The sequence below is a fragment of the Hyperoodon ampullatus genome, assembly GCF_949752795.1.
Source record: "Hyperoodon ampullatus genome assembly, chromosome: 1".
NCBI classification, from domain to species: domain Eukaryota; kingdom Metazoa; phylum Chordata; class Mammalia; order Artiodactyla; family Ziphiidae; genus Hyperoodon; species Hyperoodon ampullatus.
Genome location: NC_136914.1, coordinates 2,299,124 through 2,443,302, shown reverse-complemented (window position 1 = coordinate 2,443,302; position 144,179 = coordinate 2,299,124). Strand labels below are relative to the sequence as shown.

Genomic DNA, 144,179 nt, shown 5'->3' with positions numbered 1-144,179 from the left:
TTGTATAACTTTTAATACTGAATACTTTATATATGGTGGAAAGATGAAGCAGGGTTTCTTAATAGTGAAACCTTAAACAAATTTTATATGCACGTCCTTTGTCTGGAGAAAGTCCAAAGCTTTATTTGAATTCTCAGAAGGGGCTGTTAATCAGAAGAGACTTAAAAACACAGGTAACCTTCCTCCACACTACTCTGAGTTTAGTAGGAGAGATGTAGACACTTCTAAATTCCCTTTATTCCAAGTACGTCTCAGATTTCAATGCGTTTTTCAGTTCTTTTAAAGTAAACAACAACCCCCAAAATCCTGTACCTTTAACAACCTTAAAATTAAACAGAAAAAAAAAAAAACCGCACAGGTAATATTTATTCAAAGGCTAGGCTTATACAACGATCCCATGGGCCGATGGAACTTGACAAGGATTTCTAGAATTGCTCTCCAGAGCTTTGAACATCTGGAGTCCTCATAGCAGTGGGCTGCTAAGTCATTAAAAAGTGTTAGCTTTTTAGTTTGCCTGATTAAAGACATGTATCATCTCCCTCAGGCCCCACAAAAACCACTATAAGTACTAAACGGATTTCCACACAGTGAAACCATTCTCTGGGCAGTTAATTAGGAGCCAGGTCTTCCCTAGACCCAGACGTTTTTGAACTGATCAGCACAATGTATCTATTCCACACATTATTGAAAGTAAAAAAAAAAAAAAAAAAAAAAATTGCCAAATTTGTGGAGAAGGTTCTTACAGAAAATAAAAATCCAAAGAACCATCTTCTAACCAGGGGCATTATGTGTGATCGTTTTTTAGAAGTCTGGCTTCTCATTTTGAAACGGGGAGATGGAGTAGTGTGAGAAGAAAAACGGATTGTCAGTGAATCATTTTAAAGACACCGGCTCCTGTTCATGTGCTCGTCACAAAGCAGTGAATGATACTCGAGCTGAGAACAGTGGTCATTCAAGGGACAACAAAATTTGGAGAGGACAGCGAATCATTCTAAAAATATATATTCTATCTTTTACGTTAAGGAGAGCTGCAGAACATGATTAAAACACCAAAGAGCCAAAATTAACAATTAGAGAACGAACCTTATCTGTTTTGCTTTCCACCTCCTAGAATATACCTTTATTATTCCTTCTTGAGCCCCAGCCTGTTATATAGACCAGCACATCTTGTTACTATACTAGATAAGAAAAAAAAATAAAGGAGGGGAAAATCATTTATTAGAGAATCATTTGTTTTTAAACATTAATTTTGCCTTTTGTCATGTTTTTTTTTTCCCCTCCTCAAGTGTTTTCAGATCCTCCTTTTGAGGCTTGAATCTTAAAAGACATAGCTTTCAGATGGATTATTTAGTTTTTTCCCCAATAGTATTGAGGATGTTTTATTCCAAGGAGGATGTTCATTCCCAATGAGACCATTTGAGAGCACTGGCCTAACATAATTCAAGCTGCCCCCGATAAAGCACACCTCAAAACAGAGAATTAGGAGAACCTTGGTTATTATTTAACCTGTGGTTCCCAATTACACACAATAGTCATAATATTTATAGAGAAGTGGCAGAAAGGGAAGCAAGAATGTTAATATGTGGGGTGGGGGAGGGACAGACTGGGAGTTTGGGGTGAGCAGATGCAAACTATTACATACAGGATGGATAAACAACAAGGCCCTACTGTACAGCACAGGGAACTCTATTCAATATCCTGTGATCAACCATACTGGAAAAGATTATTTTGAAAATGTATATATATGTATAAGTGAATTACTTTGCTGTACAGCAGAAATTAACACAACATTGTAAATCACTACTTCAATTTTTTAAAAAATGTTAATATGAGACTGTTGAAATCTATTTTATTGTCTTGTAAAGATGTATGTCTTACAGCATGACCGTATCTATTTGTTCCATAGGCACATTCTTTCCTTCCAGGTTATAATTCATCTTAACATAAAGGAAATGGTTTCAGCACTGGGAGAGTATGTTGGGAGGAGGGGGTACAGTTTACAGGGGTCTTAAATGAGCTCCGTTTAGGTCCTATTTCAGGAATGGGAAGATTTCTCTTCCTCGTCCCCACCGCCATCTCAGAGGCATCCAAGGTCCACCTCCCCTTCTCTTGGGCAGTTGAAAGGCAGGCTGCTCCCGTGGGGAAGTGGACAAGATCTGCCAAGGTCTTGGGGCTAAGACTGGAACCACCTCTGCAAGGCGGTCACCAAACAAGGTACTGGCTGCTGTGGAAGGAGGATTCCCCGGATGCCATGAGGAGGGAGGGGCAACGGACACGGCCCATCCCAGGGGGCACTGGGCCATCTGCAGAGTCAACTCAGCTCCCGTAGTTCTTTGACCTCCAAACAATGTCCATCTCAGTGACCCTGGCTATAATCTTCCTCATTCCTGTGTGGTTCCCAGGGCCTTTCTTTTCTCGCCACACCTGGAGGAAACTTTTTTTCTTCTTGAGAGGAGCCTCCCAACTCTCCTTTCTAATGCTTTGCCTATGTTCCGAGTCAGGCTTTGGAAAACAAACATGGGAAGACTTCTCCTTTTCCTCCTCCATTTTATTTCTGTTTTGGTAAATAAGAGAGCGAACGCTTACCCCGTCCTGACTGTAGGCCAGTCCCTGCAGGCCTGGCCTCTTCCTCCTCCTCCCACTTTTCATCACTTGAGATGCTTTCTTCCGGTTCTTTAACCCATTCAGTCTCCTTCCCTCCGAGAACCGTTGCCTAGAACGTCTTCTCCTTTCATCTCCTTTGACTCATTGACCCTTATTTATCAGGCAAATCTCAGATCTCAGGTCCCGACACTTCCTTCCTGACCTTGAGATTAGGTCAGGTTCCCATATTATATGGTTTTATAGAAGCAGGTACTATCCTTCAGATATTTCAGCATGGTTGTAATTTTATTTTTCTTCGTGTCATTATTGAGTACCGTCTGCCTCCGCCACTAGCCTGTCAATTCCATCACGGTGGGGACTTTTTTTTTCACTCTCACCGGTCAACCCGCAGTCCCTCGCATAATGAGTGTGATAGGCTCTTATGGAATAACCAGCCATTTTTTTTCTTCACTATAATCTTCTGGAGTCACTAGGCTTGATTCAAGTCTATCTGGAAAATTCTCTGAGCGACAAAATCAATTAGGCAATATCAATCTGGACTTCCTAGGATTTTGTATTATTTCTCTAACAGAATAACTGAATATGGCAGATAATGATCAAAGGTAGGGAAAGAAAAAAGACAAAGTTGAAATTCCACAGCCTAGGTGGATGTTGTAATAGGTTATTAGCCTTGTAGTAGACTTTAACTGTACAGCTACAATTCAGGAATGCAAAAATATACGTTTTTTTTTTTTTTTTTACAAAATTAAACTTTAAGGGACTTCCCTGCTGGCGCAGTGGTTAAAAATTCACCTGTCAATGCAGGGGACACAGGTTCAAGCCCTGGTCCGGGAAGATCCCACATGCTGCGGAGCAAATAAGCCCGATTGCCACAACTACTGAGCCTGTGCTCTAGAGCCTGTGACAAGGGAAGCCAACGCAATGAGAAGCCCACACACTGCAATGAAGAGTAGCCCCCAATCGCCACAACTAGAGAAAGCCTGAGCACAGCAATGAAGACCCAATGCAGACAAAAATTTTTAAAAAAAGAAATTAAACTTTACTTGTCCACAAGCCCCCATTTCCATTTAGCAGCAGAAAAACAACAATCTTTCCACTTAAAATATTAATTGTCTTCTGGTTTAAGATTTAATTTCACTTTAGAAATTACTCAGACATTGTGGGATTTAAACTCTTCAGCATGACCTCTCAGTGCAGATGCAGGAACTTGTTATAAATAGAAAAAACATTACAAAAGAGTAAACTAGTCAGGATGATAACTTTCCCTTTAGGAAAACAGGATTAGATCCTTGCCTCTACCACACAAAGGATAAATCCAAATATGAAAACAAAGCTTGTAAGCTACTAGAAGAAAATCCAGAGGACTATTTCACAGCCTTGAAGTAGGGACAAGAAAAATAAAATAATTAGTATAAATAAAAAAAACAGAGATTAAGTGATCCCAATTTTAAATAATGAAATGATCTGACTAAAACCATACTTGAATTAGTAAGAAACTTTGATGATGTGACTAGATATAAAATAGTCAAAAATCATTCACTATTCTCTATACTAGTAATAATCAGAAAATTAAAAATTAAAAAACTATTCCATTCACAGTTGCAACCAAACTATAAAATATTTAGGAATAAATTAAGAAAATAAAGGATATATATGGTAATCTGAAGCAAACATCGTATTATGTAAATTGGTAGATATTTGTATTGTATATACTTTCCCATACTTTTAAATTAAAAATTAGAGTATGTCAAATTAATGATTATTCTCTTATGATATTGTATATGAGTCTTCTTTTACCAAGTTTATTGTTGGGTGACTTTACAACAATTAAAATGGTTGCAATGCATAGGTCTGAGTTTTTTGGTGTTATTTGCTTTATTTTCTTTCTTACTTTTTTGGTAACTAATTTGTTTGGTTTAATTTTACTTGGGAATTAACTGTTCATTGCAGTAAACAGTATGAAATTCTCATAGATATTTAGAGTGTAGGGGTGGGGCAAATATCTCTCTGCAAACCACTCCAAGTGTTGAGAAATGCACTTCTGGATCTTTTTTTGGGAGCAGTTGTGCTCAGTGGCGCAGGTAATAACATGAAAATGACTCTTATCTCCACGCTGAGTTATCTATTTTGAGATATAGAAAATAACGCGTGGCACCAGCCAGCAATGGTGGTATGACTTTGTATTAACAACAGGAGAGTTTAGTGGCATACAAAGAGGAAGTTAGGGGAAAACAAAACAAAACAAAACGTGGCCTTTATTCCTAATACAGGAAACAAGACTCTCTGTAACGTCATTGAGTTCCCCAGTTGAGCAAATATTTAATCATATTAACAATCTGCCTATACTTAATAGGTACTATTGGAAGGATATAAAGGGATTATATAAGAGTCCACCTTTAAAAAGCAAAACATGATGTTGTTGGGATTTGATGACTCAGAAAAAAATAAGTATAAGTGGAGTGAAATGGGGCTCCTATCCTTCTGATTTTTCTCCCTGACACATTGGCTAAGAGTTTTCCTATCAAGGAAGCTGACTTCTTTGGACTTGTATTGGACTAATGTGCGAAGGTGAACACGTAATTTATAGTACCTTAAACCACCAAGTCTAGTTTTTCACCAATTCGATACTATGTATAGTTTCTGTTTCACTTGGCAAGGAATTTTCTAGCCTTGTGGTAACAGTAAGATGTTCAAAAAGGAGAATCAGAAGGGGATTTTAGTTCCAGAATTTGCAAGTTGAATTTAGAAAATATCCACTTCAGTTCAAGCAAGGAAATTTGCATATACACACAAATAAAAGAAATTTTTAAAAAGTTTAGACCTTGATGTTTCATCAATGTAAACATATATGTAATCAATTTTCTTAAAAACCTTCAAATAGTTTTTGGTTTTTTGTTTTTGCTTTAAGCTATTATAGGACTGCAATCTGCTATCTGCATTCTGAAACATGAAAAGCTCTGAAAACCTTTTTGTAACCTGTATGGTGGTAAAAGCTGACCTGACATGAACTTATTTGGCAGTAAAAACTAGGAAGCTACTAAGCTATTTATAAGCTTTACATATCTGACTTCATGTGAGTATGATTCACTGCAAAATTATTGTTTGGGGATGCTGCCATAGTATTCCCAGGGGGTGTTATATAATATGAAGTATATGCATTATTATCTTTTTCAAATCTGAGAAATTCTTAATTCTGAAACATATATGCCCCCAAGGTTTTGGATAAGGAGCTATGGTCCTGTATACACTGCAACAAATATTCTTAATATCTTTGTTTTGTTAGGATGAATTTATATCATGTACAACATATTTCTAAGTCAGGTTTTCTGGGTTTAAATCCTTGTTTTGTTATTTATTAGCTGTAGCTGTTCTTAAATTTTCTCAGTGGCAAAATGGAAATGAGAATAATTGGAGGTATTCTGAGGATTAAGTGAGACAACATATGCAAAACACTTAGAACAGTTGGGTAATTAGTAAGCATTTAATACATGTCAGCTATAATTTTAACAGAGTGTACCTATTTATATTTCCAACAACAGTGCACCCGTTTTTCTGTGCTCTTGTCTACATTTGGTATTATCCTTCTTTATAATCTTTTCTAATGTGCTACACCCTCCCCCAAAAGATATCCCATTTTTGCTTGCATTTCTTGTGATGTTGAAAATATTTTCATACTTTATTTTGACACTCAACTACTTTTCTTGAGTATCATACTTTTTAAAAGATCTCTGTTGAAGTAATATTAAAATATTTACATTTACCTATATTTTTCTTAGTGTCTGCAAGTTTCTTTCCTCTCTTCCTTTCTCTTTTTCTTTTTCCTTTCCTCTCCTCCTTCCTTTCTTCCTTTTTTGCTTTCTTTCCTTCTTTTCTTCCTTTTAAGAGTTTAATCCTTCTAGGATTCATTTTGAATATGACTTTTAAAAAATCCTATATTGTTAACCAGTTGCCCCAGTGCCAGTTACTTAATAATCCATCTTTTTCACCACTGATTAAAAACTATTTTTATCATATGCAAATTCTTTGTCTTCTTCTAGGCATCATACATTATTCATTTGATTGACCTATTAATTCCCTTGCCAACACTATACCGTTTAAACTTCTGCTATAGGTCAAATACTACCTATTTTTATTTTTCAAGAATTCCTTAGATATTGATACATTTTTATTCTTACAGATAAAAATCAGAATTATTTTGCAAAATTTTCAGCAAACCTGGATTGGGATTTTGTTTGAAATTAACTTGGAGAAAACAGACATATTTCAAAGTTGAGTCTTTCCATTTGTTCAACGACATGAAATATGTTCCCATTTCTTTTTAAAGTTTCATAAACTTTAAAGTCTTTGCTAATAGCTACAGCTAATTAACAAGTTCTGAAATATGCATGCCTTTTTAGTTTATAGCAAATTGAAAACTAAATTAATATGTGAGAACAGTTAACCCTTGAACAACTTGTGGGTTAGGGGCACCGACCCTCCAAGAAATTGAACATATGCGTATAAATTTAGTCTGCTCCCTGTATCCATGCATTCAACCAACTGGGGGCCAGTGTAGTCCTGTAGTATGTATTTAGTGAAAGAAATGCACATCTAAGTGGACCCTTGCAATTCAAAGCTGTGTTTTTCTTTTTTTTCTTTTTTTTTTATTAGTTTCTGCTTTATAGCAAAGTGAATCAGTCATACATATACATCTGTTCCCACATCCCTTCCCTCTCGCGTCTCCCTCCCTCCCACTCTCCCTATCCCACCCCTCCAGGCGGTCACAAAGCACCGAGCTGATCTCCCTGTGCTATGTGGCTGCTTCCCACTAGCTATCTACCTTACGTTTGGTAGTGTATATATGTCCATGCCTCTCTCGCTTTGTCACAGTTTACCCTTCCCCCTCCCCATATCCTCAAGTCCATTCTCAAGTAGGTCTGTGTCTTTATTCCTGTTTTACCCCTAGGTTCTTCATGACATTTTTTTTTCTTAAATTCCATATATATGTGTTAGCATATGGTATTTGTCTTTCTCTTTCTGACTTACTTCACTCTGTATGACAGACTCTAGGTCTATCCACCTCATTACAGATAGCTCCAAAGCTGTGTTTTTCAAGGGTCAACTGTACCTTCATCGGTACGAGGTAGTCGTTATGGACAGAATGAATGACTCAGAATTCACATGTTGAAGCCCTAACTCCCCAGTGTGATGGGACTTGGAGATGGAGCTTTAAGAAGGTAATCAGGGTTAGATGAGGTCATGAAGACGGGGTCCTCGCGACGGGCTAGTGCTCTTATAAGAGACACCAGAGGGTTAGCACTTGCTCGCTCTCTCCCTGTGCTGACACAAAGAAGAGGTCATATGGGCATCAGTAAGAAGACAACTGTCTGCAACCCAAGGCGAGAGCCCTCACCATAAACTGACCAGCTGGCACCCTGATTTCAAGACTTCCAGCCTCTAGAATGGTGAGAAAATAAATTTCTGTTGTTTAAACCACCTAGTCAATGGTATTTTGTTATGTCAACCCAAGCAGATTACACTAGCAGTGTGTATATTAGTATTCCCCCCGACTCGGGGTTACCCTCAGCTACACAAGTTAATCACAGGCCAAGGAAACAGTACAATCAAATCAGCTAGCGTGGTGACGGAAAGGGCTACTTAGAAAGGGCTACTTCACAATGAGTACTTATTGTACTGAATTGCTTTCCGCGAGGATCAGTTTTTTAAAAATGAAGGTTTCTAAGTCGCCTTATTCCCTCATTCAAAAAGGAGATAATTTTTTTATTTCTACAGATGAATTGCATATTTCTAGAAGTGTTGGCTTTCCTATTTTACTGCATAGAAGAATCTCAATGAGAAAACTGTCGGTGGTGTTTAGCGACCACAATATTAATACTTGTGCATATCTGGGAGTAGTAACATAGAGGCACCTTTCTGGTCATTCTCTATAGTTCTGGAACACTTCAGAGTTTGCTAAAGGCATTCACATGCAAATTTTTCTTTCGTCTTCAAAATAAATTCAAATGAAGTGTCAGTCTCATTTTATGGATGGAGGAAACTGAGATTCAGAGAAATGAAATGTCTTTTGCAAGGTAGCCTAGAACTAGGGCCAGATTTCATATATTCCAGCAAATGAAATGTTTTCTGAGAACTTAATTGTATGCATATCGTGGCCCCTAACCTAGGTCTTTCTCTCATGGGATCTCCTCTCAGCAGCTAGGGTAGCTGTCTGGCTGCCTTATACCACGCTGTCCTCAGCCCAAGTAGCTTTTAGTGCCCCCAAAGATCCAGCCCACCACTGGACTCTGAACCTCTGGGTAGATGTGTGGTGTCATCTTTCCTAGAGGCAAACTTCTGTCTGCCTGTCTCTACCATGCCCCTGCTGGGCCAGTGATTGAGAGGGCTGCTCTAGACATCTGAGGTGTTTGTGTGGCAAGCTCTCCTTCCACTCTTCCTCTCCTACTTTACACCCCCTTCCAATTATTCTGCTTTGTATACACTAAGAGGGAGGTTTAACATTTGATATTAGGTCCAAATAAGAAGCCAGGCAAGTAACATGAAACCCACAGGCCTTGATTTACTCACTGTCCTACTTTATCCTGAAGCAAACCTCTTACTAGTGGAGTGAATCAATGTCCCAAATCCAATACAAGATTTGTTGCTTGATGAAGTAGAAACAGGCAAAAACATTGTTGAAACAGTAGGAATTTATAAGGAAGAATAATGAAAATAATGCCACATTTAAGTGAAAAATGAGTGAATTGTAAATCAAATTCTTCTTTGAAAAGAGAAGGGACATTTAGTCCCAACTTTTTATTGACTGTGTATAGAGAAGATAAATCAGGAGTGAGGCAGGCAGTAGTGACTGTCTTAGGAAAAGTGACTGGTTTTTTTTTTTGCGGTATGCGGGCCTCTCCCGTTGCGGAGCACAGGCTCCAGACGCACAGGCTCAGCGGCCATGGCTCACGGGCCCAGCCACTCCGCGGCATGTGGGATCTTCCGGACCGGGGCACGAACCCGTGTCCCCTGCATTGGCAGACAGACTCTCAACCACTGCGCCACCAGGGAAGCCCAGGAAAAGTGACGTTTTAAAACTTTTGTTCTGAGAATGATTTAAATCTATATATCTTGTAAACTACACAGAAGCATACACATCATCAACAACTTAAAACTTTATCTTTGAATTTAAATCTGCAGGCATCTTTTGCTTATTCTTTATAGGAGCCTTGTCTTATTTTATCACCTTTAGATTTATTATGCCCCAGAAGTAAAAAATGGATGATGTCATACAGAGGAAAAAAGAGTAGGTACTTTCAACACTTTGGGAATATTAAAGTTGTTCTAAATATTTTCGTTAGAACTCCACTGGAACCTCTGTGTTAAAGTGGTACAGAACTACCAAATCAAAAGGTCCTGATTTCATTAGCAACAATGTTCTCAGGAGAGATGTTAATGAATACAGCTACAGCAAAGATCCAGGCACGGTATTTTCTGAAATACTTTGACCTCGGGGCCCTAAACTCAAGGGAAAAAACAACAGTATTTTCTTTTATAGAGTATAGAAAAGAAGTATTGTGGTATATAGTTAGAAGAACACAGGACGAGGTGACGGGGAACTACTGCATTTTAGTTTTGGTCCTGAGATTTTAACCAAGTCATATTTCCAGGTTTTAATTTCATCATCTGTAAAAATGGAGATAATAATTCTTATGTCATAAAATATCTGGAATGATTAAATAAAATATTTGATATCAAAATGGTATGAAGTGGAGAAAGAAAGAAAAAATTTATTGAGGGTTCAGTATACACCAAGTACATTAGTTACAGGTGGGGCTCTTAAGAGAGATCAACGTCCATGATTTAGGTCCATGATTCCACCACTTTAAAATTTTAAATCAAATCATTAATAAAAATGCTTTTAATTAAATTTAAATAATCCGTATTTCACTCTAAAAGAAACTTTCTTAATATTAATATATTTTAAGGCTTACTGTTACTAAATCTCAAAAGCAAAGTAAATCAACAGTGGAAAATAAAAATACTTTCTATAAATATTTCCTTCCAAATGTGTCTTGTGTTGACAGATTAATGATAATTCAGAATAAAAATCATCCGTATAATGTTTTATACTTTTTCAAAATACTTTTCAAAGGGAACACTAAATTAGATGTAATAAGTTAAATAAACGTAGTGTTTAAAATTTAACAACAGAAAAGTCTGACACATTGTTATATTTTTCTGTTGGTTAAAGACTATTTTATGGATGGAATATAAATAACTTCATACAACATTTTAAAACATTCTGAAGACAAAACTTCCCCAAACAGAAAGTTAATCCAAAATGTTACCCACTGGATTTGAAAAAAAAAAAAAAAAAAATCAAAATATGCTGAAAGAACAATCAGCCCTGAAAATAAAATTCAGTAAAACCAAAAAAATTCAACATTACAGATTAAAAGTTTCAGCTCTTAAAATCAGAAAACTATCTATGAACTACATAAGACATTTTCTTTTTTAGTAACTGCATATGTATATTCATATTTACTTTTTAAGAGTAATCTTATTAAAATATAAATATCATAAGGGTTTAATATATGTTTCAATAATGTATTTTTCTATTTAAACACACACATATACATACAAATATTTAGGAAGAACCCATATCACCTTCTGGTTATAGATGATTAAAAAAAAATCTGATAAGGTCATAGTCTTTTATTTGATCTTATATAGAAATAACTTGAAAGTTAGACACATTTTTAAACATATCGGTATATAATTGGGTCAGATTTTATTTTCAGTAATTTTTCATAGTTTTTATTAGGACGATTAGCTAGTTATGAGAAAAATAATTTAAAATTAACATTCGATATTTAAGTCTAGTTAGAATATATATGTTTATAAAACTAAATATCTAACCAGTAGATAGATACTTTGTTTCTTAGATGAGGTAGATAAATTAAAATGTCCTAGCACATGATCTGAACTTTAAAAAACCCAGAAAATAGCAATCACCAGTTCAACCTGTATGAATCAAACAGCTGGAGAGTTCTTTTTATTTTTGACATATATGCTGTATGTTTCAAGTACAAGGCCTCTGAAATTCATTTTCTGCTCCCCAAAACCTTACTAAATTGAAATTCATATTATTCATTTACTTACTCATTATTTAATCTACCTAGGGAACTTTGCTCTTCAGACTAAAGACATTTGCAATTAAACCAAAGATTACTAGTTTTTCATTTTTTAGGTTTAAGTAGTAGTATTTTCCCTTTACATACCTTAAATAGTAAAATGTATTACAAAAAGCTATTATCTTCAGATGTTGTACAATAAATAATTACTTAGATGATAAAGAGTTAATAAAAATTTCAAGGTCTGCTAAAGAATTATGAAGCTCATCATTCATATCTTGACTTCTAAGAAAACTTTTCAGAGTATCTAAAGCGGTTATTGCCACATTTTTTGATGGTAAAGGGAGTTCGGTTCCCAGAGATCCACCATCATCCTCTTCGTCAGAAGTATAAAATCCAGTTTCATCTGATTTACTTTCTTTGGTCCATAGAGCATCACCACTTGGTGCTGCTTCACATGTCTCTAAATCATCGTCCAGGGCAGCATACTCTTCTATGGATAAGCCTTCAGGAAATTCCACTCCTGCCGCCTGGGCATGGACAACCAAATCAAGACCAGTGTCCGTCTCTGCATTTGTCTTGTCACTTTCTCCCTTTTGAGATTTGAATCCTGCCTCTTCATAGCTCTTAACAATAGTCTCTGGGGTGACAGCCCTCCAACAGAGATGCAATGTATCAACTGCATCTAGCAGGGAAAACATAAATTCTTTGCTGCCTTCAACAGAGCTTAAAAATTTCTTAATGAGACAATGTCGATATTTGATTTTAAGGCTTTTAATAACACCTTGTTTCATGGCTATAAGTTTGGAAGATAAGCATGATGGAAAGAATGCTAACTCAATGGATTTTAGGTTTTTTACCTCTGGATGTGCAGGAAACGATTCAACAAAAATCACCACTCTTCTTTGCTGGGCTTGAAATTTCTCATCAAGCTTCCGCATCCATTGTTCAAATACAACTGAGGTCATCCGTGCCATTTTGTTAGCTTCATAATACACAGGCAATGATTTTATGCCTTTGAAACAATGTGGATTTCTGTTCTTTCCAATGATAAGCAAAGGAAGTTTCTCTGAGCCGTCCATGTTTGTCCCAACCACCAGAGTTATTCTGTCTTTGCATAACTTGCCAATTGAGCATGTTTCTCCTTTAAATGCAAATGTATTTGTAGGCAACATTCGATAAAGCAGCCCAGTCTCTTTTACATTAAAAACATTTTTAGGATGATAATCATTTAAATAATAAGGAAGTATGTTTTGGTGCCAGACATCTGAAGGGTCTACTGATACACCTGTAGCTTCTACAGGTTGAGCTCTGAATACTAAACCATACCTGGATTTAAAGCGATCCAGCCAACCATTGCTGCACTTAAAATCATTATGTCCCAGTTTCTGGGCAAAATCATTAGCTTTTAGACGCAACATTGGACCATTAACTGGTACATTCAGACACTGGGCGATTCGATACCACCTCATTAGTGCCTCTTCCAGATCTGTGTAAAAAGCAGTTCTCAGTCTTTTTCTCTTTGGATCAAATCTCAGAGATTCAAAGGCTTCTAGAACCTTGTCTTTATTCTTCATAATAGAAGACAATGAATTTTTCTTTATTCCATATTCAGCTGCAATCTCTGCTTTTTTCTTACCACTTTCTACTGCATTTATGATGTCGATCTTTTCTTCAATGGATAGACTTTTCTTTTTCTTCACAGTTACGGGCAGAGTTGAGGCATCCACAGGAGCCTCTGCCATCTCACCCTGTGCTTATGTAGAGATGTCTTCTCTTTCTGGGTCTGTTTCTTGATGAAAATTTATTTTCCAGTATGATACAAGTTGCTGCTTTGTATCCACTTCATATATTAAAAGTCGGTAAGTGTCTAATAGTCGTATTCCTCAGAAAATGGATGAGTAAATAATTTCTTCAAAGGATCTGAATAAGAAAAATGTTATCTGCAGCTAGAATACTTTAGAAAAGAAATTTCCTCCCCAGGACCTTGTGTAGCTCAGTTTATAGTTTATTCGGAGTTCCAGAAGTCAAGCTAAAATAGAAATCTCATTATGTCAAACCTGTCCAGTCCTGCTGATGTATTTTTGGAACTTCAATCCTTTAAGATGATCCATTTTATCCATGCGTGCATTCAACCTCCACTTAATTCTCCACAGAAGGCCTCAGAGATAAGAAGAAAAGCATCCAGTAATTTCATGCAAAATGTTACCCATTAATTTCCGTCTCTTTAGGATGGAGAAGAATATGGTAGAACCTTTCTAGGACTTGACGATATCCTCTATCTCTTGAAATATTAAAAAAACAAAACAAAAAAAACACACAACAATTTTAACAATGATATGTCAACTGAATATCAAAAAATATTTATACTAATTAGTTATGCTTTTAATAATAATGAAAAGAATAGGAACATATTTCTAAAAATACAATAACTAAAGTTTCCAGGAGAAATGCTTACCTCCTAAATGGTGTCTCTGTGAAAAGCTCTCTAGCTCTGCTCTGAGCCTTTGAATTCTCACTTGCCTTTGAATGCTTTGTAATATATACTTCTGAAATAAATCAGACAAATTTAATCTGTTTTGAAAATGTGAGCTTACCAAAATTAAAGAACTAAAAATGATGCTGGATAGATCTTTGGTGGCTATTTTTTCCATGAAGTCACAAACTGCCCCCTCTGACTTCTCTAAAAGAAAAACACAGTCAGACAGTGGTCACAAGGTCCAACTTTTAATAGCACATGGGAGACAGTGTCTCTTTTATAGGAGTCTGGTACAAAATGCTTCACTAAAAATCAAACCAAGGGATTCCATTACAAATTTTAAAAATCAAAATCTTATTCTATCTAAATGCTTAAAAATCTAGTAACTTTTTATCAATTTGACACATTAGCTGGATGCATAAAGGCCAAAAATACTTGATACAATGCATAGGAATAAACAAATTACTGAGAAGATAGAATGCAGAAAAAGACCTAGACGAAGAGTTAGAAGGAGAGTGACCATGGTCTTAACCTCTCAGGACTTCCACTTTTTTATCTGTAAAATAAAGGGCTTACCATAGTGTAAGGAGATGGACTTTGGTGCCAGACACACCCGAATTGACAAGTGACTCTGCCATTTAGTACTGAATGTGATCCTGGGTAGTTTATTTAACCATCTGAAGCCTTGGCCCCCTTATTTGTAAAATAAGGGTAACTACAGCAAGTACCTCGTGGGGTAATTGAACATTCAGTGAGATGGTGTAAAGCACTTAGCACAGTATTTTGCACCTTACAGAGTGTTCAATAAATGTTTGATGATATCATCATCATTGTCTTCTCTCTAATGTTCCTTTCATCTGTGTCAATCTATAAAATTCAGAGATTTAATGAAATTGTACTTCAAATAGAAGCAAGAATCCCACGTAAAACATATACTGAAAGCAGAGCTCTTCTTAAGCCAAATAGTACTGTGAGAACAGTCACAGGGCCCCAGGTGGGCTCACCTCTACCTTCCCAGGTAGCATCTCCCCTACCGGAAACCACAGTCTTTGGGCCTCCTGCAGGCCAAGGAAACAAGCTAATTTGATGAACCCGTGTTACTTCCCTGTGAGAGTGTGGGCACTCCATTCCTCTAATTTTTCTCTGTCCTACGAGGTTTCAAGATGACACATGCATTTTTTTTTTTGCACAAAACTTTGTTAAAATTCCTCTGCCTTTGTCATCAAAATCAAAGAAGTAATTTTTATTATAGGAAATACAACCAGTAAAGGAGTTTTCGTTGTTGCTGTTATTGCAAAAAAAAGGTCTTAAAAATAATTATGAGAGCCTAGAGTGTTAGTTTCTAAACTGCTTTACTTCCTGTATTCCAAACAACACGGGAGGGAGGTAAAAGTGGATTTCAAAGCTCATACAGTTATAATGTGGTTGAATGCAGTCCAGAATCCAGGCTTTCTAATGTCAAGTCTACATTCTTTTCACTATATTACAGTGTCCTTGAATTACATGGTGTGGCTCCTCTAACAGGGGCACATTCTATGCCCCCAGCACCAAGCCAACTCAGCATTTCCAATGCCTATCCAAACCTACCCCCCACCCCAAAAGGCAATATCAGGCCTCCATAGGAGAATAGCCATTATGAATTCTGTGGACACAAATAGCAACCACATTCCATATCCAACTGTTAGGGTGGGGGGTATTTACCTTAGAAAGGTATTTACCTTTCTAAGTAAATAAGATTTGACCATTCAACTAAAAAAAAAAATCTTACTCATATATGGGACCTCCCTGTATATTTTTATGCAGTTTCCTATAAATCTACCATTATTTCAAAATAAAAAATTAAAAATATCTTGCTCTCATTAGGAAGATACCAATCTTCAGAAATTTAGGTAGCAAGAACCAATTTCTTAAGAAAAATTAAGGAAAACTACTCTCCAAAAGAAAGAGGGAATCTCTTTCTTCTTTCTGTTCTTTCCTTTCTTCCTCCTTTCTTCTTTCCTTCCTTTTTCCCTCTGCCTTATTTCATTTGTCAGAAATAAACCCTATCATCTCAAATAACAAGGATTACAGAAAAGTGACTTGAATTTTCTCCCTTACCCCATCCCAAATAAAGCAATGTAGTATACACAATCAGAGATTACTGATTATCTTGATCAAATTGAAAATAGTGATATGTTTATTTAGGAAGATAGTTTTTTTCTGAAGTTAACAGTATATATTTCCCTCTTGAACAGTAGTCAAATCTACAATTTTCCATGGTAAGATGCAATATATATTTATTCCTGAAACAACCACACTTCTAATGACAAACCAGACATGCTAAACTTTTTCCCTAGCGAAGAATAAGGCACCAATACTGCCTAATCAATGAAGGTGACATTTTCCATTCTCCCACAGTACAATGGCTGGGATATTATTTTGCAGGGAGAGATGGCAGCAGCTAATATTTCTTAGACTATTCATTCTCTCAATTAATTAATCATTCTCTCAATTAATCATTCTACCCCTTGAAAATATGACAAGAGAAATGCTGTACTACATGTTAGGAACAACCTTCTCTATGTCAACAGTAAAGCTAACTAACGACTAAGAACGGGCAATTCACTAAAAAAGACTTACCAACTGAATTCCAAATAAAGAAAACAATGGTCAGTAATAAGAGAAATGTAAATCTTCCTTCAAAACAGGAGATACCTTTTTGTTTTTGCTTTTATTTCCCAGAACAGCAGTATCTAGTGTTTGCCAGGATGCAGTAACATAGGTTGCTAGGAACCTATGTTAAATAAATCGGTACAAAGCTTATGGAGGGCAAATTAGCAATACAGTACAAAAACCTTAAAAAGGGGGCTTCCCTGGGGGCGCAGTGATTAAGAATCTGCCTGCCAACGCAGGGGACACGGGTTCGAGCCCTGGTCTGGGAAGATCCCACATTCTGCAGAGCAACTAAGCCCGTGTGCCACAACTACTGAGCCTGTGCTCTAGAATTTGTGAGCCACAACTACTGAAGTCTGCGCACCTAGAGCCCGTGTTCCACAACAAGAGAAGCCACCACAATGAGAAGCTCCTACACTGCAACGAAGAGTGGCCCCTGCTCGCCACAACTAGAGAAAGCCCACGCACAGCAACGAAGACCCAATGCAGCCAAAAATAAATAAATTAAAATAAATAAATAAATAAAAAACAACCTTAAAAATGTGCATAAGTTTTATCCAGCAAGTCCGTACCGAGGATTTTATCCCCTCCCCCCAAAATTGTAGATGTAAAAATAATCTAGCTTACAAATATATTTATTTTCTATTGCTGTGTAACAAATTAACACACATTTAATGGCTTAAAACAACACCCATTTATTATCTTACAGTCTGTAGCCAGAAGTCCAGGTGGGCTTAACTAAGTCCGCTGCTTCGGGTCTTACAGGGCAGAAATCAAGACGTCAGTCAGACTGGGCTCTTATTTAGAGGCTGGAGGAGAAACTGTTTCCAAGTTCATTCAGGTTATTTGCAGAATTCAGCTTCTGTGGTTGTAGGGCTGAGGTCTCTGGGTTTTTTGTTGGCTGTGAGCAGAGACCGTTCTCAGCTCTTGGAAGCCTTCCTCAGGTACTTGCCTGTGGCCCTCTTTATTTCAGCAACAGAGAACCTTCCTCATGTCAAATCTCTTTCATGCTTCAAACCTCTCTAATTTCCTCTGCTGCCACCAGCAGGAGAAAACGCTCTGCTTTTAAAAGTTTCATGTAACCTAATTAAACTTAAAAGCTTTTGGACAGCAAAGGAAAACCATACACAGAAAGAAAAGACAACTTACTGAATGGGAGGAAATATTTGCAAATGATGTGACCAAGAAGGGGTTAATATCCAAAATATATAAACAGCCCATTAACTCAATATCAAAAAACAAACAACCCAATTAGAAATAGGCAGAAGACCTAATTAGACATTTTTCCAAAGAAGATACGCAGATGGCCAACAGGCACATGAAAAGATGCTCAACATCACTAATACTCAGGGAAATGCAAATTAAAACCACAATGAGATACCACATCACACCTGTCAGAATGGCTATCATCAAAAATAATAAAAAATGTTGGCGAGAGTGTGGATAAAAGGGAACCTTTGTACACTGTCGGTGGGAATGTAAATTGATGCAACCAATGTGGAAAAAAGTATTGAGGTTCCTCAGAAAACTAGAAACAGAGCTATCATATGACCCAGCAATTCCAGTGCTGGACATATATCTGAAGAAAACAAAAACATTCATATGAAAAGATACACACACCCCAATGTTGATAGCAGCATTATTTACAATAGCCAGGATATGGAAGCAACCTAAGTGTCCATCAACAGGTGAATGGATAAAGATGTGGTATAAATATACAATGGACTATTACTCAGCCCTAAAAAAGAATGAAATTCTGCCATTTGCAATAATGTGGATGGACCTAGAGGGTATTATGCTTTGTGAAATAAGTCAGACAGAGAAAGACAAATAATCTATGATATCACTTTTATGTGGAATACAAAAAATAAAACAAAGGAATGTATATAACAAATCAGAAACAGACTCACAGATATAGAGAACAAACTAGTGACTACCACTGAGAAGAGGGAAAGGAGGAGGCTCAAGATAGGGGATTAAGAGATACAAACTACTATTTATAAAATAAATAATCAACAAGGATATATTGTACAGCACAGGGAAATGTAGCTATTATTTTGTAATAACTTTAAATGGAGTATAATCTACAGAAATATTGAATCACTATGTTGTACATATGAAACTAATATAATATTGTAAATCAACTATACTTCAATAAAATAAAATAAAATAAAATATAAGGCTCACGTAGCCAGTTTAGGACCACCCAGATTATCTTCCTTTTGAGTAACTCAAAGTCAACTGATGAGTAACCTAAATTACATCTGCAAAATTCCTTTTGTATGTAATATAATATAATCATAGGAATGATATACTATCATGTTCACAGAGGAGGGAATTATACAAGGTGAACATCTTTGGAATCATCTAAGAATTCAACCACACAAGACTGTTCCTCATATTGTTGTTTTATAATCATAGACAAAACTAAAAATAATCCAAATGTGTAACAAAAAGGATTAGATAAATAAATTAAGGAATATCTATATGCTAAAATACTATTGAGTCACTGAAGGAGACTATTTAATGATATGATGGAAATTCCATACTATATTAAGTGGAAAAAGCAAAATACAAAACTGTACGCCAACAAATACAACATACACTGAAAGTTACATGAGGGCAAAGGCTCATGGCTATTCCTACAGTGCTTAGTGCCCAGGAAACAGTAGGTTCTTAAGAACGATCTGTTAAATAAATGAAGAAAAAAATACTCACAGAAAAAAAAGATCCTGACCAAAATGTTGAATGTTAACTCCAGAAAATGGAATTATGAACACGTTTTTGTTCTCTTAGTTAAAACAATTTCTACTCTGATGTTCTACTCATTCTACTATTCAAGGGCTTGTTTAAATGTTCCATTAATCAGTACCCTCTAATCAAGGGTTTATTTCCAGAGAATGACACTGTGCAATCAGTAACTGAATATCTCTTCATGAAAAGGAAGCTGTCAATAAACAGTGATAAAATTACTGGGACACTACCAGAATTCCCCTAGAAAAGAAAAATAGCACCTTCTTCTTCTAAGGAAATATTGATCAGCAGAATACAGTATTCAACATCTAAAGCAAAGAGAAAAGGTTGCATGCACATTTAATTCACTCAGAAAGGAAAAATAACAATATCCTTTAACCTGTTGCCTCCTTTCCTTCCCGGTCAATAAATAAAAGATAGGCTGCCACAGTTCCCCACAAGCCAAGTGAATAAATGGTACCTGATTTTTCTAAAGCTAAATAATAGCCAATAGTAGTGCAAAGGTAAATGAGTAGATAAGCCCCATGTCATAAGCATATGTGACAGGCAGCTATCCCCTTTTTGTCTTACTTCTCCAAACACAATGGCAGTTAAAAGAAAAGTAGTAATTTTCTGTTCTTCCTAAGGAGAATGGGCAGGCAGAATTCCCCAAGCTGTAGGGAGAGGCGGAGATAGAGAGATAGATAGATAGATAGATAGAGAGAGAGAGAGAGAGAGAGACGAAAAAAAGTCTCCATCTAAGCAAGGTTAGGTTTAAAATAGTCTTTGAGTTAGTATGAAAAATTTTCCCCAAACCCAAGAATAACAACTACTACTTCCTTTTTCCCAAAGAAAGTGCATAGACTTTCACTGTTTTCCATCTACTACTAAGTTCCATTCTGTTCCTATATAATAAGAGCAGTAATTATCCTAGATTAGAATCCTTTTCTTATAATTGAGAAGACTAACAGGATGGCTTTGAACAGGAAAATCCACAGTAAACTGTAGAACTTAAGTTAAATGAATCGGCATATGTATTCACCCATTTAAGATAAGGGCCCTTTAACCACAGATTTATGTTTTGGGATTTCATTACGGTTTTTGTCAGAGAAGGTGTCCTGGAGATTTCAGACAATAAATAGTTATTTACTTTTGAAATACTTGTGGTGTCACGGGTATCTACTCTTCACAGATATGGGAAAGATGATCTGTACAGGGATGTACAGTTCACTACGCTGAAACTCCCTACAAATTTGGAGAAGCAGAGTTCTGCCATCGGGCACTTAGTCATTAAAAATGTCTTGTCAACTAATGTGACAAGGCAGGTGAGAATTATGGTCTAAAGAGGGGTAGGTCCCACGGAGTGCACTGTTGCCTTTGGCATTCTTGCAAGTGAAATGGTGGTGAAAATGAGCACCCAAGGCTGTCAAAGTAAAAGCGGAGTCCGGAACCTTGAAGGGAGATGCGCTCGGCTGGATCACCGGTATGTACTGTATGTAACTGAGCTTCAGGTTTGTCTAGCACCACTGCAGAGCCATACGGTGCTGGGCACAGGGAGAATATCCGAAGTACAGACTGGGGCCTCCACTTAGGAAACTACAAAGGGATCTGAGAGAAGGACTGTTCGTCGGCTTCTGTAGACAGGGCAGTGATCTACTTAAGTAACGGGGCGAGCAAAGAAAGCAGAAATCAGTCCTCTGGATAAACAGGAGCAGGAAAGAACAGTATCATGGATCCGCTGTCTGCGAGCGAGCAGAGCAGAAGGTGATCACAAAGATAGAGCAAATCATAAGAACTCAGGGATGCCGCGCGAGGGGGTCTGGTCTTCCTGAAGCGGGTGGGCGTGAGTGACGTGGCCAGAGGGTGGCTTCCCTGGCACTGGGGAAGGAGAGTGAGGCGCCCGCATCCCGTCTGCTCCCTAAACCCCGCATTCCCTCCACCCTCCTACCTCCCACGGGGCTGGAATAACCTTCTACGTGCTCTCTGGCAGCTGAGAAAGAAGCTTGGCTCTCCTGTGATTGCGAGGCGGTGAGCTACGTCCACCTCCACCCTCCCGCCACCGGCTCACCGTCTGTTGGGGGGACGCCTAATACGTGAGGCTGGGGTGTGTGGGTGAGAAAAGGATGCCGAGGGCTCCTGGACCTCCGACCACTCAAGACCAGGCCGGCGCGCCCTTCGGCAAGCTCCCAGCTCTGGCAGGTGCATCTGGACCCGTGCTCACACACCCCCAACAGTGATCTAGCCGCAGCCAAAAAATTACCCGGGCAAAGGCGCCGGCTGAGTCCCGGATGTGGTTGCTAGGGGCCGCAGCGGGAGGGGCGGGGCCCGCCTCCTGGAGCGGGGCGGAGGGGGCCTCGGGGGAAGCGCGCTGGCACCATCGAGACGTGGCTGGGCCGGCCAGACTGAGGGAGAGAGAGGCCGTCCAGGGCTACGGACAACGCTACTTCCGGTCCCCTCACTTCCGGCTCCGCTGCTCGCGGTGTTGGAGCTGTAGGCCTGGTGGAGGTGCCGCCGGTCTGAGTGTCCTCGGCGGTTGGTCAGTGTGAGGCTGTGACAGCTGCTGTTGCTCCCCGCCCCCGAGGAGCCGAGGTGCGTGGGAGAAGGGGAGGAAGGAAAAGGCCCGGGTCGCGTTTCCGCTCACTTCTTGCCAGGGCTGAGGCGACTCCGGAGAGCAGAGGCAGGGATAATCCTCGACGTGAGAGCTGCCGGCTTCCCTGCAGACAGGTGAGGGCGGAGCTGGCCGGCTGGGAAAGAGGCGGGGGAATGCTTCTCGGAGATGGTTGGCGGGGCTGGACACGTTGCCTCTGGGGCTCGCAGTTCCGGACTTCCACGGGGCACTTATGTCCTTAGTCTGTGTGTGCCGTCTCTCTCTGCCCAGGCATTCGGCGTTGGGTTTCTGCTCCTTCGTTCCTCCTGTCCCCCTGAGTGTGCCCCCGAAACAGCCGGGTGAAGAGGTAGGACTGGCCCTCCCAGGGCGGCACCCTCCCGGTTTTGCTTGTATTTAGTGGGGAAAGGGGTTGCAGGATCCAGGAATTTCTCGACTGAGTCTCGCAGCGGGCCACCTTCAGGTTTGGTGTCCAGCCTTTATCGCTCTCCTCCTTTCCCTGCATCCCCTCTTTCTCCTCTCCCGCAGTGAGAGGAAGGGAGCTAGCGATAGTCCCTGCGAGAGGTTCCTCGGGCAGTGGTGCAGGGAGGAGCCTTGCCTGTGAAATGTCCCAAGCCTGACTGCTTGCGAGGACGTCCAAGGAATGCTGGAGTTTGGGAAGGAAGTTGTGCCGTCGTCTCGTCCGTTCCTCTTTGCCAAGTTACTACTGTTTACGTGTCTAGGAAAAAGGAAAGAGGTTTTTGTTTTGTTTTAAGAACAGTTTCTAGACGCTTTTCCCTTTTACTTTATTTTATTATTACTTCCTTTGTTTTATTCTCATCTCCCTCTTGAGCCCTTTGATCTCAAAAGGTTTGTAGTTAACACTTCCTGCAGATCCTTTAGCCACCCCGTTTGAGGATTGCTGACCCCCTCCCTTCCTTTTTTCTCCTAGATTAAAGCATATAATTTCTCTCAGTCGATTCTTAAGGAAAAAATGATTTGCAGGACTTTGGTTAAACTTGTGCTTTCACCTGCAAGTGTGGCAGGTGTGTGTTCACATTTGCCATTTAATTAACTTCACTGGCGTGGGAATGTGCACCAAAATTGGGTACCTTAAATCGTTCCTTGTTAACGCTGCAGGAATTGGCCATTTTATTGCTGCTGTCTCAGAGTGAATGCAAGAGACTACACGTCAGTACTGTTTTAATTCCACTTTTCTTTTGTTAGTCCTGTGTTTTTTTTGTTTTCCCTACTCAACATGACCAACACCCTCTCCCAGCCACCACGTCTAACACTCATTAGCTGAGAAAACAAAATATTTCTAATCTTGTTTTATTTTCTGGATTAAAATCTCGGTCTCAGTTACTTTCATTCCCTTTCAAATTGATAAATTAGTTTGCCTTAATCCTGGGTCATGCCTTTGGGGACTGTGGTCTAGTGGTCAGTGACTTTCAGGGGACTTTCTCATCCCCACCCCTGAAATTAAGTGCACAGTTTTGTTTTCAGTGCATTTTCTCCTTTCTGGGGAGAATGTCCATTCTTCTTATCAAATTCTCAAAGGAGATATATAACCTCCAGGTAGATTAAAAGCCACTCCTTAGACAGTGTCTTGAAGTTAATGAAAACTTTTTTTGTGGAGCTACTACTTTTTCAAACTGTACATAGCTAGTTTGGGCACCAAGGAGAGTAGAATGCAGAGATTCCAGCTTTATAGTGATGAAATCTCTAGCTACTTCAAAACTTCAGTGTTTCTAAATTTCTTCCTAGACCTAGAGAAGGAAGTAAGACTGCCTGTTTATTTAGTTCCTGATTTGTGGTTTTGAGGTTTCTTTTTATGGATAAGTATTTGTGGCCAATGTTGTGGCGATCCAGTGGATTTATAAATTGATACATTTATTATTATTTAATACATATTTAGTATCACCAACCTACTGGGTACAGTTCAGACTAAAAGTTTAAATTTCTAGTGTACTTTGTTTTCATTTTCTTGTTTTTCACTTGAGGCATCTACTTTGGGCTTCGGCTTTGTTCAGAAGGGCAAATGATGTTTCAGTGGTGTGGTCTGTAAGCCTTTGGCATGTTGCTGCTTATCTCGACATCTCCTTTCCCTCCATATTACCTCTATATTAGGAATTTAATGATCGTTCTCTTTTGTGACTAAGATAGTATCCTTCCAAACTTAATGTAAGTTTAGAGTGCATATTTGAACGTACTGATTTGATGGTAAAGTGTTTGTTGATCAAGGGTTGACGTGCTAAAATGTTTGACCCCTGTTTCATAGAACGTTAGAACTTGAAGAGACCTATACAGCTCATCATAGTCCATATGGAGTAACCAGTGTATTCTGCGCCCAAAATAATTTTCCCTCTGTCTAGCATCCTCACTTTGGGGGGCAGAAAACATAAGTTTATAAAGAGTCAATTATGCTAAATTAGTTTCTTTCTAAGGTAATGACAGAGTCAGAAGATTGATTATATCTGATACCATAACAACAGTTAACATTTGTTTACTTACTGTGTGCCAGGCATGATGCTAAGTGCTTTATATGATTATCTCATCTAATCCTCACAGCAACCTTATAAAGTGGCTAAATGTTTCATTTTTGTAGATGAAGAAGTTGAAACTAAATGATTAACTGAAGCTAAAGTAATCTGCTCAGAATTACACTGGTCAAGCCAGGATTGAACCTAGGTTATCTGAATCCAGACTGTGAGCTCTTAACTGCTACTCTAGGCTGCTTCTACCATATTTTCTTTACATCTTTTATTGGCATGTGTTGGGATATCTCACCTTATTTTCTATCAGACATTAAGTAAAGAAGATCTTTTCCTTTATTAACCTTCAGTAGCTGAACACCTGGTTGAATATCATACCAAAAAGTATGACAAAAAGAAATGAATTCGGAGGAGGCCTATGGAGTGTTATTTGATAGTTTTCCCACAGGGCGGATATGTGTATGTGTTTGTCGGGTGTGTGTGTGTGTGTGTGTGTGTGTGTGTGTATATGTATATGTATGTATGACGACATGTGAGGAGTGGAAAATGTGAAAATAAAGGTTTTAAGTAATAGACTTGGCATTGTAAGAGTCTGGAGCTATAAATACATTCCAGAATGATAACTTTGGGATGGGGTAAGGAATAAATTCAGGATGAAGGAGTAAATTTAATAGGGAATTTAAGATAATATGGCTGTGGATGAAGAACTAACAATACATGTGCAGATTGGAAACAGTAGTCCCACAAAATATGGACGATGATGACGTAGGGACCATAACAGTCTAAAAGTCAGACATACACCAGCATTAGTTCTAGGAAGTATGAAAAAGACTATCAAACAAAGGAACCTGAAAATAATCTTGTTCTCTTTAGTCTCTAGTTTAGCTTTAGGCAGTCATGGAAGCCAGTGATTAGCTCTTACGGATTCTCAGCTATTTTCTACAAGACAAAAGTCTACATTTTCTTTTTCTCTTTGTTTCTTTTCTCTTTCATCTTCCCTCCATCCCTATTTCCTTCTCTTCCATTACTTCTAAACTTTCGTCTTAAGATGGTTCTAGGCAGATATTGCTGGAAATTGCTCAAATCTTTTGTGAAAATATGGTAACATCTTTGCCGTGTTGTCACCTGAGAGTTTTTATTTTGTTTCATTTTTTGTATATGTATGATGGCATTGGACTAGCAGCTCCTTGATGTTCGGGCTTGATCCTTTTTGATCCTTTGGGGAACTGTGACATCACTGTCTTTGAAGCAGGATCATAAGAATAACAGAGTTGGTGGTGAGCCCTAAATCATCCAGAGGAGGGAGTCATTTGGCCATCTCCAGCGTCTGCCGACATGAGATAGTGTGTTAGAGCAAAGTTTCCAACCTTCTGCATCATGGCACACATAAAAATGATTATTTGCATGGCAGACTCCCCAGCTCCCTGTAGGCCGAGGGGGCCAGGGAGAGGGGCTGTCAATATTTCAGCATGTCTGTAATCCTTTTTTTAAAAAATTTATTTCTGGCTGCGCTGGGTCTTTCATTGCTGCGCACGGACTTTCTCTAGTTTCAGTGAATGGGGACTACGCTTCATTGTGGTGCGCAGGCTTCTCATTGCGGTGTCTTCTCTTATTGCAGAGCAAGGGCTCTAGGCGCACAGGCTTCAGTAGTTGTGGCACATGAGATCAATAGTTGTGGCTAACGGTCTCTAGAGCGCAGGCTCAGTAGTTGTGGCACATGGGCTTATACTAAGGGATCTTAGTTGCCGCGGAGCAACAACTAAGATTGGGATTTTCCCGGACCAGGGCTCGAAACTGTGTCCCCTGCCTTCCCACCAGGGAAGTCCCTGTAATCCATTCTTGGCATATTGATTGGAAAGCTTTGTCCAAGAGAGGAGAAATATGATACTCTTTAATACCTTCTTTTTATTTAGCATATAATAATTTACAAAGCATTTTCCCATACATTCTCATTTTGTTTTTACTCCAGCCATCTCAAGTAGGTAAGAGCAGGTAATATTACCATGTTAGAAATGAAGAAATTTAGATTTTAGATGAAGTACTTTGCATAAGGTCACACATCTAATAAGGGATGGATCAGGAATTCACATCCCAGATGGAAAGAGGCCCTGGGGTTAAGCCAGTGTAACGTAACCTCTAGGATGGCTGGGATTCTGTTTTGCTTCAGAGCTCTCCCCTTCAGTATCTAGGGCAGCGCCAGGCGCATAGAAGTCCGTAATAGTTGTCATTTATCGAGTGCTACTCTGGCTAGGCATTATGCTTTATAGATGCTATCTGTGTATTAGGTACCCTTATTTTCTATAAACAAATGAAGAAACAGGTATAGAAACCAGCAGAAGTAATTAGTCCAAGTCATCCAAATAGTAAAAGGAGAACCACAGACTCAAAGTTGCTTGACTCCAAAGCTTGTACTCTTTTTCACTGTAGTGACTAATGATTCCATGATATTGTGGGGTAGAGATTGGGTTCCAGTTACAGTGGTGGCAGAGGGTGGTCGTGATGGTGGTGAAAGGGAGATAAGCAAGAGGACTATGAAGTGTTTATTTTTGGCAGCCTTGAGGTAGAGTTCTAGAGATGATAGCTTTCTAATAGGATTCTTAAGGTGTTTGGGATGGGGATGAGGTAGAAGAGAAATAAGATAAAACTCAGAGAGAGTAACGGGCCATTGGTGCGCCTTCTAACAGAAGGGTTAAAAATGTAGATCCTCTTCATATAGGGCTAAATGTTAATTATAGATTATTTCTTAAAGTAGGTTTACAGATTATTTTCATTTTCTTCATTCTGTATTTCCTAATTTTTCTGTGCATTTAATTAATTTTAAAATTAAAAATATTTTAAATTTTACAAGTAAGATATATTCTTGAAATAAAAATTCAAATAATATAACAAGCAGATGGAATGAGAGCTTCTACTTCTTTAATCCCTCTATCCCCCACACTGGCTCCCAGTTAATTCACAAGGTGGTTGTTTGGGACTAGATGAAATATACAAGGAAGCTCTAAACTGCTCCTGTCCAATAGAGTAGCCACTAGCCACATGTGACTATTTAAATTAGTTAAGATAAAATAGGATAAAATTCAGTTCCTCAGTCAAACCAGTCACGTATCAAGTGCTCAGTAGCCACATGTGACTAGTGGCTACTTTACTGACTAGTGCAGGTATTGAATATTTCCAAGGACAGTGGCCAGCCCTGCTAAAACTTTAAAATACTGTATGATTAGTGATATAATAAATATACTGTTGAAACAAGATTTTTAAAACTCTGCGTTCCGCATGGTGCCTAGCAGTTTTTGTTGTAGCTGATGAAATATTACTGCCATGTTCTGTCTCAGCTTTTTGTTTTAACTAAATACAGATGGTCAAAGTCTAACGTTTTTCTTGGATATTTGGCAATTACAGTTAGCTGCTTTACTAGGATAAAGATGTCAGCTTTTCTAAGGACGTGAGTGTTTTCTATCTCGTCTGAGCTCTAGATCTATATATTTTGCTTTCTAGTTGGCACCTCTCTTGCATATATTAGAGATATCGCAAATACAAGGTCTAAAACTAAACTGATTTTTCCCTCACTCCCAAAACCCCCGCAAAATGTTGGTCCTCTTTCTTTGCTTATTTCAGTGAATGACTCCATTATTTTTCCAGTTGGAAAATGCAGGACAGTAGGAGTGATCCTTAATAACTCCCTCTCCCTTATACGTCTAGTCTGTCAACAAGTTTTATTAATCTTACTTTCTGAGTATCTCTTAAATCTGTCTGCTACTTCCCGTTTCCACTACCACCACTTTAGTTTGTTACCATCACCTTGCCTGAAATTTCTACAGTAGTCTTCATTCTTGTCTACCCACTTCTGTTTCAACCCCTCTCTAATCCAGTATCCATCCTGAAGGCACAGTGATTTATTTTGAAACACACGTCTGATTGTCACTCTTCCCTCCTCTTCCCCAGTCTTTTTATGGCTTCTCGTTGCTTTTAGGATAAAAACGAAACTCCTTAACAATGGTCCAGCCTTATTTTTTATCCTGTTCTGCTTAACTCTCCATTTCACCCATGCTGGCCTTCGTTAGTCCCTTTGTACTTGTCTTGCTCCTTGCATTACATGGCTTTTGCACATGCTTTTCTCCCTGTCTTTACCACTCTTTCTTTTCTTTCATTTCACTTGTTGGTTCTTAGCTATCCTTCACACCTCAACTGAAGTTTTGCTTCTTGAGGACATATCCTGACCTCCCAGATGAGGTAGTAATGTCATACGTTTTCCACAGTTGCCGTTTCCATTTATATGTGTGACAGTAAGATTGTCTTTCTCTTCCGCTACCGCCATATCCATGCAGATAGGGACCACATCTTATTTTCTTTTTTGGCTTATTATTGACTCCCAAGGACCTAGACCAGTGCCTGACACCTAAATATTGATTGAATTTCCAAGTTGATAGTATTAAAGATTTCAGTTCATGGAGTTTTGCCATATAGGATTTTAAATATAAATATTTATAAATATATTAAACTGCCAGTTATGCTGTTTTTTCCAAGTGCATGGAAATAATTTTTTTTCTTTTTTATTGGGGTATAGTTGCTTCACAATGTTGTGTCAGTTCCTGCTGTACAACAAAGTGAATCAGCTGTATGTATACATGTATCCCCTCCCTCTTGGACCTCCCTTGCCCCTCCATCCCGCCCATCTAAGTCACCACAGGGCACTGAGCTGAGCTCCCTGTGCTATATAGCAGGTTCCCACTAGCTATCTGTTTTACACATGGTAGTGTATATATATCAATCCCAATCTCCCAGTTCATCCCACACCCCCCTTCCCTACCTCCATGTTCCACACATCCCTTCTCTATGTCTACATCTCTATTCCTGCCATGCAGATAGGTTCATCTGTACCATTTTTCTAGATTCCACATACATGTGTTAATATACGACATTTGTTTTTCACTTTCTGACTTACTTCACTCTGTATGATAGACTCTAGGTCCATCCATGTCTCTACAAATGACCTAATTTCATTCCTTTTTATGGCTGAGTAATATTCCATTGTAGGTATGTGCCACATCTTCTTTATCCATTCATCTGTTGATGGGCATTTAGGTTGCTTCCATGTCCTGGCTATTGTAAGTAGTGCTGCAATGAACATTGGGGTGCATACATGTAAAAGAATGAAATACTTTAATAATATAAATTTATATTATTAATATTAATTATTAAAAACAATAATTATAAAATAATAATATAGCAAAGTATTCTTAGATTATTTTATAATAAACTCTTATTTTAGAATCACTTTAGATTTACAGAATTACTGTAGAGATAGTATACAGATTCCTATATACACCATGTCCAGTTTCCCACATTATTAACATATTACATTAGTATGGTACATTTGTCACAGTTCATGAACCAGTATTTATACATTATTAGATAACATATGTTCAGATTGCCTCAGTTTTCTCCTAATGACCTTTTTCTATACCAGGATTCTATGCAGGAATAAATCCTGGTTATCATGTGTCCTCTTAGCTTTAAGAGTTTCTCGGACTCCTCATTTTTGATGACAAGTTGATAGTTTTGAGGATTGCTGGTCAGATGTTTTGTAGAATGTCCCTCAGTTGGGATTTGGCTGATTCTTTTCTCATGATTAGACTGGGTAATGTGTTTTGGGGAGAAAGACAGCAGAGGTAAAGTGCCATTCTTTTTGTTTGTTTTGGTTTTTTTGTTTGTTTGTTTGTTTGTATTTTCTGCAGTACGCAGGCCTCTCACTGCTGTGGCCTCTCCCGCTGTGGGGCACAGGCTCCAGACACGCAGGCTCAGCGGACATGGCTCATGGGCCCAGCCGCTCCGCGGCATGTGGGATCTTCCCGGACCGGGGCACGAACCCGTGTCCCCTGCATCGGCAGGCGGACTCTCCACCACTGCGCCACCAGGGAAGCCCTAAATTGCCATTCTTGTCGTATATCAAGAGTAAATACAGGGACTTCCCTGGTGGCACAGAGGATAAGACTCCACGCTCCCAATGCAGGGGGCCCGGGTTCAATCCCTGGTCAGGGAACTAGATCCCACATGCTTGCCGCAACTAAGAGTTCACATGCCACAACTAAGAGTTCACATTCCACAACTAAGGAACCCCTGGAGCTGCAACTAAGACCCAGCGCAACCAAGTAAATTAAAAAAAAAAAAAAAAAAAAGAGTAAATACAATCAATATGCCTTACCACTGTTGATGTTAACCTTGATCACCTGGCTTAAGACAGTGTTTGTCAAGTTTGTACCTTGTAAAGTTACTTTTCCTCTCCTCCTTTTGCATATTGTACTTTTTAGAAGAAAGTCATTATGTGAAGTGCACACTTAATGTGTGGGGAATTATGTTCTACCTCCGTAACAGTGGAGTGTGTACATAAATTTTTTGGAATTCTTCTGTAAGGGAGATTTGCCTCTTCTCTCCCATTTATTAATTTATTCAATCATTTATTTATATCAGCATTGACTCATGGTTATTTATTTTATACTTTGCATTATAATCCAGTGTTACTTTATTTTATTGCTCCAATTGTTCCAGCTTTGGCCACTGGAAGCTCTTTCAGTTGGCTCCTATATTCTTTTGAGCTTTTGTTGTTCTGTTATGGTGTTTTTTTTAAAGCACGTTCTTACTTTCCAGCACTACAAGATACTCCAGGCTCATCTTGTATGTAATCCTGCCTCAGTCCTAGAATCAACCATTTCTCCAGGGAGCACTGGTTCCCTTTATTGGAGAATGGTATTAGAAACCAAGATCTGGGCACTATGTGTGCTCATTGTTGCTGGAGTTGCTTCTAGGAAATATACACTAACTCATGTATATACACATATCTATAAATATTTCTCTGTGTAACTCTCTGTATTATTAAGCTGTCTTCTTAGCTTATTTCCTCTGAGCTTTTTCCCATTGAAAAAATTACCTGAGAATATTGAGGGGTTTATTTTATATGGTTTTGGGAATTAATACAGAATTTTACAGTAACTCTCCAATTCTCTTGGTTGGCTTCATTGCTAATGTTCTGAACCTTAGCTAGCCGTTTGTGAAGAATGAGGCCACGGTACACTGAATAATTTAGAGTTTATTTACAGCTAGCTTTCTTTTCAGGGAGTAATTTAGTTTTGAGAGTCTTATCATTTTACTTCTCATTAGTTTCTCTGTAACACGGTCTGAATGGGGAAAATAAAAAGACTTCTCCAAACTGTTAATTTTGTCACTTGGTTAGAAGGTGGTATAATGGTGAGGATGAGAATAGTTGAATATCTGTTGATTTTTAAATTGTTTCTGCAATTTAAAATTTAAATTCTGTTTATGCAATTACTGCATATAATTGAGAATTAACTTTTTTTGTCAAAGCTTTCTACTTTTGAATTATCTGGACTGATGTGTTTATCTTAATGAGCCACGTGAACTTAAGTTATCACTGTCTAAAAGAATTTAGAAGTATCTAACAAAATAGCTTTTACAGATACCAGATAGTTGTTGACATAAAGACAGCAGTATAATGTAGATGATTCTTTATCTTACTCTTGATTATTCTACTTATCAAAGAAAATGTAATATACTTTGAACATATTGTGTGGTAAACCATTTTCAGTTTAGCATCATTTGCATTGACAATAGGGAAAAGGATCTTTCCTCCATGTTAAGGAAACTACCGTCATAAAAAAACCCCACTATTTTAAATTGTTTTGACCAAAACAGAAAGCTAATGTATTTTAGATACTATTTTTCACTCTTAGCATATATAGTTATTTAATGTAGTCACTATGTATTTTAACTCTAAATTTTTTACTGTAAACAAGTCAGTTCAACTTGAAAATTAATATTGAATTATGAAATTAAAACAAACCTTACCAGTCTCTTCCTGTTTATCTATGAGCAAGAAAAGATAGACATATTTGAGTGAAAGAAATAGAGCCATTTTCTTTAATCGCTAACCAGTCTCTGAAATCAGTGATATACCCAGTCTAGAGAAGCTAAGCAAGTTCAGACCAAAGCAAGCCCAAGTTTTGCTACTTTTTGCCCTCAGTTTTCTGTATTTACCTCCCTAGCATTGTCCTTGAGTTCCAGTCAGAACTCCTTACTCCCATACATCAAAATTAATTATAGTACTTCTCCAACTTTTTTACTGAAGTACCCCTAGAAAGAATAACTCTTCAGATATTCCTTTGGAGATTCGTATTTCATCATAAAAATTCAGGAAATTTCTTAGAAGGCTTATGTGTATTTTATTCAAGTGAATTTTGTTTTAGATTCCATAACAGCATACTTATTTTCATTTAAAAAAAGTGTAAATTCTCATTCCACTATGATGTGCTGTGTTTAGCCTGTTTATATCTGCTCTCCTGTGCCTTGAGTATACCATTTCAGATCCCCTGTGGTATGTGAGTACCTTAATTTGAAATGTGCTCATGTTATAATTTCTATTCAACATTCATTCTTTAGTATTATAATTCTGAATCTTTAACTCATGGAGATTGTAAATGCAGTTTTTTCTTTTCTGGTATCCATGGAGTATTTTGTTTCTTCTTATCTTCTAGGATCCTGGCGAGTCTCTTACCTCCTGCCCTCTCTTTCCTGGGTCCTTGGAAAGACCTTAAATGCACTTAACAGTTGTAGGATATAAAATTCTCCCTCATTAAATTCTGGTTAACGTTCTTATATAGTTTCCCTCTATAAACTGAATAGATCTAGTCTATTCAGTTTATAGAAAACAAAATGTGATTTTGATAATAAATCAAAAACAACTCCAAAAAGTTGGATGAATTATAAACTTCAGGTAATATTAGTTATGCTTTTTTTTTTTTTTTTTTTACAAATGTTAATTAGTAATTCACTTTATAGGTCATTGGTTCTTACACTCATTAGTTAATGAATACCCCTGGCTGATTTATGGAAGTAGAGCCCCAGAGATGACTTGAGGCATATTTGGCCTCCAGTATAAACCAGTCTGTGAAGTCTCAACATTGATGGCAGTTTTGTAATAATGATTTATCATTTTATTTTGAAGACAAATTTAAAGATAACTTCAAGTTCGTGTAAAGATCAGAACACATATATCTTAAACAGCACATTCTGCAAGTCATTAACTTCTTTTTTGGCTTCCCATAATTATAAGTTTTTTTTTCTTCCAGTTTTACTGAGATATGATTGACATATAGCACATATAAGTTTAAGGTGATAATGATTTGATTTATATACGTCATGAAGTGATTATCACAGTAAGTTCAGTGAGTAAGTCATTAACTTTAAATCTTGTTGTCATTCCCTATGTGTGTCCATTATTAAAGTTATGAACAAATGAACTTTTAAAAAATGTGAAGGTAAGACCATTTAAATAATATGAATAAAACACAGACTTAGTACCTGACTCCGTAATTCTCAGAAATTTGATTCCCTGTTTCCCTATCTGCTTGGAGTTATTTGGTCTTTTTTTTTTTATACTTATCGGTTTATTATATAGTAAAGGATATGATAAAGGATACAGATAGATAGCCAGATGGAAAGGACATTGGGCAAGATCTGGAAGCGTTCTGAGTACAGGAGCTTCTATCTCAGTGAGTTGGGGTGTTCCATGATCCCAGGACATGGATGTGTTCACCACAGAATTTCTCCAAACCCCATAGTTCGGGGATTTTTGTGGAGGCTTCCTCCCCGACGCATTATCAGTTATTAACTCCTCTCGCTCCTTTCACCTCTGAAAGTTCCAAACTTCTAATCATGGCTTGGTCTTCCTGGTGACCAGCCCCATTCTAAAGCTATCATTTGGTCTTTTCTTGAGCTGGATGATAATGATATATTTTGCTAATTGGTGCAACTGATGAATCCAGGGGAGCAGGTGATAACTCCTATTTCACAAGAAAGTAGAAGACAGCAAAAATGAACTACCGTAACTTTCTTCTGTTTTCCATTCCATTCCTCACTATTTCCATGGGTTCCTTCCTTCTTTCACTCTTCCTTCTAAGGAAGAGATTTTCTATCTAAGGATAATTCCTCTACCTTTGCTCAGCATTCCTTACTGTTCTTTAAAAACTTTTATTTTGATCTAATTTTAGACTTGCAGAAATGGTACAGAGAGTTGCTTTATATTCCTTACCCTACTTCCCATAATGCTAACGTCTTACATAACCATAATATAATTATCAAGAATAAGAAATTAGGGGCTTCCCTGGTGGTGCAGTGGTTAAGAATCCGCCTGACAACGCAGGGGACCCGGGTTCGAGCCCTGGTCTGGGAGGGTCCCACATACAGAGCAATGAAGCCCGTGCGCCACAACTACTGAGCCTGCGCACCACCACTACTAAAGCCCGCGCGCCTGAAGCCCATGCTGCACAACAAGAGAAGCCACCGCAATGAAGAGTAGCCCCTGCTCACTGCAACTAGAGAAAGCCTGCGTGCACCAACAAAGACCCAACGCAGCCAAAAGTAAAAGAAAAATAAATTAATTTTTATTAAAAAAATAGAAAATTAACATTGATATAATATTATTAACTGAACTGCAGACCTTATTAGAATTTCACCAAAATTTCAACTAACTGTCCTTTTTTCTGCTGCAGGATTCTGTCTAGGAACCCATATCGAGTTTGGTTATTTCTCCATAGTCTCTTTCAATCTGTACGTTTCTCACACTTTCCTGGTCTTCATGACCATGACACTTTGAAGAGAACTGGTCAGTTATTTTGTAGAATGTTCCTCAGTTTGGTTTTGTCCAATGTTTTCTCATGATTGGACTGAGTTAATGCATTTGGGGGAAGAATACCATGAAAAATAATGTTGTCCTTTTCAGTGCAATGTATCAGGGATTACGCTCTTGATATGTCTTACTACTGGTGATTAATTAATCACTTGGTTAAGTTAGATCTGCTGAGTTTCTTCACTGTGAACTGTGAGTTTCTCCCCTTAACTGTCTTTCTTTTTTCAGTTGAGTACCTTGTGGGAGATTTTGGAGATTATGTAAATGCTGTTTCTCGTCAAACTTTTGCTCTCTAATTTTAGCATCCATCAGTGAGTCTTTCTGCAACACTTATTACTGTGATGTTTGCCTGATGGAGAGTTCTGGTTTTCTCTCTTTTCTGTGTTTATTAATTGAGTTTCTGTTGTGAGGAATTGTCACTCTACCCCCATTTACCTATTTATTTGATTATTTATTTCTATCAGTATGGATTCATTAATATTTGTTTTATTCTAGGAGTTTCAATTCAGTACTGTCATTATTTGTTGCTCAAGATGTCTCAGGATTGGTCATTAGGGGCCTTCAGGTTGGGTCCTTTTTTCTTTCAATAAGCCCCTGTCCTTTTTTGAATTTTTTCTTATTTTCTGACACCAGAAAAATGCCCCAGGCTCCTCCTGTATTTTCCTTGCCCCAGTATTAGAATCAACCACTTTTCCTTAAGAGTTGTGGTTCCTTTTATTGGAGAATGGTGTTTAGAGACCAAGATTTGAGCACCAAGTGTACTCACTGTTACTGGGTATCACTGTTTCTAGGTCCTCTCAGTGGACAAAGCTAGGAAACCTATACATACGTGCATATGTATATGTATAACAAATATATATACACGAATATGGACACACACATATTAAAAACCATGTGTTTGTACTGATAACTCTAATTCCAGTCCAGTACCACAAGGTTTATTTAGCATTTCTCCTTTCTTTATTACTTTTTTCTCTAGCAGTGAGAAACCAAATTCTCAGTATCTACATTCTGTTTACATATTTGTTCTGTTCTGTTACATACATAAAGTACTTTTAAGAATTATTAACCTATACCCCTGTGAGAAGTACTTTTACTAACTATATTAACAGAATTTGTGTATAATTCTTTTTGTCTTCAGCCTCGTGGTGTCCAGTCAAGACACTCTTTTCTCCTGCTCTTCCTTTCCCTCCCTTCTTCTCTCTCTCCGCCCCCATCTCTCTTTGCCGCGCCTTCCCCTTTTCCCCTTCCCTTTCCTGGGTTATTCATTTCTAATACAGTTGGTTTCATGTGTTAGTGATTTTTTACTGTTTGAATTCCTCTCAAATCCTGGTTGGTTTTTTTTTTTTTTTTTTTTATGAGGGGTGTGTGAAAATTTCAATGTTCTAAGAGTCAGAATTATTTAAAACTATATATTCAGAGAAGTGTCACTCCTTCTTGATTCCTGCTACTTTGTTCCCATTTCCAACTCTTTTTTCCACTCTCTTCCCACCTCTCCTTGTAAATAACCTATCTCTTTAGTTTCTGGTTTATTCTTCTTGTATTTCTTTTGTTCCAATGAGCAGAAACATGTATTTTCATGTGTCCTCTTTGTTCTTACATGGAGACAGCATACCTCTAGGTATTTTTGGACTTTGCTTTTTTCACTTATCACTATGTCCTGGAAATTACAGTATATCATAGAGATCTTCATTTTTTTCAACAGTTGCACAGTACTTCATTGTCTGGATGTGTCATAGTTTATTCAGCCACTTTCATATGTAAAGACATTTAGGCTCTTCCCAATATTTTACAGTTATGAAGAATGCTGCAATGTGTAAGTATTTTTGTATTATTGGAGATGTATTCCTGGGATGGATTGCTAGACATGGGATTGCTGGTTTCAAAGGTAAGTACATGTGTGATTTTGTTAGGCATTACCAAAGTTCCTTCCAGAATGGATATACAAATTTGTGTTCCTATCAGCAATGTATATGAGTGCCTGTTTCCTTACATCCTCAGTAACAGAATGTTTTGTTACATTAAAAAAATTTTTGCTAGTCTAATAGATGAGAAATGGTATCTCAGTGTTGTTTTAACTTGCATTTCTCTAATTATGAGTGAATTTGATCATTTTTTATATTTTGGAGACCATTTTAATCTTTTTTTGTGAATCGTCTGTTCATGTCTTTTTCCTGCTTTCTATCTGGTTTTGGTTTTTTCCCCTTTGTTTTTAAGACTTCTTTATATATTAGGGATATTAACCCATTGTGGCATATGTGGTAAATTTTTTTTTTTTTTTTTTTTTTTTGGCTGCACTGGGTCTTCATTGCTGCGCGCCGGCTTTTTCTAGTTGCAGTGAGCAGGGGCTACCCTTCGTTGCGGTGCGCGGGCTTCTCGTTGCGGTGGCTTCTCTTGTTGCAGAGTATGGGCTTCAGTAGTTGTGGCTCACAGGCTCTAGAGCGCAGGCTCAGTAGTTGTGGCACACGGATTAGTTGCTCTGCGCATGTGGGATCTTCCCAGACCAGAGCTTGAACCCGCGTCCCCTGCATTGGCAGGCGGATTCTTAACCACTGTGCCACCAGGGAAGCCCCTGTTGTAAATATTTTATCCTAGTTTTTCAGTTGTCTTTTTTCTTTGTTTATAGTGCTTATGTTATACAATTTTTAAAACATCTTTATTTAGTCAAATTAATCAATTTTTAAAATTATCTCTAGATTCTTAGAATTAGAAAGTTTAAAGAACAATTCATCTGTGTTTTCTTTTAGCAGTTCATCTATGGTTTCATTTTTTACATCTAGATTCCTAATCCATTTGGAGTTTATTCCTGTGTGTGGTGGTCTAATTTTGTATTTTTCCAAATGGCTACCTAGTTTTCCTGGCATCATTTATTGAGAAGCCCATCTTTAATTAAGCAATTTGAGATGTCACCTTTGTTATATATTAAATGTTTGTATATATTTGGTCTAACTTCAGACTTTTTATTCTGGTCTCTTTGTTTATTCATGTGCTATACCATAGTGCTTTAAGTATAGATACTTTATGGTATGTTTTAACATCTGACAAAGTTAGTCCCCTTGTGAGTTTCCTTTTTCATTGTTTTCCTGACTACTCTTGCATGTTTGTTTTTTCCATATCAACTTTAGTATAACTTATCTAACTGTATAATTTAGCTTGTTATATTTTTCTCTATTGCAATGAATTTGTAAATTAACTAAGGAAGAAATGACTTCTTTATAATGTCATCATAGCCGAGAACAGGATGTCTTCATTTGCTCAGTCTTTAGTGTCTCTCAGTTGTGTTTAAACATTTTTCTCATATAGGTTTTATACATTGTTTAATTTATTCCTAAGTATTTAATCTTCTTTGTTGTAATCGTAAACGGGATTTTTCTCTGCCTTTATGTCCACTGATTGTTGTTTTTCAATAACAGTTCAAAAATTGTTCAGTTTTTTTAATTGAAATATAGTTGATTTACAATGTTCTGTTAGTTTCAGGTGTACAGCAAAGTGATTCATATATATATATATAATATATATATACTCTTTTTCAGATTCTTTCCCCTTATAGGTTATTACAAAATATTGAGTATAGTTACCTGTGCTATACAGTGGGTCCTTGTTGGTTACCTATTTTGTGTATAGTAGTGTGTATATGTTAATCCCAAACTCCTTTTGTATGTTAATTTTTTATCCTACTTTTTCACTGAATTCTTTTAATTTTTAGTTAGTTTTACCATTGAGTCTTTGGAGTTTTTCAGGTGTACTATCATTCATCTGCAAAAAGAAATAGTTTTACTTCTTTACCTATTATTCTTCTAATTGGTTTATCTACTTGGATTGGCTAATACCTCTAGTTCAGTGTTGAATAGTAGCAGAAATGGTGGGTTCTTTTGCATTGTTCCTGTTCGTAGTGGAAATGCCTCTGTTATTTCTTTATTAAATAAGATAATGGTTGTAGGATTAAAGCATGTATCATGTTGAAGACATCTCCCTTAATTCCTTTTTCCTTGAGTATTGAATTATGAATGGGTATTGAATTGTCAATAGATTTCTCAACGTCTACATAGAAAACCATGTTTTTTCCCCTTAGATTTATGAATATATTATATATTAATAGCTTTCTTAATTGAACAACCTTGTATTCCTGGAATAAATCCCACTTGTTCATGTTGTATTATTTTCTTGGATTCGATTTGTGAACAATAAAATTGTTCCCTCCATTGTATTTCATGAGTAAAACTTTGCTTCTGTACATTATAGTACCTAATATAGTGTTTTGTACTTATTTATCTGTCTCCTTGATTAAATTCAGAGTACAGTCGCCCTCGCTATATATGGGGTATGGGTTCTAGTACACCCACAGATAACAAAATCTGCAGATGCTCAAGTCCCTTATAAAATGGTATAAAATTGCATATAACCTATGCACATCCTCCCATAATACTTTAAATCCTCTCTACATTACTTATAATATATAGTATAATGTAAATGTTATATAAATAGTTACTGGTGCATGGAAAATTCAAGTTTTGCTTTTTGGAACTTTCTGGAATTTTTTTTTTCAAATATTTTTGACCTTTGAACCTGCAGATATGGAGGGCATTATGCTCTTATAACCTGAATTAGATTTTACTTTTCTTTCTCCTTAGTGCCTAGCAGAATTCTTCATATGTAGTTGGCATTCTCTAAATGTTGTTGAATAAGTTAGAAGCAGAAATAGCACATTAAAGTTTTATTGAATGAAATCTGAGTATAGTGTTTGACTTTGACAATGAGCAGTCACATCTGTTATCGGTACTAAAGAGCACTGGTCAGAGAGTTGGAAGATGTCTGAGTTCTGGTCTGAAACTTTGATTTTATATAGGTCATGAATAACTAATATTTTGGCTTTATCTTTGGATATTTTGACATTTTTGATCTTAGTTTTTTCATCTAGCAAATCAAGTTGACACTCTGATCTTTTAAATTGTTTCATATCTAAAATGGTTTTATGAAATTATTTTTTAGTCACTGAGGTATGTGTTTTTACATTTTGCATAAAAACTTTTCCTGAATTTTTGTCTGTTTTTAGAATTGTTTATCTGTTATAATCAGTAGATACTCATGTGGTTATACATAGTTTTGCAAAACAAATTCTGACTGCAAATAAATGATTTATGTTGTGGAATATTTGTAAGAATATCGGTAAGGTGATATAGCTCTTTTAACTAAATTATTTAATGTGTGCTTAACACATTTTACTTTTAGGTATGTCTGACTGCAGCAATGATACTACAACTCTTGGTACATCTAAGCCAGCCACAGAAGAAGTCAAGTCTAATTCTGAGGTGAATGGGTAGTATTTATATATTTTTTAAAAGTCAACCCATATCAATCAAATTTAGACTGTCCAAATTGACTTAGTTTGTCTAACCATGTGCCATTCTAAATAAACTCTTCTACACACATAGACACAGGAAAGGGGTGGGAGGAGAGAGAGCTATTTCTTCATAATTGGAAGTAAATTAACACTTGCCTTTGGGCATATGAAATTTTAGAGTATACCTGTCCCATAAAAATCAACATAAAAGTCTGGTCGAACTATAGTTTTAAGCTTAAACATGAAATGAAGTTTCTGTTGAAATAACAGTGGTAATTGGTTCACATTTGCATGCATCTACTCCCGTATTCTCTCTCTAGTTAATTATGCATCAGAATCCAAATGTAGTGTTTAAAAAAAATACTGAGTTCTGGACTTTACTTCAGACTCACGAAATCTGAGTCTGTAGTGATAGACACCGGGCTGTGTGTGTGTGTGTGTGTGTGTGTGTGTGTGTGTGTGTGTGTGTGTTTTCTTTTTGGAAGTTCTACAGGTGATTCCAATATATACCACCCAAGAACCACTGTTCTAGCTCATTAGAGTAGAAGGATGTTAAGAAGTTAATTTTATATTGAATTCAAGTCATCAGATGCTTTTTTGAACACCTAATCCTAGTAACATCTCTCAAATTTATAGTGCTTAAAGATTTACAGAGTAGCACTTTCATATTGTCCCGCCTTGATCCTTAGACTGATTTGATACAATTCAGTTAGGCAAGTAGAACAACCATTATCTCCCCCATTTATTTGTTGATCATATTTAACTTTCACAGAGGTAGTGCCTGAGTTAGAGTAACCGGCAAGGCTGGAACACAACATGGGTTCTTCCAGCTCCAGTTGCAGTGTTTCTGAACCAGTTTGCCTTCTGTGTATGTGCAGTGCTAGCCACAGTGTTTCATCATCACGCCAAGATGCTGAGTCTGTGTGATAGACTTTAATGTAGGGTTTAGAGCTGGATAATTTATTTTTCGCCCACAAGTCAAAGATGAGTTCTGGTTGGCAAAATATGTGTTATCTGTGAGGGATTCAGGATTCTTCTTGATTTAAAATAGTTTGGCTGGGACTTCCCTGGTGGTGCAGTAGTTAAGAATCTGCCTGCCAATGCAGGGGACACGGGTTTGATCCCTGGTCCGGGAAGATCCCACATACCACAGAGCAACTAAGCCCGTGCGCCACAACTACTGAGCCTGCGCTCTAGAGCCCGAGAGCTGCAACTACTGAGCCCACATGCGACAACCACTGAAGCCCGCGTGCCTAGAGCCCATGCTCCTCAACAAGAGAAGCCACCGCAGTGAGAAGCCCATGCACCACAACAAAGAGTAGCCCCCGCTCACTGCAACTAGAGAAAGCACGCGCACGGCAACAAAGACCCAACGCAGCCAAAAAAAAATTAATTAATTAAAAAAATAAAAATAAAATAGTTTGGCTCTTTACCATTTGTCAAAGCAGTGTTGTAGTTATATTTAGTTCTGAGAACCTAGGGAATTATGTATACCATATTTGTCCTAACTCATGGATTTGATTTTTTATGATCAGATCTCTGAATATATACTGTTGAGAGATGGTCAGAGGAAGTTTAATGCTTGTGAACTACAGGAAGGATTGGCAGCCCTGTCAGTGATGGGACTCATCATAATAAATGAAAGTATTCCCTTTGTGGTTTACCACTGTGAGTTTCTTCTATGTGAATGTCACACCAATAGATGCTAAACTAGAAATCTGCTCAAGAGAGTTAAGGCTGGATGACAGTGATCTGAAGGAATCCACTGCCAAATAATTGTTCAAATTTGTCTGTAAATTAACATTGTAATTCATATTAGGCATTCCCAGTGTTTTTAGCCATGCCCAAATGTGCAGCATCCACAGGGAATATGGTAATTAAAAAAAAAAAAGGCCAGGTGTATGAGTATAATCTGAATTTATACCCAAATTTAAAAGCATTGTATGAGTTTACAGTTAACCAAAGTAGGATTTAGGAATATTATGTAACTTTAAAATTCCCCATTTATCAATATTCGTATTCTACTAACTTAAATCTTCTTTTTTCAATATCCTTGATGAAAACATTTTGGGGATCAGATTTGCTTATAAGAGTTCTTCTTTTAATATATGTGTATATATATTTATATTTTAAAATTTTTTGTCTGTGTTGGGTCTTCATTGCTGCGTGCAGGCTTTCTCTAGTTGCTGCAAGCGGGGACTACTCTTCGTTGTGGTGCATGGGCTTCTCTCATTTGCGGTGGCTTCTCTCGTTGCGGAGCACGGGCTCTAGGTGCGCGGGCTTCAGTAGTTGTGGTACGTGGGCTCAGTAGTTGTGGCTCCCAGGCTCTAGAGCGCAGGCTCAGTAGTTGTGGTGTGTGGGCTTAGTTGCTCCATGGCATGTGGGATCTTCCCAGACCAGGGATCAAACCTGTGTCCCATGTATTGGCAGGTGGATTCTTAACCGCTGCACCACCAGGAAAGTCCCTTCTTTTAATCTATTATAACTCTGTATGTATTATGGCCATTAACTCTTTTTTTTTTTTTTTTTTTTTTGCGGTACACAGGCCTCTCATTGTTGTGGCCTCTCCCACTGCGGAGCACAGGCTCCGGACGTGCAGGCTCAGCGGCCATGGCTCACAGGCCCAGCCGCTCCGCGGCATGTGGGATCTTCCCAGACCGGGGCACGAGCCCGTGTCCCCTGCATTGGCAGGCGGACTCTCAACCACTGCGCCACCAGGGAAGCCCGTGGCCATTAACTCTTAATTAAATGTTCTATACATTGGACTTTTCAGTAATTCAGGCTAATCCTAGCAGAGGTTGGCACATCACTGATGGTCAGTTTGATGCATGAATTAGTCCTCACTCCCCTAGTATAAACGATATATGGATACTGGTTTCTTAGGAATAGAATATGATGACCTGGATGATAGTTTTCATTTCTTTAAGAGCAAAACAAAACAACAGCAAAAACTCCAGCATTTTTTTTTTTTTTTTTTTTTTTTTTTTTTTTTTTTTTTTTTGTGGTACGCGGGCCTCTCACTGTTGTGGCCTCTCCCGTTGCGGAGCACAGGCTCCGGATGCGCAGGCTCAGCAGCCATGGCTCACGGGCCCAGCCGCTCCGCGGCATATGGGATCCTCCCAGACCGGGACATGAACCCGTATCCCCTGCATCGGCAGGCGGACTCTCAACCACTGCGCCACCAGGGAGGCCCAAAACTCCAGCATTTTGAACTGAGCCAAAAACAGTATCAACCCTGAACAAGAAGGGACTTAAGGTTCATTTTAGGTTCTGTCAGGTGAATTGCCTTTGTGCAGGATCACTCAGCTAGTTAATTGCAGAATCCAGGTGATTTCCTCTCAATCAAATGATGTTTTCATTAGGATAGCCATCCTATCAGTGACCATAAAAACGCTTTCTTCTTCTCATTTTTTTTTATGACATCAGTTGTTTGGTTTTTTTTTTCTTTTTGAATTAAAAAAGAAGAAAACGTGAGCTTGGCTTGCTTTGTACTCTATTCCAGTCTTGATTAGAGCAGAAAAAGGTAGATTTTGTTTTTGTATTTTTAATATTCAAACTTTATACCCTGAAATGTGTTTAAAAACTGTAGTTTCTATATCTGTAAAAGAAATAATAGCCAAATAGGCACCATTCACTGAGAGCCTGTTAGGTGCCAGGCACCGTACTGGGTTTTATGAGATATATTATCTCATTTAATACTATAATAACCCGTTTGCAGTTGAGGTTTTCTCCCTCATTCTATAGATTAGGCAACAGAGACCTGGAAGGGTTAACATGGCTGATGAGGAAAAGAGCTATGATTTGAACCCAAAGAAAAGTGGGAAATATGAGTAAATGTAAGAAACTTAATAGGAAAAAATTATGTAAAGATGGAAGCAAGGAAGTTGGGAAAACAAGTGTATTTTTAACAACAATAAAAAAGGAAAGAAAGCAAAATAGTTGTGTTAGGTATTTATTAGTGTATCTTAGGATTATTGCATGAATTCTCCTTTTCTGTCTGCTACTTACTTCTAATATCCAAGAAAAAATATACAGATATTTCCATTCCTCTTTTATGTAAGTAACCCAGAGGTCTAAAAGTGAATTCGTTTAGATCCTGCACTCAAGCTGCATGTTGATTATTAGAGGATATTTTAAAATAAATAAAATGTAGAATAATAATGCCTTTAGAGTGGTAGAGATGAAGAATTGTGGCAGTTCAGAGAAGTATCAGCCAGGAATATCAGTAAAGGTGGTGTTTAAACTGTTTCTTACAGTGTGGGTAGAATTTGAGTATGTGAATGATGATGGTCACAGCTTGGGCTGAGTCGTAGAGAAAGGAAATTGAGAGACGTGTATGGGGAAGTGTGAGTAATTAAGTTTGATTTAATAAGGTATCTGAAGAAGCATAATAAGTGGGAAGAACATAGTTCAGGTCATGGAAGGATTGTGAGTGTCAGGAGGAGTTGGCTTTTATGTTGTAAACATATTGGGGAGGGAGACAGACATGTTAAATATATACATAACATATACATAAATTATTTTATAATATAATGTAAAGTAGTCTTTACTGCTGTAAAGCAGGATAAGGGGCTAAAGAGTGATGAAGTGTGCTAATTTACATCCTTTGGTCAGGGCAGGCCCTTTCTGTTTGAGCAGAAACCTAAATGAAATGAGGAAGGGTCATGTGAAAATCTGGGAGTAAGAACCTTCCAGAGAGAGCAAAGGCAAGGGCAAAAATAAGATTGGTATGTTTGAGGAATAGCAGCGAGAACTCTGGCTGGAACTGAGGGTCAGTGAGGGAAGAGTGTGCGGAAATGCGGTTCAAGTGGTAGCTAGTGGCTAAGATTGGCTTGACCCAGAAATGAGAATGACAGGCAGAAGGTGAGAAACTTGGGAGACCTGACATGCAGTATTCGAGTAGCAAGTGGTTGAAAATATAAGACAAATAGGTGTTGATACTAGTAGATTAAAACATCTGTTAAGAAAAATTTGCAACATATGAAATGAAGCTGAAGTAGTAGATGAATTACCATATATTAATCATCCAGATTCAGTAATTATTTGGACTTGACCACATTGCTTTCTCCATCCTTATGTAGGATCATCTTCCTTTTAAAACCATGAAATTGCCAAGAAAGAAAGAAAAAAAGAACTTGGCCAAAGACGCTAACATTTGTAACCATATTTCAGCTCTGTCTTGATATTGGTCTGTTTTAGAGGAATGTATTTAGGGTACCCATAGTGACAGTTAGGAGGAGCAGCTATGCTGGTGCATGCTAGTGTTGATGGGACTACTGCAATATTTGTCCTTAGCCGAAATCAGTGTGCTATAATTACGACATCTTTATAACGTTTCCAGTTTGCCAAGCAATTTCATATTTGATTCTTATAATAGCTGTATGATATATAGGTGAAGTTAAGAATCTCATTTTATAAATGAGGACATTGAAACTTAGGGAAGTACAATGACTTCTGTAAACTTATAAAACAGTGACAGAGCTGGTCCTTAAATCTATGTCTCATGACACCTTGGTTAGTTATCTTGAGACCTCATGGGTAGGCTTATTCACCTAATACTTTGGAACCATGTTAAATTAACTTTGCTATAAATACATTAACCAGTTTTTTTTTTTTTTTTTACAGGATGGGTTTTTTGGGTTTTTTTAAAGATGTTGGGGGTAGGAGTTTTATTAATTAATTTATTTATTTTTGCTGTGTTGGGTCTTCGTTTCTGTGCGAGGGCTTTCTCTAGTTGCGGCAAGCGGGGGCCACTCTTCATCACGGTGCGCGGGCCTCTCACCATCGCGGCCTCTCTTGTTGCGGAGCACAGGCTCCAGACGCACAGGCTCAGTCGTTGTGGCTCACGGGCCCAGTTGCTCGGCGGCACGTGGGATCCTCCCAGACCAGGGCTCGAACCCGTGTCCCCTGCATTAGCAGGCAGACTCCCGACCACTGCGCCACCAGGGAAGCCCCCATTAACCAGTTTTTAAAGGTCATATTTTTACTAATACAGAGGGAAATTTCAAAGACTGAATTATGAGTTTAATAGAATTGCTTTCTTTTTTTGTAGGCAAACAAAAATCTAAATAATTTCATCTGACACAGAAGGCATTTGTGCTTTTTGGTTTTAGAACAAAATATGGTCTCTGTTGACGTACATAATTAGTTCACTAAGCACTGCGACCTTCATTGTCTGAAACCATAACTAGAACAATTAGAGTTGAATATTTGTAGCTTCCCTTCTTTTCTTTTTTTTCCCCCACACTGTTTACTTTATTCACTGCTCTTTTGTCTAGATTTGACTGAAATTAAGAATTCAGTCCTTTAAATTAGAAGAACTACTTGATAGCAGAACAAAATACCTACTGAGCATTAGAAATATTTCATAGTGCTTTTCAATGAATTTTCAAATAACTTTTTTAAAAAAAATGGTAGATGTAAGAAACAATTGGAAAAACTTTACGCTTATTATTATACCACTTTATTTTTACCAGCTCAGTGGTAAATTGGATTAAAGAACAATGTTAAATATGTGTGTTTTAGAAGATGTGATGCCTTGTATTGTTCCAGAAGTCTGATTAAGGCTAAGACAAGTTCTTTTACATCCTTTCTAGAAAGTTTCTATCTTTTTCTAATAAGCATTTTAGAAATTAGGTTTTACCATTCATAATGTAATATATTGATAACATCAAGAAACTTATTTCCAGTATCCTTCTCTTGCATTACTAAGATAGATTTTTAGTCTTTGGGTGAATTTTTGTTAATGTTGAATCTTTTATTTTCCATGAAGTGTTCACCCATAGATGCTGATTGTCTAATGTAAAGCCTTTTATAATGTTAATGTCAAGGTATATTTTCAGGATTTGAAAAACATAAGTAGTGCCAGAAAAAGTTACGTGAGCTTTTTTCTTTTAGCTTTGGTCTTGGGCAGCTACAGAAAAGGCCATAGACTAGGAGTTGAATTTACAGGGAGAAGAGTTACTGTGCACCATGAAGTGAGCAGACATTTAGTTGTCCAGTATGGAGAAAGTTAGGGAAGAATATGATCTGAGAAGTGGCTGGAGAAGTGGGTAGGGGTCAGCCTGTCAGCAGTTTTAAGAGCCATGTTATAGCTATTGTAGTGTTGAGACAGTTCTCTGGAGTGATGGATAGTGTTAAGTGGTGCACCAAAGGAGGGCATGGGGGAGTTATCCTCACCCAGTGCAGTTGGTCTTGCTTTGAAATGGGTTACATTTATGACATTAAAGTAAGTTTTGTTTTTAATTGAAGTATAGTTGATTTACAATGTTGTGTTAGTTTCTGGTGTACAGCAGAGTGATTCAGTTATACATATAGATACATATTCTTTTCCATTATGGTTTATTACAGGATATTATATACAATTCCCTGTGCTATACAGAGGACTTTGTTGTTTACTTTATATATAGTAGTTTGTATCTGTCAATCCCAAACTCCTAATTTATCCCTCCCCCACCCCCTTTACCCTTTGATAACCATAAGTTTGTTCTCTATGTCTCTGAGTTTGTTTCTTTTTTGTAAATATGTTCATTTTTGTCATATTTTAGATTCTACATGTAAGTGATATCTTATGGTATTTGTGTTTCTCTTTCTGAGTTACATCAGTATGATAATCTCTAGGTCCATCCATGTTGCTGCAAATGGCATTATTTCATTCTTCTTTACGGCTAATATTCCACTGTGTATATATATATATACACCACATCTTCTTTATCCATTCATCTGTCGATGGACATTTAGGTTGTTTCCATGTCCTGGCTGTTGTAAATAGTGCTGCTGTGAAGATTGGGGTGCATGTATCTTTTCAGATTATAGTTTCCTCTGGATATATACCCAGGAGTGGCGTTGCTGGATCATATGGCAACTCAATTTTTAGTTTTTTAAGGAACCTCCATACTGTTCTCCATAGTGGCTGTATCAACTTACATTCCCACCAACAGTGCAGGAGAGTTCCCTTTTCTCCACACGCTCTCCAGCGTTTGTTGTTTGTAGATTTTTTTGATGATGGCTGTTCTGACTGGTGTGAGGTGGTACCTCATTGTAGTTTTGATTTGCATTTCTCTAATAATTAGTGATGTTGAGCATCTTTTCATGTGCCTGTTGGCCATCTGTATATCTTCTTTGGAGAAATGTCTACTTAGGTCTTCTCCCCATTTTTTGATTGGGTTGTTTGTTTTTTTGTTATTGAGTTGTATGAGCTGTTGGTATAATTTGGAAATTAAGCCCTTATTGGTCACATCATTTGCAGATATTTTCTCCCAGCCCGTAGGTTGTCTTTTCATTTTGTTTATGGTTTCCTTTGCTGTGCAAAAGCTTATAAGTTTGATTAGGTCCCACTCGTTTATTTTTGCTTCGTTTCTATTGCCTTGGGAGACTGAGCTACGAAAACATTGGTACAGTTTATGTCAGAGAATGTTTTGCCTGTGTTCTCTTCTAATTTTATGGTGTCATGTCTGATATTTAAGTCTTTAAGCCATTTTGAGTTTTTTTGTGTATGGTGTGAGGGTGTGTTCTAACTTCATTGATTTACATGAGGCTGCCCAGCTTTCCCAGTACCATTTGCTGAAGAGACTGTCTTTTCTCCACTGTAGATTCTTGCCTCCTTTGTTGAAGCTTAATTGACCATAGGTGTATGGGTTTGCTTCTGGGCTCTCTATTCTGTTTCATTGATCCATATGTCTGTTTTTGTGCCAATACCACACTGTTTTGATTACTATGGCTTTATAGTATTGTCTGAAGTCTGGGAGAGTTATGCCTTCAGCGTTGTTCTTTTTCCTTGGGATTGCTTTGGCAATTCTGGTTCTTTTGTGGTCCCATATAAATTTTAGGATTATTTGTTCTACTTCTGTGAAAAATGTCTTGGGTAATTTGATAAAATGAGTAAATGTTAAGACCCATTGGGCCTGCTATTATAAGAAGCAGTTTATAGCATCAGGCTATTTACAGTTTTTCAGCCTTGACTCTGTGGCATATTTAGCTATATGATTTTTTATTGTGGGGGATTATCCTGTGCATTGTAGGACCTCTAGCAACATTCCTGGCCTGTACCTTCAAGAACCCAGTAGCACACCATCCCCAGCTATAACAACCAGAAATGTCCCTAGACGTTGTTTGGGAGGATGGGTACTAAAATTGACCCCAATTGCTAACCAAGGAGTTATCAGGATCAATAATAACATGCATATTTTCTGGCAGCTGATGCCATTTGCAGCATCAGGCTTAGTCCATATCCTGAAGCTCCTGATTCCCAGATGTCCTAGTTTAATTCTGCAACCTCCCACAGCTAGGAGTAGGAAGTTCCAGGTCACAGCTGTCTCTAGGGCTCTGTTATTACAAAAGGCAGCAATAATGATATAATTGGAGGCTGTTGCTTCCATCTTGAATTGTTGGATTGGGTCAGATTAAGACAAGTAGCACAGTTAGAGTAGCGCAGGTTGATATGGAAACAGAAGAAACAACAGTACAAGTTGTCAACATCAAGAAAGCAGTACGTTTGACTCACAAATATCTGAAGGCATATATATTGGTTGGCATGGCCCATTGATGTATTTCAGTCACCTTTAGGGAGGCAGTATAATGTCGAGGTTAAAAATAAGGTCTCTGAAGCCGGACTGCCAGATTTGAATCCCAGTTCATCACTTGCTAGCTGCATGTCATTAAGCACATTTCTTAATCTTTCTGTTCTCTTACCTGTAAAACAGGAATAATAATGGTATCTCGGTTCGCGAGTTGTGGTGGGTTTGAATGAGTTATGCATAATTAGAATTAAATCAGTTAGTATGTGAAAAACGTATAGAACAGTGCCTGACACTTGGTATGTACTCACTGTTAGCTCTTACTATTCTGGTAGGGCTCCATTTGCAAGAGGATACATTATTTAAATCATTTAAATTCTTTAACCTCCCTAGCTCTCAGTTTTCTCATCTGTAAAACTGGGAAAATCTTATCTACCTTACAGGGCAGTTGTGAGGGTTAAAGGAAATATTTCCTGTAATGTGCTTATTATTACCACCATGCCTGGCATGTGGAAGGCAGTTAATTAAGGTCAGCTTTTTGGTTATTATTGGCATATTAGATTAGGGAATCATGAAGGTATCAAACAAGTTCCATAGCTAACTTGTTGACTAACATTCTCAAAAGTTTCTAGACCATTTCATAGTTATCACTTGGTATGCAGAAGCACTCATAAAGATAATATAAGACCTTTTCACATTTACCCACTTTTTGCAGGTCAGCTGTCAGGATCTTATGTTGCAAGCAAATGAAACCAACTCCAGCTCACTTACATAGAAAAGACATTTACTAAGAGGATCTGAGGTAGCTTACTGGAAGGTTGGAAAACCAGAATGCAGGCTCCATATCTGGGAGTATGCTCCAAATCACGGTTCAGCATGATTTCAGTGAGGGCACTGTCGCTGCCATTGCTTAGCACTGGCCCTAGCACCTCGCACTGCCAGGACTCTGGTGACTAGCTCTGGTGACTGGGTGCTGCCCCTGGTGCTGTGGCCATTGCTGAAGGCATTTGGTCTCACTACAGTTGTGGCTGTCCCAGAGTGAGTTCCTCATCATTCCTCTTTCTTGCTATCACTAGTTTCTGATTCCAGGTCTGGGGCAAGTGCCTTTGATTTGGCAGAGCCAAGGTCATATGGCAGTGCCCCCAGAGTTTGGGAAACAAATAATTATAATGTAACCTATATACCACTTATTATATGCCCGATACTTTTCTAAGTACTTTATATTTTATTTTATCCTCACAACAACATCGTAAGGTAGGCACAACACTATTATCATTTTATTGATGAGGAAAGAGACTTTTAGGAAGTTTAGGAAGTTTACATAGCTAGTATGTGGAGGAGCCAGGGATTGAACTCAAGTAATCTGGCTCCAGATATTTGCTTGATTATCTGGTGTTTTGAGCTTTATATATAATAAGAAACAGGCTCTGCCTTTCCCCAGACTTAGGTGGAGGCTTTCCCCAACATTAAGGGGGACTGAGGCTGGGCAGCCAGGAGAATGAGATATACACAGTACTTGGCTAAAAGTCTGACTTGGCAAACCAGTCATTGCCTCTGTGGCTGCCTTAAAAGATCTAGGATGAGGGACACTGGATCTGAGGAACAGAGGGATTTTTTTTAATACTCTGCCATTTTTTAGATATTCTCTTAGAGGCAAGTGCTTGTGAATTTTCAGACTCTGGATCAAACAGGGAATATATATGTCTGTAAATGACACTTAGGATTCTGCAGTAATTTTTATAGTGAGAGGGTATTGATCTAATTTATTTTTGTCATGAACACATATTTTGGAAGGTGACAAACTTTATTTGCTACTGGGTTGTAGAGCTGCAAGTCCATTCTTCCTTGTAGGTGGGCAAGGAAGATCATGATCAAGGCCATATGCTTCCCCCTATCAGACTGGTATGGTCTCCCTGGGGGTGGATTTTGGGCTTTCAGGCAAAACAGATCCTCTGTCCTTAGATGGGAGAATGGAATTCACCCTTAAAAAAAAATTGACAGTTTATTGAAGTAAATTTTGCATATGATAAAATGCATTCATTTAAAATATACAGCTCGATGAGTTTTGACAAATGTATAAACTTAGGAAACCCATAGTCACAATCAAGATACAGATAAAGTTTCTTGTGCCCCTTTGCCATCAGTCCTCCCCTATCCACCCCTCTCCCCAGGCAACAACTGATTCGTTGTGATAAATTAATTTTGTGTGTTCTAGAGTTCTGTATAAATGGAATCATATAGCATGTATTCTTTTTGTGTCTGGCTTTTTTTGGCTCAGCATAATATTATGAGATTAATCAACAGTTATTGCATGCATCAGTAATTCACTCTTTTTTATTGCTGAGGAATATTCCGTTCTATGTATGTGCTATAATTTTTTTATCCATTAACCTGTTAATGGGCATTTTTTTTTTTCTAGTTTTGGGCTCTTACGAGTAAAGCTGCTATGAATACACATATTCTTTGGGACATTTGTTTTTGTTTTTCTTGTGAATGCTTAGGTACAGAATGACTGAGTGATATGATCAAGTGTATGTTTACTTTTATAAGAAATTGCTAAACAGTTCTCCAAAGTGAAGTAGTTTTTTACATTTCCTCCAGCAGTGATGCAAATTCCAGTTACTCTTTACCAACACTTGGTATTGTCAGTCTTTTTAAACTTTAGCCATTGTATTGGGTATATAGTTGTATCTTCCTGTAGCTTTAAATTGCATTTCCTTGATGATTAGTGATGTTGAACATCTTCTCATGCGCTTACTTGCCATTCATTTGTTTTCTTTAGTGAAGCGTCTGTTAAAATTTTGGGCCATATTTTATTTCGGTTGTTTGTCATCTTATTGACTTTTAAGACTTATTTATATATTTTGAATACCAGTCATTTGTCAGATACATATCTTACATCTGTTTTCTCCCTATCTGTGGCTTGCCTTTTCATTTTTTTAATGGTGTCTTTTTGAAAAGAAGTTTTTAATTTTGTTGAAGTCCAGGTTACTAGTGTTTCTCTTATTGTTTATGTTTTTTGTTTCCTAAGAAATGTTTGCCTACCCCAAGGTCATTGTTCAGTCTACTAATAAGCCTATCAAAGGCATTCTTCATTTCTGTTATTAACTGATTTTTATCTCTAGCATTTCTTTTTGGTTCTTTCTTAGGATTTCTACATCTCTGCTTATGTTGCTCGTCTGTTCATGCATGTTGTCTGCTTCATCCATTACAGCCCTTAGCATATTAATCATAGTTGTTTTTTTGTTTTTTTGTGTTTTTTTTTTGCAGTACGCGGGCCTCTCACTGTTGTGGCCTCTCCCGTTGCGGAGCACAGGCTCCGGACGCGCAGGCTCAGCGGCCATGGCTCACGGGCCCAGCCGCTCCGCGGCATGTGGGATCCTCCCAGACCGGGGCACGAACCCGTGTCCCCTGCATGGGCAGGCGGACTCTCAACCACTGCACCACCAGGGAAGCCCCCATAGTTGTTTTTAAATTCCTGGTCTGATAATTCCAACATCCCTGCCATTTCTGATTGTGATGCTTGCTCTTTGATCTCCAATTGTGTTTTTTTCCTTTGGAAGCCTTGTAATTTTTTCCTTTATAGTCAGCCATGATGTATCAGGTAAAAAGAACTGCTGTAAATAGGCCTTTAGCAATGTCTGGGTAAGGTGTGGGAGGAGGGAAGCACTATGTAGTCCTATGATTAGGTCTCAGTCTTTTAGTGAGCCTGTGCCTCTGGATTATGAACTTCACCAGCGTTTCTCAGTTTTTCTGTCCTCCCCTTAGGTGGGACAGGATAGTTAGAGTGTGCTGGGTTTGTGTATTTCCCTTCCTCATCTCTGTTAGGTGCTGGTTTTACCCAAGCAGGTTAGGTTCTGGTTTCTCCTGAGGGCAGGCCTTGTTAAGAACAGAGTGCTTGGTGTATTTCAAAATGGTTTCAATTCTCCACCGCTTGCTGGAAGGATGAGGGGGTTTTTCTGCGATATTTGCAGGGGTAACCTGGTCTGGCTCTTGGAAGCAAAACTCAATATTGTGGGACCCTGCTTATGACTGGGTCCCCCTGGAGTCTTTAATTCTCACAGTTGTCCACATGACAACTCATCGATTACAGTTCAGGTTTTCCTACCCCAGCACTGGTTCCTCAGGTGGTTTTTGCTGTGGTGAGCCATGGCTCCCTGCATTTGCCTGTCTCTCCAGTTTTGGGAGTAGCGGTGTGCCCTGTGTCTCCCCTTTTATGAATCCAAGAAGACTTGTTGACTTTTTAGTCTGTTAGCTTCTTACTTATTGTTAGAATGAAGTGGTGACTCCCAGGCTCCTTCCATGCAGAAACGAAACCGGAAGTCAAGGTCATGACTGAGTGCTTCCTCACACCAAGATTACCACGGTTCTGCCTACAGTCATCGTTCCTTATTGGTTTTCTCTTTGAATTGAATCGTATGGTACGTACTCTTTGGGCCTGGCTTCACTGGCTCAACATTGTCTGTGAGATTTTTTGTTTTTAATAGCCGCAGTTCTGTTTCATTGCTGTGTAGAGTTCCATTGTATGATTATACTACAGCTTCTTTATCCATTCTACCGTTGATGGACATTTGGGTTGTTTCCAGTTTTTAGCTATTTTGGATAAAGCTGCTATGAATATTCTTGTATTTGTTTTATGATGGACATATGCACTATATCTAGGAGTGGAGTTGCTGGGTCATAGGATAGGCATATGTTTAACTTTAATAGTTAAATACTGCCAAAAAGTTTTCCACAGTGATTTTACCAGTTTTTACTTGCACTAGCAATGTATGAGAATCCACATACTTGCTAACACTTGGTTTTGTCACTCTTTCTAAATTTGGCCATCCTAATGGGTGTACACTAGTATCTGATTTGTGGTTTTAATCTGCGTGACAAGTTGAACTGAATGACTTGTAGATCCTCCCCAATACTCAAGTTTTATGTTTGTTTGTTTGTTTAAAGAGTCTAGTGCCTGCATATAGCAGTGGTTCTCAATTAGCCACACGTTGGAATCTCCTGGTGAACTTTTAAAACTTAAAGTTCCCCAGGTAGTTCTAAGATCCAGAGAGGGTTGAAAATCATTGGCATTCATGGATGAAACAGTCTGTGCTTCTCAGGACTTTGCTGTACCCTTTGGTGAGTGACATGTTCGTCTTTCTCCTTGCCCAAGCCAAAAATTGGGTAGGGGGCAGGGAGGGGGCATGGGTCATCCTACATTCCTCCCCCTTCTTGATCCCCCACGATCTAGTCACTCTGTAAGTCTCTTACTTGACCTCCTAAAGAACTCTTGAATCTACCTTTTTCCATTCCCACAACCTTAGCTTAGATCTTTATTATTTCTCACTTGGGCTGTGCAATACCTCCTAAATCGTTCTTCTACTTCTAGTCTTCCCTTCTTTCCCTTCAGTCTAACCTCCTACCAGACTGTCCTCTAAAATAAATGGATCAGATTCTTCTGCTTCTTTCTCCCTTATCCCTTTTAGGCGAAGTCCACACTTCTTGGTCTGGCATTTATAAAGTCCATCATGATAGTCTCCTGCATACTTTTCTAGCCTCTTTTGTTATTTTTATTTTTCAAACTTTAAATTTTGATAAAATTTCATACAGAAAACTTAAAACTCTTTATCCAGATTCACCAGTCATTGTTTTGTCCCATTTACTTTAATGTTTTCTCTTTATATATATATAGTTTCTTCTCGTTTCAACCCTTTGAGAGTGATTTGCAGACATCGTGTCCCTTTATTCCTAAGAACAAGGACTTTTTCTTATATAATCTCAGTACTTTTATCAAAATTAGAAAATTATTTAGGAAATTGATACAGTACTATTATTCAATCCACAGTTGTTCCAATAATATCCTTTATAGCTATTTTTTTCCTATTTTGTGATCCAGTCCATATTGTATATTGTATTTAGCTGGCATTTATCTTGTCTCCTTTTACCTGCAACAGTTCATCTACTTTTACTTTTCATGAGCTTAAGCTTTTTTGAAGTATGTGAGCCAGTTTTTCTACTGCCTACCATCTATTTCCTTGATTTTTGGTCTTTATTATTATTTCCTTCCTACATCTTACTTTTAGTTTGATTTGCTCTTTTTCTGTTTTCTTAAGGTACAATCTTAGATTGTTGGTTTAAAATCTTCCTTCTATTCAAATATAAGCATTTAAAGCCATAAATTTCTCTCTAAGCTTTGCTTTAGGTGCATTGCACAAATATTGCTATGTTGTGTTTTCATTATCATTCAGTTCAAAATAGTTTCTTTCTCTTGTGGTTTCTTCTTTTTCACATTAATTTTTTAGATGTGTTATTTAATTTCCAAATTTTGGGGGTTTCCTGCATATCTGTATGGATTGATTGTAATTAAATTCCACTGTGGTCATAGAACATTCTCTCTATGATTTCACTCTTTTAAAATTTATTGAGTCTTGTTTTATGGCACCAAATATGACCTGTTTTGCTAAATACATCATGTTCGTGTGAAAATAATATGTATTCTGCCATTATTAAGTTTCCTATTCCGTAAATATTAGTCAGGGTGGCTCATGGTGTTCAGATCTTCTATGTCTATGCCAGTTTTCTTTGTCTAGTTGTTCTTTCAGTTGCTATAAGAGTGGTGGTAAAGTCTCCAAAGATGATTGCGGAGTTGTCTGTTTCTCATTTTAATTCAGTCAATGTTTGTTTCATTTATTTTGAAGCTCTATTACTGGAACCAACATATACATTTATGATTGTTACATATTCCTGATGAATTGATCGTTTTATCATTATGAAACATGTCTATCTTTGGTAATACTTAAAAAAAACACTATTTTATCAGATATTAGTAAAACCATGCCAACTTTCTTATGCCTACTCTTTGCATGGTGTATCTTTCTCCATCCATTTATTTTCCATCTATTTATACCTTTGGCTTTAAAGTGCATCTCTCATAGATAGAAGATAGTAGGGTCATTTAAAAAAAATATCCAGGTAATTCCCTGGTGGTCCAGCAGTTAGGACTTTGCGCTTTCATTGCCGAGGGCCCAGGTTCAATCCCTGGTTGGGGAACTAAGATACCGCAAGATGTGTGGCATGGCCAAAAAAAAAAAAAAATTCCATTCTGACAATTTCTGCCTTTTAACTAAAATGTCTAGTCCAATAATATTTAATGCCATTATTGATGTGGTTGATTTTGTATCTACCTTCTTAGTTTCTTTGTTTTTCACTTCTTTCCTCTGTATTTTTTCTCTCCTCCTCTTTTCCTGCTTTTTATTTATTATCTGAATATTTTAAAGAATTTCACTTTTATTTTCCTGGTAATTTTTTAGTTATACTTCTTTGCATTATACTTCTAGTGGTTGCCATGATTATAGTATATATATATGGTATATATATTAAACTTTTCATGTTTCGCTTATAATTAATAATGTACTGCTTTTCTCTTAAAACATAGAAATTTTGTATCCTTTGTATCCATATTTCCCTTACCTCCCCCCTTGTTCTTTTTTTTTTTTTTTTTTTTGCATTACACGGGCCTCTCATTGTTGTGGCCTCTCCCGTTGTGGAGCACGGGCTCCAGACGCGCAGGCTCAGCGGCCATGGCTCACGGGCCCAGCCGCTCCGCGGCATGTGGGATCTTCCTGGACCGGGGCACGAACCCGTGTCCCCTGCATCGGCAGGCAGACTCTCAACCCCTGCGCCACCAGGGAAGCCCGGTTGTAATTATTTTTAAAAAGGGCTATAATGGTGGCTTTTAAGTGCTATAAACATGAATATAGTCTTTTGAATATTTGCCTTTTATGATTTGGTGTTATTTATGACTATTTCTTTCTTCCTTTTTTTAGGAGTCTGCTATGGCTCAAGAATCTCCAAAAAATTCAGCAGCAGAAATTCCAGTGACTAGTAATGGAGAAGTTGATGACTCTCATGAACATGGCTTTAATAGGGTAAGAACACTTTTCTGTCTCTTAATACAAAGAACCGTGATAAGCCCTTAAAGCTGAGACAGAAGTAATAGAGTTTAATATAGGAATATGCTCTTAGATCGGCTGAAATGCCAGGAATCCAGTGTTATTACGGAGGAATGACTAGGTAGGTCATGTTAGTGATTTGTCAAGATTAAGCTCCAGGCCAGTAAAGCATTTAGGCTTTGATGTTACTATCTGCAATTTTATTACATGACCAGAACAAGAGTATATCTGATGATTTTGGCATATAACTTTATCGAAAATGACTTCATTTTACTTGTGATAAGAAAAAATATTAACTATAGATTATCCTTTAAAGAATTGGTACTATCTTATCTCTTTTCTTAGTACATAACTCCTTAGTACACAATTCCTAAGTAGGCTTCTCGTGACTTTGCCGTTACTTTCTAAAATGGCATATTTGACTCAGTGGAAAATGAAACCTGGGGTGTGTTTAATTTTGATCTGCTGCGCATTTGAAATTGACATTTAATGCATTTTAATGGAAGCATCATGGGTTTAGAGATAATGTGGGTTCAAATTTCAGCTGTGCCACTCCTAGCAGTGTAACCTTGGGCAGATATTCACTTAATCTCTTCTAGTTGTTGTTTTCTAACCTCTTTAAGTGAGATCTTATTTTCATGGGCATATTAATATTAAATGAGATTTAAATAAGTTATATGCCTAATATAGTCCTAGAAATGTTAATGATGGTTATCATTTCTGGAGATACTTGAATTAAACATCCCTTTTTATGACATTTGATACATGTGTACAACTTTAAATAACTTTAAAAATATAGTTTCATATTCTTGAAAAAGTATTGGTTGAAAGATACTTGAATTATTTTACAGCTTAAATAGGACTCTTTTTACTTCATATGTTTTAAGAATAAAATTCTTTATTTTAGTTTAACAGAAGGTGATATTTTAGATCAGGATTTCTCATTCTCAGCATTGTCTACATTTTGGGCCAGGTAAATTCCTTAGTGGAGGATCCAGTAGCACCTTCCAGTTGTGACGAGCAAAAATGTCTCCAGATGTTGCCAAATGTCAAGGGTAGGGGAAAACTTGCCTCTGGTTGAAAACTACTGTTTTAGATAGATCATTTTAATGGATTTTTAGAAAATTCCACTGAATTTCACTTATTTTTGACTCAGCAGTCCTTTGGAAGAAACAAATGTGTTTTCAAGTTTGGGATATGTTTATTTTAATTGCAAGTGTTTTAACTCGGTTTCTAAGCATCCATGGCCCAATATAGGGTGACTGACAGAAGAAAGACTTAAATTCTGAGCGCTCAAAGGAAATTTTCACTTTCTGGTATTTGAAAACACTAAGACACACTTGGATATTAAAGAGACTCAAGTTACCATCATTAGACAGCCTACCAATTACTTTATAAACTTCTATTAATTCAAATAATTTTTTATACCAGGATTTTAGTTAATGATTGCTTCGTCTTATTTTTGGTAACAGCTCCTTTTTGTGAATTTATTATGCAAACATTTATTGAATGTCTGTTGTATACCAGGCATTGGGGATATCATCACAACAAAAATGACAGAAATACCTGCCACCAGGGAGTTGACACTCTAATAGACAGTCTAATGAAACCTTTGAGAAAAATGCAACACATACAAAATGCTGCATTATTTTGGGGATCCACCTGCCATCTTCCATCTTAAGCCTTAAGCCTGTTCTTTTTTTTTTTTTTTTGAGCTATAGCTTATACATAGTAAAAAGCACAAATATTTTAAGTGTAAAGCTCAACAGAACCACTACCCACATCAAGAAGTAGAACATTTTGGGCTTCCCTGGTGGCGCAGTGGTTGAGAGTCCGCCTGCCGATGCAGGGGACACGGGTTCGTGCCCCGGTCTGGGGGGATCCCACGTGCCGCGGAGCGGCTGGGCCCGTGAGCCATGGCCTCTGGGCCTGTGCGTCCGGAGCCTGTGCTCCGCGATGGGAGAGGCCACAGCAGTGAGAGGCCCACGTACTGAAAAAAAAAAAAAAAAAAAAAAAAGTAGAACATTTTGAGGTCCTGCCTTACCTGGTTCCCTCTTGCCCTGTTCTAAACAATATACCTCCCTCCCTTCCAGGGTAATTACTGCTATAATTCTGTTGTCATTGATTGCTTTTGATTCTTCCTGAACTTCATATAAATGGAATCATACAGTGTGTACTCTTTTCTGACTGGCTTTCACTCAACATTATGTCTATAATATTGTTGTTGTTGCTTTGGCAGTATTTAATTCTTTTTCATTGTAATATAGTTTTCCATTGTGTCAATACACCACGATTTGTATATCCATTCTTCAGTTGATGGATACCTAGGTTGTTTCCAGCCTGTGCCTATTATGAATAAAGCTGCTGTGACCATTATTATACAGGTCTTTTGGTGTACATAATCACCTATTTCTGTTGAGTATATACCCTGAGTGAAATTGCCAAGTCATGATGATGTTTGGGTTTGGTAGGTATTGTCACCTAGTTTGCCGAGTGATCAAACCAGCTGACAATCCTCACAGCAGTGAATAAGTATTGTAGTTATTCCACATCAGTACCAATTTTTGGTATTGTCATACTTTAAAATTTTAGCCATTCTGATAGAATCATAATGGTTATCTTATTGTGGTTTTAACATGCATCTCCCTGATAACTAATGATGTTGAGCGTATTTTCAGATTATTATTGACCATTTGAATATTATCTTTTATGAAGTATCTTTTCAAGTCCTTTGCCCATTTTTCTATTAAGTATATGCCTTTTTCTAATTCATTTGTAGGAGTTCTTTATATGTTCTGGGTATAAGTCATTTGTATGGATGTGTGTATTGCAGATGTTTACCTCCAGTCTGTAACTTGCTTTTGTACTCTATTAATGGTATCTTTAGATGAGCAAAAGTTAATTTTAATGAAGTCCAATTTATTAGTGTTTCTTTCCCTTTAATGATTTTTGTGACCCTTCTTAGAAATCTTTGCCTATCCCAGTATCATGAAGGTACTCTATCTTCTTCTAAAAGTTTTACTGTTTTACTTCTTACACATAGGTCTGTGATTCACCTTGAATTTTGTGTATGGCATGATGTAGGGGGTCAAGTTTCATTTTCTTTTCTCATATGCATGTGATTTTCATCATTTGTTGAAAAAACTATCCTTTCTCCACATAGGGGCCATTGCTGTTAATCAGGTGATCGTATATGTGTGGCTCTGCTACTGGGCTGTTTTATTTCTTGGTCTTTTTGTCTATCCTTGCAATAATACCACACTATCTTACCTACTTACTTATTAGAGTAATTAAGTCTGGAGCAAATACTAGCTTCAACCGTGATACCTAGTAGTTAATTCCGCCAGCTTCATTCTTCTGCAGGGTTGCTTTGTACCTTAAACCTATTCATGAGGCTTTAGTTAAGAACCTTTATTGCCTTTGAGTAGTACTGAAAAGTTATTTTTAATCCTTTCAAATTTTAACTTTAGAATAGAGTCTTATTAGAGTGAAGTGAATTAAATAATTATATATCTGTATAAGTTCTTTGCTTAGGCAGTCAAAGACAGTTAACTTGCTGCTTTGTAAGTTTACTTCTTATCTAATGTTTAATTCTCTTTCTGGAGATTCCCCTGTAATGTTATTTCATTTTCTATGGGGGGGTAAAGAAGGAAAAAAGGAAATGTTGTCCTGAGCTCTCCTCTTACTGGATGTGAACTTTACCGGTAGGCAAGACTCCTTAGAAGCAATAATCCACTTCAAACAGTACACCCCACTTTACCTCCCTAAAGAAATTCAACATCATAAAAGTTGTTTCTCTTTGTAGCTGCTCTTATGAACAATATATATCATGAGAGTCTCTTACATATTTAACATTCTTTAAAATAAAACTTGGCTATGTGATCCCTTTTACTATGAGTGAAAACAGTATTTCAAAAGCAAATTTTGACTCTTTTAAATAAATTACACTCAAGACTGTTAGGCATATATTTACCTACATTTTGGCATACCCCTTTATTTTCCTGAGCAATAAAAGGGAAATTGTATTTAACGTCATATTCATATTTCTCTTTTAATATAGATAAAAGTTCATAAGGAAATTGTGAATAACGTACTGCTTAGCATTATATAGACTAGTAAAGAGATTTCATGAGAAACTGGCTCATAACTAAGGGTATTTTACTAATATACATCTTTTATACATATTTGATGTTTAAAATCATACAGTACACAACATTGTAAATCAACTATACTTCAATAAAAAAATATTGAAAAAATGAAATAAAATAAAATCATATAATGGCTTTTATTTAATGCATACTGCATAATGCACTTTAAAAATTATAAAGTCTTGTATGAAATTAAGATGATGGCTTATTAAGTTGTCATAACTTGGCTGGCCAGTTGGCGTCACTGTGGCCCAGGCAGTGAAATTGTGAATGATTCTGTTCTCCTTTCTGTGTCTCACTGCCGATGTTTCATTTTTCATTTAATTTCCCTTCTTAGTCTCCTACTATGAGAGGCTCTGGTGGACTTTAACTCAACATTCACATTGAAATAGAGAACGTAATGGGAGAATTTGTCCTAGAAATTCCCTGGCAGCAGCTTAACATGTGTTAATGTTTCAACGTTTGTTACTTTTTTTATTAAGATGAGGGGCAACAGCTATATGTAGAGAGGATAGGATAATAATCTTAGTATTATCGCAGTTCTTTACAGCAAAAATATTTTTGCTTCTAAATAAAAAGTAATTGTTAGTTTTTAAAGAGTAGTAAAGTTTAATCTCTAAAGAATACAAATTACTCTTTTACTTATAAACCACATATTATTTATAATTTATTCTGTTATAGTGCTGGTCAAAATACTAGATTAGAAATGTGCAATTTGTACCATGAGTTAAAGAAGTGAATATTAGCTCCTTGTGAATTAAGTTGAAACTTCTTGTGAATTAAGTTATATTTGGCAGATTTAGAAAAATTACCTTAGTAAATATAGCTAAAATAAAACTTTTCCTGTGGTAGGCCCAAAACTAAAATTCATAATTTAGGTTTTTCCACCTATAGACCTTTTCTCTAGAAAAACCTGTATATACACAAAGCTACCAAATCTTGTGTTAAATTTGAAGGAGTTTAGGATCCCTTGAACCTTGCAGGTGGATCCTTAGGTTCCCTGTGTTTTAAATACTCCTGATCTACAAGTTTTGAGTTGAATCACAGGATTTTAATCCAGTAGGAATACCTTGAAGATCCCTGTGTCTCACTACTTTATTTTACAACTGAGGAAAAGGGGCCCTGAGGTTGTGATGGAATTACCCATATTAACTTGCTGTACCAAAAGCTTATGTGATTGACTGTAAGTACAGTGTGGGCAAGAATGCTCATTCATTACCTTATCTCCAGGGCCTGGCAGCATTGCTGGCACATAATAGATAATCAGGCTTTCATTAAATGTTTAGTGAATGAATGAACAAATGTTAGAACCAGGACTAGAAACACGGTTTCTAGACTTCTATGGCACAACAGGAAGAGATATTATACTCTTAGACTTGACACATCTTTTGCCCTTAATTTTCCACGTGCATCATGGTCATCATTGTTGTAGTTGTTGTTGGAAGTTTTATTGTTTTGAAAGTTTTTATTGTTATTTTTCTTTTACTCTTTAATTCTTTTGTTAAACTAAGTAGTTTCTCCATTCCCCTTTACTTATTAGTCTGGATAACATACTTTAGCAGTCTAAAGAAGACTTGGGAAAGAATATAAGAATAGAAATTATAAGAACCCTTTTTAGAACACATTTCCTCTCCTCACCTTAATGTCGTAACTGTCCATTTATTTATCTGCTTTTCCCAAGAGCTTGGAATCACTCTGTCTAGGGCAGAGACGGTATGTGCGCACTGCACAGCTTATGGTTCACAGTAGTTGTTCAGTGAAAGAATGAGTTTCATTATGACTTAAATTTAACATAATTTCTACTTCAGCCATCCTATCCTAGAGTTTGAGTAGCATCTGATGACAGTTTTTCCCCATACTATATGGTGATACAATATAATGCTTCTGCATTGTCTGAAAATTTTAGTAGCTCTGTCATTGGCAGCATTGATTTGATGAGGGCTTTTTCCTAAGGCCAGTTTTTACCAGATGTATATCTTAGATCCTTTTAAAGGTATGGCAAATGTTTTTCAGGGGTTGTTTAATCCATGCAAATCTAAATTCATTTTAATATTTACTTATTTTAAGTATAGAATATATTATTAGTACTATTACCACAAATTAAGTTTTAAAATATATGTTTATTATATATACATCTATTAAATTAACTCTGGATTCATATTCCTGTTGAAAATTGTGAATAAGTATAATTTTTAATGAAAAGCTGAAGCCATATGTATCTTAATTATAGTTTTTAGATTGCACCTTTATAAACAAATGCTATCATGGTAAAGTGTTTTACTATTTAGGAGAAATTGTTTTGAATGTAGTTATATACAAACATTTCCATAGTGATAGTCTTTGAATGAATTCAGCATTTCCTTGATGCAAATTGGTACATCTTAACTTCAGTACTACTTAGAATCTAGACTTTAGTCTAAGATGCAGGGATTGGGGTGGAACCAAGAGAATAGACAGTAAACTGCCAGAAGATAGTGATGCTTTAAGTTCTTGTTAAATGTTTGTTGAGTGAATGCAAGGGAACTGGGGAGAGAGAGAGAGAGAAATGAGACTGAGATTGTGTGTGTGTGTGTTGATAAAATGACGAAAGTAGGTAAGTCAGGAGATTTGCTGTCTTGATCAACTGGAGTAACAGATATGGGAGGAGATTGTGATCATAAAATAAGTTATTAGATTTAAGATTCCAGAAGTGTTGCTTCCTGAGCTGTGACAAGATCCAAAGAGTGGCCATGGGAGTTCCAGTTGCTTAAGTAGAATTGGGCATGAAAGGTGAAAGGCATTAGAGATGAAGAAGTTAATGAAATCTGAGACTAAAGTGTAGGTTGGGATGTACTGTATTAGTTGAATATATCTTTTATCTGCCGTCACACTCTTTTGGCCCCTTGTCCAACTACAGATCACCAAATCTGAATGAAACTACCACCCTTAGGCTTCCTACAAGCATACCGAGGGGGAAAAAATCATACATCTTTACAGATGGTTATTACTACAACCCATCATTCTGCGTCAACATAGGTAGGCAGGCTCATGCAATAGATTTTATTTCATTTTAAGTATTTCACAGTTTGTATTTAAAAAAAATAAAGCAACAGTCTACATACCGTGCCATTAGTAGAGTATGTTTTTGATGAGCTGTAAAACTCAGCTTAGGGCTTCCCTGGCGGCGCAGTGGTTGAGAGTCCGCCTGCCGGTGCAGGGGACACGGGTTCGTGCCCCAGTCCGGGAAGATCCCACATGCCGCGGAGCGGCTGGGCCCGTGAGCCATGGCCGCTGAGCCCGCGCGTATGGAGCCTGTGCTCCACAACGGGAGAGGCCACAACAGCGAGAGGCCCGCGTACCACAAAAAAAAAAAAAAAAAAACTCAGCTTAGACACCTTACATATCACTTTGGAAGTAATTGCAAACTGAACATAGAGTCATTCCCTGAAAGCGTGCCCAATGACATGCAAAATCTTGGGAACACCCAGGATAATGGTAAAAGTTGGGGATAGAGCAGAAGACCTGGATATGCCAAAGCCCTCATTATTGAGGGGACTGACCGGAAAGAAGGTGGGTGACGGAGGGTTGGTAGGTGGGGCGGCCCGCAAGGGCAGTGAAGGGTGGGAGTCAGCACTGCACACTGCAGCAGAGTTCCTCAGAGTGTAGACAGAGGGTTACCTACATCAGAGTCACCTCACTTACTTGTTTGAAATTCTGACTCCTGGGCTCCACACTTCAACTTAACCAGAATTACAATAGGCAGCTAAGAAGAACCTGCATTTTTAGTAGTTTTCTCAGGTGATTCTTACCCAAGCCAAAGTTTGAGAACTGGTAGTTAGGAAGTGGAGAGCTGAGAAAGTGCTGACCCTCCCTCTACCCGCTTGATAAACAATGTTAGAGAACAGTCCACTTTGACTCAAGATAATTGTAGAGTGTCAAGAGAGGCCACCGTGAGGAGGTTAAGGATGTTGCAATATGTTTACAGCAGAATTAGGAATGTGGAGGTCTGTTGAATAACAGCTTTGCTTCTGGCAGAGACTCCTTGTAAGCAGCTAACTGTTAAAACAACAAAAGGGGGTTTTAAATTACCAAAGTTTATATAATATTTAACATAAAATTTTCAATCTGTTTCTTTTAAAATTATATTGTGTAAATGCTATGGAAGGTTTTATCCATTTTGAAGAATGAGAGAAGGTGTTTAAATTGAGAAAATTAAATGAAGTGTTAGTATTATATCTGCTAAATACTAGGAGTACCAAAGAAGAACAAAATAGATGGTCTTAGGGAGCTTACTGTCTTCAGGAGAGAGAATGTAGACAAATAATGTCAATGCTGTGTGAGAAGTGATATGTTAAGCCCGGTATAGCATGGGCTGATAACGGGTACGAACAAGTATGGGAAGATTACCTGAGGAAGTGCTATCCTTTAGCTGAATCTAAAGGATGAGCCAACCCGATGAGGAAGAGTAAAGAATGGTCCCATCAGAGGCAACTAGAAAGACCTGAAAAAGGTGCGAGACCATAGAATTGAAAATTCACTATTGTTGGAGTGGGGAACGTGGGGGCAGATGTGTGAGAAATGAGGTTGGAGGGTAAGTAGGGCCAAGGTCCTGTAAAACCTCAAAACCGTGTGGAGGAGTTTGGACTTCACCTAAAAAGCAGTGGAGGACCACTAAATGAGTAAAAACTCAAGTGCCTCATCACATTCGCATTTTAGAAAGTTGTCTCCGCCTGCTGTACAAAGAATGAACTTCAGGGCTGACAAGACTAGAGACAAGGGAGACAGGTCACCCTGGGAAGAAGGGAAGTGAGACTTCGGACTTTGCTCTTGTAGGGAAACTAGAGCCAGGAAAGAACACCAAGCCATTTTGAAAGATGCAGATAGGAGGAGAACTGGGAAAATATAGTGTAAGGAAACTAGGGAGAAGAGAGTTCATGTAGTTTGTGGAATGCTTGGAGAATCCTTACAGATGGTTGGTGGTTACAATGCATGCTTTGCGAATTCCTCCTTTTTTTTTTTTTTTTTTTTTTTTTTTTGCGATACGTGGGCCTCTCACTGTTGTGGCCTCTGCTGTTGCGGAGCACAGGCTCCGGACGCGCAGGCTCAGCGGCCATGGCTCACGGGTCTAGCCACTCCGCGGCATGTGGGATCTTCCCAGACCGGGGCACGAACCCGTGTCCCCTGCATCGGCAGGCGGACTCTCAACCACTGCGCCACCAGGGAAGCCTGGGAATTCCTCCTTTTTAAAAGATTTCTCCTCCTCTCTCTGAGTAAAAGGGGAGAATTCATTAATAAATCTCTAGTTCTTTTTTTTTTTAACATCTTTATTGGAGTATAATTGCTTTACAGTGGTGTGTTAGTTTCTGCTTTATAACAAAGTGAGTCAGCTATACATATATCCCTGTATCTCCTCCCTCTTGTGTCTCCCTCCCTCCCTCCCTATCCCACCCCTCTAGGTGGTCACAAAGCACCAAGCTTAAAATCTCTAGTTCTGCTTATATACTGTAGTGTTGTGCATCTTATTGAGCATGTGTATTTTCTCTTTATTAATTAATTAATTTTATTTTTGGCTGCGTTGGGTCCTCATTGCTGCGCGCGGGCTTTCTTTTAGTTGCAGCGAGTGGGGGCTACTGTTCATTGCGGTGGGCGGGCTTCTCATTGCGGTGGCTTCTCTTGTGGAGCACGGGCTCTAGGCATGTGGGCTTCAGTAGTTGTGGCACACAGGCCCAGTAGTTGTAGCACGCAGGCTCTAGAGCGCAGGCTCAGTAGTTGTGGCGCACGGGCTTAGTTGCTCCGTGGCATGTCGGATCTTCCCAGACCAGGACTCAAGCCCATGTCCCCTGCATTGACAGATGGGATTCTTAACCACTGTGCCACCAGGGAATCCCCAAAGCATGTGTATTTTAAAGCAAATTTGCTGAACATTTGGTGTTCTTTAATTGTTAATTTTGCACTAACTTCAGTTCAAAAGTAGATTACTATGCTAAATTATAAAGTTACATTTTTAACCTCATTCTTATTCTTACCTCTGTTAAAATATGCAAATGGAAGCAAGTTATTTTGGTTGAAAATGAGCATCCCTTCACAGCTTTATGGAAGCTGTAACTACAAGTATTATCTTGTATCCTCTGAAAAGAACTTAAACTATACATGAAACTTTTTTGCCAAAAGCATTATATTTTATTTTAATTGTTTGAAGATTTATTTTTAAAAACTTAAATACTCCAGTATTATCCTAGTAGCTTGAATAGAAAATTAACTTCAGGTTTATTCCATTTTACTGTGCAATTGTTAAGCATGACTTTGCAAAGTCTTAAAAGTTGAGTTGAATGTGAGCGACATAAAAATGCAAATTAGGGATTTTACGTTGTTGGTTATAAATGGGCTCATTGTCTTTCAAATATATTCTGGAAACTATAGGAGTAAATGCAGTAACATATTTTAAAAGTTACTAAGCTAGGCACAACCTTACAACTGAGACACTAAAAGTTTAAGGGTTATGTAAAGATACGTTTTTAAGTTTTTGTGAACTATGAGGCTAAATTATATTGCTTAGAGAATGTGTATTTTACAGAAAGCAGTCAACAAACTCAGAAAATACTGAGTGTTTTCTTACAAGTCATGCATTCCACTCTCATAGCGCATATCATTTTGTGTTGCAGCAACTTAACTGCCAGACCACTATCAAAATGATAATTCTGTTCACAATCTGAATGGATCTATTTGTACCACTTTTGGTTAGGCTCCTTCTATTAGTAAGAGTTTAAGCAAAGGAAGGCCTTGGTGTTTTTCAGATTTTACAGCTGTCTTACATAAAGGACACGAGGTTTTTTTCTAGAAGAACTTTTGTTTGTTGAGTAAAGGACCCTTGGGAGACCATTGGGAGGGGTTTGAGTGAAATGTAATATCCTCAGACAGCTAGAAGTCATTTCTTCCAGAGGCCATGCATGACAAGATGGAAGCATCCCTTAACTTTTTAAAAACTTAGGGAATGAGAGGTATCCATCAAATTCCCTCTTTAACCTGTACTCGCTCCCCTCTTCCCAACTACTACTACTGTATCTCTTTTCTGGGAATTCACACAGTGTTTTGTGACAGGAGAGACGATTCAAATGAATAATGTTCTTTCAATTAAGTTCTAAGAATACAGCAAACACAACTCTCCTGGACCTCTCTGCCATTTGTATGTTGTTTATGGTTTTTCACCCTCATATTTTGAGAGATGTCTTTGATACTTTTTTCCTTAAGGAGAGCTAAAAAGCTTTCAAGACTTGGAGCAAAGCAATATCCAGGGAAACCACTCTATAAATAATTGACCTTAATAACCAAACTCACAGAGTTTAAGAAATATCTTGGTGCTTTGACATTATTTATTTTGTAAGTGATGTATTTGTCTTTTAGAGAGAAAAAATTATCTGGTTTTATGTAAATATGAATAAAAGTGTCAGTAATATTTAAAACTGGAAACCACTGATTTAGTACATTAGTATATTAAAAAATAAACTGGGAAGGTAAAGATCATTTATGCAGCAAAATGAACAGACTCAGAGATTTGGTTTAAAAATAAGAAGTAAATAAAACTGAGTGTAAAGAGTGTTTTCTTTTTAATTCTAAGTGCTCTCCAAAACAGTACACAGATGAAAAGGATGTTGTCCTGTGACAAGAGGTTTTACGTGACATTAGGAAATATGTGAAATGGAATGAAAGTTGTTATCTGTTTTGTACCAGTAGGAAATTACAAGTTGAGAATATATTTGCATTAGTGTGTTTAAACTAGTGAGCACATTATGCAATGATTTTTAAAAGGTATTTTTAAAATAATTTTTTAAGAAAACATACTAGCTAAAATAAATTGAGTCTCTAACAAATTGCTTGTGTCTGTTTACATTTACTATACATTACAGTTAATAGTGTGTCTTGAAGCTTAGTCCTATTTCTGTGTTCCTGTTTTCTCATCTGTAAAATAATAGTGATAGTACTACTAAATGAGATAATATTAGGCAGTTCTTGCTTTGTATAGTTCCAAAATGCATTAATTTTGGTTACCGTGGTTTAATTAAATAATATCTGTCCCCAACAACACAGCTCAGATTTCTGTCACCACAGTGTATTAACTGTAGTTGTATAAAGTACAAACTTCACTGCTAGCACTTAAGTTCAAAAATCACCATGTGAATGACGATGCATATCGTGATTATTGAGTAATCATGTCACTTTCAAAGTCTCTTGGTGATTGGTCACTGTATCTGTTATTCATTTCATACACAGACAGCAAATCCTGTGGTTCTGTTATCACCTTGTCTCCTGGTCATAAACCCATGTGGCATTTTACAGAAGTGGATAATCAAAAGGGAATGGGTGAACAAAGATAGAAGTGCAGCAAAGAAATGAAAAGTGATAACATAAATTCAAATCAAACCTAAACAGGGTGTGTTGGGGGGCTTCCCTGGTGGCGCAGTGGTTAAGAATCCACCTGCCAATGCAGGAGACGTGGGTTTGAGCCCTGGTCTGGGAAGATCCCACACGCCGTGGAACAGCTAAGCCCATGCGCCACAACTACTGAGCCTGTGCTCTAGAGCCAGTGAGCCACAACTACTGAAGCCCGTGCGCCTAGAGCCCATGCTCTGCGAGAAACCACCACAATGAGAAGCCCGCGCACCTCAACGAAAAGTAGCCCCTGCTCACTGCAACTAGAGAAAGCCCGCATGCAGCAACGAAGACCAAACTCAGTGCCCCCCCCAAAAAAAACCTAAATGGGGAACTTCCCTGGGGGCACAGTGGTTAAGAATCCACTTGCCAAAGCAGGGGACACGGGTTCAAGCCTTGGTCCAGGAAGATCCCACATGCTGAGGAGCAACTAAACCCGTGTGCTACAACTACTGAGCCTGTGCTCTAGAGCCCAGAAGCCACAACTACTGAGCCCACGTGCCACAATTACTGAAGCCCGTGCACCTAGAACCCATGCTCTGCAACAAGAGAAGTGACCGCAGTGAGAAACTCACGCTCGGCAACGAAGAGTAGCCCCCGTTCGCTGCAACTAGAGAAAGCCCGCGCACAGCAGCGAAGACCCAGCACAGCCAAAAATAAATAAATAAATGTATTAAAAAAAAAATACCCCAACAAAACCTAAATGGGACTTCCCTGGCTGGCGGTCCAGTGGTTAAGACTTCGAAATTCCACTGCAGGGGGCGTGGGTTTAATCCCTGGTAGGGGAACTAAGATCCATGTGCCCCGCAGTCTGGCGAAAAGAAAAATAAACCTAAACGGAGTTGTGGAAGAAATAACTGACCCACAGGCATGTTGACACTGCCACTGTTTGAGAGACTCTAGATTTGATCCAGAAGAACTTAGTGAAGGCTAACTTAACAACATAAGAAAGGAAAGAGTTTTTAAACGTTTTGACAAGAATTTTTGAAGGTCATGGAATAATCAGTTTTTCCCATTAACCACTTTGCACAGTTTCTACTTGCTTGGTCATTTTTATGATCTTGATCTTGCACTGTCATGCAGAGTGAAGACTGCCTGTACATAAAGTGCTTAGAACAATCCCTGGCACATAGTAAGTGCTCGAGAAATGTTTGCTATTGTAATTATTAGTGATAACGCTAATTAGTTGTAAAGATGATTGTAGTAGGGGAGAGGGGTGGCCAACTTAATAACTGAGTGCCTAAAAATACGTACCGGGTATCTCGCCCATATTTTCTCGTCTAATTGTTGTAGTACTCTGGGGTAATTTTGATCCTCTTTTTACAGCTGAGCTAACAGGAGCTAGAACGTTTTTAAGTACTTACCCAGGATCACATAGCCACTAAATATTGATAGGAAACTAGTATTCAAATGAGGCCATCTGAATTATCTTTCCAGGTCTTTCATGTTTCTAGTAATAGTTGATACTTGATGAGACTATCAAACTTTAAAAAGTGATTTTAGAGTCTTTGCTGTTGGTAAACATTTTTAAAGTTTGCCATACAAAATTCAAAAGGTGATTTCACGGGTAGCTCTAATTAGGGTGAAGAAAGCAAGAACCAATTTTTCAGCTTACTTGTATTTACTATTATGTTATTGTGCTTTTATTTTATGTTTATTAGTTTTTGTTTGTCCTCATAATGATTAGCAGTGAGATCCTTAAAATTTTTTTTAAATTATGTCATAGCTTTGCTTATTACAAATCATTGGAGTGGGTACTCTTTTTTTTTTTTTTTTACAGGCCAATTCAAATAAATGTCCCTGGTAAAACTAATGTTAATTAGTTTTCTCTTTTGGAGTAGACATATCATCTCCATTGGATTATCCAACAAAAAGTCTGCCTTTGATCTTTTTGGTCTTGCTAATGAAAAACTCTAGGTGTTAAGTGTACATTGGTTTTACCGCTTTTTTTAATGTTTTTATCAAATATTGGATATAAAAGAGTGTTGATACAATATGTATAAGATATAAAATACTATACACATAAAAGGCATACAGATTGGAAACGAAGAGGTAAAACTATCTCTATTTGCAGACAACATAACCTTGTATATAGAAAATCCTGAGGAATCCACACACACAAAAACCTTTTTAAAATAATAAGTTCAGCATAGTTGAAGGATAGAAGAGCAAAATGCAAAGCTCAATTTTATTTCTATCCTCTAGGAATAAATAATCCAAAAATAAATTTAAGAAAACAATTGCATTTACAGTAGCATCAAAAATAAGAAAATACTCAGGAATATGTGCAAAACTTGTACCCTAAAAACTATAGAACATTGAGGAAAGAAGTTAAAAAAGATCTAAATAAATGGAAGGACATCTCACGTTCATGGATCAGAAGACTTAATTTGTTAAGATTGGAGTCTCCCTAAATTGATCAGATTCAACACAGTCTCTCTCAAAATCCCAGCTGGCTTTTTTTTGTAGAAATTGACAAACTGATCATATGTAAATGGCTCACTCCCTCATTTTGTTCAGAATTCTGCCCACATCTTACCTCTTCAGAGAGACCTTCCCTGAATATCCCATCTGAAGCAGCACCCTTGGCCTGTCACTCTGTATCCCTCTTATCCTGCCTTAAAAAAATAAACAAACACACTTACAATTTATTACAGTTTACCCTTGAACAATGGGTTGGGTGCCCACCCTCCCCACAGTCAAATTTTTGTGTAACTTCCTTTGGCCCTCCTTATCCACGATTCGGCATCTGAGGAGTCAACCACCTCGGATCTTGTAGTACTGTAGTACAAGCATATTTATTGAAAAAAATGGGCATATAAGGGGATGCAGTTCAAACCTGTGTTTTTCAAGGATCAGCTGTACTTGCTACGGCACTTATTATTACCTGAGATGCATTTATTTACTGTTCATCTCCTCCTTCCCCTATACCTCACATGAGTCTGATGGGCAGAGACCATCTGTTTCCTACAGCACTCATCTGTAGTGTCTAGAGGAGTGGCTGTCATAACTTGGTGCTCATTAAATGTTGATTCAATAAATCCTTTATGTTCCAGAGCTCAAGCAGTACTTTCTCTTTTCCTATTCGATTTTCATGGACTTAGTCCCTATTGTGAATTCCTCTGATACTTATTGTCTTTACTTTGGCACCAAGTTCAACTTTTATATTAATGTTTGTGTATGTTGTCTCTCCGGTGAGGCAAGTACTGTACCTTATGTTATCTTTTTCTTTGCCCAGCAAGTCTAACATAGTAAGAAAAAGCAAATACTCATTAAATTTTAAAATAAGCCTATTGCTGTATCAACTTCTTAATCTATATGGTGTTGTCATAAGTCCTTTAGTTTATTCAACAAATTCATTTATTTTTTCATCCAACAAATATTTATTGAATATAATAATTTATTTATTTATTTATTACTAGCTACTTAATGATAACTGCTGTGAGAAAAATAAAACAGGGTAAGCAGAATAGGGAGTTCCAGTGTGAAGGCTGCAGGAGTTTCAAATGATAACTGTACATTGTATGTGGTGGAATAGAGTATTAAGAAAGTATTTCAAAGACGTTTATCTTTTAGTGCATCGCTAACTTGCCATTGTTGTGAAAAAACAGTAAGGTCCATTCATAGACTCTGATTATGAAAATTGGGTAATTCCTCATATCCAAGCCAGAGGACAGAAAGGACTTCTAATTGGAAATCTGTGTTTCGTGGCCTTTTCTCTTTTACTATAAGACTGAATGTCAAATATTATATTTATTACCATTAAAAGCTAAATTGCAGTTAGGTTGGCTAATATAATTTATATTATAGGTTGGTTTATTATAAATCTAAATAACAAGAAATTTTCTTTACCTCAACCTTTATCTCACCCTGACTGAAGTGAGAGAAGCCCTGTTAACCTAGCTAACCTGGAAATCAAAGGGAGGTTTAATTTTGCAAATGAATGATTTGTTTATACTGAACATTAGCCAGGCTCATCATGATTATATTAGACATCAGTGAGTTTTTTAATGTTAGACTTGACTTTTTAATCTTAATTCTACTCTTTAAAATGATTTTCCTGACGTATCAGTGGATTAGAAATTTGAAATTGAATTTTAATATCTGCCTGATGCTTAGCTCTAAAATGATGAAAGTATTTTGTATTTGATATACACTGTATCTCTTAATAGCAAATCTTGCTGAGTTTGCTGCTGATTATACATCATTACAGAACACTGTGACAGCATAAGGGAATACTACATAGTAGAGAGAAAAAATAGTTTAAGGTGGATTAAAAGGACATAGTTATGCTGAAATGTTATGTGAGATTTTTTACAAGATTTTCTCTTTTATTTAAATGTTGCTAAGGATTTGAAGCGTTCATTACCAGCTGGACTTGGTCTCTCAGAAACCCAAATCACATCTCATGGCTTTGAAAGTACCAAAGAGGGGGTTATTGAAGCAGGAGCATTTCAAGGTAAGGAACCCATTATTTTTAAAGATGGCTGGGGTGGAGCCTTTATTAATAAAGTATGAGGGTTGAGCCCTTTAATTCCATGATAAAACACTGATTATAAACATAATCCTTTTTCTCTTCAATTTAAATAATTTAAAAATTGTTTAGTAGTCATCTCTATATAAATAGATCAATGTGCATAATTGCACTGATTATTACTTAAGAATTGGTTTTAAAATACTGAAATAAAAACTCAAAAATTGTGTCAAGAATGCATATTTAAATTATTTTAGGGGTAACCACAAAATTTATAGGTCAATATTGATTTGTATAAATACATATTTCCTGTTTCATAGCAATTAGGAAAATGAAACTTTTATTTTTCTTACTATACATGCTCATACTATACTATACGTGTAAGAGGTCTCCAAGACCACCCTCAGATTCAGTAATTTCCTAAGAGGACTAACAGGACTCAGTCTATAGTCATACTCTAGGCTATGATTATTACAGGAAAAGTATACCGAGCACAGTTAGCAAAGGCAAAGAATGCCTGAGGCGAAGTCTAGGGAAACTGGGCATAAGCTTGCAAGGATCTTTTCCTGGTTCGGTCACGCAGGACATGCTTAATTCCCCCAGCAGAGCTGTGACAACAAATGTGAAATGTTGCTAACGAGGGAAGGTAATTAGAGCCTCAGTGCCCAGAGTTTTTACTGGAGATTGCTTGCTCACATAGGCACCGTCTGTGAGCACGTGCCCAGATTCCAGACTCCCAGAAGGAAAGCGTAAACCACATTGTTTGTATAAACAGTTTAGGCATAGTGAGCAAGTCTTACCATTTTGGGAATGGAGGGAATCACCCCAAAATTAAAGTTCTTAGATGCCAGCCAAGGGCCAATCTTCTGTAAGCTGGTCTTTTTTTTGTTTGTTTGCGGTACGCGGGCCTCTCACTGTTGTGGCCTCTCCCGTTGCGGAGCACAGGCTCCGGACGCGCAGGCTCAGCGGCCACGGCTCACAGGCCCAGCTGCTCTGCAGCATGTGGGATCTTCCCGGACCGGGGCACGAACCCATGTCCCCTGCATCGGCAGGCGGACTCTCAACTGCTATGCCACCAGGGAAGCCCTGTAAGCTGGTCTTTTTAAGGATAAGTAGTTAGACCTACTATGTTAGCTCTTTTCTGCACACATCCCATGTATATATGTCTATTTTTAATATAAAGAAAAATGCTTCCTTTTTTAATGCTCTTGCCTATAATAACATTTTTTAGGTATTCTTTCATTTTCACACAAGTGAAAGAAAGTAAAATCATGTGGAAATTTGGACGTGAAAATGGATCGTTTTCTCGACAGAGCTATAGTTAAAGTAGTAATAGTTGATGTTCAATGAAGAATTTTAATTTTAATATTGCATTATAATTTCACAAAATAAAAAAGATATCTCCATGCCTTTGTAATCCTTAGCCCTCTTGCAGATAATAGTATTCTATATTTTTATTATACTAATGGCCAATACTTTAGTCAGAAACAACTTATATTTTGGGACTTCCCTGGTTGTCCAGTGGTTAAGACTCTATGATCCCAATGCAGGGGGGCCTGGGTTTGATCCCTGGTCGGGGAACTAGATCCCACATGCTGCAACTAAAGATCCTGCATGCTGCAACTAAAGATCCCACACGCAGCAAAGAAGAGCCCATGTGCTGCAGCTAAGACCTGACACAGCCAAATAAATAAATAAAAACTTTTTTTAAACCTGTATTTTGAAATATATTCTTTGTTAAATGGATCCTGGAATAGGATAACCCAGTATAGTATCCTCTGCTCTAGGCTGTAAAATGAGTGGGCTACCTACTGACATTATTTTTTTTCATTTTTCATTCTTATGTTCAGAAAAATAAAGATATAGAAAGGGAGCATACGTGTCAGTATCTCCGTAGTCATTGCATAGTATTGTGGTGTTATTCTCTAGAGGATAACTTTGAATTTGAAAAGGTTGACTGATTGCCTAAAATTATGAGTGCTTAAAGATATAAGGCTTACTTTGCATAATGTGACATCATTTTTGCACCAGTCACCAATTTCCAAATTTAAATGTCAACATAGAATTAAAAAAAAACTTTTACAATTAAAATATTTTAAATATTTTCAGTGAAATTATTTAGCTGATATTTGGTTTTATTCTTTCTCCCTTAATCAGAATAGTATTATACAATAATCGAAGTCAGCTGGCCATTGTAACCTGCTGTGCATGAGCATGAAAATGCCAGTCACTTTCACTTGCTTATAGATCTATCCTAATCCTTCAAATTGGAATAAAAAAATGTTTCATGATAATGGCGGTAATTTATGTCTTTTTGAATTGACTTTGTAAAACACTTTTTAAAACAAACTGTGTTGTTTATATGAAAAAGATAATCATTCTGCCATACTCAGATTAGTTGAGCATTTATTGGAAAGTTGTAGTTGTTTTAAGTGCCCTTGTTTTTGTTTTGTTTTTTATAAATTTATTTATTTTATTTATTTATTTTTGTCTGCGTTGGGCCTTCGTTGCTGCGTGCGGGCTTTCTCTACTTGCAGCGAGCGGGGGCTACTCTTCATTACGGTGTGCAGGCTTCTCATTGTGGTGGCTTCTCTTGTTGCAGAGCACGGGCTCTAGGCACACGGGCTCAGTAGTTGTGGCTCGCAGGCTCTAGAGCACAGGCTCAGTAGTTGTGGCGCACGGGCTTAGTTGCTCCGCAGCATGTGGGATCTTCCCAGTGCAGGGCTCGAACCCGTGTCCCCTGCATTGGCAGGCGGATTCTTAACCACTGCGCCACCAGGGAAGCCTTAAGTGCCCTTATTTGAAGACATATATAGATAAATTGGAATGAACATGATTTTCTCATGTTTAGAATTTAAGAAATAGGTCTTATGAAAAAATATTAGGAGTTGGGGCTATGTTAGCTCTCTGGAGAAATGACTGAATGATAACTTTAAATGACTCTATTACCATTTACTTTTCCATCTCTAGAGCAAATTTAGAAGAAATGATACTTAAATTCAGCCTAACAACAAGAAATACTGAAATCTGCCCAGCAAATACATTGTAGAATTAATAATAGTAGAAATCATGAATAAATCAACTCATAAGGGTGAAGTATACTTGGTATCTGAGTTTTGTTTTAATGGGGTTTTGATCATTGCATACACATACATATTCCCAGATTTCTGCTGTTGAGAGAAAACAGAGCAAACTCCCCACATTTAGTCAACTAGCAGAAGCATAGAGTTTTAAGAATTATTTTTTGTTGGAATGATTTACTTATTTATTGTGAATGATTTTAGTAACTAATTTAGTCTCAATTAGTGGTTTAAAGGGTTGAAGATACAGAGAATAATTACCCTTGAGCAAACAGTTGAAGGTACACACTTACCTCAGCACCATGTCTTTTGCTACTTTAATTTGGAAAGTTCTGTATCATTTGTTACATATATTATAAATATCTCATGTTATGTCATGGGATTATCTCTTATGTAAGATTAATAAACAGTAATAACCAGAACAACAGAGCTCTGTTCCTGGGATCATCAAGAAATGGAACTACAGTAGTCATCTTTTATTTAACACTTCCTTATATAATAGAAACCCTTGTGCCTTGGATAGTAGAGATAGCCTTTGTTTAAAATGGGGATTGAACTGGATAACATTAAATGCCTTCCAACTCAGCAAGTAATTTATGGATTCGTGTTTTCTGTATTGAATTTAATAATGGAGACATTGTGGTGTGGATTTGGAACATCTGAGTCTCTAATAAGAAGCTGTTTTAACCTCTCTGCACCTCATTTCTCCTGTAGTTTAATGTCAGACTAGTTGATTTCCGTTGTCCCTTCCAGTTTTCTTGTTTTGTTTTTTTGTTTGTTTGTTTTGGCCGAGCGGCATGTGGGATCTTAGTTCCCTGACCAGAGATTGAACCCATGCCCTCTGCATTGGGAGCGCACAGTCTTAACCACTGGACCACCAAGGAAGTCCCCTTCCAGTTTTAAATTTTATGGCTCAACAGATTTTTTTTTTTAAAAACAGGTATCTCTCACTTTGAAAGGTAGCACCAACCTATTTAGATCTATTGCATGTTTGGATTTTAACATTAGATCCAGTCCAGATTAAGGTTTTCATATTATTAAACCTGGTGGCTGTTTCTGATCAGAACTTAGTATATCTGGGATATGAGAAAGTTGATGTTGATTCTTATTAGAAAATTTTAATTATAAATTTTGATACATTATGTGTTTTCTAGAGAACTGGGAAAGAGTGTAGTTGAAATAAAATTATCTTATAAACATTAAAATATACTCAGCTAAATGTGGAAGGATGTTAATAATTTTTTCAACTTCTTTTTAATTATCACTTCCCTAAAGATATATAGCCTTTAGAATTTAAAATAAAGAAATCAGTTGAAGCTAATTTTCTTTAATGCCAGACAGTTTTCTTAGTTTAATGTCGGCCATTAGCAACAATGTTGGGTAGTCAGTTTTTCTTACTTTATAGGTAACTAAGGCTCAGAGACTTTAAGTAATTTGCCAGGGTGTTACTGGCAAATTACTGATACTAAAATATTGATACTATGTGGTTAAATAGGGCCAGAATTTCAAGCCCAGAGTTAGAATTTAAAACTCAGTTGTGTTTCACTCAAAAATTGTGTTCTTTCCTCTGGTTCTCAAACTTAGTTGTGTTTGAGAATAGCCTAAGTAGCTTTTAAAAAACTACAGTTGCCTAATGTGCAGCATGGTGACTATAGTTAATAATAATGTATACTTGAAATCTGCTAAGAGAATAGATCTCAAGTTTTTTCACCACACACACAAAAGAGGTAACTATGTGAGGTGATGGATGTAAGCATTTCACAATGTATACATATATCAAAACATCACTTTGTACACCTTAAATATATACAATTTTTATTTACCTAATAAATAAATGAAAACCAAAAATCAATCGAATAAAAAAGCTAAACCTGTCAAAAAAGAAAAAAAAGCCCTACAGATACCTGTTTGACTGATAATCAGAAGATTTTATGGAGTGTCTCAGGTATGTTTTAAAAGCTTCAGAAGTAATGCTTATGATTAATCGGAATAGCACTCTATATTAGCACTTCTCAAGCTTAAAAAAAACCATGCAGATCACCTGAGGATCTTGTGAAAATGCAGATTCTGGTTCAATAGATCTGTGGCAGGGCCTGAGTTTTGCATTTCTGGTGAGCTCCCAGGTGACATAATTGATGGAGACCCCTTGCATACATACTATGAGCAGCAGTGACCTACACTATGTGATATTTGATATATGATATGAAAATTTTGGCTACAATTTCTGTGAAGGCTGTGATTCATTCACATTTCTATGAATTTTAATTTTAAATTTGATACAGTGTTACGTGCCTTTGGATTTCTACTTGAAAAGCTTTCCTCCCTATGTTAGAGTAGCAAGTGATAAAATATTTACTTAAGCTTTAAATCATTCAGCTGTGGGACTCTAATCACATTCTTTTAATTGATTTGGAAACTAAGAACTCAGTCTGGTAGCATCCATTTATTATTAGTCCATTTCTGCAAGAAAACAAGTATATTAATTCTAGCTTTTAATCCTAGTTTTTGAATATCTTAAAGAAAATGTCAGTACACCTATATTCAAAATGTAATTATGTGGAGGGAGAAAAGGATTTTCACAGTGAAATGTCTGCCCTTTTCAGGTTCCCCAGCACCACCACTGCCATCTGTTATGTCTCCTAGCAGGGTGGCAGCTAGTCGACTGGCTCAACAAGGAAGTGATTTAATTGTTCCTGCAGGTATTCACTGCACTGATTGGATAAAGCCCTTCTTGCTACTGCTGAAACTAAACTAATTCACTCGGTTTCTTATCACTTGCTTTATATTCTTAGGTGTGCGTTATTCTGGCTTTTTTGCTGGCTGCTTTTTTTTTTTTTTAACAATAAGGAAAATAATCTTTCTAGCCATAGCTTATCTTTCTGGCTTTTCAAAGTTTATTAGGCTCTATTTCAACCCCGAAATTTAATTTCCCTTACGATTAAACAACACTGTACAATTGACTCATTTTCGATCATCCTCTCTTTGCTCTGGAAAATGTTGGTTCACTTATTTGATCCTAAAATGCTCTGCACTTTAATATTGCTGGACCATAAAAACAGGGAAAAAATAAACTGTGTATTTCTTTTTACATGAAATGTTAATATTTTCTATTTTGTTTCTGTGAGAATTTTGTAAATTCTTAAATGTGTTTGATGTGTTTGATGCTCTCCTCTTTCTTAGATTGTGGTAAAGCTGTGGGAAAGGCTGGGCTGGCTAGAGGAGTGAGAAAAGAGATTTTTGCTGACTGTAACCTTTTACAGCCATTTTATAAATCATTTTCTCTTGTCTTCTTCTCATTGTTATTTTAAAATTATTATGAAGTTTCTATCCCAAGTCATGAGCATCATAAATGTTTATTAAATATTTTCTTCTACAAAAAATATTTTACTATTAGGAACTATATAGTTGTAGAGTTGTTTTTATGTCATAATTTCTTGATTGTTGGAGCAGTGCATTATCAGGGCTTTATACTGCCTGTATTAATTATGGCTTTTTTGGGAAGTGGTGGTGGGGTCTCTTGAGAAAAAACGAAGTACAGTGTAGGTCTTGTTATAACACAGCCTCTTATACTAGTGGTAAGATATTTTTAATGACTTTAAAATTATAGTGTTTTTAAATCCTCCAAAATTACAGTAACATTCTGTTGTTGCTCTCTTCTGTGTAGTATAGTGAAAGGAGATCACTGTGAAGAGTGCGTGGCCTTTCAGATTTTCACTGACAGTTTTTTTTAGAATCATTAGGTTATAAGATTAATTGTGGAAATTTTTTTTTCTTAAAGTAAACAGCAGTGTATTTAGAGAAGAAGGCCAGTTGCAGGATTTGCTTTTAAGAAGATGGACAAACCGCAGAAACATTTTTTTTTAAGTGTTAGGAAATTATCCTCAAAATGATTCCAGGAAATTCTAGTCCTTCACCTTGTGGGAACTTTTTTATTTCTTTAAATGCATAAGTAGTTTAATTTGAACAGCATCAGTGTTTTGTTTTCTTTCTACTTGTCTTTATCTGGTTTGCATTTTTATCTTTTGTTCTGATCTTATAGGTGGCCAGAGAACACAGACAAAAAGTGGACCAGTTATTCTAGCAGATGAAACTAAAAATCCTGCAATGGAAAAGTTAGAACTTGTTAGAAAATGGAGTCTAAATACCTACAAGGTTTGTAATTTTTTTTTTTAATGTTTCTACCCTATCTGGCTCTAAGAATTTTCATTTGTATGTTATTCAAATTATTATTTTGCAATTATATGAATATATAGGAGAGAATAATGCTATTTAAACATAAATATACAATTAGAAAATGAAGTATTTTGTCTTACTGATCTTGGCATAAATGTATTTTAAAAAGTCAGTAGCAAGAGTTTAAAAAAAAGCTACTAAAGTTCTTACTAATTGACAGATAACATATAGTTGAAGAAGAAATACAGTGCCTGGGAGGGAGCACATCTAGCTGTATACAGAGCTGCTCTAGATATGTTTGTCACAATCTGCAGCTTTTTGATGCTTTATAGCAGCTGAATGTCAAAAGAGGTATACTAGTTTTCCAAAGTTTGGAATTCTCTGATTTATTGTAATAACTAAGCACTAACTGTACACACAGCAAATGAGTTGGATTTCAAAAGTTTATTGTTGTTAGTTGTATTGTTTCAGAGTAATTGTTGGTTATTTTTTTTATGTTCTCGTAAAACAAATAAGCAAATTATTTAATCTATACTATATTTGATGTATTACAAATAGATAAGCCCCAAATCCAGTTAGTACCTTCAAATCTTAACAGGGATAAGATGGTAGAATTCATAGAATAGTTAAGTGGGTGAAAGCCCTAGCAGTTCAAGTTAGAACATTAGCCTTAACACTGGCTGTATTTGTGAATTGGTAGTGGGCCTAGTGGTTTGTAAGTCAGGAATTGTCTGTATTTTTATACGGAGTCTCTTATGTGTCTTCTAAAGAGTAATACAAAAGCAAATTTATTCTTTCAGTTAGTATTTTTAAAGTATGATCTGCAGTTTTCTACAAAAGTACAGGTATTCTTAAGGTGGTAAAAGTGCCCTGAAACTGCTACACGAAGCTTTCCAAAAAAATATTTAGTTCATGTCAGTGTAGAACTGAGAAATGCCAGTGGTAGCCATCAAAAAGTCATCAGTGGATGCCTGCGAAACTGTTCCCACTCAGGACATTCTATTTACTCATTGCCCCTTTTGTTCTCAAGGACATGGATTCTCTCGTTCCATGTATTGTTTTTCCCTTTGTATTCCCTCATAGCACAACAGTTCACCCAAATATTCAAATGTCTACTTCATCTTCTTGCTGATTCCACATATCTAGTTAATTATTAAATGGATTCTGCCTCTTTAATATTCTTTGACTTTATCCCCTTGTCTCCATCTCACCCTTCACAGCCATATGATTACTCTCTCACATTACTGTAGTAGCTTCTTGACAAATTCTCTTAGCCTACATATTCTGCTCTGCCTGACATGGTTCATTCTTGCTTAAAATCCTTCACTCGATCCCCATTGTCTTTAGAACAGCATGAATCTGACCCCATCTACCTTTCCAACTTCATCTCCTGCTGCTCTTCTCTTCACCCAGGGATCCAGTGATCCATACCAGGTTATCCAGATATTTCTTAAACAAGCTGTGCTTTCTCACACCTCTACTGCTTTGTTCACGGGGCTGTATTTGCCTACTGCAAATACTTCATGCTCCCTTTCATTCCACTGGTTTATCTTTCATACCAGACTGAGCTTCATTCATTTATTTATTAAATTCTGTTCAGCTGTTCCTTTGTTCATTTATTCCTGAAATTTGACTCTAACCATTGACATTCTCTATCCACACATTTGGAGCCTAAAGAATACAGGCCTTATTTCTGAACTAAATCCTAGTAATTTTACAGATTACCAAATTAAATTTTTCTCATTTTAGCCTTCCTCTCTTATGTCATTTAATTTGTGTTTTCCTTGTTCTTTATCTTTTTTTCCCTGTATGTGTGTGTTTATCATGTATTCCTTTTCTTCTGTCTTTTACCTCTTCAATAATCTGAGTTGAATCATTAAGATTCCAGTTATCTCTACATTAACATACCACATTCAGACTTTCTGTTAATAAAAATGACCAGTCTTCGTAATGTGTACACATGGCATAGTACTATGTGAAAGAGTTATTCTCTTCAGAGTGATCACTTTATTTTTAGCTGAAAATTTTTTTCATCAGAAAAGTTTGGATATCTCAGTCTAAGTCAAATAGAGAAAGTCCTAGCTTACATGATTTTATGAAGTTTGTAGCCCAGTGTGTCTGGGCTGACATATGACACTCTATTCTTGTGGCTTTTTGACCTTTTTGATCCAAATTGTGAGCTGATATAGGACTTTCGTTGTCATTTGGATAATCCTTCAAGTATTGATTCTGATTTGGGTGAATTAGGACTTTGCTTGTTATCCATCACTCTTGAGGACCTTGATTCTGGCTATGGCTTTGATCCTTTCTTTCTTGGACTTCAGTTCCTACATGATTTCTAACTTTAATTTCTTCTGTTTCTGTTCTCTAGCAAACACTTTAAGGCTTTTCCTAAAAGAGAATATTAGCACCTCCTTTATTGGTTGTTAATTTTGGCTCCAAGGGCAGTCTGGTGATTAAAACCAGATATGTAATAGGAGTGATTTTAAGTTTAGGCCTTGGACCTAACTTCTTAAATATTATTATTATTATTATTATTAATTTATTTACTCATTTATAGCTGTGTTGGGTCTTCATGGCTGCACACAGGCTTTTTCTAGTTCTAGCAAGCAGGGGCTGCACTTCGTGAGCATGCACAGGCTTCTCATTGCGGTGGCTTCTCTTGTTGTGGAGCCACAGGCTCTAGGTGCACGGGCATCAGTAGTTGTGGCATGCGGGCTTCAGCAGTTGTGGTTCGCGGGCTCTAGAGCTCAGGCTCAGTAGTTGTGGCGCATGGACTTAGTTGCTCTGCAGCATGTGGGATCTTCCTGGACCAGGGCTCGAACCCATGTCCCCTGCATTGGCAGGCAGATTCTTAACGACTACACCACCAGGGGAGTCCCTTAAATATTATTTTAATCTACCTGATTTTATTCGCACAGTTTGAATACAAAATTTATTTTCTTATTTATTCACATCTGCAGGAACAGTTGTGAATAATGAACTCTGGTTTATCATTTTTGTTTGTTTTGTATTTTCCTAGTGTAGAATAGGGTACTTTTAGAAGTCCATCTTATTTTTTTAAGAATAATCTCAGTTTCAGCATTCAGACCTCTTTGGCATCTTTTCCAAACATTAAATGTTTTTTTTTAAATGTTTTAAGAATGTGCCACCATTATTCACACCTTTATCAAGTTAATATTTGTTGTCTTAAAGCCAGTATCTTTAAGACTTTCATTCCCGTTTTTCTTATCATATTACCTTATTTATTTACTTCTTGAGCTGTCTCCCCTGTTCAATTTCTCGTATTTCCTTTTATGCTCCCTTTTTCCCTATCCTTCACTCTTAATAACTCTTTTAATGTAATATCTATCAGTTGCTGCCATGAAATTATTCTTTTCCTTGTACTTAAATTGTTTTATTCCTTTTTTTTTTTTTTGCATGTACAAAAGCTCCTGGTGCTATTTAAATACTAGTAGTACCCAGTGACTATCTTGTAAATTCATGACCTATGTGGTGGTGATTTACGGTACTTTATACACTGCTCATCATTATATTATCTTCCCCCAAGTAGGAGCTCTATGTAGAGCAATAATTTACTTTTGCTTCTTCCTGCCCCTTTAATTTTGTTCCATTTGTCCTATTATTTTCAAAATGAATTCTTTTTTTTCCCTGTTTTTTTAACATCTTTATTGGAGTGTAATTGCTTTACAATGGTGTGTTAGTTTCTGCTGTATAACAAATGAATCGGCTATACATGTACATATATCCCCATATCCCCTCCTTCTTGTGTCTCCCTCCCGCCCCTCTAGGTGGTCACAAAGCACCGAGCTCTTCTCCCTGTGCTCTGCGGCTGCTTCCCACTAGCTATCTGTCTTACATTTGGTAGTGTATATATGTCAGTGCCGCTCTCTCACTTCTTCCCAGCTTATGCTTACCCCTCCCCATGTCCTCAAGTCCGTTTTCTACGTCTGCGTCTTTATTCCTGTCCTGCCCCTAGGTTCTTCAGAACCATTTTTTTTTTTAGATTCCATATATATGTGTTAGCATACAGTATTTGTTTTTCTCTTTCTGACTTACTTCACTCTGTATGACAGTCTCTAGATCCATCCACGTCTCAACAAATGACTCAATTTTGTTCCTTTTTATGGCTGAGTAATATGCCATTGTATATATATACCACATCTTCTTTATCCGTTCATCAGTCGATGGGCATTTAGGTTGCTTCCATGACCTGGCTATTGTAAATAGTGCTGCAATGAACATTGGGGTGCATGTGTCTTTTTGAATTATGGTTTTCTGTGGGTATATGCCCAGTAGTGGGATTGCTGGATCATATGGTAATTCTATTTTTAGTTTTTTAAGGAACCTCCATACTGTTCTCCATAGTGGCTGTATCAATTTACATTCCCACCAGCAGTGCAAGAGGGTTCCCTTTTCTCCGCACCCTCTCCAGCATTTGTTCTTTGTAGATTTTCTGATGATACCCATTCTAACTGGTGTGAGGTGATACGTCACTGTAGTTGTGATTTGCATTTCTCTAATAATTAGTGATGTTGAGCAGCTTTTCATGTGCTACTTGGCCATCTGTATGTCTTCTTTGGAGAAATGTCTGTTTAGGTCTTCTGCCCACTTTTGGATTGGGTTGTTTGTTTCTTTAATATTGAGCTGCATGAACTGTTTATATATTTTGGAGATTAATCATTTGTCCATTGATTCGTTTGCAAATATTTTCTCCCATTCTGAGAGCTGTCTTTTCGTCTTGTATATGGTTTCCTTTGCTGTGCAAAAGCTTTGAAGTTTCATTAGGTCCCATTTGTTTATTTTTGTTTTTATTTCCATTACTCTAGGAGGTGGATCAAAAAAGATCTTGCTGTGAATTATGTCAAAGAGTGTTCTTCCTATGTTTTCCTCTAAGAGTTTTATAGTGTCTGGTCTTACATTTAGGTCTCAAATCCATTTTGAGTTTATTTTTGTATATGGTCTTAGGGAGTGTTCTAATTTCATTCTTTTACATGTAGCTGTCCAGTTTTCCCAGCACCACTCATTGAAGAGACTGTGTTTTCTCCATTGCATATCTTTGCCTCCTTTGTCATAGATTAGTTGACCATAGGTGCGTGGGTTTATCTCTGGGTTTTCTATCTTGTTCCATTGATCTATATTTCTGTTTTTGTGCCAGTACCATATTGTCTTGATTACTGTAGCTTTGTAGTATAGTCTGACGTCAGGGAGTCTGATTCCTCCAGCTCCGTTTTTTTCCCTCAAGACTGCTTTGCTATTTGGGGTCTTTTGTATCTCCATACAAATTTTAATATGATTTGTTCTAGTTCTGTAAAAAATGCCATTGGTAATTTGATAGGGATTGCATAGAATCTATAGATTGCTTTGGATAGTATAGTCATTTTCACAATATTGATTCTTCGAATCCAAGAACATGGTATATCTCTCCATCTGTTTGTATCATCTTTAATTTCTTTCATCAGTGTCATAGTTTTCTGCATACAGGTCTTTTGTCTCCCTAGGTAGGTTTATTCCTAGGTATTTTATTCTTTTTGTTGCGGTGCCAAATGGGAGTGTTTCCATAATTTCTCTTTCAGATTTTTCATCATTAGTGTGTAGGAATGTAAGAGATTTCTGTGCATTAATTTTGTATACTGCTACTTTAGCAAATTCATTGATTAGCTCTAGTAGTTTTCTGGTGGCATTTTTAGGGTTCTCTATGTATAGTGTCATGTCATCTGCAAACAGTGACAGTTTTACTTCTTCTTTTCCCATTTAGATTCCTTTTATTTCTTTTTCTTCTCTGCTTGCCATGGCTACGACTTCCAAAACTATGTTTAATAATAGTGGCAAGGGTGGACATCCTTGTCTTGTTCCTGATCTTAGAGGAAATGCTTTCGGTTTTTCACCATTGAGAATGATGTTTCCTGTGGGTTTGTCGTATATGGCCTTTATTATGTTGAGGTAGTTTCCCTCTATACCCACTTTCTGAAGAGTTTTTATCATAAATACGTGCTGAATTTTGTCAACAGCTTTTTCTGCCTCTATGGAGATGATCATATGGTTTTTATTCTTCAGTTTGTTAATATGGTGTATCACATTGATTGATTTGCATATATTGAAGAAGCCTTGCATCCCTGGGATAAATCTCACTTGATCATGGTGTACGATCTTTTTAATGTGTTGTTGGATTCTGTTTGCTAGTATTTTGTTGAGGATTTTTGCACCTACATTCGTGAGTGATACAGGTCTGTAATTTTCTTATATTTTTGTATCTTTGTCTGATTTTGTTGTCAGGGTGATGGTGGCCTCATAGAATGAGTTTGAGAGTGTTCCTCTGTCTGCTATATTTTGGAAGAGTTTGAAAGGATGGGTGTTAGCTCTTCTCCAAATGTTTGATAGATTTCACCTGTGATGCCATATGGTCCTGGACTTTTGTTTGTTGGAAGATTTTTCATCACAGTTTCAATTTCATTACTTGTGATTGGTCTGTTCATATTTTCTATTTCTTCCTGGTTCAGTCTTGGAAGGTTATACCTTTCTAAGAATTTGTCCATTTCTTACAGGTTGTCCATTTTATTGGCATAGAGTTGCTTGTAGTAGTCTCTTAGGATGATTTGTATTTCTACAGTGTCTGTTGTAACTTTTCCTTTTTTATTTCTAATTCTATTTATTTGAGTCCTCTCCCTCTTTTTCTTGATGAGTCTGGATAATGGTTTATCAATTTTGTTTATCTTCTCAAAGAACCAGCTTTTAGTTTTATTCATCTTTGCTATTGTTTTCTTTGTTTCTATTTCATTTATTTCTGCTCTGATCTTTATGATTTCTTCTGCTAACTTTGGGTTTTGTTTGTTCTTCTTTCTCTAGTTCCTTTAAGTGTAAGGTTAATTGTTTATTTGAGATTTTTTTTGTTTCTTGAGGTAGGCTTGTATTGGTATAAATTTCCCTCTTAGAACTGGTTTTGCTGCATCCCATAGTTTTTGGGTCGTCGTCTTTTCATCATCATTTGTCTCTAGGTATTTTTTGATTTCCTCTTTGATTTCTTCAGTGATCTCTTGGTTATTTAGTAATGTATTGTTTAGTCTCCATGTGTTTGTGTTTTTACATTTTTTTTCGTTGTGATTGATGTCTAATCTCATAGCCTTGTGGTCAGAAAAGATGCTTGATATGATTTCAATTTTTTAAAATTTACTGAGCCTTGGTTTTTGACCCAAAATGTGATCTATCCTGGAGAATGTTCCATGTGCACTTGAGAAGAAAGTGTAATCTGCTGTTTTTGGATGGAATGTCCTATAAATATCAATTAAATCTGTCTGGTCTATTGTGTCATTTAAAGCTTCTGTTTCTTTATTTATTTTCATTTTGGATGATCTGTCCATTGGTGTAAGTGAGGTGTTAAAGTCCCCCACTATTATTGTGTTACTGTCTATTTCCTCTTTTATACCTGTTAGCAGTTGCCTTATGTATTGAGGTGCTCCTATGTTGGGTACATATATATTTATAATTGTTATATCTTCTTCTTGGATTGATCCCTTGATCATTATGTAGTGTCCTTCCTTTTCTCTTGTAACATTCTTTATTTTAAAGTCTATTTTATCTGATATGAATATAGCTACTCCAGCTTTCTTTTGATTTCCATTTGCATGGAATATCTTTTTCCATCCCCTCACTTTCAGTCTGTATGTGTCCCTAGGTCTAAAGTGGGTCTCTTGTAGACAGCATACATATGGGTCTTGTTTTTGTATCCATTCAGCGAGCCTGTGTCTTTTGGTTGGAGCATTTAATCCATTCATGTTTAAGGTAATTATCAATATGTATGTTCCTATGACCATTTTCTTAATTGTTTTGGATTTGTTTTTGTAGGTCCTTTTCTTCTCTTGCATTTCCCACTTAGAGAAGTTCCTTTAGCATTTGTTGTAGAGCTGGTTTGGTGGTGCTGAATTCTCTTAGCTTTTGCTTGTCTGTAAACTTATGATTTCTCCATTGAATCTGAATGAGATCCTTGCTGGGTAGAGTAATCTTGGTTGTAGGTTCTTCTCTTTCATCACTTTAAGTATATCATGCCACTCTCTTCTGGCTTGTGGAGTTTCTGCTGAGAAATCAGCTGTTAACCTTATGGGAATTCCCTTGCATGTTATTTGTTGTTTTTCTCTTTCTGCTTTGAATAATTTTTCTTTGTCTTTAATTTTTGCCAATTTGGTTACTATGTGTCTCGGCATGTTTCTCCTTGGGTTTATCCTGTATGGGACTCGCTGCTCTTCCTGGACTTGGGTGGCTATTTCCTTTCCCATATTAAGGAAGTTTTCGACTATAATCTCTTCAAATATTTTCTCTGGTCCTTTCTCTCTCTCTTCTCCTTCTGGGACCCCTATAATGCGAATGTTGTTGCATTTAATGTTGTCCCATTGGTCTCTTAGGCTGTCTTCATTTCTTTTCATTCTTTTTTCTTTAGTCTGTTCCGCAGCAGTGAATTCCACCATTCTGTCTTCCAGGCCACTTATCCGTTCTTCTGCCTCAGTTATTCTGCTATTGATTCCTTCTAGTGTAGTTTTCATTTCAGTTATTGTATTGTTCATCTCTGTTTGTTTGTTCTTTAATTCTTCTAGGTCTTTGTTAAACATTTCTTGCATTTTCTCGATCTTTGCCTCCATTCTTTTTCCGAGGTCCTGGATCATCTTCACTATCATTACTCTGAATTCTTTTTCTGGAAGGTTGCCTATCTCCACTTCATTTAGTTGTTTTTCTGGGGTTTTATCTTGTTCCTTCATCTGATACATAACCCTCTGCCTTTTCATCTTGTCTATCTTTCTGTGAATGTGGTTTTTGTTCCACAGGCTGCAGGATTTTAGTTCTTCTTGCTTCTGCTGTCTGCTCTCTGGTGTATGAGGCTATCTAAGAGGCTTGATGGGAGGGACTGGTGGTGGGTAGAGCTGACTGTTTGTCTGGTGGAAAGAGCTCAGTAACACTTTAATCCAGTTGACTGTTGATGGGTGGGGCTGGGTTCCCTCCCTGTTGGTTGTTTGGCCTGAGGCAACCCAACACTGGAGCCTACCTGGGCTCTTTGGTGGGGCTAATGACAGACTCTGGGAGGTCTCACGCCAAGGAGTACTTCCCAGAGCTTCTGCTGCCAGTGTCCTTGTCCTCCTCGTGAAACAGAGCCACCCCCCGCCTCTGCAGGAGATCCTCCAACACTAGCAGGTAGGTCTGGTTCAGTCTCCCCCGGGGTCACTGCTCCTTCCCCTGGGTCCCGATGTGCACACTACTTTGTGTGTGCCCTCCAAGAGTGGAGTCTCTGTTTCCCCCAGTCCTGTCGAAGTCCTGCAATAAATTCCCACTAGCCTTCAAAGTCTGATTCTGTAGGAATTCCTCCTCCCGTTGCCAGACCCGTAGGTTGGGAAGCCTGGGGTGGGGCTCAGAACCTTCACTCCAGTTGGTGGACTTCTGTGGTATAAGTGTTCGCCAGTCTGTGAGTCACCCACCCACCAGTTATGGGATTTGATTTTACTGTGATTGTGCCCCTCCTACCATCTCATTGTGACTTCTCCTTTGTCTTTGGGTGTGGGGTATCTTTTCTGGTGAGTTCCAGTGTCTTCCTGTCGATGGTTGTCCAGCAGCTAGTTGTGATTCTGGTGTTCTCACAAGAGGGGGTGAGAGCACGTCCTTCTACTCTGCCATCTTGGTTCCTCCTCTGTCTGCTTTTTAAAAAAAGGACTGCTTTATAAAAAATGTTTATTCATAAAAATCCTTAGTTGATGATAAGAGAGAATGTCAGGGAATTCATTTCATTTTTAAAATAGAAAAATGTGAGTAGCTAAATATAAATTTATGTGTATTGAGAAGGAAAAGTCTCAAGATATTCGTTCTTAGAAAGGAAATGCTCAGGATATTATGTATAGCATAGCATGGGCTCATGTGCACTTTAAGAATATTATATATGTGATTATATAGGTTTAAAGGAGAGTCTAGACTACCCATCAAACTATTAATAGTTTTCTACTATTTAGTCAAATTAAAGGACGGAAGAGGAATTTCATTTTTATTTCATTCATTATTTTAACTTTTACAACAAATACTAATTCTGTGACCAAAACTTTGAAAGACATGATAAAAGAACAAATTTGCAAATTTTAAAAATTGCAAAACTTATTTACTGCTTTTTAGAATATTTTTGTTAGATTTAAATGATAAGGATTATATTAATGCCCTACATTGTTACTCTGAAAATGTATTGTTGAGTAGTGAATTTGCTTGTAATTTTTTATTTCTACCAAAAATTGCTAGAAAACGTATTTTCATGTGCTCTAAAGTTAGGTACTTTAAAAAATTGTAAATTCCTGTATCATTATTTCTGGGACAGAGATAGAATAACATAGAGTAGAATAACATAATTTAATTTTATCTGGGCAAAAGTAGAAGAATTCAGGAATCTGTAATCTCTACCTCTTTCTCTTTCTCTGTTTCTCCCCTCTTCCCTCCCTCCCCACCTCCTCTTTCTTCTTTCTCCTTCCCTTCTTCCCCTCATTCTTCCTACTCACACACATATACACAGCTATTTAAGGGGAAAATCAAAGGAAAAAAAGCATTTGAAACCAATAGCATTTTGGTATTCTTATTATTCCTATATTAATAGTCGGGTATTGTTCTTAAATCAATGCCAGGTGTCTCAGTTGTTTTCAGTAATCTACCAAAGTGCACAAAGCGTGAAATATGATTATGTGAGAGAGCTCATCTGGCAGTATATACACTAGCTAGATACGTCTTAAAACTTCCTCTAATAAGTAATAGTTAATAAACATGTCTGATAAATTTACTTTCTGGGGCTTCCCTGGTGGCGCAGTGGTTGAGTCCCGCCTGCTGATGCAGGGGACATGGGTTTGTGCCGCAGTCTGGGAGGATCCCACGTGCCGCAGAGCGGCTGGGCCCATGGGCCGTGGCCGCTGGGCCTGTGCGTCTGGAGCCTGTGCTCCGCAACGGGAGGGGCCGTGACAGTGAGAGGCCCGCATACCACAAAAAAAAAAAAAAAAAAAAAAATTTACTTTCTGAGTCCTGATGAACCTCTAAGCGGGCTGACAATTTTCAGTTTGTTAGGCTAGCTTGTTTGAAGCCAAAAATGGTGTATGCCATGTGCTCCAGCATTTGCACTTTGGATTGCTGTATTACTGTTCTTTTCTTCTGTTCTTTCTTTTCTTCCTAAACAAAGTATATCTTTCCACTTGTAGTGCACTCGACAAATTATCTCTGAGAAGCTGGGCCGTGGATCAAGAACTGTGGACCTTGAACTTGAAGCTCAGATTGATATATTAAGAGATAACAAGAAAAAATATGAAAATATTCTAAAACTGGCTCAGACATTGTCAACCCAGCTTTTCCAGATGGTGCATACCCAAAGGCAACTCGGAGATGCATTTGCTGACCTGAGTTTGAAGTCACTCGAACTCCATGTAAGATCATTTGCGATAACTGTTGGGGGGTGGGGGGGTTGACAATGGCAATAGGGGGTCAGTTGTCACAGTTCCGATTTGCTGAAGTCTTCATGAAACTGTAATCGTGTGGTGTTCTTGAAGATATGTCATATAACGTTCAAGAAGGCCCAACTGACGTCTATCACCATAGCGGTCCCGTTGTACCCTAAAGAAGATGTCATCTGGAGGTTTCAGGGGAAGGGAACTTGGTAGAGGAAAGGAAAAAGAGTACTCAGCCTGCTTGAGCCTAGAAAGAATCATAGCTATGTATATAGCTGGGCGTGGGTAGAAAGTAAATTCAGGCACCTATTGAAAATCTCCTGCATAGTCTCTGAATGTCCTGAGCAAAGAGTAGCTTGCTTGACTGGATTTGTGATACACTTTTACTGAAATCATTAGTGTAAAATTATGCATTTTAGAATGAAATTATTTTTCTGTATATATCTATATAAGTATTCAGCAAAGCATTATTAACAACTTCTAACGATATCTTAAGTGACTCCTTTTATGTCTTTTTTTTTTTCCTCACGTGGAGCAAAAAGGTACAGAAATTCCTTGCCTACAGACTTCTAACTTGCACAGTTAGATAATTTAGAGCATTAAATCATTTGATAATATCTTGTATCTTGGACAAAGAAAGTTTGGCTACAGATGACAATGTTGAGAAAAACATTGAGATTCAATTCTAACTGAGTCATTAGACAGTCAAAAAGAAGAATGAAACTAATATTTAGGAAGTCGAGTTATCATAACAGCTGCAATTATTGAGTATCCACAATTTCAATATAATGGGCCAGGTGCTTTATAACCATTATATCATGCAATTTATCTAACACTGCAAGAAATGTTATCCCCTATTTATAGATGAGGAAGTTGAGGCCAAGAGAGGTTATGTAGTCTTTATAAACTCACAAAACGAATAAAAGATAGAATTGGAATTTATATCCAGGCCTTTTTGTTTCTCCACGATCTCTTTTTTTTTTTTAAATAAGAATCAATAGCATTTAAAAAAAATATTTATTTTTTGGCTGCGTCGGGTCTTAGTTGCAGCACACAGCGCACAGGTTCTTTGTTGAGGTGTGCAGGCTCCAGGGCAAGTGGGCTCAGTAGTTGTGGCACATGGGCTCTCCAGTTGTGGCACGCAGGCCCAGTTGCCCCGTGGCATGTGGGATCTTAGTTCCCCAACCAGGGATTGAGCCAGTGTCCTCTGCATTGCAAGACAGATTCTTAACCACTGGATCACAAGGGAAGTCCCTTTCCATGATCTCTTGCTGTCTCTTTAAGTGGAATCTTTAGATGGTCTGTGACCCAGAGAAAAATCCCCACAGTGTGGAGAGAGGTAGCCAGAGTATAGGGTCTGGGGAAGTGTTGCAGTAATGTTATCACTGATGCTATATTCAGTAGAACCTATTAATTATAATAGTTAACAGAGACTGGGGACTTACTATACACCAGATACAGTGGTTTATATGTGTATTAGCTCATCTAATGCTCAGTCTTAGCTAGTAGTACTTTTATTATCTTTCTTTTACAGATGTGAAGTCCTTTTTTTTTTTAAAACAGAACTGAGAGGGTAATCCTCAGTATTCAAGTCCATTGGACCCAGTTTGAATTTTTGAGTTTTTTATTTGAGCATTTTAAACTCTTTGTAAGGATTGGTATTTCATGACTTTATTCTTTCTTGGAGGTCTTCCAATGAGAAAATTTACTTATGCTTTTAATAGAATAAAACTTGTTATCTTGCAACTACCATACGGGTCCATTGGAAATCAGACACGATATGGGATCTTAATGATCCTATTTTCCTATATCTTAAAACATTTTGCTGTTTCACCATCTTAGGAATTATTTCATTATTACTCATCAGTTTTTTCCTACCATGTTAAAGGTGACTAAGACAATAAGAAAACTAAAGAATGACAGCATTGCCTAGAAGAATGATACAATAGTGAGATAAATACTTTTTGTTTGTTTGCATTGCCAAAAAGAAATCTGGAGAAACTATTTATGTAGTTGTTGTTTTTTTTAATGTTCATGCAACACAATTAAGAATTTTGGAATTTTTCATTTTTGCACATAATGGAAAGAGACTACAATACCAGCTGAATACGTTTCACAATTATTACACAAATCAGAAGATGACTGCAAAGAGATAGCACTATTGACTCTTAACAGTGATGGCAAAATTGATCATATCAGTGAAATTGCGGGCTATAAGTGTTCCAATGATGATATCCTAAGTGAATTTTCTTAAAGAGTCATTGAATAATAATGTATTTTTAAGGACAGAAGGAAATACGGTATTGTATTAGTCAAGATTCTCCGGAGAAACAGAATCAACAGGATACATAGCTATATAGAGATTTATTTTAAGAAATTGGTTCACATGATTGGCAAGGCTGCTACATCCAAAATCTGCAGGGTAGGCTGGCAGGCTGGAGACCCAGGAAAAGAGTAGCAGTACAAGTCCAAAGGCAGTCTGCTAGTAGAATTCTTTCTTGTCCAGGGTAGGTCAGTCGTTGTTCTATTAAGGTCTCCAATTGATTGCATGACACCCCCTCATGTTATGGAGGGCAGTCTGCTTTACTGACAGTACACCAATTAAAACATGTCTCATTCAGAAACACCCTCACAGAAACATCAGAATAATGTTTGACCAAATATTTGGACACTGTGACCCAACCAAGTTGATGCACAAACTATCCCAGGTATTTTCATTTAGTTAGTTGTTCAACAGGAACAACTCCAACAAGCAACATTTTTTTAAAGAATCTGGACCATCCTATTTTGCTAAGAAGACATGATACTACTTCTTTTATGATGTTTATGCACCAAAATATACTTGATATATTTGTTAGTGAACAAATGCTGAAAGTAAGTGTGTATACAAAAGTGATTTGAAGGAAATATATAATATAGAAATTTTTTTAAATTCATGGAACATTCTAATTGGTATTTATAAATGTAAAAGTAATGGTAAACTAGAACCTACTGGAGATGAGTTTGAAATCTGGAATCAACATTTACAAGGAGGATGTTTCTGTATCATTCAAGGTTTTCCAGAGAAAGAGCATCAATAGGAGATACCCCCCCACACACACACCCAAAAGATTTATTTTAAGGAATTGGCTGACACTATTATAGGGATTGGCGAGTCTGCAATCCATAGGGTAGACCAAAAGGCTGGAAACGCGGACAAGATTTCTGTGTTACAGTGTTAAGATGGAATTCCTTCTTCTCCAGGAAACCTCAAACTTTTGCTCTTAAGACCTTCAGCTGATTAGACGAGGCCCATCATGTTATGGAGGATAATCTCCTTAAAGCCAACTTTAAACCACGTCTTCAGTGTTTATCATCGTAAATGTTGATCACATCACAAAATCTGCACCTTCATAGCAACATCTAGACTGATGTTTGACCAGACAGCTGGACACCATAGTCTTATCAATTGGGCACATAAAATTAACCATCACAGTCCACCCTTTGTCAGCTTAGCAGCACTTACATGCATCTCTTTAAACCACACTTAATCTCCAAATCAAGACAGTAAAGTCTTACTTCCACCTAATGTGATATAACTATCCTGTGTACTATCAAAGACACAGTAACTCTTTCCCTAGAAGATGATGCAAAGTCCTTGGGTGAGGATCACTTTTTTCCTTGATCTCCTGAAACTTAAATACTATGGGGTTAAGTTAATAATAGCTATATATCATGATATAAAGTTAATATATCTTATGTGCTAAGGGAGGAAAGATAAGAGAGGGAAGAAAACAAAGGTACTTTACACACACACACACACACACACACACACATTCATAACAAAGTAAGGAAGGAATAAGAATTATAGTCCTGGTGGTGCAGTGGTTAAGAATCCGCCTGCCAATGCAGGGGACACGGGTTTGAGCCCTGGTCGGGGAAGATCCCACATGCCGTGGAGCAACTAAGCCCGTGCACCACAAGTACTGAGCCTGCGCTCTAGAGCCCAGGAGCCACAACTGCTGAAGCCCGCGCACCTAGAGCCCATGCTCTGCAACGAGAAGCCACCGCCCTGAGAAGCCCGTGCACCGCAACAATGAGTAGCCCCCGCTGTCAGCAACTAGAGAAAACCTGCGTGCAGCAGCGAAGACCCAGTGCAGCCAAAAATTAAATAAATGAATAAATTTATTTAAAAAGAATTATAGTCCTCATTTCTACAAATGGTCACATGGTTGTAGCTTCTTCCATTACCCATTCCATACTGCATTTGCTCTCAGGTAGCACCTCAGTCTGTGGTGGTTCTTTGCCTGGTGAGGTGACCCAAACCATCATTCCTGAAAGGTCCAGACCATTGGCAGTCCTTCCTGAAATGGGCTGTTGCAGTTTTCCATTGAAATGAATCACAGGACCTGGTAGTAGTAAGGGATCGCCTGGGTTCCAGGCTTACTCTTCCTTACCTCCATTGTGGAGGGGCAGTCCAAATTCTCCTTGGTAATCAGGATCAGTCACACCCGCCAACACTGTAACTCCCTTCTTTGCCTGTTGGTTCTTTTTGAGGAAAAGTTTATAGAGGACAGTAGTGAAGAGCTGGGGTCCACTTCCTTCCACCTTATGCCATATTAACTGAGATTTCTGGAAAATACATAGTGCAGGGGCTGGCACATAGGCGGCACTAGATAAGTTATGATGGTTATGATAGCTGTTGAGATTGTGACATTTGGGGGTTGAGGAAGAATTTATAGATTAGTCCAGTTTCTTCATTTTCTAGAGAACCAATATCCAGCAGTAAAAAAAAAAGTCAAATCTCCTGAAGGGGATAGGAAATGATCTTTTAATGAATGCCTGTCGTCTGTCAGAAACTTTATACAGGTTGCCTTGTTACACTTCCTGTCAAGCTTGTAAGGGAATTATCTTCATTTTATTAGTAAGGAAATGGAGGCCCAAAGAATTTGAGTTATTCATGAGAGAGACAAATCCATTGACTGGCAGAATCAAGATATGAATTACCAAACTGTTTGAATTTCCTAACTAGACTTTTACCATTTCATCACATGCCTTCTTCCTCCTAGTTCTGTTGTACCATGGCACCTTATTAAATTGCATTTTCTCAATTGAGAGGAGAACATCTACATTGAGATTAGGAAAGTTTCCACAGTCCGAATTACTATCAATTATCAATTAGTTATTGTGATTCTAGTTTTTTACTGCTCTGTATTATTGTTTTAAATAACTCATTTGTTATGAATTAGGTAATAATATCTATTACTAAAACTTGGTGTTTTAGGTCCAATCATATGCTTCTCTTATTTAGTCCTAATGTATAAGTTGAATGGGAAATGGTGGTCATTTATATTTGGTAAATTTACATGTGATAAATATTGTAAATAATGTAGGAGCTGCTGAAGAGAAAAAAAGTTCAAATGTTTTGAAACTTGATTCTCTCTATATATAAAGCAAGTAAATTTTTAGATCAAGGAATTGTGTTGGCCTTTCTTCTTTTTTTTTTTTTTTTTTTTTTTTTTGCGGTATGTGGGCCTCTCACTGTTGTGGCCTCTCCCGTTGCGGAGCACAGGCTCCGGACGCGCAGGCTCAGTGGCCGTGGCTCACGGGCCTAGCCGCTCCGCGGCATGTGGGATCTTCCCGGACTGGGGCACGAACCCGTGTCCCCTGCATCAGCAGGTGGACTCTCAACCACTGCGCCACCAGGGAAGCCCTGGCCTTTCTTCTTCACTGACAGATTAGAACTACAGCCCTGTTCTTGATATGTATACCCTTTGACTATTATAATAATGTGTAAAATACCCCTGTCCAACTGAAAATACTAAAATAACTTACCAACTAAATGAAGTTTGAGGCATGTTTTATTTTATTTTCATTGCCAAAAAAGCATATTTAATTATGTATTTATAATGCATATACATATGTATATTTATTTATTTATAGTGTCCTAATTGTTTTGTAACATTTACTACTATGTCTCTTGCACCTTACTATAAAAGAGCTTTTTTATTTTAGCCAATTAAGTTTCCAAATTATGCAATAAAATCTGAAGTTTTATACACATTTTCATCACAGAATTATGGGCGAGATTTACACTCATGAAACAGAACAGTGTCCATTTACTCCTCCTGTCTGCTTTGAATTTAGGGCTGTTTTTCTCATCTGTAAATATAGGATTCCAAATTCTGCTGTATAACATATCAATCTGCTGTGATTTCATCTTACAGTACTCTAGTTTTTTTGTTTATTTGTTGTTAGTAAAAGCACAGCTTTCTAGGTTATATAGATCTCCCTGTGGCTAAATTAGGACTTCTGGCATTTTCAAAGTTAATGTGGAATTGTGGATGTTGAGAACTTTTAGCAATGAACGGTGTTACAGGGATATGATACAATGACATACTTTGTTATACAGTGAATAGAAAAACTATGATATTTATATTCAACTCAATTTCATATTTTTCTTCCTCTTACTTGGTGATTTTTTAATTTTGCCTTTTACCTCTTAATGAACACCAAAGAAAATAATAACAGTTGTGTGAACTCTTTCTAAGTTTTTTTTTTAATGTTTTCTCCTATATTCTATTTCCAGTAACATTTATTTAGTCTTGAGTATTGTAACTTAGCTTGTAAAAATGGTGCCAAAACTCTTCAGCTTTTCTGCCTTTTATTTTAGTTTTTACATACATTGATTGATAGTCCTCTTATGTAATCCTTATCTGCCAATATTTGCAAATCAGGGGGTCTACAATTTTGAAGACTGAGTTCCAAGTAAAGAGTTACATGGACCTCTCTTAGATGGAAAATGCTTTTAGCATAATAAAGATAATTTTACTTCCTGTATTTATTAATTATTGAATATTCTATCACCTGGAAATTTAATTGTACCTATAGCACTAACATTAAATTTGCCTCTTCTAAAATTCTAGTTAATTTAATATTACATTATTGTTTTCAGCTGAAATTTAAAAATGTTTTTTAACAAACTCACAATTCTCAAATTGAATGATATATCTTATAATAAGATATATTATTGATAATAAGATACATTATCTTATAATAAGATATGATCAAAGTTTTTATTTGGTCAGATGTGTTCCTGATAATCTGTTAACTAATCAAACTTAGACTGGAAAGTTTTCTCTGCTCAAAATTTAGAGTTAGTCCTTGCCATTCATATGTTAAGGAGTCATGTGTAATGTTTGCTAAGCTAAGACTCAGTTTATTCAGGGAGAATGAACTAAAACTGGTGTTGAGTGATCCTTCCTCAGCTGTTTGTCCAGATAGATCTGAGCTTGGGAGTCAACTGGTTGCTAAGTTTACAAAGAAATGTGTATTGTTAATATTTATACTTTAAGGAGCTTCAGTCAAAACACAAAAATTGCAATCTATTTTATGTCTGAAAGTTTTAGCCAATTGTTACCTAATTTGGTTGTGCAAGTTAAAGTTTCTCTGATTAATAATCTGCTATATTTTTCTTCTTAACAGCTGTGCTTACAGTATAATAGAAACAAAACGTAGAAATGAAAATAATTTTTCTAGTACAAAGTAGTTTCACTTTTTAAAATTATTTGATTTTAGCTATGCCTCAGAGCTGAGCAATTTGGTTTATTCGACTTTTTCTGTAATTCTGTAGCTAGTTGTGATTTAGATTCCTATTTATTTATTTAAACATTGAAAGAGAAAACTTCTAAAGCTAGATTTCTAAATCAGATATTTTCCCAATAGTGATATGTTTGAGATTTTCTTTAGTCACATTTACTAATTAGTAACTGGATAAATTAAGATGACTTTTTTGTTTTAGGAAGAATTTGGCTATAATGCAGATACACAGAAACTGCTGGCTAAAAATGGAGAAACTCTTCTAGGAGCCATTAATTTTTTCATTGCCAGTGTGAACACTTTGGTGAATAAGACAATTGAGGATACATTAATGACTGTGAAACAGTATGAAAGTGCCAGGTAGGTATAGATTTTCATTATATTGTCTGTTTTACCAGGTGGTACATAATTCGGTTAAGGTTTTGGGTTGCAAATAAGAGAAACTGACTCTGGCCAATATGGGCAGAAAAAGAATTTATTAGAAGGTTATAGGGTAGCCCACAGAGCTAACAGAAAGGCAGGAGAACAGATTCTGGAAACAAGCAAGAACCAAAGCCAAGTTAATGCCTCGGAAGAATCTAATTAGGGTACTTGATGCCGCTACAGCTCCCATAAATAAAAATTTCCAAAAGGCTCCTGAGTACTTTGCTTCATTGCATTGAGAGTATCCGGTTGAGCGTTGGCCATGTGCCCAAACCCTGCCTGCTAGGGAATAGGGAGGTGGAGGACTCCCGGCTCCAGCTTCCTTGGAAGAGGACAGGGCCCTGTGTTCTGCCAGGTAGATACCAGATGCCCTTTCTAATCTGGCCTAAGCCTGCCTCTTCAACCATACTACCACTGCTTCCCTATAAGCAGTTACACTGCTTCTGCAGCCAGACTCATAGTTTCAATTTCTCTTGAATATACGAGCTCATTTCTGCCTCCATGATTTTGTTTATGTTGGTTATTCAGATTATAACCAGCCTTCAAACTCTTCCAAATTTTACCTTTTACATAAAGTATTTACCTTATATTTTCACAGTTTTTTATAATGCAGTGTTTTCATACATCTTTTTATACACACACACACACACGATTTCTCTATCTCATAACCATCCTGTTAGGTAAACAAAATGCATATTAATAGGTACTTAGAAATGTCTAAAAAGTAGCAGATCTACAATAGCATTTTTCAACTTTTGATTCCAGGCCCAATTTTTTTCCCCCCACTCATTCCTGTCCCCTTTGAGTTTTTTTCCTCTGAACACTTGATTTCTTTATTTTCTGTTATATTTTTTATAGCATAGTTGAAGATAGTGCAAACTTTATTTTTTTAATGTATCTAAGTAGTTTTAATGTATAAAACACCATGGGGTCTCAACAAATTTAAGCTGTAAGAAAGAAATAGATTAAATTCTTGATTATTAACATTTCAGGGATGAAATCTAGCTTTAAGACCAAATGGCTTTTTGAAGACATTTTAGAATACATATAATGGAATGATTTTTAGAGAATAATATTTTAGAGAATATTTTTATAGTTCTCTTCTAATTTTTTGAAATCTTAAAGTAAATTAACAAAAGAATCAATAATTATGTTTTAACAGTTTCTTGATGTATTTTACAGATTGTTTCCTTAGGAGTAATCTCCCAGGTGTTTCAAACATTTGTATGAGAGCAAGAAAGGTTTTTTTTTGTTAAAATGTATTTCTATAGATTAGAAATAAAACTTGTTGAATCTAGAGTAGGTCAGTCTTAAATAAGAAACAGTGAAACGTGATCTTTGTATTCTGAAATTTTTTATAGCATAGTTGAAGATAGTGCAAACTTTACCTTTTGGATATATAACTTTACTTTTGGCCTCTTGATGTAGTTTAATGATGTGAGAAATGCCTATGAAAACTCTAAACTCATCTAGTCTTTTTGCTATTGAGTACTTATTCTTAAGTATATATGTCCTTTTGCTTTATATAGCTGAAAGCCCAAACCATTTGGAAAGTTAGCTTTTTTTTCTTAAAATTTATTGGTGGTAGTTATTGAAAACATTTTTGTACCTTATAAACACTTATACAATTCCAATTCAAGCTATAAAAAGTTACTACCGTGTTCTGTCTGTAGCTTGCCTTTTTACACACACCCTCCTGACTCTCCTGAAACTCTCTTTTTTTTTTCTATTGAACTGTAGTTGATTTACAGTATTGTGTTAGTTTCAGCTGTATAGCAAAATGATTCAGTTATGTATGTATTCTTGTTCAGATTCTTTTCCTTTATCGGTTATTACAAGATACTGAATATAGTTCCCTGTGCTATACAGTAAATCCTTGTTGTTTATGTATTTTATATATAGTGATAGGTATCTGTTATCCCTCCCCGCCTTCCCCTTTGGTAACCAAAAGTTTGTTTTCTATGTGTGTGAGTCTGTTTCTGAGTTGTAAATAAGTTCATTTGTATTATTTTTTAGATTCCACAAACAAGTGATATCATGTAGTATTTGTCTTTCTCTGTCTGACTTAGTTCACTTAGTATGGTAATCTCTAGATCCATCCATGTTGCTACAAATGGCAATATTTCATTCTTTTTTATGGCTGAGTAGTATTCCATTGTATATATGTACCACATCTTTATCCTTCATCTGTCAATGAACACTTAAGTTGCTTCCTTGTCTTGGCTACTGTAAGTAGTGTTGTTGTGAACACTGAGGTGCATGTATCTTTCTGAATTAGAGTTTTCATCTTTTCCAGATAAGAGCCCAGGAGTGGGATTGCTGGATCATATGGTAACTCTATTTTTAGTTTTTTAAGGTACCTCCATACTGTTTTCCGTAGTGGCTGCACCAATTTATAGTCCCACCAGCAGTGTAGGATGGTTCCCTTTTCTCCAGACCCCCTCTAGCATTTATTTATTATTTGTAGACTTTTTGATGATGGTCACTCTGACTGGTGTGAGGTGATACCTCATTGTAGTTTTGATTTGCATTTCTCTAATAATTAGAGATGTTGAGCAACCTTTCATGTGCCTAGTGGCTGTCTGTATGTCTTCTCTGGAGAAATGTCTATTTAGGTCTTCTTCCCATTTTTTGATTGGGTTATTTTTTTGATATTGAGTTGTGTGAGCTGTTTGTATATATTGGAAATTAAATCCTTGTTGGTCACATCGTTTGCAAATATTTTCTCCCAGTCCATATGTTGTCTTTTCATTTTGTTTATGGTTTCCTTTGCTGTGCAAAAGCTTATATTTGATTAGGTCCCATTTGTTTATTTTTGCTTTTGTTTATATTGCCTTGGGAGACTGATCTAAGAAAATATTGCTACAGTTGATGTCAGAGAATGTTTTACCTATGTTCTCTTCTAGGAGTTTTAAGGTGTCATGTTTTATATTTAAGTCTTTAAGCCATTTTGAGTTTGTTTTTGTGTATGGTGTGAGGGTGTGTTGTAACTTCATTGATTTACATGCAGTTGTCCAGCTTTCCCAACACCACTTGCGGAAGAGACTGTATTTTCTCCATTGTATATTCTTACCTCTTTTGTCAAAGATTAATTGATCATAGGTGTATGGGTTTATTTCTGGGCTCTCTGTTCTGTTCCATTGATCCATATGTCCATTTTTGTGCCAATACCACGCTGTTTTGATTACTGTAGCTTTGTAGTATTATCTGAGGTCTGGGAGGGTTATGCTTCCTGCTTTGTTCTTTTTCCTCCATATTGCTTTGGCAGTTTTGGGTCTTTTGTGGTTCCCTACAAATTTTAGGATTATTTGTTCTACTTCTGTGAAAAAAGTCATGGGTAATTTGAATAGTGATCTCATTAAATCTGTAGATTGCTTTAGGTATTATGGCAATTTTAATAATATTAATTTTTTCCAATCCAAGAGTATGGAATATCTTTCCATTTCTGTGAGTCACCTTCAATTTCCTTTATCAGTGTTTTATAGTTCTTAGCATATAGGTCTTCCACCTCCTTGGTTAGGTTTATTCCTAGGTTTGTTTTATTTTTTTTTGTTTGTTTTGTTTGATGTGATTTTAAACGGGATTTTTTTTTATGGAAGGTTAACTTTTGATCTTTGCACAAGAAAAGATGCTTCTATCCTATGCTGTGTTTGTAATTTTCAGTTTAGTATTAACATACTAAATCAGATTCTTACCAGATCTAAATCAGATTCTTAATGACTTGGATAGGAAGGTCAAGACAAATAGCTGTGGTTGTCAGGTGGGAGAAGGACACAGATGGATCTGTGTGCCTTATTTAGGTTTTGGGCTTGGTTTTTTATTTTTCTTTATTGTTTGAAGTATTTACTAACATAGTATTAAAATCAGAAGGTGGGAAAAAAGAAACAGAAGAAATCTATCAATATGATTTCCCTCAATAACATTGCAGGAATGTCTCAATAAGGTATCTTTCAGTGGGACTTCCTTCAGTTCCCAGTAATTGGTTTTCCAGTCTCTGTTTAAATCCTTTCATGGGCATTGCCAGTATTTTTCAAAGTATATACATTATCTCAAAGTATATACATTTATTATGTAAATTTTCACTTCTGTAAACTGTTTGGTTCTTTTCCAAATCTATTCCTATTCTTAGTATCCTAATTTGTTTTCCCTTTTAACCTCTTTAATCATTTTAAGCATTCTTATTTTCTAGTCTAAAAAGATTATTTTAAATATGTGCTTTTGAAGATGAAAATTCTTTTGTTCCAAAAGTATCCCCTATCACTTCCCAGTTAAGAACTACATGAATCTAGTTTCTATAGACTTTGTAATTGTCCACTTGTCCTGAAATATATTTTAGCTACTATTTTTAGTTTTAGGTATTTTAAAATATAAAATATATTTCATTTGAAATATGTCATATGTTTCTCTTCAGCCTTAATTCCTAACATGCTTTTAAAAATATTAACCCATATTAAAGAAAGACAAATATATTAGATGTCACTGTTCATACAGAAAACATTTTATATTAAATTTGCGAAGAAGAAAAATAAGCCTCTAGAGGTTAAATGGTTTGTTCCCAGGAATCAATTTCAAAGCCAAAATGAAAACCCATGGACTCCTTACCTTCTATTTTTGATCATTAGGCCTCAAGCCTGAACTGGACTAATCTCAAGTTTTCACATCTAATTATAAAAAATAAGTTTCATGTTTTATGATGAGGAATCTGACTTAATGTACAATGTGATATAAAATCTCAATTTATCCAATGTATAGGTTTGTTTAAAACTTGAGCAAAATTATAAACCAGGTTATATGTACTTGGTAGCTGGTTATCAGGAAACCTTTAGAATACCTCTGTGTGTACTTTAAAAACCAACAACAGTAATGACCTCATCCCATAATTTATTCTCTTTTATTGAAATTGCAATATATGATTTTATTCATTAAGCTTAGCTTGGTGGTTAACTTTTCTGTACATTTATGGAGTAGCTGCGGCATTGACTAGTTGTAACACTAAAACATTGTCTACTGAGGGATAACACTGAAAAAGAACCCCAGATTAAAAGTTTCTCAGTAGCTGAATTTTCTTCTCTGTCAAAACCAGAATTTATTGAGTTTTAGGGCAAGGGTCAGCTATTTGATCAGCACAAAAAGTGGCAGTTTAGGCAAATGTCCGGGTGGCCTTTTAATGCTCCCTATTATGTATTGTACAAGTATTTCCTAGCTGTCTGGTGCTTCGTGTATAGAAAATCTTATAACAGCCCATTCAACACTTCTCCATAGCAGCACCAACAAGGGAGCCTATTGTGGTCAGAACTTTTCAGATGTGGACACCTGCTCTCTAGAAGTTTTATAGAAGCCATAAAGTAACCAGCTATCACTAACTTTATTGGTATGGACTCAGGGCAGACTGGCAACCTTGAAGTGAAGAGTTGCATTTTGAAAACTTAGTATACTTCTCTTCCTAGTGTTAATGAGCACTGTTAGATAAGCTCTTAGGGGAAGTTTTAGTTTGACACCATCTACAAACTGGATATAAATGAAAGGATATAAGGTCAGTATGATAACTTTGACTGTGTTTAAATTAACTGCTGTTATTTAAAAGTATACCCGAGGCTATGAGGAATATTTGTCTTCACATTAAATCACCACACATTACTGTTTATTTTTGTCTACTTCTCTCTCATTTTTTACTGTTTTTAGTATGTTTGCTTCAGGCCATCCCTCTTCTAATTTGGCTGAAATAATAAGCACTCTAAAAATATTAGTTATTAGCTGGTGTCCCAAGTACTTTGTACATGTATATTTTGTGGAGATTATTATTCCCATTTGTAGATGAAAAACTGAAGCAGAAAGAGAGAAAAAAAAAACTAGCTCCAGACATTAGAGCCCGTGAAGGGCCGAGTGGTCGTGCAATGTGGCCACAGAACCCGTGGGATTTAACTTGCCATTCCCATGTCAGTCTTGCCTCCTGAATTTTTAGTAACTGTCTCCTCCTCCTTAGCGTCACTGCCATTATCCGTCCTGATTCAGTGACTCATTTCTCTTTTGCCCCGTCTTCTAATTGGTTTCCTTGCTTCTGATTTCTTAATCTTCTACTCTGGTCCATCCTCCATGCCTTATATTACCACTAGAGTCACCTTTCTATCCTGAGCAAATAGAATGTGTCACTTTCTAGATTAAAGTTCTTCCATGGCTTTCCATCACTTGTCCTACTGGAGTCAATCTGATCCCTTTAACATGGCCCATAAGGCCCTGCTTAATCTCAATCCTGCCTTCCTGTCTTGATACTAATTCCTTTCGTTATCTTACTCCAACTTCAGGTTCTAAATTATTGAATTACTTCCCAAATGTGTCATGGTAACTTACAGATCTATGCCTTTGTTCATGCTGTTCTCTTCCTGAAATATTCTACCAATTTCCCGGCCCCAGTCCACCTCATAAACGCTTACTATCCTTTGAAATTTAATTGTTTTAATTCTCTTCTGAGATGCCTCTTCAGATACCTGATTAAGTAATTCTTCCTCTTGATTTCCACCATACCTTATCTTCCTTCCCCCATGGCAGTATCCATTATCTCATTTTGTTGTCTGTTTAAGGGCTTCTCTCCCTCTAGGCTGTTAGCTTCTTGAAGATAAGCTATGAAGATGAGCAGATAGTTTTCCTTTCTAGCACAGTGCCTGGAACATAGTTAATACTTAATGTTTGTTGAATGAATCATTGTATCAATGAATGAACAAATGATATGCTTTTGACCCTGAAAGATAAAGTTACTAAATTCAGTATGAGTTGAGAATAAATTAGGCTTGGTGTGAGGGACTGATGTGTTCTTTCTCAAGTCGTATATACATTCTAGAGTAAGTTGTTTACTAATTCCTGAAATAGGAGATATGAATTGTACTATAGATATTTTAATAAAGAGCTTTAGTTTTAGGGCATACGTTTGTGGTGCTGATTTTGACTAAATTAGAGATCACTTTGCTTCTTCCTAGCTGAGTACTGAATAGTTGACACTGCTGGATAAGTCACTTTAATTAGCAAGGTAATGCTATGCCTACATGGGTGCTTTGACAGAGGTATTGTAAAGTGCTGTGGGTTTGTGGTTTGTTGGTGGTGGGGTAATCATTTCAGTTAGTGGTGGGAGAGTATTAGGGGAGGTGTCTCAGGGAGCACAGGGTGATAAGTGCTCTGTAGTAGATGCCACTGTCACCTTCTAAATACTAATGTTACGGATATCCGTCTAGAGTTCCCATACGGTGGTCACTAGGCACATGTGTCTATGGATCATGAAATGTGGCTAGCCTGAATTGAGATGTGATGCAAGCTTAAAACACAATGGGGACTTCCCTGGTGCCACAGTGGTTAAGAATCCACCTGCCAATGCAGGGGACACAGGTTCGAGCCCTGGTCCAGGAAGATCCCACATGCCACGGAGCAGCTAAGCCCGTGCACCACAGCTACTGAGCCTGAGCTCTAGAGCCCACGAGCCACAATTACTGAGCCCGCATGCCACAACTACTGAAGCCCTCATGCCTAGAGCCCGTGCTCCACAACAAGAGAAGCCACCGCAGTGAGAAGCCCGTGCACCTCAACCAAGAGCAGCCGCTGCTCGCCGCCACTAGAGAAAGCCCGCGCGCAGCAATGAAGACCCAGTGCAGCCGAACAATAAAATAAATTTAAAATTTTAAAATTAATTAATTAAGAAAAACAGTGGATTTCAGAGCCTCAGTCCCCGTCTCCCCCCACAAGTAAAATAGTTCATTAGCAATTTTTTTGCATTGATACATGTTGCAGAGATAATAGTTTGGATATCTTGTGTAAAATTAAATACACTGTTAAACAGGTGAAGTTGGCTTTTATTAGTTTAATATGACTGCTAGAAAATTTAAGTTACATGTGGCTTGCATTATATTTCCATTGTGCATTGCTGACCTAGACTATACTTTAAGAAGCACCAGCCCACAGTTAACTCCCTTTTACCAGTTAGTTTATGTCATTCTAAAGTCTACTATCCCAACACAGCCAAAATTTAAAAAAAAAAAAAAAAAAAAAGTCTACTGTCCTCACCGGCTTTGCCTTATCAATATTAACCAATTCACATGGGGGGTTGATCACTACCCTGATCTTGCTAGCATTACGTTTTAACATCTGTTTTTTAAACTGGTTTTTTTTAATTTATTTATTTTAGCCTCATGGCACGTGGGATCTTAGTTCCCCCACCAGGGATTTACCTGGCACCCCCTGCATTGGAAGCACAGAATCTTAACCACTGGACCACCAGGGAAGTCCCTAAACTGGTTTTTAAATTGTGGAGGGACTTCCCTGGTGGTCCAGTGGTTAAGAATCCACCTTCCAATGCAGGGGACCCGGCTTTGATCCCTCGTCGGGAAACTAAGATCGAATGTGCCGCGGGATAACTAAGCCCGTGCACCACAACTACTGAGCCTGTGTGCTCTGGAGCCTGTGTGCCACAACTAGAAGAAGCCCACATGCCGCAGCAAAGAGCCCGTGAGCCTCAACAAAAGATCCCACGTGCCGCAACTAAGACCCGATGCAGCCAAAAATAAATAAATAAATAAATATTTTAAAAATAAATAAGCTGTGGAAATTTTACTCGTCAGTTAATACTGTTCTTGGAAAGGAATAGTTAATGAGATTAAGATGCAGCCCCTCCCCTCCCACCATGCTTATATTAATAGCTCTTCCTACCAAAGAAATACTTGATTTTAAAGGCATAAGGTGGGCTTCCCTGGTGACACATTGGTTAGGAATCCGCCTGCCAATGCAGGGGACACGGGTTCAAGCCCTGGTCCAGGAAGATCCCACATTCCACAGAGCAGCTAAGCCCATGCGCCACAACTACTGAGCCTGCTCACCTAGAGCCCATGCTCCGCAACAAGAGGAGCCACTGAAATGAGAAGCCTGTGCGCTGCAACGAAGAGTAGCCCCTACTCGCTGCAACTAGAGAAAGCCCGTGCATAGCAAGGAAGACCCAATGCAGCCAAAAATAAATTAATTAATTAAATTTTTTTAAAAAGCATAAGGTATCAAATATGTGTGAGAATTATTATATATTAATGTATAATATGGAACTATTATGTAGTTCCACTTCATGTCCTGAACTTATTTCACACTGTCTTTGTAGTGTGCTTCACTTATTCTCTTCTTTCCAGAATTGAATATGATGCATATCGTACTGATCTGGAAGAACTGAATCTTGGACCACGTGATGCAAACACTCTGCCAAAGATTGAGCAATCACAGCATTTGTTCCAAGTACATAAGGAAAAATACGATAAAATGCGCAACGATGTTTCTATCAAGTTGAAATTTCTAGAAGAAAATAAGGTAAATTTATTCTTTACCTTCTGAGATCTTTCTGTGGACTTTAAAGTCACCCTAAAGAGAGATAAATAGAAAGTTTTTTGTTTCTGTTAACTGTCTTTCATTATAGAATTGACCCTTGAACAGATTGGGGGTTAGGGGTGCCAACCCTCCATACAGTCAAAAATCCACATGTAACTCACAGTTGGTCCCCCTGAATCCAGAGTTCCCCGGAGTCTGCGCTTCCACATCTGCAGGTTCAACCAACCACAGATCGTGCAATTCTGTAGTATTTACTGTTGAAAAAACTTCACATATATGTGGACCCATGCAGTTCAAACCTATGTTGTTCAAGGGTCAACTTTGGAATTGTTGGAAATGGGATTCCATTTATAATCAGCGTTTTAGTTTTTAGAAGTACATAAAATATATTTACCTTTCTGTCAGAAAAGTCATCTTTCACATGTAACAATTGGCAAAAATTACTTGATGTTGATCTTCAGATTGGTGTTGGTATCAAGTGCTTTAAAAAGTTACATAATGATAGATTCTGTTCTGAATATTTTGAAAAAGTTTTATTAATGGTAGGTACAGATTTCAAGAAGGGAACATCATTCTTCCCAGTAACTAATAAATGAGGAATGACTGAAAGGTTCCGTTGAGGGCTGCAGTTAGCATAACCTAGAATAAATAAGCCAGGAAACCAATTTTACACATTATTTTCATGTAACATGAATACATCCAAGGACTAGAACAGTAAGATCTGAGATGGACCTGCTTTCCTTGGAGGTAGAGTCAGGTAATAACAGGCTCCTGAGCTTTGGTTTAAGTGAAGGACTGGTTCCCATGTTTAACATTACATGCATATTCAGTTTGGGGAGGGGGATTGCAGTTCTGAAAATGGAAGAGCCAGTAGTGAGCTGGGTACAGAGGAGGTGTAGATCAGTCCTCTGGAGATGGGGTCTCATCATTGCACATTGGTGCCCCCCTTTCTGTGCTTTTCACATCCTCTGAAGTCATAATAGACCTTCAGCTCTGCTTTCTTCCAGGTATCGTCTTAATATTATTCTTCAGTTCTAATTGTCTGTTGATATCTTCTTGTTTTCCTTAACATTTCCTTAGAAACTCTTCTGGCTACCATAAGAGCTGCATACATTTCCTTCAGGCTAGCAGTATCACGCACTTTTTTTTTTTAGCTACAGTGGGTGAAAAGTACTGATTTTCCATTACACTGAAACCATTATAGTGTCAGTAAAGGAAACCTCAGCGGAGTCATCAGACAGCTTGCCCAGCACCATTCAGACAAGAGCACAGTGAGCCTTTTAGCGTTCATTAGCTGAGCACGTGAGATGGCATTCATTTCAGTCATTTGGTTTAATATTTTGAAGGATAGGAATATGTCAATACTTAGATATAGACATATATTTTAAATAAAAATATTTTTTACATACTCCCCTAGAATCAACACGGTACAGTGTGGTGCTAAATGAAATATGCTAGAATTTTATGGGCTCTACCTAAAGCTAATTTGAACGGAAAGAAAGGAATTTGTCTAATTTGGGGGTTCAGGACCTCTGCTAATAGAGAAAATTATTTTAGGAAATGTTTAAAATGGTAATTGTGGTCTATTGGAATCTATTGGTATTTATTGTGTGCTATTCTCTGGATAGTGAGATTATGGGTAGTTTTTGTTTTCTATGTATTTTTCTGTATTTTAGACATTTTCAATGAAAAGTTACGTTGCTTTTATAAAAAGGAGAGAAACTTATTTTGAAAGAATTAGTATCCCTAAACCATCTATGTTTATATGGTTCTTGCCAGAGTAAATAAAAATAAGCAAATTATACAAAGATAAATAATGCCTGTGTGACTGCTGCTTCTCTTACTATATAACTGTTTTTGAAACTTGGCAGTAGATCTCCAGATTTAGACATGAATCAGGGAAGGCAGTTATTTGTCAGTTACTAGGCATTTTACTTATATTCTCTCACTTAATCCTCATAACAGCCTTCATACTCAGGAGACACACTGAGAAGTGAGGAAAGAAGAGACCAGCCAGGTCATCTCTGTAAATTGTACATGTCAGTCAGGTGGCTCTCACATCCAATTTTATCTTATTGGCATTGAAGAATTTTTAAAGTTGGGAGTAACAGAAAATTATGACTTAAAAACACTCTTCAGGCACCATAGTAAGGGTCTGGACTAGGATCATTGCATTAGCAGAGAAAGGAAAGAGCAGTAGTTTCAAGGCTGCGTGACAGGAATTAGGAAATCACCATAGGAAGCTGGTTTGGACTGAAGCTTATGAGGGATGAAGGTTGGGAACTTGTTCTATTTAACCCAGTATTTAGTTTGAAATGACAACAAGATATTCACATGGAAACAATTGGTAGGAAGTTTATGATGTGGGTTTGCAGTTTGGATGAACAAGGTCAGGGTTCCAGAGATAAAGGTTTAGAAGTCATTACTTTGAGAATAGTGTTGTCATTGTCACATCCTCTCTTCTTTCAACCTTCTTTACTATAAAATAAAAAAGAAAATTGCCTTTATTCTCAAGGATTTTATGTTCTTTTAGAGCCTAGAGATATTCTTTGTTTGGGGCTTTCCGCAGTTGTCATCAAGCTAAGTTTCAGTTTCAACTCAGTAATCATTAATCAGCTGTCTAAAACAAAATCTAAAAGAAACTCTGATCTTTTTATCTTTTGTGTTTAATTCTTTAAAACTATAAAAAGATAATGTTTTTCGTCTCTGTTATTTTAAGCAATAAACAACTATAATTTGGGTGAAGACTTAGATCCATGAGAAAATTTTTCTTTGTTTTTTGTTATTGTTGTTGAGCAACTTTTACCCTTTTCTCTTCTTTTATAGCTCTAACAAAGGGAGGAAAAAGCAAGCCTTTAGGCCTAGGAATTGCCTGTCATTCCTGTTTGCTTTCGTGACAGTTTGAAATGCCTCAAATTGGGGGTTTTCTTCTCTTGTCGAACTACAACTGAATTTGTACCTTAGTATTTCTTTTATACACAATTGTCAGGTAATCTACTTAGCACTTGAATTTTACCAAAATATAATATACTCTATTTCTTAAATATCGTATATTAAATTTTTTTTAAAAAATGTAAGTTATCTGAAACATCGATGAGTATGCTATTTTGTAATTTGATGATGTCCTGAAGGCTACTGTTTTTTTCTAAAGTTGTTTTTGCAGCTTTTTTTGTGGGTGGGTGGGGTGCCAGGGGAGGGGTTCTTTTGGTTCTCATATCCTGGCTTTTGGAGTGTCCTACCATAGCAACACTTCTCTTGCAAAATGCGAGACCAGATAACCAAACAGCTAGAATAGTGCAGAAGTAAAATAGTTACTCAGACTGTGACTATCGTTATAAATTTTAGTGGCCAAACATTGTGAGAATATTTTTGTTTATTTTTTTTTGAACTTTAAAAAAATTTTTGAGAGGGACTGGGAGATGGATTCTTTACTATTATTTTAGAAAATTGAGGTGTTTATATGTACTTAGTCTAACCTTCCTTCTCTCTGGCAAAACAAAGGGAATAGGTGTGTAAAATACCTATGTGCATACCGGGTTGTGTATGTGAATGCATTAATGCTGAGAGATATGTGCACATATCCATGTTTGTCATTTCCCCTTAATGGAAAAACTCGAATTCTTCTCCTGTTTACAGTCTATACTCTATCCAGCCCCCAGCCCTACCCCCCACCCTCCTGATATATTGTGTTTACCTTTAACCTAAACAGCCCTCTGATATTCTCTTCCTTGTTTACTAAACAACACTGAGTTGCATAACAGTAAGGACACAGTTAATTAGGCTCTTCTAATGTTTCTCCTTTCATCAATATTTCTTCTAGACCTTTAAATAATGTAACTTGAGCTATTTTCTGACTTAAGGTAGTTTACCTTTTTATTGTACCTTTGAAGGTTCAAAACAAAACAGAAGCTAGAAAATAGAAAACATAGTCAAGAGAGAAAATAGTCATTTCTGGTGCTTTGTACACTTTGTGGGAACACAAAACACATTGTAAATCAACTATACTTCAATTAAAAAAAAAAACAGAACAAAGTAAACATACTCACATAATGTGAGACAGCTATATATGTAGTTGTGGTTACCCAGTGACTTTATACAAATATGTACTGTAATAGGAAATACCCAAAGCGTAGTACATTTTTATAACAATATGCTATAAATGTTTAGAAAAGCTTGGAGAGCAAAGGTATTCTTCTCTTTGAGAAGAAAAAATATAAGCCTCTGAATTTAAAAAATGGATACCTGTTGCCAAATTTTAAGAAACATGTTAATCATTACTTAATATGTACAATCAGATACATTCTTGAAATCTCTTTTTCCCTATTGTCAAAAGAAAAGGACCCTAACTTTTTACTCTTGATATTTTTTAAATAGTCATGCCAGTGATGTACTGTCATCTTTATTTCTGTAACTGTAGGCATAAACAGTATCCTTGGTATTTGCTCATAAATCAAGTGAAATTAATTTCTATAGGTAAAAGCACCCGGTTCTAAATAAAAAATAAATATTTATGGATTGAGATGTGTAAATACAGTAAGCAACCTCAACACTGTGCCAAATATGATTACCTACGTTTGGATCCTGTGAAACAGTCCCTTAGTCCTGCAACTCTACTTCCACACTTAATTCCTCAGTGTATTTAATCATGTAATTTGATATAATCTCATGTTGTTATTGTTCTTTTTTTCATTCATTTAACAAACATTTATCAAGTATTATACTCTGTACCAGGAAGTGTTCTGGATATTGGTGATACCCAGTGAGCAAAAGTAAAAAAAAATTCAACCCTTAGAGTTTATAGCCTAGTTAAAGAAACAACACTGATCAAATCACACCAAAACATAAATGTAAAATTTTGGCCGTGACCAGTGAGTGCTCAGGCTCAGGCTTCCATGTGATGTTGAACATTAACCAGGTAAAGTGAGAAGCAAAGAGTATTTCTGGCAGAAATGGCAGGGTGTGGGAGGTAAACGGCCAGACGATGCAGGCCTTATAGACCATGTTTGGAAAAGTTTATTTGAATATCAGTGGGAAGCCACTGAGAGAATTCTTGGCAAATGATGGGTCTGTTTTTGTTTTTGTTTTAATATTTATTTGGTTGCACTGGGTCTTAGTTGCGGCAGGTGGGCTCCTTAGTTGCAGCATGTGAACTCTTAGTTGCGGCATGCATTTGGGATCTAGTTCCCTGACCAGGGATCGATCCTGGGCCCCCTGCATTGGGAGCGTGGAATCTTAACCACTGCGCCACCAGGGAAGTCCTGGCAAATGACCGGTTTTAAAAATGGTGCATAGATTTTAGTAGAACCTAAGATTGAATATAGGAGTTTAGACAAGAGATAATGGGAGCTTGGATTAGTGTTAGTGAAAGTGGAATGAACTGAAGGTTTCAAGAGATACTTACAAGGTAAAACAGAAATACATGTAAAATACTAAGAACAGATTGATGTAATTGGCACCTTTGACATTTTATTCCTTTATTCAGCAAATATTCATTAATTGTTTTTCATGTCAGTCACAGGGTTAAGTAATAGAAATATAATGGCCTTGTTGTCATAGAGCTTTTGGTCAAGTAAGAGAAATAGACATTAAACAAATAATTACAGAAATACAAACCATGATCAGTGCTGTAAAGGGAAAATAGAGGGGTCTTGTGAATATACAAAGGGGACTTGGCTTGATGTGGTAGAGAAAGTGACATTGGAGCTGAGGATCCAAAGGGATGGAGAGGAGTTACCAAAGGTGTGTGGAGGAAGGAATAGAATATGCAAAAGCCAGTTGAAGGTCAGTGAGGCCAGAATATGAGGAGAATGGGGGAGAGTAGCTCTGTATGAAGCTGGACTGGTAGATCAGGCCTACACAAGGATGAAAAGACCTATATACAGGTTATTCATCACAGTGTCACTTGTAATATCAAAAGATGAGAAACAACTGAAACAGTTCAGCAGTAAGGCCTAGTCGAATCAACTGTGGTTCATTTATGCAACAGAATACTTTTCAGCTGTTAAAAAAAAAGAAAAGGGATGCAATTGATAGAAAGATCCTCAGAACATACTATTAAGTGAAAAGAGCAAGGTGCAAAGCAGTGTATATGGTACAGAACCTTTTCTGTGAGAAAGGAAGGAAATAAGAATGTATAATCATATTTTCTTGTGTTTGCATAAAGAAAAACCAAAGGAATTAACTAATTAAAATTTTTTACCTACAAGGGGAACAGAGTATTTGGAGACAGGACTGAAAATGAGACTTCTCATTATATGCTTTTTGTGTCCTTTCAATTTTGATCCTACCTATTGAAAGAATAAAATTTGATTTTTAAAAGAAAGGAAAATAGGTATAGATAGAAAATGTTTGTTTTTAAAATAGTGTACCTTCTGTTTTCAAAAAGACTCAACTAGATTTCTGTTTTTCTTTTTTCTTTTTTTTTAAAAATATTTATTTATTTATTTGGTTGCACCAGGTCTTAGTTGCAGCAGGCAGGCTCCTTAGTTGTGGCTCACCAGCTCCTTAGTTGTGGCACATGGGTTCCTTAGTTGTGGCATGCAAACTCTTAGTTGCGGCATGCATGTGGGATCTAGTTCCCTGACCAGGGATTGATCCCATTCCCCCTGCACTGGAAGTGAAGAGTCTTATCTACTGTGCCACCAGGGAAGTCCCGATTTCTATCTTTCAAGCATAGCTTAATATACATATTTATATAACCTATAATTTTCCTCTTAGCTTAAAATCAAATGATTGATTCTGTGTTGGAAAGAATAGAAAAACAGTTTCATCTTATGTGACAGATTAGAAATTATGTGATAGTGCCTTCCATTAATGCAGAAAATATTTTCTTGTATGCTGCCATGTTTGCTGTTTTTAGTGGTTTGACTTCCAGGTCCCTTTAAAACTTTCTGAACACACGTGGAGCAGGAAAAATTTGCCTGTGATTTGCATTGTCTTCTTTCTCTCTCTATAAAAGAGGCAGAAGTTAACTATCTTTATATGAATCATGCAACCAAAAAGAATTGTGAGTTGTGGGTTGATTTTGAAATTAACATCAACCAAGCCATATCTATCCAGAGTCGGTTGGTGATTTGCAGTTCTCAGCTGGTGAATGCAGGAGAGAGCACACCCAGCTGACCAGTTCATACAGTCTCTCTGTTGGTTGTGCTAAGATTTCCAGCATGCAGTTTTTGTGAAAGAAAGGTGTTTTGTACAATAGATTTAAAAGCCTTCCAGAGGGATAGCTGTATAATCATGAGTTGCTGTTTTTATATATTTGACTTAGTTCTGTTTCTTGGCAATTATATTTAAAGTACTTGTGTTTTCTGACCCCTTTTGGTCATAAGTGACCAACTCATTTGGAGGATAGGTTCATTTTTCTGTTGTTTATCTTATAGAGGAGAGGATTGTTCAGTCCTTTCACTTTGAGTTTATAGGATTCACTTATTAAAATTTACTTCTTGGGAATCCCCTGGTGGTCCAGTGGTTAGGACTCCATGCTTCCACTGCAGGGGGCCCGGATTCAATCCCTGGTCAGGGAACTAAGATCCCACAAGCTGCACAATGCAGCCCCCCCCAAAAAAAAAAAATTAACTTCTTGACCATTACTATTGCAATGTCTCTGTTCTGTTAGATGGTTGGTACTGTGTATGTCTCAGATCCACATTTCACTTATTTTGCCGGCCTTGGGTATCACCCAAGTCAGTTTGCCAGGTTTTGTGATAAAGGTGAGTTTTTAAGTAAGCAACCAGTGTGAGATTTGAACAGATCACTGATACTCCACCTTGGTTTTGGTGGCGGTGGCATTACTGCACTTTTTTTTTAGCTCCTAGTAGTTACAGTCTCTGAGATTTACTTAAAAGTAAGCCCTTTAATTAGTAAAATCTCAGACGATACCAGCAGTGTTTAAGAACTTGACTTTGCATTGTTCTTTTTCACCTTTCCTTGAAGTCCTTTCAGTAATGACTCAGTGCTTTCCTGTTGACTCTCTCTATATATGCTAAATTACATATATATATGTATGTAATTAGGCATTACAAATAGCGTGCTTTGGGCTATTTGTAATGCCTAATTCTAAAGAAATACTGTATAATGGTATTATGACAAGCTTGCTGACAAGCAACTTACAGTCTAATGGAGAACATTTAGTAAAATCTATTCTATACAAAATGCTGAGTAAAGCATGAGGAAGAAGAAACCTAAGAATTTGATGAAGAAAGAAAACCTTAGTGTGGGCTAGAAGTACTTGCTGGGCTGGGTGGCAGTGTGACTTGAACAGGACCACACAGAATGAGGAACATGAGCACTGGCAGAAACAGGTCAGAAAAAAAGTCTTCAAGAAATCCTGGATCATATGTTTCAATGATTTGTAAACTTTTGTTATATTTTCTGTTCTGTTCTTAAAGCAGAACATAGTATTGCTGCTTATGGATTTTTTTTAGGAAAAATAATGGTTTTATAATAACAAATTTTAGTAAAGCTTTTCCATTAAGTTTATAAACAGCTGTTAAGTGCATGGGATGAGAATTTTGTAAGCTGTATAAGATGGAAAAAAAGTTAGCTTTCCAAGATAAAATAACAGAACCATACTTCTGAAAGAAAACTATTTCGTGAATGTAAAGATGAATTTGAATTGGCCATTGGTTTATCTGTAAGTTCCTGTTGCCCAGTGTCCAAAGGCCAGTGAGAACTGGGTCACCTAATTAATGAAAGGAAATACCCAGTTCCTTAACTACTCCTCTGGACCTAAATTAATTTTAAACTAGGAGTTCAGATGCTAAATGGAATGATTTCTGCTACTTAATATTTCCTCGAGCAAAGTTTCTTTCTTTCTTCCCCTGTGTATTACGATAGTGCCCAGGGCTTTCTCCAGTTAGAGCACAAATCATACTGTGCTGTGAATGCCTGCTAGTCTGTTTCTTCTCCTAGAGGTAAGCTCCATGGATACATATTTAGGGCATTCCCTTCCTACAGTAAGTGAACTGATGGACACTGACCTTTAAGTAATCTGCATATAGAGGAAGCTTTCTGTAAGTATTTTATATAATATCTATATGTATATCTATAATCTGTGATCTAGATGATCGTATACTAGTGTACAGATGATGATGCTGAGGTCCAGAGAGGTTAAGTAACTTGCCCAAAGTCTCACAGCCAGACCAGGATTCAAATCTAGATCTGTTTGACTCCAGAGCCCTGCTTTTAGTTAAGTAAATGATGTTATAATGCTGCTCCAAGAAAGGCTTGGAGGGAAAAGATTGGAGATAACGTTGGAAAACAGAAGCCATGTTGGTCACATCTAAACCTGGAGCTCTTGGAGGGAAGGGTGAGGACAGGGAGTTAGCTAACGTGGTAAAGCCATAGAACAGAAGGGCCAACAGGCATTTTTGCTAAGGGTGAGAAAACTTGTGCGTTGAGAATTTTAATGTACCATTGGATAAAAAATGATAAGGCGTGGTGCTGTGACTCACTGTTACTGGCGTTTACAGATTGCGTTTCATCAGTTATCTTCTTTTCAAAACAAAACTGCCATTCTTAACTCACAGGATGCTTTTTTTTAAAAAAAACCCACTTGTCAGTGATTTGTTGAAACCATCCCAGTGAGTTAGAAAAATAAAATCTATTCTTCCACCTCCATATTTGTCTCTCCTTTTTCTCACTCCCTTCCCAGTGCCCACTCCCATATTTCTGTTAGTGCTTCTCTTTTTCAGCTGGTAGCTGCTTTCATGACAAGCATTTCCAAAGCTATTACAAAGTAATAAAATTATACTTCACAAACCTAATAAAAGGCCAAGACAGGTATACATTCCTGCTGTAACTCTTCTGGTTTCTTACTTACTGGAAAAAGATCAATGATGGGCAGAGAAAGCATATCATTATACATTTTTAAATAGTTGGGAGTAAAGAAAGGAATTAATTCTTTACATATCAGTGGTTGGAGACTTCTTACTAAAGAATGATTTTGTGGGCTTCCCTGGTGGCACAGTGGTTAAGAATCCGCCTTCCAATGCAAGGGACATGTGTTCGAGCCCTGACCTGGGAAGATCCCACATGCTGCGGAGCAACTAAGCCCCTGCACCACAACTACTGAGCCTGAGTTCTAGAGCCTGTGAGCCACAACTGCTGAGCCCATGGGCCACAACTACTGAAGCCTGCGTACCTAAAGCCTGTGCTCCGCAACAAGAGAAGCCACGACAATGAGAAGCCTGTGCACCACGAGGAAGACACAACACAGCCAAAAATAAATAAATAAATAAATTAATTAATTAAAAAAAAAAAGAAAGAATGATTTTGTTCCAGCTTTCCCTTTCATGTTTAAGCCAAGGTACTGCCCCAGTATTGTTGTACACTTAATATAAAGCCCTATTTTATATAATTACTGGAAGAGCCAATAAGTACTTTGAAGAACTTAACAATTGTAAATATATTCAAACTAATAGCTTTTTTAACTAGAAATTACCTCATTTAAAAAAATTACTTCAGGGCTTCCCTGGTGGCGCAGTGGTTGAGAGTCCGCCTGCCAATGCAGGGGACACGGGTTCGTGCCCCGGTCCGGGAAGATCCCACATGCTGCGGAGCGGCTGGGCCCATGAGCCATGGCTGCTGCGCCTGTGCATCCGGAGCCTGTGCTCCGCAACGGGAGAGGCCACAACAGTGAGAGGCCCGCGTACCACAAAAAAAAAAAAAAAAAAAAATTACTTCAGTGTCTTTGATAAAAAGGTATGTAATCTAAATTTGATTTGGAAAGAAGTTCATTTGGTAGAAATAAAGTACTTTTTTATGGTTTTGATGCCTATGAAATAACACTAAGTTTTTTAGTCAATAACTTTGTAAGTGGTATTTATCTTCTGTTGATACATGCTGTATCAGCAGGAGAAAGTTTTCAGTGTGATCCACTTGACATCATCTATCAGTTCTGCTCTTAAATTTCTCTTACCCAGTTTCTGTTTAAAACCTCAGCTTGTCTCTGTGTGTCATTAGTCAGTGCTGAAGTTTGTTTTGCCCTTTAACAGTTAAAGTATTGTATGGTATATTTTCAGTCATTCACCAGATGTTGCTATAGTGGTTTTGCTTGTGTCTGATCTGAGTTGCTCATTGTTTGGTAGGTCTTTATGAAAGTTCTTAGTAATTGAGTTCACAGTGATTTAGTATATTTCTAAATTACTCTGTTTCTGATGTTAGGTTTTCAAAGTTGGTCAAATCTGTCATCATCTCACCACAGGAAATATTACCTCTGTCTTCTCCTATTTTAAATCTGCTTTTCTGTCATGTTTTATTTATCCTTATAACCACTTTAAACCTTTTTAAAGTTAGGAGATAACATACATAAATAGCTCAATATAGATTTTTTTTCCTGCTCTGTAATTATGGAAAGATTATATGAAAGTTTTTTATTATATGAAAGTTTAATATTGCATTATTCTTCATAATTTTAGAAAGAATTAACTTTTATCTGTTCCAACCCTTGCATTAGATCCTTGTCCTGAGGTGGTTTAAATGCAACTTCAGGACCAGAGACAAAATAGGAAGGAGGTTTAAATATATCTTTTCTACATTTCTACCCTTCCTTTAGCTGATCTGTTATACCTTCTTTTGTTTGTTTCAAACTTTGTTTAAAAGCTTTCTAAAATGTAGAATAGAGGCAGGTTAGAATAGGTGAAAGAACATGGACCAGTCTTGGAATAAACATTCCTAAGTTCCCCAAATCCAGCCTATCTGCTTCCTACCTATCTAAAACTTAGGTGAGTTACTTAACTTTCTGAGTCTGTATTTTTTTTTTTAATGATAACATGGAGAGAACAGAAGATGTAAGATGTAAGGGTAACATATTACCTGTCACACAGAAAGTGCTTCACAAAAGTTAGTGTCACCCACCATATCAAAGAATAGTCTACCAAAAATGCTTGGCTGTTTCTTTGATACTGTATGCTTATCACTTCTCATGATTTCATAGCATAAATATAGAAGTAAATTGAAAAAGTGTAATGACCCTAAAATATTTCCTCCAACATTTTGGCTTTTACCCTTCTCCTAAAAGCAGGGTTTGACCTTTTTCCCCCCACCTTATGTTCTTCATCTCTCTCCTCAAGCCAGTTCTACTTGAGAAACCAGAATCTTTCCTAGACTGATCTTTTTTCTTTTTTTTAATTTATTTTATTTACTTTTATTTTTGGCTGTGTTGGGTCTTCATTGCTGTGTGTGGGCTTTCTCTAGTTGCGGCGAGCGGGGGCTACTCTTCGTTGCAGTGCGCAGGCTCATTGCAGTGGCTTCTCGTTGCGGAGCACGGGCTCAAGGCGCACAGGCTTCAGTAGTTGTGGGTCACGGGCTCTAGAGCGCAGGCTCAGTAGTTGTGGCGCACGGGCGTAGCTGCTCCGCAGCATGTGGGATCTTCCCGGACCAGGGCTCGAACCCATGTCCCCTCCATTGGCAGGCAGATTCTTAACCACTGCGCCACCAGGGAAGCCCTCCCAGACTGATGTTTATTAAAAAGCCAGATAGCCTAGTAAAGTGAACCTGATAGACAAGCCAAATACTTAAAATAATACTTTTAAGTCTTGTTAAAACTGCTTATTATATATAGTGACAACAGCACAGTATCATTACCAAGGTTACAAAAATTATCTTTAAAATTGTATTGCAACTGCTTTTCTAATGTTTCTTAATTTTTCCTCTATTGGTAATGATTTGTATTTACTTAATAACCAAAGCATTCTGAAGATTCTTTGTAGCCTATCAGTCAGAGCTGCATTGAATACATTATATGAGTACAGACCCTAGTGCAAATTAAAATTAGTCAAAAATAAGTGGAGATTGGACTTCCCTGGTCGTCCAGTGGTTGAGACTCCGTGCTTCCAATGCAGGGGGTGTGGGTTTGATCCCTGGGTGGGGAAGTTCTGCATGCTGCGTGGCATGGCCAAAAGTAATAATAATAATAATAATTAGAGTAAAAAAATAGAAAAAAAAAATTTTAAGAGAAAAAAATAAGTAGAAAAGCAAAATATTCTAAGTTTTTAATTCATTTAATTTAGAAAGTATACTCCTGTTGAGAACTGATTTATTCGTTTATTTTAATTTACCTTTATTTTTGATTTAGTAATGGTTTGATTAGATAAAAGAGTCAACTTACCATTGTTATTTAAATTTGCATCTGATTTTGAGGACTACTACCAGAACTAAAACTCATACTAGGATAACACTTACATAATCAGTGTTAATAGAAAAATGAGATAAGTTGTCTGTTTTGGTATTAAACAGCTTCTGAGATGAAAGTGACAATGAAATTTTATATTTTATTTCCATAATTATAATTGAAAAGCTGTGACTCCCCAGAGGCTCTCTTTATTCCAGGAACTTCTCTGAAGTGCAGATACTTTAAAAGGCTTTTACACATCAACCTTCTCACAGTTACCGAGAGAATGTTTTTGTGAAAATGGGTATTGTATTATTTTGTTGTGAAAACTAGAATTCAGTCCTAAAAAGCATCCTCTTTCCTTTATTTCCCATGGATTAAGTTTCACTGGGTAGTGGGGGACCATTTTAAATACAGCTAATGGCCCCGTTTTGAGGCTTGGGTGGTGGGCTCCCAAGCTCCCCTCAGCTACAAGAAGAAGTGTGTCTCTGTGTTAGGTTTGTCGACTGTCAGGGGGTGGGAACTCTGACTTGTGTTGACAGCAGTAGGGTTAGCTAAAAATGGTCTGATGCCCTTCCCACTTTCTTTCTGACTCTCTAACTTTCTAGGCCATTGTAACCGCTCTCTGCAGTTTAGTACATGAATCAAATCCTGTGCTCTTTTACTGTCTTCTCCAATTCTTTTTGTTTTTTAATATTTATTTTATTTATTTATTGGTTGCATCAGGTCTTAGTTGTGGCAGGTGGGCTCCTTAGTTGCAGCTTGTGGGCTCCTTAGTTGTGGCATACGAACTCCTAGTTGCAGCATACATGTGGGATCTAGTTTCCTGACCAGGGATTGAACCCGGGCCCCCTGCACTGGGAGTGTGGAGTCTTAACCTCTGCACCACCAGGGAGGTCCTTGTCTTCTCCAAGTTCTAAAACACTGGGAGTTAAAATTCAAGTCAAAAATTTTTTGTGGTCCGAAAAGGAGTAATTAGTTAGAACCTATTTCTAAAAATTATTAGAATTTCTTACGAAAAATACAGAAGCCCTTTAGTTGCTCTGTTGCTCCAGGAGCCAAGGGTCATCTGAAATTGGAAAACAAGAAAGGCCAAATAATACTAGTAGGTGGAAAATTACTCTGTGACTCAAGTAGGTTACTACCATGAAAACCTTAAAAAATAACTCAATAACAGGGAAAAGTGTTTATAAACTGGTACATAAACTTTCAGCTAAATTTAATACATCTCTAATAGAAGTGCCAGTTTCTGTCCTTAAAAATAAATAGAAATAATGTTTTTCTACTGAAACAGAGCCTTTCAACAGAATGGCTTTTTGAGAGCCATTTGAGTTTCCAAATATATGTGTACCTCTATTTAAAAAGCAGTTTTCTCAGAAAGTTTTAGTAGAAAGGAACCATAAAAATGATCTTACTCTCAGTTTCTTCATTATGCAAATGAAAAGAGTTCATATGGTTAACTTGAGGCAGAAATGGGAGTTGATCCCAATTTTCCTGAATCTTTCATTCTCCTTCAACTATATCAGCCTCCTTCTGTAGTTAACAAGAGTCTCTACAGGCAAAGAAAAAGGTTATCTACTTAATGGACATAGAAAATAGAAATTTAATAAATGGTTTATTTGTGGTAGATTTGCTTTGTTCCTAATCAGGAAAATGGCATTTTAGAGAAGGAAATTTTACTTACGTGTGCTTTCCAAAGAATCAAAATGCATCACATACCAGTTTGTAAGGATTGTAACATCATATTTTAGGGCCAGATAGGAGTTTCCCTTGAATTCTCTGAGGTGTATTACTTTTAGAATCTACAAGCAAAGGTGAAAGTCTCGATTATAAACAGAACTGACTTATGGCTTTAGGAGAATTAGAAACTAGAAAGATTATTTGAAACTTTCTAATTTAGTTTCATTTTTAAATCTATCTACTCATTTATAGGCTTTATTTTTTATACTACATTTGAAACAAGTGAAGCTTCATTATTTTCCTTTTTTTTTCTTTCTTTTTAAAAAAGTATTTGGTATACACACAAAACAATATATGTAATGCATTCCTCTCAGGTCAGTACCTAGTTGTGGAATAGCCAGGTTGTATGTATACATACACATGGGAATAGTAGGTGCATGTTTAACTTTTTAAAAAACTGGCAAACTTTTCCAAAATGGTTGTACCATTTGACATTTCCACCAATAGTATATGAGAGAACAATTTGCTCCACATCCTCACCAATAAGGTATGGTTAACCCTTCATTTTAGCCATTCTGGGGATGTGTAGTAGACCTCATTGTGGTTTAAATTGGAATTTCCCTAATAAATAAAGATGTTGGTCATTTCATGTGCTTATTTGCCATCTGTATATTTTCTTTGGTGAAATGCCTGTTCAGATTTTTTCCCCATTTTTTCGTTGGGTTTGTCATTTCCTTATTCATTTGTAAGAATTTTTTGTATATTCTAGCATCAGGTTCTTTGCCAGATATGTTTTGCACATATTTTCTCCCAATAGGAGAAACTAGATAACATGCCGTGGGACCAAACACAGCCTATATATATACATATATATATATATATATATATATATATATATGTATATATAATTTTTTACAAAGGAAAAAACAATAGGGATGATAAGCAAAATGCAGAATAGGGAGGAAACTTACACAAGCATCTTAGATAGCCGCAGACAGCAGAAGCAAGAAAAAGTACAATCCTGCAGCCTGTGGAACAAAAACCACATTCACAGAAAGATAGGAAAGATGAAAAGGCAGAGGGCTATATACCAGATGAAGGAACAAGATAAAACCCCAGAAAAACAACTAAATGAAGTGGAGATAGGCAAACTTCCAGAAAAAGAATTCAGAATAATGATAGTGAAGATGATCCAGGACCTCGGAAAAAGAATGGAGGCAAAGATCAAGAAGATGCAAGAAATGTTTAACAAAGACCTAGAAGAATTAACAAACAAACAGAGATGAGCAATACAATAACTGAAATGAAAAATACACTAGAAGGAATCAGTAGCAGAATAACTGAGGCAGAAGAATGGATAAATGACCTGGAAGACAGAATGGTGGAATTCACTGCTGCAGAAGAGAATAAACAACAAGAATGAACAGAAATGAAGACAGCCTAAGAGACCTCTGGGACAACATTAAACGTAACAACACTCACATTGTAGGGGTCCCAGAAGGAACAGAGAGAGAGACAGGACCTGGGAAAATACTTGAAGAGATTATAGTTGAAAACTTCCCTAACATGGGAAAGGAAATAGCCCCCAAGTCCAGGAAGTGCAGAGAGTCCCAGGCAGGATAAATCCAAAGAGAAACATGCCAACACACATAGTAATCCAACTGACAAAAATTAAAGACAAAAATTATTGAAAGCAACAAGGGAAAAATGACAAAAAACATACAAGGGAACTCCCATAAGGTTAACAGCTGATTTCTCAGCAGAAACTCTACAAGCCAGAAGGGAGTGGCATGATATGTTTAAACTGATGAAACGGAAGAACCTACAACCAAGATTACTCTACCCAGCAAGGATCATTCAGATTTGACAGAGAAAGCAAAAGCTTTACAGACAAGCAAAAGCTAAGAGAAATCAGCACCACCAAACCAGCTCTACAACAAATGCTAAAGTAACTTCTCTAAGTGGGAAGCACAAGAGAGGAAAAGGACCTATAAAAACAAACCCAAAACAATTAAGAAAATGGTAATAGGAGCATATATATCAATTATTACCTTAAACGTGAATGGATTAAATGCTCCGGCCAATAGACACAGTCTCGCTGAATGGATACAAAAACAAGACCCATATATATGCTGTCTACAAGAGACCCACTTCACACCTAGGGACACATACAGACTGAAAGTGAGGGGATGGAAAAAGATATTCCATGCAAATGGAAATCAAAAGAAAGCTGGAGTAGCAAACTCATATCAGATAAAATAGACTTTAAAATAAAGAATGTTATAAGAGACAAGGAAGGACACTACATAATGATCAAGGGATCAATCCAAGAAGAAGATATAACAATTATAAATATATATGCACCCAACATAGTAGCACCTCAATACATAAGGCAACTGCTAAGAAGTATAAAAGAGGAAGTCGACAGCAACACAATAATAGTGGGGGACTTGAACATCTCACTTACACCAATGGACAGATCATCCAAACATAAAATTAATAATGAAACAGAAGCTTTAAATGACACAATAGACCAGATAGATTTAATTGTTATTTATAGGACATTCCATCCAAAAACAGCAGATTACACTTTCTTCTCAAGTGCACATGGAACATTCTCCAGGATAGATCACATTTTGGGTCAAAAATCAAGCCTCAGTAAATTTAAGAAAATTGAAATCATATCAAGCATCTTTTCTGACCACAACGCTATAAGATTAGAAATCAATTACAACGAAAAAAACGTAAAAACACAAACACATGGAGACTAAACAATACATTACTAAATAACCAAGAGATCACTGAAGAAATCAAAGAGGAAATCAAAAAATACCTAGAGACAAATGATGATGAAAAGAAGATGACCCAAAAACTATGGGATGCAGCAAAACCAGTTCTAAGAGGGAAATTTATACCAATACAAGCCTACCTCAAGAAACAAAAAAAATCTCAAATAAACATTTTAACCTTACACTTAAAGGAACTAGAGAAAGAAGAACAAACAAAACCCAAAGTTAGCAGAAGAAATCATAAAGATCAGAGCAGAAATAAACGAAATAAAAACAAAGAAAACAATAGCAAAGATGAATAAAACTAAAAGCTGGTTCTTTGAGAAGATAAAATTGATAAACCATTATCCAGACTCATCAAGAAAAAGAGGGAGAGGACTCAAATCAATAGAATTAAAAATGAAAAAGGAAAAATTACAAGACACTGCAGAAATACAAAGCATCCTAAGAGACTACTACAGGCAACTCTATGCCAATAAAATGGACAACCTGCAAGAAATGGGCAAATTCTTAGAAAGGTATAACCTTCCAAGACTGAACCAGGAAGAAATAGAAAATATGAACAGACCAATCACAAGTAATGAAATTGAAAGTGTGATTAAAAATCCTCCAACAGGGCTTCCCTGGTGGCGCAGTGGTTGAGAGTCTGCCTGCAGATGCAGGGGACATGGGTTTGTGCCCCGGTCCAGGAGGATCCCACATGCCGCAGAGCAGCTGGGCCCATGAGCCATGGCTGCTGAGCCTGCGCGTCTGGAGCCTGTGCTCCGCAACGGGAGAGGCCACAACAGTGAGAGGCCCGCTTACCGCAACAAACAAACAAACAACAACAAAAAAAAACACTCTCTGTAATTCACATTAAAAAAAAAAAAATCCTCCAACAAACAAAAGTCTAGGACCAGATCGCTTCACAGGTGAATTCTATCAAACATTTAGAGAAGAGCTAACACCCATCCTTCTCAAAGTCTTCCAAAAAATTGCAGAGGAAGGAACACTCCCAAACTCATTCTATGAGGCCACTATCACCCTGATACCTAAACCAGACAAAGATACTACAAAAAAAGTAAATTACAGACCAATTTCACTGATGAATATAGATGCAAAAATTCTCAACAGAATACTAGCAAACAGAATCCAACAACACATTAAAAAGATCGTACACCATGATAAAGTGAGATTTATCCCAGGGATGCAGGGCTTCTTCAATATACGCAAATCAATCAATGTGATACACCATATTAACAAATTGAAGAATAAAAACCATATGATCATCTCCATAGATGCAGAAAAAGCTGTTGACAAAATTCAGCACCCATTTATGATAAAAACTCTCCAGAAAGTGGGCACAGAGGGAACCTACCTCAACATAATAAAGGCCATATATGACAAACCCAGAGCAAACATCATTCTCAATGGTGAAAAACTGAAAGCATTTCCTCTAAGATCAGGAACAAGACGAGGATGTCCACTCTCGCCACTGTTATTCAACATAGTTTTGGAAGTCCTAGCCACAGCAATCAGAGAAGAGAAAGAAATAAAAGGAATCCAAATTGGAAAAGAAGAAGTAAAACTGTCACTGTTTGCAGATGACATGATACTATACATAGAGAATCCTAAAGATGCCACGAGAAAACCACTAGAGCTAATCAATGAATTTGATAAAGTTGCAGGGTACCAAATTAATATGCACAGAAATCTCTTGCCTTCCTATACACTAATGATGAAAAATCTGAAAGAGAAATTAAGGAAGCACTCCCATTTACCATTGCAACAAAGAGAATAAAATACCTAGGAATAAACCTACCTAGGGAGACAAAAGACCTGCATGTAGAAAACTATAAGACACTAATGAAAGAAATTAAAGATGATACAAACAGATGGAGAGATACACCATGTTCTTGGATTGGAAGAATCAATATTGTGAAAATGACTATACTACCCAAAGCTATCTACAGATTCAGTGCAATCCCTATCAAATTACCAATGGCATTTTTTACAGAACTAGAACAAAAAAATCTTAAAATTTTTATGTAGACACAAAAGACCCCGAATAGCCAAAGCAGTCTTATGGGGAAAAAAATGGAGCTGGAGGAATCTGACTCTCTGACTTCAGACTATACTACAAAGCTACAGTAATCAAAACAATATGGTACTGGCACAAAAACAGAAATATAGATCAATGGAACGAGATAGAAAGCCCAGAGATAAACCCACACACCTGTGGTCAACTAATCTTTGACAAAGGAGGCAAGGATATACAATGGAGAAAAGACAGTCTCTTCAATAAGTGGTGCTGGGAAAACTGGACAGCTACATGTAAAAGAATGAAATTGGAACACTCTCTAACACCATACACACAAATAAACTCAAAATGGATTAAAGACCTAAATGTAAGGCCAGACACTGTAAAACTGTTAGAGGAAAACAAAGGATGAACACTCTTTGACATAAATCACAGCAAGATCTTTTTTGATCCACCTTCCAGAGTAATGGAAATAAAAACAAAAATAAACAAATGGGATCTAATGGAACTTAAAACCTTTTGCAAAGCAAAGGAAACTACAAACAAGACAAAACGACAACCCTCAGAATGGGAGAAAATATTTGCAAACGAATCAACAGACAAATGATTAATCTCCAAAATATATAAACAGCTCATGCAGCTCAATATTTAAAAGACAAACAACCCAATCCAAAAATGGGCAGCAGACCTAAATAGACATTTCTCCAAAGAAGACATACAGTTGGCCAAGAAGCACATGAAAAGCTGCTCAACATCACTAATTATTAGAGAAATGCTAATCAAAACTACAATGAGGTATCAGCCTCACACCAGTTAGAATGGGCATCATCAGAAAATCTACAAACAACAAATGCTGGAGAGTGTGTGGAGAAAAGGGAACCCTCTTGCACTGTTGATGGGAATGTAAATTGATACAGCCACTATGGAGAACAGTATGGAGGTTCCTTAAAAAACTAAAAATAGAATTACCATATGACCCAGCAATCCCACTACTGGGCATATACCCTGAGAAAACCATAATTCAAAAAGAGTCATGTACCACAGTGTCATTGCAGCACTATTTACAATAGCCAGGTCATCAAGCAACCTAAATGCCCATCGACAGACGAATGGATGAAGAAGATATGGTACATATATGCAATGGAATATTACTCAGCCATAAAAAGGAACAAAAATGGGTCATTTGTAGAGACGTGGATGGATCTAGAGTCTGTCATACAGAGTGAAGTAAGTCAGAAAGAGAAAAACAAATATCGTATATTAACGCATATATGTGGAACCTAAAAAAATGGTACAGATGAACTGGTTTGCAGGGCAGAAATAGAGACACAGATGTAGAGAACAAATGTATGGACACCAAGGGGGGATAGTGGCAGGGGGAGGGTGGTGGTGGGATGAATTGGGAGATTGGGATTGATGTGTATACACTAATATGTATAAAATGGATAGCTAATAAGAACCTGCTGTATAAAAAAATAAATAAATTCAAAAAAAGAAAACTCAGAATAGGGGTTATGTAGGGAGCAGGATGGTTATCTATTTTATATATAGATATATATATAAAGATATATTCAGAGAAAAAAAATACCGCACCTAAAATGTTACCTACATTCATTCACTCAATGAATATTACCATGGATCTGGTGTTGGGCATTACTCTAGGGGCCGGAATGCCTTTATATATATATATATAGAGAGAGAGAGAGAAATAGATACAGATAGAGATATATCGATATATATATAGAGAGAGAGAGACATATATATATCATTATATCTGTATCTTAATGTACTGCTCCATAGGATATATTCATCTTTCATTTTACTAGTTAATGCCAAACTTTTCAAAAGTAGTTGTACAAATTTATACACTGATCAGCAGTGTATAAGAGTTCTTACTAAGTCTTTCTAATGTAGAGGGTAAAAAATACCATCCCACATCAGTCTACATTTGCATTTTCCTGTTTTCTAATGAGACTGGAAGTCCTTTCAGATTTAATTGGCCACTCCTGTTTCCTCTGCTGTAAAATGGCGTTCATGTTATTTGCTCTTTTCAGTTGGGTTCTCGGTGTATAGGAGGTCTTCACATTTTCTAGATGTGTACCCTTCGTCAGCCCCTGTAATGCAGATCCCTCTCCCCAGTTGGTAACTTGTCTTTTCAATCTTGGGGTGAATAGAAATTCTAACATTCAAAGTCATTGAATTTATCGATCTTTTCGTCATAATTTATGACTTTTTATCTTGAAGAAGTTACTTCATACCTAAGGTCATCTGGAAACTTTTCCACCCTTCTGTCAAAATGCACTGCCCTCAGAGCTCTCCTTTGACCAGTCTTTGACAGTCTGTTCTCCAGAAGAGACCTGAAACTCATTCACACTGGTAGAGGTTACTGAGAACAGGTCAGTTTTAGAAAACATTTTTATGTGAATAGGAATCAAATGCGAACTAGCCTGTAATAATTTACTTTACTTCTTTTTTCTAGCTGTAATTTTCATTGACTCTAGTGACTTACAGGAAAGAGATTTGGTCCTGAAATCAAACTCCATTCATGTAAGGTGAACACTGGTTATAACTTTAATTAGCATAATTTGACGTTTTCTTAGTAGATACTTAACACAAATCAGTTTATCATTTTAAAGCTTGTTTTTAAAGTGATTGCAACACAAAACTTTTCTGTCTAGACATAGAGAAAGAAGTCAATGTGAATTAGTGGAAGTCTGTTTTAAGAATGTTTGAACAAATTTTTAGTGTAATACTGTTAACCTGAATGGTGCTAACCAGTGAATAATTTGGCAGAAATTAGGTGCCTTCTTGTTGCTTGAAAAATGTGTTCATTTTAGAAGCACAGAATCATGGGGTTGTAAAGGGACCCTTAAAGGTTCTTCTGAGGTGATCCATTAGGCAAAGGAATTCCTTCTGCAGCATCTCTGCCCTTGGATTGAAGGCCTTGTCAAGGCAGGCAGTGTTGATAAACCGTGTTCATGCACTCTTGTCAACAAAATTTATTTGCTTAGCACACACCTTTTTTTCACTGCGCAAAGGTAGACTTCACATCAGCTTCTATCTTTGAAAAGGAAAAAACTCTATGTTTCTTGTTTCACTCACAGCACTTCTCTGACATCAGGTGTGTGGGGGGTTTTTCCCACACACAGACCAAGTCTCTGATCTTCTGGACACTAGCTGGGTGTCCTACAATTCGGTTCACTTCTGACACTGTGGACCCCCTTCACCACCACCTTTAGACACCATTCGAAAGTCCAGGTCATCACCTGTGCTTCTGACCAACCAGCTTTAAGTCGAAGGTTCCCACAACCCCCTTCTCAGCTTCAGTCATTTCCTAGAGCAGCTCACAGAGCTCAGGAAACAGTTTACTTATTATATTACCCGTTCATTACAAAAAATATTAAAGGATACAGACGCAGAGGTCCATAGGGCAAGGTCTGGAAGGGTCCTCAGCACAAGAGCTTCTGTCCCCATTGGGCTAGGGGTGCACCACCCTCCTGGCTTGTGGATGGGTCAGCCAACCCAGAAGCTGTCCAAACCCCCCACTGTAGGGATTTTTACGGAGGCTTCATTGCATAGGCACAGCTGATTAAATCGTTGTCCTGAGGTTGGTGGGGGTGAGGGTGAAACTTCCCACCCTCTAATCACAATTTAGTTCCCCTGGCAACCAGCCCCAAGCTGTGGTTATCTAGGGGCTTTCCAAAAATCTCCTCATTAACATAAAGGCAGGTGCCGTTGAAAAGGGCTTGTTGTGAATAACAGAAGACACTATTCACCTTTAATAGCTCTGGGGCTATTTCAGGAACAGAACCAGAGACCAAATATTACAACAGAAGATGCTTCCTAGGCTCTTATCACTTAGGAAATTAACAAGGGTTTTAGGAGCTCTGTGCCTGGATTGGGATGAGCAAATATTTACTTCTCATTATAAATCACAGTATCACAATCTTACTTCTTATAAGTTCCAAATCAGGGGGTTCTAAATAAATGAAATTTTATTTTACTAAAAAAAGTCAATGTTGTTTGAAGGTTTAACCATCAACTAGGTAAACTTAAATTCCGCTGAAATCGAATGAGTACTTATCCTGTGTCAGACACTGCTAGGTAGTATCTCATTTCATTTAACCCTTACAACAGCACTACAAATGCAGTTTGGTAATGGCATCCCTGATAAACGGATAAAGACCTTGGCCAGTGAAGTTAGAAGTAACCCGTGCCTGGTGTCACAAAGAAAACTGGGAAGTGGTACAGCTGGGACTGGCACGCGTGCCTCCTGATTCCAGAGCTCTTTCTGGTAATTTCTATAAAAGAACAGTACTAGTAATGGGGATATTTTACTAATGACCTAGGTGAATAACAAATAAAAATTTGGGGAGGCTGTGACCAGTATCAACTATGCCTAATGCACCTCTTCCCAGAAAACTGGAAGTAAAAGTTCTCAAAGTTACTGTATGTACTCTTAAACTGCACTTAGGTCTTGGGCCTGGTTAATAGCAGTTTTGCGTCGCTTGTTTGTTTGAGTCTCTGTTCCCTAGCTGCTTTCTCAATTAATTTCTCTCCTGTATCACGGCCATGTTTTAGCCTTTCTTCATTCTAGGCCTGCCCTCCTCCCTCTGATTTTCCTCCTTTTCATTGTTTTCTAGACCCTCATTCATTCCTAGGAAAGCACATTCTTAACCTTTTCCTTTTTTTTTTTTAATAAATTTATTTATTTACTTATTTATTTTTGGCTGCGTTGGGTCTTCATTGCTGCACGCAGGCTTTCTCTAGCTGCAGCAAGCCGGGGCTACTCTTCGTTGCGGTGCATGGGCTTCTCACTGTGGTGGCTTCTCTTGTTGTGGAGCACTGGCTCTAGGTGTGCGGGCTTCAGTAGTTGTGTCTCACGGGCTCTAGAGCGCAGGCTCAGTAGTTGTGGCGCACAGGCTTAGTTGCTCCGCGGCATGTGGTATCTTCCCACACCAGGGATCGAACCCATGTCCCCTGCATTGGCAGGCGGATTCTTAACCCCTGTGCCACCAGGGAGGTCCCTTTATTTTATTTTATTTTATGTAATAAACATTTATTTTTTATATATTTATTTAGTTGCAGCATGTGTGCTCCTTAGTTGCGGCTCACCAGCTCCTTAGTTGTGGCATGTGAACTCTTAGTTGTGGCATGCATGTGGGATCTAGTTTCCTGACCAGGGATCAAACCCGGGCCCCCTGCATTGGGAGCACGGAGTCTTAACCACTGTGCCACCAGGGAAGTCCCTTTAACCTTTTTCAGGGATGCACCTCTTTTGCTGCATAATGAAACACCCACTACTTTGTGGCCTGTTACACCAGTGATTTATTATTTCCCACCATTGCCTAGGTATGGGATAGGTGGATTCTTCCTGTTTCTCTTTCAACTACAGTGCCTGCTGGGCACTGGGAGCAGCTGGAATGACTGGGCCTCTGTCCCCGTGGGCTTTCATCCCAAAGGGAGGCTACACAGGGCTTTCTCACAACGTGGCGACACCAGTCCCAGAGCGCCAGCCCTTGCTTATCAGGCCTCATTTTCTAAAGTTACAGGCCAAGCTTATTTTCATTGTAGAAGCCTCCCCAAGAGTGTGGATTGAGAGGGGTGGTTGGGGCCATTATTGTAACAGTCATTATAATAATATACTTTGCTCACCTCCTAATTGCCTTCTAGAAACCTGCTTTTCCTATCATTATCCTGTTCCCTTAATAATTGCCCCTGGGTGGAGGTTCATCATCCTTTGAAATATGCCCCCCCACCTTATCTCAGCCCCAGAGGGCAGGGGAGTTAGAGTTCTCCCATCCCGATGTTCTCTTTCAACCTTTCTTGAAGAAACCCTCTTCTCCCCACAAGTGCCTTTTTTATTTTTTTTAAGTTAACAAGATGTATTTTTACTACCCATGTATCATATGAACCATCATTTTTACTGCACTCTGCCTTGGCCTTGTATCCTTGTGTCCCTAGTACTGTGCCTGGTGCATAGTGTTATGCATCAGCTTTTGTGGTCATCCTTGTACCTGGTACCAAAGGTTTTCATTTAGGAAGGTTGCAGGCCTTAAATTTCTGACCAGGTGAATTCAAGGTATTTTTTTTAGTTTGTACAGACATTTTTAGTCTCTGGCCCTTTTAAACTATCTCCCTGCCAGAAACTTTCTTATCTTTATCAGAGAAAGAGGAAAAAAATCCGTTTTATTTTTTAAACAGCTTTAGTTGAATCAGCAGCTCCAGATGCCCTAAATGTTAACCCAGCTTCTTCACAAGGCTTGAGATACTCATTCCCTGGGGTCAGTACTTATTTGGTTTCCTGCCTACCTCCTCCTTTTTCCACCCCAAGACTGTAAGCTGGTGAGGGAAGGAATTTCTTTCTGTATCTCCTAGAACAGTGCCTGGCACTTAGAAGGTACTTAAGGTCTGTTGAATGAACAAATGAATGGAATAAAAAGTTATCTAAGATACTTTAAGTAAACATCTGTTACTGAAAGTGTGCATGGTGCAATCCGTTTATGTTTTTAAATATTGTATATAAGCCTAGAAAATTTCTCAAAGGATACACAATAAAATGTTAACAGTGCTTCTCTCAGGCGAGGAGAGAGAATAAATGCAGCATGGATCAGGAGATTTTACTTTATAATCTTGAGCATATGCCATTTTTATAACATTTTAATTTTTAAAATAAAGGCTTTACAAATCAGAGATATCTACTATAAATATATTAGTGTGATTTCCTTTATAGAGGTACATGGATGAAGAAGTGGCTAGAGAGACTGTGCATGTGTGTGTTAACAGTGAATACAGGTGTCATGTCATATATGTTAACAGTGAACACAGGTGTCACATCGTATATGTTATAATCCTAGTTTTTCACTTAGCATCATATATCAGATGTTTTTACATTATTAAAAATGATTAAAGCTCAGTTTTAATGAATATTGCATTGGATGGGTAAATTAGAGTGTATTTTATACTTTACTGTTGAACAATTTGCAGTTATAAATAAGACCTCAGGAAACACTTCATTCATAAACTCTTTTTGATGCTTTGCTGATTTCTTTAAAAGAGTCATAGAGATAGTGTTACCTGATTAAAACATACTCTTGGGCTTCCCTGGTGGTGCAGTGGTTGAGAGTCCGCCTGCCAATGCAGGGGACACAGGTTCATGCCCCGGTCTCGGAGGATCCCACATGCCGCGGAGCGGCTGGGCCCGTGAGCCATGGCCGCTGAGCCTGCGCATCCGGAGCCTGTGCTCCACAATGGGAGAGGCCACAACAGTGAGAGGCCTGTGTACCGCGATCAATCAATCAATCAATAAATCAATAAACTCTTGATATCATTAGAAGTAATAAGCAATTGAAAGTAACTGAGAGGCATATGAACTTTAATTGGCTTTCTGGGCAACTCTTGGCCATCCTTCTTCAATCTTCGCAGAGAAGTGCGGTATTTAAAAGTATCCAGCCTACTCAGTTTTACATAAAGTGTGGCTTTAATGATGTCCATACTTGGTATAGAGCATGTATCATATAGTAATTATTTATGTATAATTTTGCCTCTTCAAAATTTGATTTTGAATATACTTAGTTTGAAGGGGGATCTAATGATTTGTTTAATTAAAGTAAGCTCAATAATGTTTGAAAATGGTTAAGAGAGTACATATTTAGCATCGTAAACTGATCTGTTCCCTTCAGGGAAGTTAAGAACCTTCATTGAAGGTTCAGTGACTTTACAAAGCAATGTACAATCGGTGTGTGAGAAATACTTTGTCAAAACAACTTTTCTGGAGGAGAGATATGCTCTTTCATTATGACATGTAATAAGTCACCTTATATTTCATTGTCATTGGTGTTAATGCTCGGTCTTGTGACTCTGCCCTGTTCACAGGTTAAAGTGTTACACAATCAGCTGGTCCTTTTCCACAATGCCATTGCCGCTTACTTTGCTGGGAATCAGAAGCAGCTTGAACAGACACTTAAACAGTTCCATATCAAATTGAAAAATCCTGGAGTGGACACCCCGTCTTGGCTTGAAGAACAGTAAAATCACACCTGGAAAAAAAGAGAAAGTCACATTGTTATATTTCTAAACAAACCTAATAAGAGTTAAGCAGAGTTGGGGGAAGAGGGAAAGGGTGACAACGATTGTAGTGATTCTTGCACAAACAGCTTTAATTTTTCCCTTTTTTCATACTTTAACAATTGAACTGTTAAATTTTATGGGAAGGTGGGTGGTTTTAATGTAAACATAATTTCTATAATCTAAACACAATAATTTTCCTTTTTGAGAAATCCTTTTGTATTTTGAGGGTTGATGGCTATTTCTGTAGTTTGAAAACACTTAATATAGATTTGCACTGACAAGATAAAAATTCAAGGTTTTGGGTCCTGCAAATGAGGACCAGTTGTACCTTTTCCGAAGGGAGGTTTACATGATTTGTATCAACATCAGATATTTTATATATGAAGATATTAAATATCTTTAAGAGATTCGTTTTCATGTATTGTCTTAAAGAAAAAAGAAACTATTTTGCAGAGTAAAATTATATGGTGTTCCTGCAGCATCCACAGAGAGGTGGCAGCTCTAGTGAATGACTGATTGGCTTGTGGAGTTGTGGCAGATGCCTTTTTAGAAATGAATCTGTACCATTATAATTTTGTTTAAGACTTTTTCTTAAAGACGCAGGAATCACACTGTCATTTCTGTGAGGCTTTTGAACTTACGAATTTGCGTCACCCAAAGTCATGGAGCCTTTATGTTAGCCATTTCTTTGATTCATAATGAAACCTGCTTAAGAGAATTTTTTTGACAGGTAGACTTGGGAATAGAAATTCTCCATGGTTTCTAGAGTAGAACTCTGTGCTTGGAAAGCTAGTTTTTGGGTAAGTTCCACTTTGACAGAAGTGAATTCCTAGACAGCTTTCATTGACTTCTATGTGTAACAATACCGGTTAAGCCTTAAATCACAGATATGTGCCTTCTCAGATACAGTAATCCTCATTCAACCAATGTACATAAATCCATAAAGAAGCCCCTTTCAAATAATGTTTGATGTGTCTGTTACTTCCTTGCAAAGGAGCACTGTGTATAAATGTTGAGTTTCTTTGTGTTTGTTAAGCCACATTTAAGGTTTGTGGAGAAGTCAACTCTAGAATTTGCTGTTTGGTTTTTCTTCATTCCTTTTGCAGAATAGGAAGACAGAGGACTTCTTTTCATTTGATTAAAGGAAAGGTGACGTGGGTCCGTGTGGTGGTAGCCAGAAGAAGGGGGCTGGAAGGGCCAGTGCTGTTTCAGTTGCTCAGTGCCTTTGGTTTTGTGTTACGTGGTCGGCCTGTCTGCTGTGTGGTGTTATCAGTAATGTAATCCTTTTAAAATATAAGTTCTCTTGATTTTTGACATAGACATAAATTAATATTTTGAGAGGTATCTCTTCTCCTGTTCATTTCTTTTGTGTTGAAGTGAAGTACTTAAAATTACTGTTATACATAAACTTTGTGGACTGTAAGATTTGTTATATATGTTCAAATGCCATTTAGCTGGCTTTTTAATTAATATGCCTGTTTTCAGTGCTTAACACAATGTAATGTGACTATAAATCATAAACCTATTTTAAATCATTCCCTTCTGTATATTTGTACTCTGAGAGAGCCTTATTTTATTCTTCCAGCAGAATTACTACTTGTGATAGTTCATTTACATTCCCCAGAATGTGCCTCTGGTGTGAATTTTGTATTCTTATTAAAAGTGTTTGCTTCAGTACCTCATTCCTCTGACTCTTCATAATTTAAAATAAGAAGCAACTATTTGGAAAAATGAGGACATGTGATTTGTCTTTAAAAACAGTGACAAAGGGCTTCCCTGGTGGTGCAGTGGTTGAGAGTCCGCCTGCCGATGCAGGGGACATGGGTTCGTGCCCCGGTCCGGGAAGATCCCACATGCCGTGGAGCGGCTGGGCCCGTGAGCCATGGCTGCTGAGCCTGTGCGTCCGGAGCCTGTGCTATGCAACGAGAGAGGCCACAACAGTGAGAGGCCCACGTACCGCAAAAAACAGTGACAAAAACTGGTGCTTCTGTCACTTAAAATTGTTTTATTTCAGTAAGTTACTCTTTTCCCTCAATTGGAATCTCTTGGGAGCAGCAGAACATGTCCACTCTTAACACACTTCAATAACAGTTGTAGCTAAGGAATTCAATTGTTTCATGGATTGATGATTTTTCAGAATAAACTAAAATTATCAGTGATTTTCAGTAGTGGGTACATGTGCAAAAGAAATAAATAAATTAACATATTAGCCAGTGATATATTTACTTTGTTAGGAAAGTAACTCATATTCCTTGTAGAAAAGAATTTGAAGATAACCTCAAAAATGGAGGATAAAATAAATAACTTCCCAAATCAATAAGTACTGCATGGGACCCCCTAAATCCCCCTGAAATTAGATACTTTAGTTACCAGTTATTTCTATTGTAAGCTCTAGTTTGAATATCCTTTAAGGTGCACTCTTAGCAGGTTATTCCATTAGGTTAGATTCCAAAAGTGAAAATGAGCCCTCAAAGTATATACACATTTTTAGGACTTTACTATGCATTGCCAGTTGGCCTTCAAGAAAGATTTTGCCAATTTATATACATGTGCCTGTTTAGCATATTTTTAAAGCCAGTATACATAAAAGGACACCATGCATATAGTCAGCAGAACATCATTTTATAAATGTTTTAAGTGGATAGGGGAAAACCGTCAAGAAGATAGAGGCTGAACCATCAGGATTTGGGGAGTTGTAGGGTGTGGGGCAGAGGATAGGTAGAAATGGCCAACTTTTCTCTCATTAAAATAGAAATTTTTCAAGAAAAAAAAATTCACTGAAGAGCAAGCCTGTGAAATTGAACTCTTCATCCTGTTAAAAGATAAACTGAGGCATATTAAAAATTTTGAGTTTATATTTAAAATCGATTTGAATCAGGCAGCACCGAATTGGAAGTGGTTAGCCCTCCACCAGCAGGAGCTGGGGTTGGGAGAGACTTTTATAGCGAAGAGGTGGGTACAAAGGAAGGAAAGCATTTGATTGACTGTAGCTTAAGGGTTGATTATCTGGGAAAGCCTAGTTGGCTGTTTGTGATTAGTTGTCCTTTGGTTTTGATTTCTTAAGTTTGAGGCATTTGTGGCTGAAGTATTGGTTTGCTTACGTAGGCTACTAAGGCATTAAAGCCACCTCAGTCTGATGACCTCCTTTTTTAATTAATTTAATAATCCCAAAGTTGCCAAAATCTTAGAGCCCAGGAGGGACGTGGGCTTATAGAAGTCATTTAGCTGAAATCTAGACTTTAAGCAGCATCTTTTCCATATTCAGAGCACACTGATGATGTTACTGAAGTGTATCCCATAGAGTTGAAGCTAGAAGTTTCCTTACAGATATCTGTTTAAGGCCCTTTTTTCCACAAGGCCCCAAAACATTAAACTGACCTAGCCAACTCCCAACTCCAAATGTAATGCCAGGTGAGTATTTGCAACTAAATATATGAATTCCCCTTTAAATCCTTCCAGTTTCAACTGCATAATTAAATCAATGTGTCAAAAGTATCATTTCTTCTACTAAAGCACTATGTGGATAAATGTCTTCTCAGTTGAAAAAAATAATCAACCCCCAGATGGATTCATATTAGATATATTTCAAAGTATTTACGATCCACTGATCTTTAACTTAAAGGATTCTGAAATACTGTGAACCTCAAAAGGACTATATTAAGTAAAATTATGCATATTGAAAAAGCTAAAGTTAAATCTTAGGACTGTTAATTTGAAGAATAATATATCTACCTCATATGCCCAGTCTCCTTTACCCTTCACTAGAGATGACTGTAGGTGTGGAAAACAAAAGCAAAATATCTAAATTGCTAATTCAGTGTAACATCTGTATATAATTTGTACTGATTTTTGTGAAGCTTAAGAATGCCTATATTTTGTAGTAATATTCCTTAACATCTGCCCATTAGCTCTTTTCTTGAACCTTTCTGGGAGAGTTGAGACCATCTGAGATCCTTCATCACTCAAGTCTAACCAAATTTAGGCACTTAAAAAAATTATTCCCCCTGTAAGACTGCATATTTTTATATTGGCTAAGACTATCCAGTTGTGAGTAGGCTATTTTCTGACCAAAAGACCAGTTATATTTTGCATTAGTTCAAAGCTTTTCCAAGGGCCACAGGTCCTTAACTATTTTTGCAACATAGCAAGACCTGTTAAAATAGAATGACAATGCAAACAACTTTCCTCTTTTAAGGACCTGCATTAAATTCTATTCTGTGTTCCCACTTGAAGGTTTCCTGCTCAACAGGTTTCCTGGCATAAATGAGCCTTTATAATAAATTGCCAAGTGATTCTCCTAATGTACAGAAAACTATGAAGTTCAGCTTTGTTTTTGTGAAGTAAAGACGGACTCGTAGCAGTTTCTGTATATTAAGTGAGAACTACTTATTGTGGTTGTAACTCTGCTGTGGAAAGAGGAGACTCTCCATATGAGGAAGGGAAGTAAGGCCCCGTCCGACAGCCCTAACCCTGTCCCTGAGTAGGTAGTTGATTAATATGCTATCAGAGCTGGAATGTCAGTGACATTTTTACAAGTGAAACTTCCATTAAAAACATAAAACCACAGTTTGTTTGGTTTGGGCCCAAGCTAGGCTTTGCCATATGCATCCTCTGTCGAAGATTGAGAGCTTTCTGCAACTATGGTTTCTCATCAGATGTTGATTCATAAGAAAAATCAAAGAAGAATGAGACCACTTTGTTGAGCTTAGACACAAAAGTAACTTTCCATATCTTAGACTTCCCTATTGTTTTGCTTTTGGTACAGGTGTATGTTGTATAAATATCTTAGAAGTGAGATGTACATTGAGCTGCCATGGGGGCACATAGGGAAGCAAAATGTAAACCATATGAGTCTTCACAATATCTTGGAGCTTTCACTATTGAAGTTCTATGGAAAAAGCAAAATCTCACTGTAAGAAAAAACGGGAAGGTATTATGGGGTAGGGAGAGGGAAGGTAACTTTAATCCTGTTGGCCTTGCTGCAAAGTTTTAAAATTATGAAGTTTTTACAGTAATGAATTAAGTACTCAAATTATTTTTATATTTGCGACTTGACTTTGATCCTCCCCCTAAATGACTTCTAATTCTGTATTAGGAAGCTTTTTATGAAAAGCTACCTAAGGTTTTAGGCAGATAATTATACTTCTTTCCTTTGAGGAATATATATGTGCTTATTATTAAGGCTAGGCTCTAAGCTCTTGAGAAAGGCACAGGGTGTTGCTTTTTATTCACCCTGCATCCCCAACTCCTTGTATGGTTCTTAGCTCAAAGGAGCCATGTAGTAGAAATGCG

The 144,179-nt window shown here is 37.3% G+C and overlaps 2 protein-coding genes across 3 annotated transcripts; one reads left to right on the top strand and one right to left on the bottom strand.

Moving 5' to 3' along the window:
• Positions 1-11,923: 11,923 nt before the first annotated feature.
• On the bottom strand, positions 11,924-13,462 carry TIGD4 (tigger transposable element derived 4; the record flags this gene model as incomplete). The annotated part of the gene is made up of 1 exon (XM_079696513.1): positions 11,924-13,462. The coding sequence occupies one exon, from the start codon at positions 13,460-13,462 to the stop codon at positions 11,924-11,926; it is 1,539 nt and encodes a 512-aa protein (XP_079552639.1).
• A 44,561-nt stretch (positions 13,463-58,023) lies between these two features.
• ARFIP1 (ARF interacting protein 1) lies at positions 58,024-138,848 on the top strand (the record flags this gene model as incomplete). Of its 2 annotated transcripts, XM_079698590.1 has the most annotated exons (8): positions 58,024-58,125; positions 75,054-75,162; positions 80,861-80,956; positions 82,297-82,409; positions 93,629-93,850; positions 101,652-101,809; positions 111,025-111,199; positions 138,693-138,848. In XM_079698590.1, the coding sequence occupies 8 exons, from the start codon at positions 58,033-58,035 to the stop codon at positions 138,846-138,848; spliced, it is 1,122 nt and encodes a 373-aa protein (XP_079554716.1). The 2 variants fall into 2 exon arrangements, with proteins under 2 accessions (XP_079554716.1, XP_079554717.1); XM_079698591.1 differs by lacking the exon at positions 80,861-80,956 and having other exon boundaries at positions 58,033-58,125.
• Positions 138,849-144,179: the final 5,331 nt, after the last annotated feature.